This window comes from Pan paniscus, chromosome Y (assembly GCF_029289425.2).
Source record: "Pan paniscus chromosome Y, NHGRI_mPanPan1-v2.0_pri, whole genome shotgun sequence".
NCBI classification, from domain to species: domain Eukaryota; kingdom Metazoa; phylum Chordata; class Mammalia; order Primates; family Hominidae; genus Pan; species Pan paniscus.
The window spans coordinates 40,312,386-40,456,564 of record NC_073273.2 but is presented as its reverse complement, the minus strand read 5'-3'; the positions used below and the strand labels follow the sequence as shown (position 1 = coordinate 40,456,564).

General features: G+C 40.6%; 1 pseudogene; it reads left to right on the top strand.

Moving 5' to 3' along the window:
- The first annotated feature begins 51,026 nt into the window (after positions 1–51,026).
- LOC129395500 (steryl-sulfatase-like) lies at positions 51,027–98,374 on the top strand (annotated as a pseudogene).
- Positions 98,375–144,179: the final 45,805 nt, after the last annotated feature.

The following is a 144,179-nucleotide window of genomic DNA, read 5'->3' as shown; positions in this document are numbered from 1 at the left end:
TGCCTGCCTTACTGGTGAGAAATCTGGTGTCACAAGTGATTAAGCACTTTTTGGAGGTCACACAGCTAGTAGGTGCTGGAATCAGAATGCCATGTCTGTCTGACTCCAACGTCCCTGAACCGCATATTAAGATAAAGTATTCTGGGGAATATTTATGGTAACAGGATATTCATTTGACAGCATGGTCAAATGGTATGCAAACAAAAATGGCATCCTGTAAGAATTTTTCATGTAGATAGCCAGGAACCCTATGGATCTCTGGCCTCAAGCAAGAAGAGAAGTGGGACTTATGAAGAGGATTCTGTGGCACTGTATCCTTACCTCTTCCCTAGTGGGTTTAGGTTTTCTTTTTCCTTGTTCCGTAAATGAAATACAGACAAGTGACATGGCATGGCTGTCTCTTGGCCTCAGTCCAGTATGGAGGATTCAGCGACACCCCTCAGAGAGGTTGCTATTTAATTGTGCATCTGTTGGAGGCATAAGGGGCTGGCACCTGACCCCTGCCTGATGTGCTAAAGGGACTTCTGAGCTCATGGGCTAGGGGGGATGTGTTCATTTAGCTTTCACTTCCAGAGTCCTTCAAACTAATATGCATGCCCAGATAACTTTAACGACTGGATGAGACCAGCAGGAGGAAAACTTCCTGCCATTTGGACTATTGGCCTACAAAATCTGCTGGGATGAGGAAGAGACCCTATCAGAGAGGCACCAGTGGAAAATCAGTTGGAGGGACAGAAGATACCACCAGTCTCTCAGGAGTTGCAGTTGGGGGCGATCCAGCTCGCTGGCTTCCAGGAACTTAAGAAAATGCCTTTTAGGATGGCCTAAAATGTTTTCATGTCAGTACCAATGACGTAAGAACTTTCTGTTCCTTTTTGCCTTCCTTTCCTGCTACTCTTCAGGTGGGGAGATGTGTAACCACAGCAGGGCGAATGAGGGAGGAGGACAGTTGAGAAAGCCAGTCACTTCCCTGTGTTTGCCCTCCATTTCAAGACCACAAAAAGCATGCCTTAGCTGGGGGTAGGGTAGGGAAGAAAAGTAGTCTTACCTTGGAATTAAAACTGCCAAGATTTAGTATTGCACTCGACATTTAATTTTGTCACCTGAGGGAGCTGACAAGCTCCATAAATTACCCCAGCTATCCAAGATTAATAACTTTATACTGAAAGGAAGTAAATACATACATATGTGTGTGTGTGTGTGTGTGTATACACACACTTTAAGTCAGGGTCTTGCTGTGTCAGTTGGTTTAGAGTGCACTGGCACAATCATGGCTCCCTGCAGCATCAAACTCCTGGGCTCAAGTGATTTTCCCACTTCAGCTTCCCAAGTAGTTGGGACCATAGGCATGTGCCACCATTTTTAGCTAAATATTTTGAGAGATGGTTTCTCGCTATGTTGGCTAGGCTGGTCTTAAACCCCTGGCCTCAAGCAATCCTTCCACCTTGGCCTCCCAAACAGCTGAGTTTACAAATGTGAACCACCATGCCCAGAAACAACAGAGACTTTTTATTTTGATTGGTATACTTCAGCCAGTTCAGGGACATCTGATGGATATAGAAAGAGACAAAAGATTTTTTGTATAGTACATTAATTAATGCTGTTAACACAAAGCACATAAAATCAGAATGTTCTTCATCATAGTTTTGCCCTTTCCATTGATTGATTGATTGACTGATTGCTACCCGAGCTTCAGTATTGAGACATGCTATCTCTCTGTTCAGTGATGCTGCCGGTACTGAGATACGCTGTCTCTCTATTCAGTGATGCTGCCATTGGTGTTTGTTGGACAATATTTCATTGAACCTAATTTGGAGGAAAAGATGTTTAGCTGTAGATACAATGAAGGGAATGTCAGCTCTTTCCAGCCTGATGTACTCCTGCTGCCGCGTCATGGGCAGCAGGGGTATTGCCTGCGTCGGCTGAGTTCATCGGTTTTCTCCTTACTGTTGCCTTTGATTTTGTCCTTTGGCATAGATTCCTCTCTCCACTCCAAAAACATATTCCAGAACTGAATTCCTGCAAAATTCTTTTAATTCTAAATGACCTCAAGTAAAACATTCCCCTTTCCTTTCCTAACAAACTTCTCATGAAAGTGATACTAGCTTTCTCTAGTTGTTCTCATGAAATTGATAACTGTCATTCTCTAGTCCTTCTCATTAAAGTGGTAACTAGCTTTCTCTATTTCTTCTCCTCTGGTTACTTTCATATTCATTGGATCTCATGCATGGTACAGGTATTCAGACCCAGGTCTTTGATTTCAAAATAACTGGCAGTGGAACAGCAGGAAATGTCAAATATGTCCCCACTTGTTAAAAAGTCATTTCTTGACAACTATTAGGCATCTGAGATTAGTTATCAATCTACTGTCAATGATGGAGTGCATCTAACAGGTTCAAAATACTGACTTTAAGAACTCATAGAAACAATAGTACAATGGTGGTTACCAGGGGCAGAGAGTGCAGGTGGAAGGATGGGGAGATGTTGGTTAAGGGGTACAAGGTTTAAATTAGACAGCAGAAATACGTTCAGGAGATCCATTTTACAACATGGTGACTGAAGTTAATAGTAATTCATTGTATACTTGAAATGTGGTAAGGGAGCAGAGCTTTAATGTTCTTAATCACAAAAACTGAGAAGTATATAAGGTGCTGGATATGTTAATTGATTTGATGCAATCATTCTACATTGTATGCATATAAAGCACAGTGTTGGGATTATAATTACTAGAGAGTGTTCCTCATACTCTACAGCAGTGGTCCCCAACCTTTGGGACCAGTTTTGTCAAAGACAATTTCTCCCTGGACCTGGGGTGAGGGGTTATGGTTTTGGAATGATTTAAATGCATTACATTTATTGTGCACTTTATTTCTATTATTATATTACAATACATAATAAAATATTATACAACTCACCAAAATGTAGCTGAGGTTCTTTTCCTACAACCACAGATGGTGCCATCTGGGGGTGATGGGAGACCAGGACAGATCATCAGGCATTAGCTTCTCATAAAGAGCACACAGCCTAGATCCCTCACATGTGCAGTTCATAATACGAGTCATGCTCCTGTGAGAATCTCATGCTGCCACTGACCTGACAGGAGGTGGAGCTCAAGTGATAATGAGAGTGATGGGTAGTGGCTGTAAATATAGATGATGCTTCACTCCTTCACCCACTGCTCACCTCCTGCTGTGCAGCTAGGTTCTTAACAGGCCACGGACCAGTACCATTCCACGGCCCTGGGGCCAGGGATCCCTGCTCCACAGAGTCAGCATTCGGGGGGATACAGCCTTCACTCTCACATTCTCCAAAGCTCGCAGGCAAAAATTGGACATTGACTGTCTCAAGGTTACTTCTGCCTGTAAAACTAGGTGTTAATTTAATGAATGTTACTACCATTGTGGGGGGAGTGGTAGTCAAACATTAGGTAATTTATAAAAATCGTCACCTGAGAGAGCTGACAAGCTCCATAAATTCTCCCAGCTACCCAAGATTAATAACGTTATACTGAAAGGAAGTAATTATGAATTTGCCTCCAAATCACTTTTTTAAAATCCACACTCCAAAAATTGACTAACTGTCCTCATAAGTCAGACACCACTTATCAGCTTGGTCGCAGCATGGAAAACTCAGAGCTGCCTCTCCTTGATGGCATGCTTCTAAATGCGATAATTAATCATGCTGTCTTAAGGAAGGCAATTTTTTTTTTTTTTTTTTTTTTTTTTTTTTTGAAACGGAGTCTCGCTCTGTTGCCCAGCCTGGAGTACAGTGGCGCGATCTGGGCTCACTGCAAGCTCCGCCTCCTGGGTTCACGCCATTCTCCTGCCTCAGCCTCCCGAGTAGCTGGGACTACAGGCGCGTGCCACCTCGCCTGGCTAATTTTTTTTTTTTTTTTTTTGTATTTTTAGTAGAGACGGGGTTTCACCATGTTAGTCAGGATGGTCTGAATCTCCTGACCTCGTGATCCGCCCACCTTGGCCTCCCAAAGTGCTGGGATTACAGGTATAAGCCACCGCACCCGGCAGGAAGGCAATGTTTAATGCCCATTAAGCAAACGCTTCTTATTTTGGTAGGCAGGGCCTCTTTGTCTGCTCACCAAAAAAGATGGATGCTATTCAATAGTAAAGTAACAAATTAATGCTTAATCACTTATGATTTTTAAAGTTCTGCACACGTTTATGGATTCAATAAAGTATCATTTTTCAATGGAATTGTTAGAACCCCAAATCTCAGTGTTACACAACATACCCTTGTAAAAAACCTGCACATGTACCCACTTAATCTAAAATTTAAAAAGAAAAAAAAAAGTATTGCTTTGTAGCCTAAAATGTTAAAAATACAAATACCAATCTGCCAACTATCAGATCCTGGAGACATCAAATCAAAACTTGTTTGTTAAAGGTGTCATTATGAACACCTGGGTTAATAAAGGAAGTACAGGACAAGACACATAAAGGGTGAAGAATAACAGATACTGTTTTAGAGCCTCCCATGAAGGTAACTGTAAGGTGTCAGGAGAAACACCCTCAGAGCATCGGAAGTGACTCTGCAAAGGACTCCTGGGGTTTGCTCGTCCAGGTCTCACAGTGAACTGGCCTGTCACAGCGCATGTGCATGCCAACATCACCTACAGGCAGTGGGTTTCAGGTTGTTTACTGACTTAGCTCTGGCCTTCAAAACTTGGCAGCAGTTTCAGGAGTCTCCTGTTTGAGGCTGAGATGAAGCTTATTTGTTCTATGGGTTGATGTTGTAGGTATGCCTTTGAAAAGCAAACAAAGAAAAAAACAGTGATAAAACTGGGTGTGGTGGCTAATGCCTATAATCCCAGCACTTTGAGAGGCTGAGGTGGGTGGATCCCTTGAGCCTAGGAGTTGGAGACCAGCCTGGGCAATATGATGAAAACAAATATTAGCCAAATGTGATGGCAGCTACTTGGGAGGCTGTTAGCCAAGTGTAGTCCCAGCTACTTAGGAGGCTAAGGCAGAAGAATTGATTGAGCCTGGTAGGGAGAGGTGGCAGTGAGCTGAGATTGCATCACTGTACTCTAGCTTGGTCAACAGAGACAGACAAACCCAAAACAACCAGTGATGATTCTTTTTGTCATACCTTGATTCTATTTTCTAAGGGTCCCCAGATATTGGCTTTATCTGTCTATCTCAGAGCAGGCACTTATTAATTCATCCTGCAGTGGTTAGCAAAAAGAGTTAGGGTCTAGCAGAAAAGGAGAGAGGTAAAACTATTACATATATGCATGCTGTAGGGGTGGGCTCAGTACAGATGATGTGTCCTCATGTGCAGAGTGCTGTCTTCCTCTTGAGTGAGTTCTATTCCCCTGGCCTCAGCTGGCAGATACTCCTTATCATGGGGTGGTTGTAACTTGCAGCAAGGCTTCCTGGAGAGCTTTTGGGGCTGGGTACCTAACTACAAGCAGAAACCTTGGATTCTAGCATTCCCACTGACCTTTCACCAGTCTAGTCCTTGTGTCTGTAGTGTCTTTTCATAAACACAACCTATTATTGGAGAGATTGGTAGAATATTGGATAGGAAAGTACTGTGAACAACAGTAAGTGCACATGGATTGCATAAGGTCCCTGGGGTTGATTTATGGATGCTGCTTTGAGAAATGATAGAAATGAGGATATTTATGACAGTTCTCAGATATGACAAGACAGTGAGCTCCAAATCAGCTTGGTCTTCCATTTCACTACTTCCCTAGACTCTCGGGGGCATAATCTAGGGACCTCCATCAGTTCTTACAGAAGGGACCTTACATCAGTTCCTCCATCAGTTCTGCTTGCAATGAGCTGAATAGTCCCCCCAAAATCATGTGATTCCCATGACCTCAGAATGTGACCTTTTTTGGAAATAGAGTTATGGCAGATGTAATTAGCAAAGTTAAGATGAGGTCCTACGGGAGTAGGGAAGGCCCCCATCCAATATGACTAGTGTCTTTATCAAAAAAGAGGACACTTGTGGAAACAGGATGTGAAGATGCACAGCAGAAATGCCCTATTTTCACAAAGGCAAAAATTCGGGTAATAGATCTATGAGCCAAGGAGTGCTAGCAATCAAATACATGCTTTATATATCCTTGATTGTTTTCACATTTGCAGTTTTTATCCAGGTTGATATTCATAAGATATACTTTTGCACAGGTAATCATGTCCAGTTCTGTATTAATCTTAAACCCTAAGACTATTTATAATTCTCCGGGAGAAAGCTTCAGAACTCATTGTACAATTTAAGCAATAAATCTGCAAATGCTTAGTAAGACCTCCCTCTGTCTGCTGCTGGACACAACCTTGTGGACAATAGAAATAAAAAGAAAATGTGGCTTCCCTTGGGAGAATTACACAGTGGATTTAGGGAGACAAGATGTGAATGGCCTCCAAACTAAGATGCAGAAGGGCAAAATTACTTGCCCAAGATCACGCAAGTAATGACTCACAGAACTGGAATTTAAGTCTCACTGTGCCTGATCTACAGCTAAGGTTTTTACTGTTTCCTAAGGCACACAGAGTTGGTTACAGTGGATATTGATCATATCACCAATGTAATCTTGCAAATGAAGACATTTCCATTTGTAGAGCATAGGAATGAGAATAATCAAATGATTCCGAATGCCTTCCATTCTTTTTGAGATATCAGATTACCAGTTAACTCTTTCAATATTGCAATACCTTTAGCATAAATGGAAGACTAACAATTCTACCACCCTGAACAAGCCAAAAAGTGGCCTGAGTAACTAACTGTGCAAAACACAAATCAAATTCATTGGCCAGTTTGAAACTATCCCCAAGCCACAAGGATGCAGCAGAAGAAAATTCTGCAGTTGAAATTCTTCTTCCTTATTAGGTCAACATTATTATGTTTAGCTGATTTAGGGAATTTGCTTCATCATAAATTCAAATCTGGTTCCATTTTAGGCATCAATGACATTTTATAGTTAGGCTCAACCACCAAAAATTCTAGCAATTTCTATTATGGTTTTGAAATAAGCCATAATAAACTGGTCTGCTTACAAAATGACTGAGTTTTCACCATGCCAAATGAAGAAACTATTGACTGGAATTTTTAAAAAATTATTTTACTCTGCCAGTTAAAATTTTACTTCTTCAAGACAGGGGCTTCTGCGAATCAGGAATGTTACTGATTTGGTCTGATAATTCCAGTGGTTCTTTATGTATAGAGGTATGACACCAGATTAAACTTATAGTATTTCCACAGTGTTGGGTAATACATGCTGAATATTGGTACACATTCCAAATATCTCATCTGAAGCCCTGATATCCAGGTGTTTTCTGGACTTCAGTTATGCATATTTTAGGGAGATAATATATGCCTTTACCTTACCTTCCAAGACATTCTCAGCAGGGAAGGACAACACTCAATAATCAAACATATTAATATTTCTGCAGAAAAAATATATGAATATTCCTGTCAGTGGGATGCAGGAAGACCACAAGTGGTATAATAAAGTACTTTTTTGTTGCAATGCACTGATAAATTAAATTGTGTAATGACAGACCATCAATACCCTGGACATTTCCTATTTCTAATATCAGAAAGAGTCAATTCAAAATAAGTTAAATACCTTTACACATACTTGCAACATACATCTGTGACCTTTGGATGCTTGGATTTTTTTAATAACAGGATGCATGAGGGATGTGATTGGTCTCTCATTTTTTTAAGAAGAGGTTGCATCTCAGGGATGTCATTGGTTGACCATGTATTGATGGCTACAGAATAAGTATGATAAAGGAACCACTTCTTTAAGGACAAAATGGCAATGTGAAAAATGACCCTTTAAAAGACTTCTCCCATTGCCATATGCCCTGTGAACCTGGATTTCTCTCAGAGCATTTTCTCTCTAGATGAAAAAATTCTTTTACCTGCTCATTCTTGAGGCCAACAATAAACACATTACACATTCTAACCCTATCATCTAGGTGAGGGGTTGGCAAACATTTTCTATATAGGACCACATAGTTAATATTTTCAGCCTTGTGGAGGATACAGTAAGCTCTGCAATTGTAGTTCAAAATTAGATGTATAAAGGAATGGGCATGGTGTATTTCAATAAATCTTTATTTACAAATACAGGTGGTAGGCTGGGTTTGGCCCATGACCATACTTATGTGACCCCTGTTGCAAGGCTCTTTTTTTTACTGTCGTTCACAATTCCATTATTATTATTACTATTATTATTATGCTTATCAGTATACGGCAAACATGGAGTTAAAGAACATGCACATCTGCTCTTGATGGAATACAAAATTCCTTGGCCATAAGGTTATGTTATATACATTTCATATTGAGGAAAAGAGCAGTACCTAAAACATTTCATTTTTAATGAAGTCTCAAGGAGTGAGGACACTCCAGAAACTATATTGTTTTATGGTTTTCTTTTAGCCCAGATTGTCTGCTACTGGTATACTTGTTATTAGATTACTCAAAAAATGTTTCTCAGGAAATTCTTATTTGCATGGTGATGAATAGATAAATTGAATTAACATTTCCATCATCATGGATGTTGGCTTTTTCCAATCATTGACAACTTTACTTTGTGTTTGCCTGGAGCATTGACACAACCAGACCGCCAATCTGAGCTTGCAAACATCTCTTCCATTGGCTTTTGTTAGGTGTTATGAATGGAACAAGATGGTTCAGTCTGGGTTTTGATGCTCACTACAACAAAATGGGCATTACAAAAATCATTTGATTTTCAGGGTGTTTTGTGTCTCAGAATTATAGACAATGGATAGCAGACCCCAATGCCATTTTTAGATCGCAATCATTTTTAGCCTTGTACAACTGGAACTTCATTTGGAAGGGGCATGCAAATGATAAAAAAAAAAATGGCCAAGCAAATGATGGTTATGAAGATTATAGAGACTCAAGGGGATAAATATGCATACTTATTTTTGAACACATAAATCAGAATGGAGGTTCCTCATAGTAAAGCAGGATTACACTCTTGATCTTCTTCGATCTTCTTTGACTATGGTTTGCATTATATATTTTATAGAAAAGACATACTTGCATATAAGTTGTGAGAGTAACAGAAGAACCACCATAAATAGTTACTAGGTATGATTGTTTGAGTCTGCTGGGTACCATTTCCCTCAACCCCTAAATTTGCCTGTGCTTGTGGCGACTACCACTTTAAGGAGTATTTGATAAGTGGTCTAACACAACATTCCTAAACCTTGGCACTATTGACACTTGGGAGAAGACCATTCTTTGTTGATTGAGGGTGGGCACTGGGCTACATAATTCTTTTTGGTGGGGGCTGCCCTGTGCATTGTAAGATATTTACCAGAATTTCTGCCCTCTGCCTACTGGATACCATTAGCATCCCCCTATTGCAATAACCAAACCTGTTTCTACATATTACTTGCTATTCCTAGTGGGGTAAATTTGCTACTGGGTGAGAACCTATCTAATATTAATTTGCAAAATGGCCTCGGAACATGGGCCTTTAGATTTTCCATTGTGCTGTTTCATTCTGTAAGTATAGGCTCTTAGTGGCAGTACCACTGTGATAGGCATTGTGACTTAATCCCTTCAAATGTGTTCGTTGTCTTCATTTCTCACTGGGGGGTTGGTAAGCACTAAGTATCAAGTATGGGTCAAAGAGCTTTCATGCTGATACCTTAAAATATAACTTCTGGGCTGGGTGCAGTGGCTCATGCCTGTAATCCCAGCACTTTGGAAAGTCAAAGTGCGCAGATCACTTGAGGCCAGTAGTTTCAGACCAGCATGTTCAACATGATGAAACCCTGTCTCTACTAATAGTGCAAAAGTTAGCCAGGTGTCATGGTACGTGCCTGTAATCCCAGCTACTCAGGAGGCTGAGACAGGAGAATTGCTTGAACTTGAGAGGCAGAGGTTGCAGTAAGCTGAGATCATGCCACTGGGCAAAAGAAAGGGAAAATAAACATCTTTCTTATGTCACAAAAAGAGTCACCCAATTGTTCAAACGCACATCCATGCAAACTTGGTCTCACCTGATGATGTCATGGTGAATGGACAGAAGGGGCAACCCTGCCCAGTGGTTTTGTCATTCCTGCAGTTGGAGGTTAAGGATCAATATTGACAGCACACTATTCCATTTCAACAAGAATCTAACATGAAAAGCAATGCTGGAAGATTGATTACAGCTGCAAATACCATCTCTGGGGGGAAAAAACATTTCTGGGACTCTGATTGAATCTCAGAAATTGTTGCTAGAAGCCTAACTTCAATAAAGCAAAATCCACATTTACAGAAATCTATATGGATAGTAATTTTTCTCTAATGTGATGTTCTCTTCTGAATATTTTTTACCAAGTGGTATTATGCTTTATATTTCAAAGCATAAACAATATATTTATACATTAATAAATTGTTCAAGACCATATAGTTGTTTTGTCTAAATGTCAACAAGTTAAAAGAAAAGACTTAAGTAGGTTCAAAGCTATATTCCTGGTTTTCTTCTGAGACCATTTTCTATTCATGTGTAGGACTCTGTATCAGAGGTCAAAAAAAAAAAAAACTATTTCTTAAAAGCTTAGATAGTAAATAAATATTTCCAGCTTTGAGGGGCAAATAGTATCTGTCACAACTATTCAATTCTGATATTGCAGCACAAAAGCATTAAGGGAGTGGAGGCAGCTGTGTTCCGATACACTTTGTATTACAGACACTGAAATATGAGTCTTACCTACTTTTCACATATCCTAAAATAATATCCTTTTTTCAACCATTTAAGCATGTGAACCTTCTATGAAAACAGGTGTCAGGACAGATTTTTCTTGTGGGCCATTGTTTGTACAAACCCAGCCCTATTCAGAAAATATCTACTGAATGTTTGTTATGGTCAACAAATGAGATATGGTCCCTGCCCTCTTGATCCTTAGAGCTGTGGAAAGGACAGCTGTCACATGAATACATCAGGAAATAAATGAATCTATTATGCAAGTAGTAATAATTGCTATCTGGGGAAAAAGAGGTGCTATGATAGTCAACAGTGGGGGAGCCTGCTTCATACAGGGTAATGAAGGAGGGCTTCCTTGTGGCAGTGGTGTAAGCCAAGACGTGAGTATGGGTAGGAGTTAGGCAGAGAGTGGGAAGAAGAAAAGTGGGGAGAGAAATCCTCTAGACCAGCAGTCCTCAACCTTTTTGGCACGAGGGACCATTTTTGTGGAAGAAAGTTTTTGCATGGACAGGGAGGGGGATGGTTTTGGGATGATTCAAGTGTGTCACATGTATTGTGCACTTTATTTATATTATTATTACATTGTAATATATAATGAAGTAATTATACAACTCACCATAATGTAGAATCAGTGGGAGCCCGGAGCTTGTTCTCCTGCGACTAGACAGGCCCATCTGGAGGTGATTGGAGTGACAGGTCATCAGGCGGTAGGTTCTCATAAGGAGTGTGCGACCTAGATCCCCTGCATGCGCAGTTCACAATAGGGTTTGTGCTTCTATTAGAATCTAATGTTACCACTGATCTGACAGGAGGCAGAGCTCATGCAATAATGTGTGTGATGGGGAGCAGCTGTGAATACAGATGAAGCTTGGCTTACCTGCCATTCACCTGTGGCTGCATAGTCTGGTTCCTAAGAGGCCTGGGGGTTGAGAACCCTGCTCTAGTAAAGAAAGAGCTCATGAGGCTGGGCACAGTGGCTCACACCTATAATCCCAACACTTTGTCAGGCTGAGGATCCATTTAATCCAGGAGTTTGAGACCAGCCTGGACATCATAGTGGGAACCTGTCTCTACAAATACTACAAAAATTAGTCAGCTGTGGTGCTGCAGCTGTAGTCCCAGCTACCTGGGAGGCTGACGGGGAGGATTACTTGAGCCTGGGAATTCAAGGCTGCAGTGAACCATGATCACCCCACTGTCTGGGCAGCAGAGTGAGACCCTGCATCCAAAAAAATTTTTTTTAAAAAAAGATCATGTCATTAAGTGTGTCAACATAGGATTACCCGGTGTGTGATTATTGATCTTTTGAATGAATTCACAGGAAGAGCCTGATGCTGTTGGTTTGACTCTGCTAAGAACCCGTCAGTTGCTGAACCTGCACATGGTCATCTCAATAAGTTAAGATCTTCCTGGCCAGGTGCGATGGCTCATGCCTGTAATCCCAGCACTTTGGGAGGCTGAGGCGGGTGGATCATGAGGTCAGGAGTTAGAGATGAGCCTGACCAAAATAGTGAAACCCCATCTCTACTAAAAATACAGAAAAATAGCCAGGCATGGTGGCAGGCACCTGTAATCCCAGATACTCAGGAGGCTAAGGCAGGAGAATCACTCGAACTGGGGATGTGGAGGATGCATTGAGCTGAGATCGTGATCAAGCCATTGCACTCCAGCCCAGGCAACAGTGTGAGAATCCATCTCAAAAAAGAATCTTCCTAAGGACAATGGCGCAAGATCGTCTTCAGCTGTTCATAGCATGAGTATGGGAGATGTGTGTGTTTGTATCTTCACTCTGATACCCACATGTTTGACTCACTCAGACAATGTCGTCTAAGTCAAATAGTGGTATGCAGTGACCTTCATAATGGTGGTCAGGGCACTCTGATATTGCAGGGATGACATGAACATGGTGCTATTGCCACTATCTTTCATTCAGAAAGAACTTTCCATCAAAGGGTCAAAGGGGAGCATCTGTGGGGCAAATATATTTTTATAGAGAAAGACTGTGCTGGGCCACTGGGGGCAGCCTGCATAATCTGATGAGAATAAAGAAGTGGCCTGTTATGTGGCAAGTCTAGAGGAATATAGGGGTGGGGTCTTATGAATGATTTAATGCATCCTTTGGACCCTTGAGGTGGCTTTAGTTGAATCAGCAAAGATACAGAACAATGGCATAGTGGGAAAGCTTACAGTACACTTGCTCTCAACTGGTCTGCTGCTGTAATACCGGAGGGGCAGAATCCGCAGGAGGAGCTCCTCTGCCTTGTGGAGGTGAAGGATGAGGGCATAACCAGGTCTCTCCCTGCAGGAAGAACTCTTCACCCTAGTGGAGTGAGGGCTAATTGCATACCCAGGTTTCTCCGTGCAGGAAAAGCACTTCCCCCTGGTAGAGGTGAAGGCTGAGGGTGTAACCAGGTCTCTCCCTTCAGGAATAGCCCCTCCTCCTGGGGGAGGTGAAGGCTGAGAGCCTACCTAGGTCCCTGCAAGAAGAGCTCCTCTCCCTGGCGGAGGTGAAAGCTGAGGGCATAAACAGGCTTATCCTTGCAGGAGGAGCTCCTCCCCTTGGTGGAGGTGTGGGCACACCCAGGTCCCTCCCTGCAGGAGGAGCTCCTTCCACTGATGGAGGTGAGGGTTGAGGGCATACCCAGGTCCCTGCCAGCAGGAAGAGCTCCTCCCGCTGGTGAAGGTGAGGGCTGAGGAGCAGAGCATGGTCCGTCCTTGCAGGAAGAGCTCTTTTCATTGGTGGGAGGTGAGTGTGCATGGTGAAAGTCTTTGGAGTGGATGAAGGAAACATAGTTTTAAAAACCCCTGCAGGGAAGAATCCCTGTTATTTCATACCCATTCTTGGACATACCTGCACCCTATGGCACTATACTATCAAGACACCAAGGGACACAATATTGACCATTCAGAGCATTTTATAGTCCCCCATAGTAGCTGGCTTAGAGTAATGGGCAGGAAGATGTTTTCAGATGTAGTTGGTTCAAATCAGTATGAAAAGACTCCCAAAGTCAGAAACCTCAAGGCTGGGGATTCCATCCCACATGCTGGCATTATATTCCTAGGGTGCTTTTTCACCACTGTATGCCTTAGTTTCTTCCTTTGTAAAATGTGACTCAAGGGGCCAGTCATGGTGGCTCACGCCTGTAATCCCGGCACTTTGGGAGGCCAAGGCAGCTGGATCACCTGAAGTCAGGAGTTTGGGACCAGCCTGGCTAACACAGTGAAACCTTGTTTCTACTGAAAGTACAAAAGTTAGCCACGTGTGGTGGCATGTGCCTATAATCCCAGCTACTGAGGAGGCTGAGGGAGGAGACTTTCTTGAACAGGGAGGTGGAGATTGGAGTGAGCCAATATCAGACAAATGCACTCCAGCCTGGGCACCAGGGCAAGACTCTGTCTCAAAAAATATAAATAAATAAAAATAAATGGAAAAAACCGGATGAATGGCAGTTTCAGAGAGTGCTTATAAAAAGTAAGAGAAGACCTCTGTTTTAGGAAAAATGTGGTGAAAACCTGGATAATCCTGCGAGCCAGGGAGACTGGAGCTGAAAGCGGGCTTGCAGGGTGATTTAATGATTTTCAGAAGGCAGCTTCAGGGGTTACGGATAGTAGTAGTTATGTGTCAGGGTAGACTTTGCCCTTCAGAGAGAATTTGTTAAAGTTTGGAGACATTTTTGGTCGTCAGAACTTTGGAGAGGGGTGCATGTAGTGGGTGGAGGCCAGGCGTGCCTCTAACCATCCCACGGTGCACCCACAGTTCCTCACAAATCCGAAATGTCGTGCTGAGGGCGACAAACCCTGCTCACTGCAACAAGAGGCTTTAACTTAATCTTCTGTTTCTTCCTAGAATAGTCAGTTGTCTTTTACTTTGAGGGATATGAGTCAGAATAAGAATTAAAGAGAACAAAAGGACAATGACATTTTAGGATTTTTCTTTCTATTAAATTTAAACCCCATAACAGAAGATTCTCTGTCTGGAAGCAATATCCGTGGAGGCTTAAAGCCTCAGCTTCTACTCATGCCTAACACTGAGCAGCTTAACAAATTCTTTTTCCCTTGTCATTCCTGTAATTTGTTCTTTAAAAGGATCATGTGTTCCTTTTTTCTGATTCAGAAACAAACTTTTTCAGCATTTTAAAGAATAATTTATTTTCTAAAGCCATTGTTAATACACAGGCTGGCTTGAATTTCTCACCTCACTTTCAAGGATTTTAGCATCAGCTAAGTAGGGTTTTATTATTATTTATTCCTCTGGAAACTGTACATTTTGCAGAGAAATGCTTTAAGTACCTTTTTTTTTTTTTTTTTTTTTTTGGTCCTTGTAATCTACAGGAAAGATTGGCATTCTCTAGACCCAGATAGAAAGGCTCTGAAAAAATTGACAGACACAGTAACTAATTAAAAATATGCAGCTGAAAGGTTTATGATTAATTAATGATAAACTAATACAGCATTCATTTTCCTTTCTTAAAGTTCTGAGGTAAAGTGGGAGTGTTGCAGTGGCCGTTAAAATATTTGTTCTAAATATCTAACAACAGTGTCCACTCTATCTTTACCAGCATAAAGCCATCTTCGTGGAGGTATTTTAATATGCTTCACAATTCAGAATTCTGGGTTCTTGCATAGAGAGTATTAAACTCCTTCCCTCCCCTAAATGGATGAAGACTTTGGGGATTGTCAGAAAAACACTTATATCGTCTGTAGTTTTCCTGATTTGTGCCCCTCCAAAAAAAAAGAAGGCTTACTGATAGGAAAATATAGTTTTATTATGAATTTAAAAAAGAGAATTTCCTTTGTATGACATGCCATTTTATTTGAAAGAGCCTATCAGAAGTCTTTAGGCTTAATTTTGCTTAGGCATATACCAGAATAGTGCGTATATTTTTTTTATTCCTTTGATGGTGAAAAAGTTTTTAAAGTGTACTGTAATGCTTAATAAGGCTATGTTAGGGTTGTGAATATAGATGATAAGAAGCACATTTTAGTATCAAGTTATTAATCCCAACCACAAAAATTATTACTGCCTGTTGTGTATCAGAAAAAATAAAGGAGAAAAAGTTAAGCGGTAAATGGGTAGGGGAGATGGAGCAATTTGGAACTTATAGCCTTAACCATGTGTTGATTGATTATAGGGTGCCTGGAATCATGTGTGATGATGAAAAAAAATACAAACTCTGCCAAAATATCTAAAGTGGTTTATTCTGAATTGATATGAGTAACTATGGCATAGGGAAACAGTCTCAAGAGGTCTTGAGAGAGTGCACTCAAGTTGGTTGGATTATAGAATTGCAAGTAAAATTGGTTCAGCCCCAAAACGAGGGATATCTCAAAGTAGAGGCTTACAAATTATAGGCAGGTTTGGGGATTCTTTGGTGGGCAATTGATTGAAAGAATTAAGTTTCGTCTAAAGACTTGGAGTCAGTGGAAAGGAATGGTTTAAATAAGGAGCCCTGCGACCTGTCATGTGATGCCATACTAGAGTCAGCTGGGAAAGGAAGCCACCTTATGCCAGATTAATTAAAAACAAAAACAAAACAAAACAAAAAACAACAAAAACACGTTTAATGAAATTTCATGGTTGGCAAGGTATGATTCAGGGACACTACACAGGTGTTGTTGTGTCCTTATAGGATTATATCAAGAGGTAGATGAGGGCTGAACTCTGACCTTTTTTTTCTTGCTCAATGTCCTTACTAAGGGGCGTAGGGATTCATACCTTGCAAAGAATGAGATTTCATTAAATGTATTGTTTTTTAACTTTTTTAATTTCCCCGAATAAGGAGGGGTAGTTTTGGGAAGGGACTGTTGTCATCCCTCCTTTAATGTCAAACTGTAAACTAAAATCCTCCCATAGTTGGCTTGGCCTACCCAGAAATGAGCAAGAGAACTTAGCTTGTGACATCAGAAGCAAGATGGAACCAGTTACGTTAGATTTCTCTCACTGTTGTAATTTTGCAAAGGAATTTTTTCAAATTCCTATTGCTTCATTATGTGATACAGTCATGGATCACTTAATGATGGGGATGCATTCTGGGAAATGTACCAACAGTTGATTTTCGTCATTGTGTGAACATCATACAGTGTACTCACACAAACCTACTATATATGTAGGCTGTATGGCATTACCGTTGCTCCTACACTAAACAACTGGACAGAATGTGCCTGTATTGAATATTGCAAGGAGCTGTAACACAATGATAATTATTTGTGTATCTAAACGTGTCTAAAAACAGGAGGTACTGTAAAAATATGGAATTATAATCTTATAGGACTACCATTGTATATATGATTCATCATTGCCAGAAACATCATCATGTAGTACATGACTGTATTTATAAAATAAGTATGGAGGCTGCAGTGTTGCTTTTCCATGTTGCTTCTTTATGTAGTATTTAGCACATGGGAGATTTTTGTCAAGAAGTGCAATTAGAACTTGTCTTTGGTAATACCTGTACCACCCTCCAAACTTCTCACCTTCTACTTTCTTTTACCCAAAACAGAGTTCACATGACAACATAATCACTGCTGAATACAATCTCTAGAGTTGTCTCAGGATTTATAAACATAGTGATGGATTTCACACTTCCCATTCTTCACGGTTTGTGATGTTAGCTGTCTTTTCAGTAAATTCTCCTCTCATTCTCCTATATTGTATGTGTCTCCTCTTTTTTGCTGGGACCATGTGACCAATGCTAGGTCCTGCTTGGCATTCCCAGGCAAATGACAGCTTTTTCACATATCACAATGCTGTCCACAGCAGAGGAATCAGAAGGCTAATTAGGAGCTCATGTGCATAGCAAACATATTGGGATTGCTCCTCCAAGCTCGTCAGAGACCTTTTCCTTAGTAACAGAGTCATCAGAGGTGTTATCTGCCTTGCAACCTAACAGTGATGCAACTGATGTCTTAAGAGATGGGGCAGACATGCACCTTTAACCCCTTTTTCAACATGATGGTAAATAAGTGACATGTGGCTTCCAATACACAATAGCAGGATGCTACACCCAGGGCTGCGATTCTTTAGTATTTAGGGGATCTCCCAGGAAAGAAAAGTTTATTTTACATAAAAATGAAACTTCAACAGGGCTGCAACTCCATTGGTCCAAAAGTCTCCTTTGCTTGGTGTCAAAAACAAAACAAAACAAAACAAATGCAGACTTAGTAAGGAGGAACTTTTATTCAAAAGGCTTAATGTAAGAGAGAAAACACTCTGACTATAAGGTCTGCAAGCCTCTTAAAGACTAGAGGGAACACATGTTTTTGTTTTACAGACGGTAGTAAACAAGGCTAGAAAATGTCACAGGCACTGATGTGGAATTAAGTGTGGCCTCATTAGATAGTAGGTGAGAGAATATTTGCCCTGAGGGCAGGCTGTTCCCAGGAGGAAGTGCCTGCTCACTCAGACTGAGTGTGGGCCCATGTTCAGGGTTCTAAGGGAAAGAGAGAAACTGATCCAACATTTGACTAGGAAGAACAAGTGGCTCAGCTAACTTGCAACTGTTTATAAGACAAATAATGAGGATTTAGAGGGTCTGTCTCTGTCCTTTTAGACAAGGGACATCCATGAGTCTTTTCTCAGTCATATGGGGAAGGGGGTTCTTTGCAATAAGCCATTTTCCAGAACACAAGGTGTGGGAGGATGTTAAGGAGTATTCAGTAGCACTTGATAAAGCACAGTAAGGAAGACTTTATTCAGGACCATCACGACAGGTGCAGGGACCACAGCAATGGGGACTTGCAGTGGGGGAGAAAGATTGGGCTCAGATCTGAATACAGCATTGGAAAGTGGGGATTCATATCCATGGAGTAGGGTGTCCATCAGTGGACGGAAAACTACTAAGAGGAAACACCAAGGGCCAGCAGGATTCCTGCTAAACTGACCTAACAAGATTCTAGCAGAAGGCCAACCAGGTGACCACATGTCTCCTGGGGGTGGTGGAGGCTGAGGAGCCTGATCAGATACTGAGATTGAACAGATGGGAAGGTAGGGGCGTGGTAGATTGTTCTTGTTAAATTGACTTAATAGGCTTCTTGCTCAAACTGGATTTTACAAACAAGCACACAGATGGGCCTGGGAGAAGGTTGAAGATCCACAGAAGTCAGACGGCTATGATTTAAGAGGTTTTGAGCATTTGCATCACATACCACATTCTCTGGGCACTAAAGAGAAGGTAACAAGGCTTTAGCTTTTAGAGGCCTCCACATGATCAACACCTTTCCTCCCGAGTAGGTCAGCTCCCTATGGCCATGCACCTACCAGCAACCTCTCTATTGACACTTTTTTCCTTTTTATTAGAATTGCTCAGGCTAATGAGAGCCACTTCTAGTCCCAATAGTACGAACATCTCATCCAAACTCTTACTGCTTCGAGGGTTTATTTTGACTCTGGTTTGGTTTTCCTAAGGAATCCCACTGAAAGACAGTAGAGAGAATAATACTTTTCTAATCAAATTTCTACACCAGGTGTTTGTAGAGCAAAGCTGCTGCTTCACCAGGCTAGAGTCCCTTCCCTAGGGCCCTGTAAGACTTTCATGGGCCATGAGGGCTAAACATATTAAATATATTTTAATATAAATATATATTATATAAAAACATAAAACATATTAGCATTTGTATTTTACAACTATATTGGTGCAAATACCAATATGGCCTTAAACCCCAATGTTCATTTTCTTTTCTTTTGGTTATAAAACAAATTAAAACATTTTGTTTTAATTTGACTGATGGGTAATAATCTGGCCTTTCCCCACTCTCGGATCATGGAGGTTGGGGCTATTTTATATTTTATCCCTGTCTGCATTTCTCAGCCTCTCTCTTGAACTAAGAAGGCAGTTGATGAATCTTGGCAGAACTGGAACTTGTATTCCCCACTTGTTTGACATCAATCTGGAAATGTAGTAAACATTCCCTACATTGTTGAATTGAATCACATTAGAAAGCACATATTAGTGCATTGCATTTTTAATTGCCAAGGAAAATTTTATTTTAATGTCACATTAATATGTTCTAAGGAACATTTATACTTGATGCAATCAGATTCCTGAGATAAGCCAAATACATTTCCTGTTTTTGTTTTTTTCCTCCACTCTTCATTGTATGCCTTTCAAGGAAATCTGAAAAGTTGGCTTTCTTTTTTGAATTGTTAGTCACATAGATATGTAGACTGCAATTTTGCTTCTCCTGCAGGATTGCTGACCTTGTAAAATGATGCCTATGTATGCATCACTAATCTATGTGCTTAACTTTTAACATCTATGTAATGCTAGGAATATAGACATCGCCTGCCAACAGGTGGAGGTTGAGGAATCCTGTAGAGGGTGACCTGATGTCATGCGTGATCAGATATTGAAGGTGATGATTCTTGCAAAAACTGGATTTTACAAAGAAGTGCACAGATAATCTTAGATCAAGATTCAGGAGACTGACTTATATTTGGTCAAGCAAAGAATTTTGTCAAGGTATTTCTTAACCTTTGCTGTGTTCCAAGATCAAAGGGTTTGGCTGAAAGGCGACAATGTCAGTGGCATTTCAATTTAGCAACCTCTTTTTCTGTTTTGTCATGGTTGCTGAGATCAAAGGGAGAAAATATTCAAGGAGCCCACCAAGAAAGTGCTCACTTAGGCTGGAATAGTAAGAGATATGTTGTGGGTATAAGATCAACTGTTATGCCTAGACCGTTTGTTCCCCAAAGAAGACTACCAGAGTCCAGAGTCAAAGCCAAGCAGCAAGGATCTTTACTACAAGTTCGAACCTGGTCCTTCCATTCCACCGCATACAAGAGGGCCCCGAACAACGCGAGTGTTTGCTTTTTTATAGCCTGAAAGTTACAGGGGAACAAAGGAATTCTTTTCGTTCCCGCTCTTTCAGTAAAACTTTGAATGGCTGTCCCCTCATCTTTCCCCTTATCGGAGACTTTCCTGGTGGTGTTTGTACTGGGCTTGTTTGTTTTGAGCCCGGGGGAAGTTTAAGAGATATATGGTGATATGTGGTGGGATGGGAGGATGGGATGTGTTTGTACTGGGCTTGTTTGTTTTGAGCCCGGGGCTGAGGAATGTGCACGGCTCTTTTCATTCCCCCACTTTCTTTTCAGGTATTTTTTAGAGCCAATCTTGGGTCTTATAAGTCTGATTCTGTTTCAGCGTTTACAGGTTGGTATTGGGCTCTGAGGACTATGAGTTGTACAGTGTTAAACCTTTCTTTAACGAACCGCAAAATTCTGTTAACAACACAAGGTCCTACGGTAAGCAGAAATAGTAGACTGAGCAGGGGTCCAAGGAAGGGGGCTAACAGAGAAAACATAGATGAGTTCCACCATTGGTCTGCAGCTGAAGCAAACTGCCGTGTTCTTACTTCTGTGCTTAACTTGCTAACTGTTGGACTCGGTCTTCTACGAGTCCTGATTCATTTATGTAGAAACAACAGTCTTCTTTTAGAAACATACACGTTCCCCCTTTTTCAGCAGTGAGTAGGTCTAAGGCCCTCCAGTTCTGCAAGATTACCTGTGCTAGGGATGTGAGCTGCCGCTGGAGGGAGGCAAGGGACTTAGCTGACTCCTCCATAGCAACGGCAAATTGTTGGTACAGCTTGTTACTTTCTATAAGGGTGTGACCTAGGGCTCCCCCAGCCAGTCCGGCTGCCATGAAGGATGCGGTGAGGGAGATTCCTGCAATGAGGGGGAGAAATATGGCTCGTGCAGGTCTCGGTCTAGGGTCTGGGTGAATAACAGCACTAGTCCAGTTACCGGTATACCTTAGGAACTCGCCGGCAGTAAGTAGAGTTAACCGGGGAACTAATGTGACAGGAAGACACAGTAGGTTGGTAACAGAGGGGCTTGATAGGTTTTTAGATCATGTTCTATTACACGAGAAGAATATGCCTGACAGAGCCTTTAAGGTGATGTTAGGGGGCGTTGCAGTGATGTTGCAGAGGCTGGAATTAGTTCCTGAGAAACAGTAGGGAAACTTCTCTTGACTGGGGTTTAGGTATAGTGGCACGTTAGGGATAGGGGCATATGAGAGGTTTTGGTGGTTGTTAGCTTGGGCAGAGGTGGATGATCTTCATGGCAGGGGGACAGCGGTTAGCGGTGGATGCCTTAGAGTGGCACATAGAAAGCAGCCAGACAGGCTGTGAAGTCCTGTAAGGTTGGCAACTTCTAATCTTTCTTGCAATAATTTTAACCAGGAAAAAGGACATAAATCTTGTGTCAGGCGGTTTTCTTGTCGCTGGATATTTCTATGGACCCGGGGCCATACCTGCACTAGACCCCGCCACAGATAGAGGTGACTGCTAGGCCATCTGGAGGCGGAGGAGTAGTATACAGCCCCGTGTTGAGGCGTGTCCAGCGGGAGTTCCAGGGGTCTTTAACTATCCATGTATATGAAAGGTCTCTATCTTGTCTGTGATGGAAGGGCCATCTGAGATCTATCTGTTCTTCTCCACCCTACTATTGGTATTTATGGATGTTACAATAGTTATAAGGGCAGCCGGCACTTTGGTGCCACCAGTAGTGCTTACAATTGTATTCAGTCTGATCATACTCGAAGCATATTATTGGTGCCACTGGTTTGGCTACTGGGAAATCAGTAAAATTTAGTAAAATTGGGCTATTGCACCTTGAGGAGGGGCAATCTGCACTGGCCACTAATTTCCTGGGCTTATGAGGTTGCCCAGGGTGGGTTTGGTTTTCATAAAGCCAGAATCTCCAGACAAAGGGATTAGGAGCTGGCTTTATGTTTTCCTCAGCGGCCACTAGGGCGACTAATGTTAGAGTTAGACTACCTAACTGCATGTTTGCAGTGAGTTATGCTGCTGGCGCAGGGTGAGTTTTAAGGGGTTGTTCTTAGCTCTGTCCACAGTCCACATGTCCGGTGCTTCAGCCGCCGCCGCCGTGATTGGCCCCAGAAGGTCGGAGGTTGGGTCCACTGGCTTGACGTGGGTGTAGTGGATCCACGACGCAATGCCTTCTACCTTCAGGGCGGTGGGTGTGGTCAGCAGTACTTGGAGTGGTCCTTTCCACCTGGGCTGTAGGGTCTGTCGGTGTCGCTTAACCAGAACCTAGTCTCCCGGCTGGTACGGATGGGGTGTCGGTGGGGGACTGGTCGTATATAGCTCTCTCAGCTTGGGCCAGATTTCTTGGTGAATTTTCTGTAAGGCTTGTAAGGAAAATAAGAATTCAGAGACATTTTCTGTTTCAGACTTAAGCAGGTCATCTTTTAAACTAGGAACTAGGGGTGGAGGTCTGCCATACATGATTTCGTAAGGGGTGAGGCCTAGCTTGTAAGGGGTATTACGGGCCTGGAACAGAGCATAGGGGAGAAGGACTACTTAATTAGCGCCAGTCTCTATAGTCAATTTAGTTAAGGTCTCTTTTAAGGTCCGATTCATCCTTTCTACCTGTCCTGAACTCTGGGGCCTGCAAGCGGAATGTAGTTTCTAATTTGCCATAAGGATGGAAGCCAAGTCCTGACTTACTTTAGCGATGAAAGCGGGCCTATTATCTGACCTTACCTGGATGGGGAAATTTTACCTGGGGAGGATATCTTCCAGAATTTTCTTTGCTACGACTTGAGCAGTTTCTCTTTTGGTTGGGAATGCTTCAGTCCACCTTGAAAAAGTATCTACAAAGACAAGTAAGTACTGGTACCTGTACTTTCCTGGCTTTATTTCAGTAAAATCTACTTCCTAGTAGATACCGGGCCTGGTTCCCCTGAGCCTTGTTCCTGCTGCAGCTTGAGATTGGGGGTATGCGTTGTTAAGCTGGCAGACTTTGCAACTTGTCACGATACTGCTGGCCGTCTCAGCTATATGTCTGATTTTTAGCTTGGAGTGTCTGATCAGGTCTATCATCCGCCGGGCCCCCAGGTGGGTGGTTCGGTGGATGTGTTCTAACACCTGTTGTCTTAATTTTTCTGGTAGGATGGTTTGGTCATTAGTATCAGTCCACTACCTATTCTGGATTTGTTTCAGGGGAAGTTTGTCAATCTACTGGAGATCTTGTTCTGAATATTCAGGGAAATATGGCAAGTCCCGGGGGCCTGAGTCAGGGAGCTGGAGTGCAAGGAGTTGGCTGGAGCCTTCGCCACATTTCTTGCAGTTTGGTCTGCCAGAAAGTTGCCTTGAGCAGTTGGAGTAGTCAGTTTCTGATGCCCTGGGTAATGTACAATGGCTAATTTTTCTGGCCTCTATAGGGCTGTTAGCAGGGCTAGGATCTCTTGCTTGTTTTTTATCTCTTTTCTTTCAGCCGTCAGTAACCTTCACTCCATGTAAATGGCCTTATGTATATCCACCGTTGCAAAAGCATATCGGCTGTCTGTATATACTGTCAGCTTTTTCCCCGCCTCTAAGGTAAGAGCTTGGGTGAGCGCTATTAGTTCGGCCTTCTGGGCCGAGGTCCCCGGGGGCAGGGGTTCCGCCCAGATTACCTCAGTCACTGAAGTTACTGCCGCCCCAGCGTACCTCTGGCCTTGATGCATGAAGCTGCTCCTATCAGTGAACCAGACGAGGTCGGCGTCAGGAAGTGGGCGGTCCCACAGTTCTTCTCGAACTCCGTGCACCTGAGCTAGTATCTTGGTGCAGTCATGGAGTGGGGCGTCCAGGTCCGGGTTGGGCAGCAGCGAGGCAGGGTTTAAGGTCATTGGGGGCAGGAAAATTATCCTGAGAGGATTTAGTAGTACTCCTTGGTAGTGGGTGAGCCAGGCGTTACTCATCCATCGATTAGGTGGCTGTTTGAGTACACCTTCGATGGCATGTGGAGTAACGACCTGCAATTCTTGCCCCATGACAAGTTTATCAGCATCTTGCACCATCAGAGCCATGGCTGCAATCATTCGGAGACAAGGGGGCCACCCGGCAGCTACTGGGTCTAACTTCTTTGACAGGTAGGCAACTGGCCTCTGCCAGGGGCCTAAGTTCTGAGTTATTACCGCCTTGGCGACACCTTTATTTTCATCCACGTATAAGTGGAAGGGCTTGGTAACATCAGGTAGTCCTAGTGCAGGCGCGGAGAATAGGGCGGTTTTAATCTGTTGGAAGGCTAACTTGGCTTCATCTGTCCAATTAAATGGTTGTTGCCCCCGTGTTGCCTGATACAAGGGTTTAGCCAGTTCTGCGAACCTAGGTATCCATAGTCGGCAAAATCCTGCCGACCTCAGGAACTCTCTCACTTGTCGGGTGGATTGTGGCCTGGGGATCTGCAGAACAGTTTGTTTCCGGGCGTCTGTTAGCCAGCGCTGCCCTCCTTTAAGCAGGTACCCTAGATATATTACCACTGGCTTACAGATTTGAGCTTTCTTTGCCGAGGCTCGGTAGCCTAGATTCCTTAGAGCTTGTAAGAGACCCTTGGTCCTTTGGATGCAAGCTTCTTGGGTCTCAGCAGCAATCAGGAGGTCATCAACATACTGGAGTAAAATTATTTCAGGGTGTTTACGTCGGTACTTACCTAGGTCTTCATGGAGGGCCTCATCGAACAGGGTAGGAGAGTTTTTGAATCCTTGCGGCAGCCTGGTCCATGTCAGTTGGCCACTTATGCCTCTATCAGGGTCATTCTGCTTGAAGGCGAAGAGCTTTTGGCTCTGAGGGGCTAAAGGCAAACTAAAGAAAGCATCTTTCAAATCTAAAACAGTGTACTATTGATGTTTAGGGTTTAAGGTACTTAGGAGGGTATACGGGTTAGGTACAGTTGGATGTATGTCCACAACCTTCTTGTTGATTTCTCTTAAGTCTTGTACAGGTCTGTATTCTCCACTATTAGGTTTTCGTACCGGCAACAATGGAGTATTCTAGGGTGAGTGACATGGGCGTAGGACCCCTTGGTCAAGGAGCCGGCGGATATGCGGGGCAATCCCTCTCTTGGCCTCTAGGGGCATCGGGTATTGGCGTACCTGCACGGGGTCTGTCCTAGGCTTAAGTTCAATAAATAAGGCAGGATGGTGTTTTGCTAGACTTAAGCCCCCCGTTTCCGCCCACGCTTCTGGATACTGCTGGAGCCAAGTTGCTATGTCCTAGTCAGGGGCCGCTTTCTCCTGGTGGAGCCGGTACTTATCTTCTAGGTTTATAGTCAGGATGGACACGGTTCGATTATGGGGGTTGGTCACGATGGGCCCCTCAGGGAGGAAATGGATCTGTGCTCCTATTTTAGTTAGCAGGTCTCTCCCTAATAGGGGACAGGGGCTCTCAGGGATGACCAGGAAAGAATGGGTTACATTCCTGGCTCCGAGGTTTACTGTTCTTTGTGTTGTCCATGGGTATTTCTTAACTCCTGTGGCCCCTTGTACCCACGAGGATTTGGAGGATAATTTCCTGTTAGTTTTAATTAAGACCGAGTGCTGTGCTCCTGTACCGACCAAGAACTGGACTGGGGACCCCTCCACTTGCAAAGTTACCTTAGGTTCGGGGAGGGGGTCCGAACCCCGTCTTCCTTAGTCTTCGTCTTGAGTGACTAGTACGGGTGTAGACCTAGGGGGTCCGGGTCCTTGTCCTCGTGGTTTCTTTTTGGGGCAGTCTCTTAACTAGTGGCCAGCCCCCTTACAATAGGCACATTGGTCTTTGCTCAGATTATCATGCCGGGGGGGCCGCCTAGGTTGGGTGTACTCTGCCTGTAGATGCTCTTTCTGTACTACTGCTGCCAGGACCTTGGTCATTTTTTCAGTGGCCTTAAATTGCTTTTCCTCCGGAGTATCTCTGTTATTGTAAACCTGCTGGGCTATCTGAAGGAGGTCCTGAATCCGCTTTCCCTCCAAGTCTTCTAATTTCTGGAGTTTTCTCTTAATATCTGGGGCTGCCTGATTTACGAAAGAAATTACAACAGCTGCCTGACTTATTGGAGCCTCTGGATCTATGGGTGTGTACTGTCTAAAAGTTTCCATTAATCTTTCTAAGTAGGTAGCTGGGCTCTCTGTCTTTCCCTGCAGAATAGAATATACTTTAGCCAAATTAGTGGGCTTGCGAGCAGCTGCCTGGAGACCCGCCATTAGAGTCTGGTGATAAAGGTGTAGCCGTCCCCTACCTTCTGCTGTGTTGTAGTCCCACGCCAGCCTGGTCAGAGGAAAGGTTGCGTTTATGAGGTCGGGGTTGGCAGTCGGTTCACCGTCGTCCCCCGGGACCAGCTTTCTAGCTTCTATCTGTATTCTCTCTCACTCTTCCATGGTGAACAAAATTCAGAGGAGCTGCTGACAATCATCCTAAGTGGGCTGGTGGGTGAACATGACACTATCTAGTACAGCCAGTAAATCTTTGGGGTTTTCTGAAAACCGAGCACTCTAAGTTTTCCAGTTATACAGATCACTGGTGGAGAATGGCCAGTACTGGAGCCTGGGGATTCCTGTGTCATCCAGGGGTCCTATTTCCCGAAGGGGTAAAGCCACCGTGGAGTCAGGTGGCTGAGGGGGGCTAGTCTGCTAAGTGTGTCTTCGCGTCTTCCTCTCCGGCCCTTCAAAGTTACTTTCTTTCTCAGCGGGCCTGTGAGTGCTGGCCACCTCCTGTCCGCCTGCTCCTTCCTGCAGCTCAGCCAGGGGGGCTGGGGCCTGGGGCCTGGAGGGGTACGGAGGGGGTTCTGTGAACAGTGGGTCCTCGCTGTCAGGTAAAACAGGATGTGGGGGGCAGTTGGTTGCTTGGATTTTAGTGGTCGAGCAACTAGTGCCTTACAGGGTTCAGAGGCTAATTGGAAAGGGGACAGCCAAGGAGGCGGGTTCTTAACAAGGTCCTGCTATATGAAGATATATGGGATATGATCTAAGTGGCCCGCACGCCTAGGTAGGAAAATCTTGGACTTTACCTTAGTGATGACAGCAAGTCAGAAGGTCTTTTCGGGCGGCCACCCCACATCAAAGGCAGGCCATTCGGAGCGACACAGAGTAATTAGCTTTCCTTTCCTGATTTCTATACTAAGATCATGGCCTCTTGCTGTAACTTCTTTGAAATTACTCGTAAGGAGAGATAGAGGAGTGCTCTGGGTATTACTTATCCTGTAATAATTTGTAGTCTTTTCCTGTAAAGGAATGTGGGTTTGAATCCTTGTAAAGGAAATCTGATCTGACTTACTTATTAATGATATCTAATCGCAGGCGCACTTTGGCAGCCCTGGTCAGAGGCAGCTGCTGCCCGCCAAACTGGGGCAGTTCAGATCGCAAGCGCGCACCGGAAGCCTGGGTCAGAGTTAGCTGCCTGGATCACGGTCGTGCTTGGGCAGCCTAGATTAGAGACAGCTGCTGCCCGCCTAACTGGGCAGCTCAGATACGGCTGCTGCCTGCCAAACTGGGGCAGCTCAGATCAGAGACAGATGCTGCCCGCCAAACTGGGGCAGCTCAGATCAGAGACAGCTGCTGCCTGCCTAACTGGGCAGCTCAGATACGGCTGCTGCCCGCCAAACTGGGGCAGCTCAGATCAGAGACAGATGCTGCCTGCCTAACCGGGCAGCTTAGATACGGCCGCTGCCTGCCAAACTGGGGCAGCTCAGATCAGAGACAGATGCTGCCCGATCAACCGGGCAGGTCAGATCAGAGACAGATGCTGCCCGATCAACCGGGCAGCTCAGATACAGCTGCTGCCTGCCAAACTGGGGCAGCTCAGATACGGCTGCTGCCCGCCAAACTGGGGCAGCTCAGATCAGAGACAGATGCTGCCCACCAAACTGGGGCAGCTCAGATCAGAGACAGCTGCTGCCCGCCTAACTGGGCAGCTCAGATACGGCTGCTGCCTGCCAAACCGGGGCAGCTCAGATCAGAGACAGATGCTGCCCGATCAACTGGGCAGCTCAGATCAGAGACAGATGCTGCCTGCCCAACCGGGCAGCTCAGATACTGCTGCTGCCTGCCAAACTGGGGCAGCTCAGATCAGAGACAGATGCTGCCTGATCAACCGGGCAGCTCAGATCAGAGACAGATGTTGCTTGATCAACCGGGCAGCTCAGATACGGCTGCTGACTGCCAAACTGGGGCAGCTTAGATCGCAATATAGATCAGATGAGAGCCCGGGGACGTCTCCTACCGGTCTCCGCTGGCCGTCCTATAGCGCGTCCGCCAGGACTGTGCCAGCTTCAGTTTCAGACCTCGCGAGTCACAGATTCGGATTCAGAAGAGACACGGACAGACAAACGGAGACGAGCCAGCTCACTTATCAGTAGATCGATCTTAGCAGATCTGTTGACTAGGGGTCTGGTGGGCTTGGGGAATCCCGGACGAGCCCCCAGATGTTATGCCTAGACCGTTTGTTCCCCAAAGAAGACTACCAGAGTCCAGAGTCAAAGCCAAGCGGCAAGGATCTTTTCTACAAGTTCGAACCTGGTCCTTCCATTCCACCGCACACAAGAAGACCCCGAACAATGCGAGTGTTTGCTTTTTTATAGCCTGAAAGTTACAGGGGAACAAAGGAATTCTTTCGGTTCCCACTCTTTCAGTAAAACTTTGAACGGCTGTCCCCTCATCTGTCCCCTTATCGGAGACTTTCCTGGTAGTGTTTGTACTAGGCTTGTTTGTTTTAAGCCCGGGGGAAGTTTAAAAGATATATGGTGATATGTGTTAGGATAGGAGGATAAGTTGTGTTTGTACTAGGCTTGTTTGTTTTGTGCCTAGGGCTGAGGAATGTGCACGGCTCTTTTCACAACGATTGCTGAAAAGCTCACTTGAGTGTCTCTCAGGCTGACACCACTTGCCACTTAGCAGTATAATGCAACCTGGCTCTGCACTTAGCAAACCTGGCTCCAAGGGCTTTCCAAAAGATAAAACCACAATAGCCATTGCTGTCTTCTAATTATCCTATTAGCCTTGTTCAAATCATCTTATTTATATTATTTTTTAATAAAAGCAAGCTTTATTTTGCTGTCTGATGAGATAATATGCTGGCCTGAGAGTTTGGAATAAAAAATGTTATGAATATTTGTTATTAAGGAAAGTTTCTAAGCACATAGTTATTAAGAAAAGCACACATTATTAAGCAAATTTTCCAAGCAAAAGTCTTAGAATAGACATAATAATGTGAAATAACGAATGGTGACTTTAGTATTTGCCATTGTCATTGTTCCATGAAAAATGTTTTATAGAAATTTTATTTGATAGTGACAAGAATACTAAAAATGAGATCTATACTCTTAAAATTTTAAGTGTGCAATATAGTATTATTGACTGCTGGAACAATGTTTGACTGCAGTTCTCTGGAGCTAATCCACCTTGCTTACCTGAAGGTTTATGCCTGCTGATGCATAACTCCTCATTTTCCCTTCCCCTCCACCCCTGGAAACCAACACTTTACATTTTGGTCTTATGAATTTAACTACTTTAGATACCTCCTATAAATAGGATCATACAGAATTTGTCTTTCTGTAACTGGCTCATTTCACTTAACATAAGGTTCTCAAGGTTCTTCATGCTGTTACATATTATAGAATTTCCTTCCTTTTAAGGCTGCATAGTATTCCAATATATGTATATAGCATGTTTTTTTAAAAATCCATTTATCTGTTGATAGGTGCTTAGGTTGCTTCCATATCTTGGCTATGGTGAATAGCTTGCAGTGAGCAGAGCAGTGCAGATTTCAGTGCTTTGAGATCCCGATTTTAGTACTGTTAGATATATTTCCAGGAGTGGGATTGCTAGATCACAAGATAGTTCCATTTTTTAATTTGTTGAGGAACTTCCATACTGTTTTTCATAACAGCAGCAACTTTTTGCATTTTGCCAACAGGGTGCAAAGAAATTCTCTGCATGTCCTCACTAACACTTGTCTTTTGTTTTTTTAAGACCAGCTGTTCTGACAGGTGTGGGATGATATCTCATTGTGTATGACTTTGATTTGCATTTCCCTGATGATTAGTGATATTGGGCATCTTTTCATGTGCTTGTTGGCCATTTGTATGTCTTCTTCAGAGAAATGTCTACTGAAGTCCTTTGTCCATTTTTTAACTGGGTCATGTGTATGTTTGTTATTGAGTGTGGGAGTTAATTATATACTTTGGATATATAGTTATCAGTATATGGTTTGCAAATATTTTCTCCCATTTCATAGGTTGCCTTTCCACTCCATTGATTATTTCTTTTCCTGCATAGAAGCTTTTCAGTTTGATACAATACCGCTTGTCTATTTTTACTTCTATTGCCTGAAGCCTATTCATATTCTTAAAATTATTTTTTGATGAACAGAAATAGTTGCTTCATTTTACCTTTTACTCTTTATATCTTAATTTGAGTAATTTCTCTTGACCTGTCTTCAAGGTCTCTGATGCTTTTCTTTGCTCACAACATGAATTTCTTACTTCTGATGTTAAATCTACTTTGTTCTATATCTAGCATTTCTGTTTGTTGCTTCTTTTGTATTTTCATCTTGTCCCTGAAATTCCCCATGTCTTAACACATGCTGTTTGCCTTTCCTGCTAGATTATTTTATGGATCCTTAAATGCATTTCGTATGGATATCTTAAAGGCTGTACATGAGAATTCTAACATTTGTGTATCTCATGCTATTTTACATGTCATAAATGTAAACATAAATATGCATGCATTATAGACATTGATTGTAAAAAATATTGGAGACAGAGTCAGTCATATATTCCCCTAGAAAACACCACATGCTTCTTCTGTGTGGCCCCTTGATAAACTGCCATGTCAGTATGGGTATCATTTCTTCACTTTTAATTAGGTTCTGCTCACCCTGTTGGCTTCAGGTGCTTTGAGAGGGGATCCACACTTTCCCTTTAGTGGAGCTTAGGATCTGAGCATTGGTGAGACTCTAAGTCATGCTGTTTGCAGCCTGGCTGCTCACCTGTTGGGCTTTTGAAGAGAAGAGTCCTCTTTGTTTTCTATCCTACGCTGGATATGGCCATTCCAAATTTCCACCCTGGCTGGGGGACAGGGACAAATGTGTGACTGCCCATGGTGAAGGCTAGGAGTGCCTTGGAGGGGTGCATCTGAGCTTTCCTGCACCACTTCCCTCCGAACTATTTTGCACTGCCTGGTGTAGGATTCCCCACGGGGCTTTATGAAGACTGTGAGAGTGCTTTGAAGGGTTGGCTGCAGATGGGCTCTCTGGCTGGGCCTCATAAGGATGCTGATCTGTCATGCAAGCCTGCCCACATGTAGTTGTTAAAAATGCCTTTCAACATCAGCTGAATTCCTCCTCATCTCCCCATCCGTCTATAAGGGCTGAAAGCAGTTGAATGTTTCTTCTTTGTAGGAAGGTTCACCACATCCTGGATTCTAGTTCATGTATGTTTTTCTGCATCTTCAGCCTTTTTCTGGGTGGTGTGGAGGGACAGGGTTTTGCTCTGACACCCAGGACGCAGTGCAGTGATCATGGCTTACTGCAGCCTTGAACACCTGGGCTCAAAAGATCTTCCTACCTAGGCCTTCCAAGTAGCTGGGACTGCAGGCATGTTCCACCATGCCTGGCTAATTTGTTTATTTATTTGTTTGCAGAAATGGAATATTTCTATGTTGCCTAGGCTGGTCTTGAACTCATAACCTCAAGCAGTCCTCCAGCTTTGGTCCCCAAAAGTGCTGCAATTAGAGGCATAAGCCACCATGCCAGGTCAATCCTTAGCATTTTTTACGGATCTTAAAAGGCAATAATTTTAATTGGAGGTCTCAAAAATCACTATTCAGAGTATGAAGTTGTTTAGCCCCGCTAGAGAAGTTTGGTAGTTCCTTTATAATTTAAATGTAGAATTTCCATATGACCCAGTCATTCCACTCTTAGATGTGTACCACAAAGAACTGAAACAGGTGTGAATGTTCATAGCAGCATTATTCATAATATCCCTAAAGTGAAAGCAACCCAGATATGCATCAGCTGAGGAGTGGATAGATAAGATATGGCACAGCCACACATTGCAATATTGGTTGGGCATTGTTTTAGTCCAGTCTCACATTGCTATAAGGAAATACCCAAGACTGGGTAATTTGTAAAGGAAAAAGGTTTCATTTACTCACAGTTCCACATGGCTGGGGTCGCCTCAGGAATGTTACAATCATGGTGGAAGGGGAAGCGGAACATCTTACATGGTGATAGGTGAGAGAAGAGCAAGTGAAAGGGGAAGAGCACCTTATAAAACCATGAGATATTATTAGAGCTCACTATCACAAGAACAGCATAGGGGAAACTACTCTTATGATCCAATCACCTCCCACCAAGTCTCTCCCTCAACATCTGGGGATTATAACTGAAGATGAGATTTGAGTGGGGACACAAAGCCTAACCATATCAGGCATAAATGGAACAAAGTACTTTTGGTAACACTGTAGTATGTTTACACAGATATTATCAGGTGGGTGAGCCTAGAAAACATCATGCTTAGTGACAGAAGCCAGAAAAAAAGGCTACATGGTGCATGATTCCATTCATATGGAATGTCCGGAACAGGCAAATCCATAGAGAGAAAAAGCAAATTAGTGGTTCTCAGGAGCTGGCAGAGAGGAATGAGAAGTGACCAGTGACAGGCAAGGAATCTCCGTTTAGAGGTGATGAAAATGTTCTGGAATGAGATACACATGAGAGTTGTACAACATTGTGGATGTACTGAGTGTCACTGAGTTGGACACTTAAAGTGGTTTAAATGGTGAAGCTGATGTTATGTGAATTTTATCACAATTGAAAAAAAGAAACTATGAGTTTGAGGCTTAGTAGCTTCATTACCTTGTCAATGTGTGTTCACTAGTCTTTTCTGCTTTCTACATCTTAATTATTTTGAAGTCCTAATTATGGAGGGAGGTCAGGATAGGGGGATGGAGGGAAAGTAGAAAGAGGAGGCAGGTAAGCTGTAACTCTCCCTTTCTTCATGCTCCGGAACACATAGCCCTTCTTCTCAAATAACTCACAATCTGGCTGCACCTAGCTACACCAGACCCTCGGCTGATACAAAATTGCAAGTTATCTCACTGAAACCTTGGCATTATTGGAACTGCACAAAGCCTTCTTCAGCCTACAGCACAAACACTATCCTATAGAATCCCCAGCAAGTCTTTGTCTCTTTTTCAATCAGCTCCTATTTCATTGACCTGCCCATTGAACCATTGTATTCTTGCAATGTATTTTCCTACTCTCTCTAATGAATCTTCTTTTTTAAAACCTACAATTTTTTTGGTACATTCTTCTTATTCCTGCATCATGGACCACAGATAGTCGCCACTCACCCATGACAATTAGCAGTCAAAGCTGACTGCTCTTTTCACAGCCTATAACTTTAATTTTTTTTTTTTTCTGTAAACATTTTCAAGTGGCCACATGTATCTTGAGTAGACAGAGGCTAATTGTCAGCTTTTGCTTTCTGGGTTGTCCTAACAGGGTATTAGGATCCTATGGCAAAGAGCAACTGTGAGGGTAAGTGGAAATTCTTAAGAAAACCTAAGTATCACATCTAGGGTAACAAATTAAGACCCAGAGCCCATGATCAGAAGTTGGATAGAAGCAACATGAATCAGAAGCTCTGGGAGAAATGGAATGGTCCCCCAAATTAGGCACCAGCTGCAGGTGCATGAGTGAGGAGGGAGGGATGGTGCATTTATACACTGCATTCAGGCTAGTGAAACATTTATATAGTGCATTAGTGTTAGCAAATGCACATATAGGATTTTATCCCTTTTATTTTTTAACCATCTTGGGAAATGGAGAATGGGTTTGGAGGAGGCAGAGTGAAATGCATTTTACTCAGTTTGAGTTTTTGTACTCTTGTGCCTTCGTTTGTCTGTGATGTATTTTAGCCATGGGGAAGAGGCTGGCAACTTTTAGTTAAAATTTATTTTCACCTTTACTTAGACCAATTTGGTAGATAAAGCAGGCAAGCAGTTTCCTACCTTGAATGGGGGCATGAGAAGAATGTATCTGCTTTTGCTGCAGGCAACCCAGATCTGGAAACCCTGGGATTGGGAAGGGTGGTTCCACTGGGTAGAAGCATGGAGAATGTGGGCTAGGCACCATCAGGGAACATGGTGTGAGCTGATGTGGGCACCCAAACATATGGGGGCTGTCATTAAAGTGCCTATTGGCTGCTTGTAGATGTCAAGTCCACTTATATTTCTGTGGGATCTCGTGGATTGGATCCCTGAAGACTCACCAAGGATATGATGATTATGTCACTGTGGGCAAATTTTACATTGCATCCTCCTCAAGCTGGACTTTGAACCTAGAAAAACGATGTTTTAATTATGTTTTGACACATTATGTTTGTACATATTTATGGAGGATGTGAAATTTTGTTACATGCATAGAATATATAATGATTAAGTCAGGGTATTTGGGGCATCACTCACCTTGAATGTTTATCATTTCTATGTCCTGGGAAAATTTCAAGTCTTCTCTTATAGCAATTTTAATATAATATATTGTTTTTAACTATAGTCACCTTACTCTGCTATGGAACATTAGAATTTATTTCTTCTTGATAAATGTATTTTGTACCTATTAACCATCTCTTTATTGCGCTTACCCCCTACACCCTTCCTAGCTTCTGATATCTATCATTCTACTCTCTACTTCTGTGAGATAAACTTTTTTAGTTTCCACATATGACTGAGAACATGTGGTATTTGGCTTTCTGTGCCTGGCTTATTTCACTTAACATAATGACCTCTAGTCCCATCGATGCTGCTGCAAATTACAGGATTTCTTGCTTTTTTATGTCCAAATAATATTCTGTTATGTAGATAGACCATATTTCCTATATCCATTCTTCTGGTGATGGACACTTAGGTTGGTTCCATAGCTTTGCTATTGTGAATAGTGATGCAGTAGACAAGGGAGTGCAGGTGATATGGTTTCACTGTGTCCCCACCACAAATCTCATCTTGAATTGTTATCCAAATTATAATCCCCAAGTGTTGGGAAAGGGACCTCATGCAAGGTGATTGGATCATGCGGGTGGTCCCCGCATGCTGTTCTCATCATAGTGAGTGAGTTCTCACAAGATCTGATGGTATTATAAGGGGCTTCTCCTGGCTTTGTTCCACACTACTGTCTTCTGCATGTAAAGAAGCTTTCTCCTTCCCTGTCACCTTCTGTCATGATTGTGAATTTCCAGAGCCTCCCCAGCCATGTGAAAGTGTGAACCAATTAAACTTCTTTCCTTTATAAATTACCCAGTATCAGTTATTTCTTATACCAGCAAGAAAATGGACTAATGTAGCAGATCTCCCCCTGACACATTGATATATTTGGCTTTAGATAAATATTCATTAGTGGGCTTGCTGGATCATATTGTAGTTCTTGTTTTAGTTTTTTGAGAAGTCTCTATGCTGTTTTTCATACTGGCTGTACTAGTTTACATTTGCACTTATACATGTAAGCTGTTGGTCATCTAATTACCAAAGCAATTTTTACAAAGTTCCTCTACATCTTTTTAATTATACATCCTCTCAGCTGTATGCTCCAATTTATGGCCCCTGAAAAAAGGACAGCAATTATGAGATACCTTGTTCAGGGAAAGCAGCTCTGTACACAGGTTAGGGCCTCCCATTCCTGTCTTCCTGTGACAGACACCCCGGCCAATTACCTTGTCTATGAAATGCCTTTAACACAGAGGGTTAATTTAAAACTTTTTATCTCAGTTTTTTATTCCTAAGCAAACCAAAACTTAATAATAATATTTAAGTTTTTGTTTCTTTAAAAATATAAATCCTCTTATTGTGAATTACACCCACCATTCATGACATGCTTTCTGTTTTTTCCAGACCATCTGGAAAAACTTTCTGTTTTTTCCAGACCATTTCTTTTTCCTTACACAAGCAGTCATTTTATTTTAGGACAGAACTTAGCATACAAGTTTCTTCATCATATAAAATTATTTGCCTCCTGAAGGAAGCACTAAATATGGAAAGAAAAAACCAGTAACAGCCACTGCAAAAACACACTAAATTGTAAAGACCATCGACGCTATGAAAAAACTGCATCAAGAAATGGACAAAATAACCAGCTAGCAAAATAATGACAAGAACAAATTCACACATGACTATATTAACCTTAAATGTAAATGAATTAAATGCCCCAATTAAAAGATGCAAACTGGCAATTTGGATAAAGAGTCAAGACCCCTTAGGACAAGACTCATCTCATGTGCAAAGTCACACATAGGCTCAAAATAAAGGGATGGAATAATATTTACCAAACAAATGGGAAGCCAAAAAAAAAAAAAAAAGTCAGGGTTTGCACTCCTGGTCTCTGATAAAACAGACGTTAAACCAGCAAAAATCAAAAGAGACAAAGAAGTACATTGCATAATGGTAAAGGGATCAATGCAACAGGAAGATCTAACTATCCTAAATATATATGCACCCAATACAGGAACACCCAGATTCATAAAGCAAGTTCTTAGAGACCTGCAAAGAGACTTAGACCCCCAGACAATAACAGTGGGAGACTTTAATACCCCACCAATATTAGACAGATCAACAAGAGAGAAAATTAACAAGGATATTCAGGACTTAAACTCAACTCTGGACCAAGCGGAACTAATAGACATCTACAAAACTCTCTAACCCAAATGAACCGAATATACATTCTTCTCAGCACCACACTGCATTTATCTAAAATCAATCACATAATTTATGGAAGTAAAACACTCCTCAGCAAATGCAAAAGAACAGAAATCATCCTTACCAGTCTCTCAGACCACAGAGCAATCAAATTAGAACTCAGGATTAAGAAACTCACTCAAAACCACACATATACATGGAAACTGAACAACCTGCCCCTGAATGACTACTGAGTAAATAGCAAAAATAAGACAGAAATAAAGAAGTTCTTTGAAACCAATAAGAACTAAGACACAAAGTAAAAGAATCTCTGGGACACAGATAAAGCACAATACTAATTGCCCACAAGAGAAAGTGAGAAAGATCTGAAATTGACACCCTAACATAGCAATTAAGGAACTAGAGAAGCAAGAGCAAACAAATTCAAAAGTTAGCAGAAGACAAGAAATAACTAAGATCAGAGCAGAGCCGAAGGTGATAGAGACATGTAAAATCCTTCAAAAAATCAGTGAATCCAGGAGCTGTTTTTTTAAAAAGATTAATGAAACAGACTGCTAGTCAGACAAATAAAGAAGAAAAGAGAGAAGAATCAAATAGACACAATAAAAAAGGACAAAAGGATATCACCACTGATCCCAAAGATATACAAACTACCTTCAGAGAATACTATAAATACCTCTACACAAATACACTAGAAAATCTAGAAGAGATGGATAAATTCCTGGACACATACCACCCACACCCCCAAGACTAAACCAGGAAGAAGTCAAATCCCTGAATAGACCAATAACAATTTAGGAAATTGAGGCAGTAATTAATACCTTACCAACAAAAAAAGCCCAGGACCAGATGGATTCACAACCGAAGTCTGCCAGAGGTACAAAGTGGAGAAGATACCATTCCTTCTGAGAAAGAAGAGAGACTCATCCCTAACTCATTTTATGAGGCCAGCATCATGCTAATACCAAAGCCTGGCAGAGACACAAGAACAAAAAAGAAAATTGCAGGCCAATATTCCTGACATCAATGCAAAAATCCTTAGTAAAATATGGGCAAACTGAATCCAGAAGCATATCAAAATCTTATCCACCACGATCAAGTCCGCTTCATCCCTGGGATGCAAGGCTGGTTCAACATACAGAAATCGATAAACATAATCCATCACATAAACAGAATCAATGACAAAAACCATATGATTGTCTCAATAGATGCAGAAAACAGAAAACGCCTTTGACAAAATTCAACACATTTTATGCCAAAAACTCTCAATAAACTAGGTAATGATGAAACGTATCTCAAAACAATAAGAGCTGTTTATGACAAACCCACAGCCAATATCACAGTAAATGGGCAAAAGTGGGAAGCATTCCCTTTGAAAACTGCCACAAGACAAGGATGCCCTTTCTTACCACTCCCATTCAACATGGTACTGGAAGTTCAGGCCAGGACAATCAGGCAAGAGAAAGGTATAAAATGTATTCAAATAAGAAGAGAGGAAGTCAATTTGTCTCTCTTTGTAGACGACATGATTGTATATTTAGAAAACCCCTTCATCTTGGACAAAATCTCTTTAAGCAGATAAGCAACTTCAGCACAGTCTCACGATACAAAATCAATGTGCAAAAGTCACAAGCGTTTCTATATACCAATAATAGAAAAAGAGAGGGCCAAGTCATAAGTGAACTCCCATTCACAATTGCTGCAAAAAGAATAGAATACCTAGGAACACATCTTACAAGGGAGGAGAAGGACCTCTTCAAGGAAAACTATTAACCACTGCTCAAGAAAATAAGAGAGGACACAAACAAATGGAAAAACCTTCCATGCTCATGGATAGGAAGAATCAATATGGTGAAAATGGCCATAATGCCCAAAGTAATTTATAGATTCAATGCTATCACCATCAATCTAGTGTTAACTTTCTTCACAGAACTAGAAAAAATTACTCTAAATTTCACATGGAACCGAAAAAGAGTTTGTGTAGCCAAGACATTCCTAAGCAAAAAGAACAAAGCTGGAGGCATCATGCTACCTGACTTCAAACTGTGCTACAATGCTACAGTAACCAAAACAGCATTGTTCTGGTACCAAATCAGATATACAGACACAGACCTCAGACCTCAGAAATAACATCTCACATCTACAACTATCTGATCTTTGATGAACCTGACAAAAACAAGCAAGGGGGAAAGCATTCCCTATTTAATAAATGGTGTTGGGAAAACAGTCTAGCCATAAGCAGAAAACTGAAACTGAACCCCTTTCTTACACGTTACACAAAAATTAACTCAAGACGGATTAAAGATTTAAATATAAGACCTAAAACTATAAAAACCCTTGAGGAAAACCTAGGCAATACCATTCATGACTTAGGCATGGGAAAAGACTTCATGATTAAAACACCAAAAGCAATGCCAAGAAAAGTCAAAATAGACAGATGGGATCTAATTAAACTAAAGAGCTTCTGCACAGAAAAAGAAACTATCATCACAGTAAAGAAGCAACCTACAGAATGGAATAATTTTTGCAATCTATTGATCTGACAAAGGGTTAATACCCAGAATCTAGGAGGAATTTAAACAGATATACTAAGAAAAAAACAAACAACCCCATGAAAAGGTGGGGAAAGGATATGAACAGACACTTCTCAAAAGAAGACATTTATACAGCCAAGAAACATATGAAAAAAAGCTCATGATCACTGTCCTTAGAGAAATGCAAATCACAATCACAGTGAGATAACATCTCATGCCAGTTAGAATGGTGATCATTAAAAAGGTAGGAAACAACAGATACTGGAGAGCATGTGAAGAAGTAGGAATGCTTTTATACTGTTTGTGGAACCATAAATTAGTTCAACCATGGTGGAAGACAGCGTGGTGATTCCTTAGGGAGGCAGAACCAGAAATACTGTTTGACCCAGCAATCCTATTACTGGTTATACATCCAAAGGATTATAAATCATTCTACTATAAAGACATGTGCACACATAGTATTTATTGAAGCCCTATTCACAATAGCAAAGACGAGGAACCAACACAAATACCCATCAATGACAGACTGGATAAAGAAAAGTGGCACATATGCAGCATGGAACTAATCAGCCACCAAAAAGGATGAGTTCGTGTCTTTTGTAGATACATAGATGAAGCTGGAAACCATCATTCTCAGCAAACTAACACAGGAACAGAGAACAAAACACTGCATATTCTCTCTCACACGTGGGAGTTGAACCATGAGAACACATGGACACAGAGAGGGCAATATCAAACACTGGGGCCTCTTGGCAGGTGGGGGGCTACGGGAGGGATAGCATTAGAAGAAATACCTAATGTAGATAGATGACTGGTTGATGGGTGCAGCAAACCACCATGGGATGTGTATACATATGTAACAAACCTGCACGTTCTGCACATGTACCCCAGAACTTAAAGTATTGAAAAAATACAATAATAATAATAATAGTCCCAGGAAAAAATTATTTCTCTTTAAGCTTTCTTACCACAAAAAAAAAAACCTCTTTATTTTTATAACTTTCTTTATATCTTTTTTTATTTTCTGGTTCCTTTCACCTTATTTCATATAAAACCATTAAATAAGCTTTGAATTAGACATAACTTTTTCACCATTATTTGAAAAGAACACAACTTTTTTTTTTTTCCTAGGAAGAATGTTATCCTACAATAAGTACTTTTTGGAAAACATCTAAATTATGAAATATCTACTATTAAATATAACTTTATATTCTAAATTATGACCCGTTTGTCTACAAGTATTTATCCTATGACATTTACCTGATTGTTTTGTTTTCATTAATTATTCATGAAAATTGTAATAGTTGTGATTTATAACTTTTAAAGTTACAAAAGTGCTATTGTAAAATTATAACTGAGACAGTGAAGAAAGCTTTTACCTAACTGACTGCATCTTGCTCTTAACCTCCTAGCTGTCCTTGTTCATTCCTGGGCAAAGGCGAAAGTAACTTTGCGAGGAAATTAGTTTTCAGGTTAGCTTTGAAACAGAGACCATAACAGTGCTTTCCCAAAACAAACCTCCTTACTGCCTGTAGACTAAACTGCTTAAAGCCAAAAGATTAGAAGTTATGGTAATTTTACTAAGTAACTCAAGATGTAACAATTTTCATTACACCAACATGAATGTCTTACTTATTAAAAATTACACAAGCAACGGTCAGCCTGTTTTGGGCTGGGTTTATACTTCTGTAATCCCTATGCCAAAATATGACATCTTATACTGTTTGGCAGGGATACGTCTGACATTACTTGATTAATAAATGCAAAAAAAAAGTATGCTGGCAATTATTAAGACATTTCTAATATTACTTTACCAATTATTTTAAAGCTAGCTTTGTTTATTAAATATTTTACTTAAGTTACATCAACTTGAAAAAGAACTTGACTAGTCCTTTTTTTCCTGATAAAGTATTTGATTTAAGCACTTCTATTTTTCTTCAAGCCAATTACAGCTGTTTTATATATTTTTAGTGGTGAAACATTGTGTACCCAACCCATAAATACATAGACTTATTAGGCATGCCAATGGAAGTACATTTTATACATTCATAAACACCCTTCCTTTCATGTGTGTCCATGTGAAGAGACCACCAAACAGGCTTTGTGTGAGCAATAAATTTTAATCACCTGGGTGCAGGTGGGCTGAGTCTGAAAAGAGAGTCAGCGATGGGCGATAGGGGTAGGGCAGTTTTATTGGATTTGGGTAGGTAAAGAAAAATTACAGTCAAAGGGGTTGTTCTCTGGGGGGCAGGAGTGGGGGTCGCAAGGTGCTTAGTGGGGGAGATTTTTGAGCCAGGATGAGCCAGGAAAAGGACTTTCATAAGGTAATGTCATCACTTAAGACAAGAACCGGCCATGTTCACTTCTTTTGTGGTGGAATGTCATCCGTTAAGCTTGGGGAGGGTATTTTCACTTCTTTTGTGATTCTTCAGTTACTTCAGTCCATCTGGGCATATACATGCAAATCACAGGGGATATGATGGCTTAGCTTGGGCTCAGAGGCCTGACACTTCCTCTTTTCCCCCCTATCTTAGACTTTTAGATTCTTGATAACCTGTTTCACAACCCTAGCTGGTTGTCAGCTAAATAGCCTTAAATTTGGATATGAAAGGAAACAATTCAAGTGAAAATCAAATAGCAAATTTACATCATAAGGTACAGAGAGAAAAAGTCTGGTTTTCCTAGAGGGAGATGCTTTTATTTTTCTTTGAACTAAATAAAACAAAATTACACAAATCCATCATATGATTTTATAAGGAAACCAATTTTATTTAGATAAGGATGACCTATCTTTTAAATGGATCTCTGAGCTCTGGGCAGAGCCTCTCAAAAAGCCACAACTTTTGCACCCCCTACCCCCCCCCCCCAAAAAAAACACAAGGTCTTAGATGAGAAAAACAAACAAAAAACATGAAGGTCTTTTAAATACAAACATGCAAACATACACACACACACACGCGCACACACAGGCACACACATCATGGATCTTAGCCTTTTAATTACACTGACTTCTAACCATTGAGATCCTTTAAAACATGTTTTTAAATCTCATTACCTTATTTCAGCTAGGACAAAATGCTGCTATTTCAGAAGTATAGCCATTGCTCTTTCAGTTTGGTCTGCCTGGCAAAAAGGCAGCCTTGTAATGTAAATGAAAGCCCTTAAGAATCTTTCCTTTTAGTTTTTTTTTTCTTTTGCTAGCTGTTCTCCTACCCCTACCATACCACCCCTTTTTGTGTGTGGCAGGGGATGCATGGGGGACAGTAATTAGCTATTTCAGAGGACTTGTTCCTTATAATTTAGGGTTCTCCTTTGGATTTGACCAAGTCCAGATGTGTGTCAGACCCAAAATGTGTTGCTTGAAGACCGTGCTTTTCAGGGTCATTACCCCCTGAACTGGTTCAGTCCACTTGTTTCACAGCTACCTGGTGCAGTGTGCCAGGGGCTCGAGGTGTGGGAGGGATCAGACACTTATATGCAGCTGCTGGCTGAGATTAGACCCTAAGTATTTTCTTCTGAGGGGGAAACCTATTTATAGCCACTGCACATCTTAGGGAGCATTCATCCCTGACACCCTAATGCAATTCTCAGTCACCTGAGAATTTTGCCAAGGTTGAGGATGTGCACCTGTGACAACCTCAGGAAGTCCTGATGACATGTGCCCAAGGTGATTGGGCACAGCTTGGTTTTATCCATTTTAGGGAGACAAGAGACATCAATTAATATACGTAAGAAGCAAAATGGTTCTGTCCAGAAAGACAGGACAACTCAAAATAAGCCCCTCCTGCCACATGCTTCCAGGTTACAGGTAGATGAGAGACAAATGGTCCCATTCTTTTGGATTTCTGATAAGCCTTTCCAAAAGAGGCAATCAGAATATGCACCTATTTCCCTTATCAGAGGGATGACTTTGAATAGCCTGCCATACTTGTTGTTAGAAGTAAATGCCCATCTACATAAAATGGGTAGCTCAAGTCTAACCATTTTATACACACTGAGGGCTCTGGGTTATGATGATTGTTGTCTTTGCTGTTACAGTTCATATTGTCATCTGTCAGGCCTCTGAGCCCAAGCCTACATGTATACATCCACATGGCCTGAAGCAAGTGAAGAATTACAAAAGAAGTGAAAATGGCCAGTTCCTGCCTTAACTGATGACATTACCTAGTGAAATTCCTTCTCCTGGCTCAGAAGCATCCCCACTGAGAAAGTTGTGACACCCACCCCTGCCCACCAGAGAACAACGCCCTTTGACTGTAGTTTTCCACTCCCTACCCAAATCATATAAAATGGCCCTGTCAGGCCTCTGAGCCCAAGCTAAGCCATCATATCCCCTGTGACCTGCACATAAACATCCAGATGGCTGGTTCCTGCCTTAACTGATGACATTCCACCACAAAAGAAGTGAAAATGGCCTGTTCTTGCCTTAATGGATGGCATTATCTTGTGAAATTCCTTCTCCTGGTTCATCCTGGCTCAAAAGCTCCCCTACTGAGAACCTTGTGACCCCCACTCCTGTACGCCAGAGAACAACCCACCTTTTTGTTCACCTACCCAAATCCTATAAAATGGTCCTACACCTATCTCCCTTTGCTGAATCTCTTTTTGGACTCAGCCCGCCTGCACCCAGGTGAAATAAGCAGCCATGTTGCTCACACAAAGCCTGTTTGGTGGTCTCTTCACATGGACATGCATGAAATTTGGTGCCCTGACTCTGATCGGGGGACCACCCTTGGGAGATCAATCCCCTGTCCTCCTGCTCTTTGCTCCATGAAAAAGGTCCACGTATGACCTCAGGTCCTCAGACCCACCACCCCAAGAAACATCTCACCCATTTCAAATCTGGTAAGCGGCCTCTTTTTACTGTCTTCTCCAAACTCCCTCACTATCCCTCAACCTCTTTCTCCTTTCAATCTTGGCACCACACTTCAATCTCTCCCTTCTCTTAATTTCTATTCCTTTCATTTTCTGGTAGAGAAAAACGAGACACGTTTTATCCGTGGAGCCAAAACTCCGGTGCCGGTCATGAACTAGGGAAGGCAGCCTTCCCTTGGTGTTTAATCATTGCAGAGACACCTCTCTGATTATTCACCCAGGTTTCAGAGGTGTCAGACCATGCAGAGATGCCTGCATTGGTCCTTCACCCTTAGCAGCAAGTCCTGCTTTTCTGGGGAAGGGGCAAGTACCCCAACCCCTTCTCTCCATGTCTCTACCCCTTCTTCGCCTTTCTGGGGGGCAAGAAATCCCCAAACCCTTCGCCTTTACCCTTAGTGGCAAGTCCCACTTTTCTAGAGGAGGGGCAAGTACCCCAACCTTGTATCTCTGTGCCCCAATCCCTTATTTCCGTGTCCCAACCTCTTATATCTCTGCACCCTGATCCCTTATTTCCATGACCTGACCTCATTTCTCTGTGATCCTACCCCTTTCCTGCTTTTATGGAGGATAAGAACCCCCGAACTGCTTCCCTCCATGTCTCTACTCTCCCTTTTCTTTAAACTTGCCTCCTTCATTATGGGCAACTTTCCATCCTCCATTCCTCCTTCTTCTCCCTTAGCCTGTGTTCTTAAGAACTTAAAACCTCTTCAACTCTCACCTGACCTAAAATCTAAGCATCTTATTTTCTTCTGCAATGCCGCTTGGCCCCAATACAAACTTGACAGTAGTTCCAAAAAGCCAGAAAATGGCACTTTCAATTTTTCCATCCTGCAAGATCTAAATAATTCTTGTCATAAAATAGGCAAATGGTCTGAGGTGCCTGACGTCCAGGCAGTCTTTTACACATCAGTCTCTTCCTAGTCTCTGTGCCCAATGCAACTCATCCAAAATCTTCCTCCTTTCTCTCCCACCTGTCCCCTCAGTCCCAACCCCAAGTGTTGCTGAGTCTTTCTAATCTTCCTTTTCTACAGACCCATCTGAATTCTCCCCTCCTCCCCAGGCTGCTCCTTGCCAGGCTGAGCTAGATCCCAGTTCTTCCTCAGCCTCTTCTCCTCCACCCTGTAATCCTTTTATCACCTCCCCTCCTCACACCCAGTCTGGTTTACAGTTTCATTCCCTGAGTAGCTCTCCCTCACCTGCCCAGAAATCTCCTCTTAACAAGGTGGCTGAAGCTAAAGGCATGGTCAAGGTTAATGCTCCTTTTTCTTTATCGGACTTTTCCCAAATCAGTGAGCATTTAGGATTGTTCATCAAATATGAATAACCCAGCCCAGTTCATGGCTCGTTTGGCTACAACCCTGAGACACTTTACAGCCCTAGACCCTAAAAGGTCAAAAGGTTGTCTTATTCTGAAAATATATTTTATTACCCAATCTGCTCCTGACATTAAATAAAACTCCAAAAATTAAGTTCCAGCCCTCAAACCCCACAATAGGATTTAGTTAACCTCACCTACAAGGTGTACAATAATATAAATAAGTTGCAATTCCTTGCCTCCACTGTGAGACAAACCCCAGCCACATCTCCAGCACACAAGAACTTCCAAATGCCTGAACTGCAGCAACCAGGCATTCCTCCAGAATCTCCTCCCCCAGGAGCTTGCTACAAGTGCCAGAAATCTGGCCACCATGCCAAGGAATGACTGCAGCCCAGGATTCCTCTTAAGCATGTCCCATCTCTGCAGGACTCCACTGGAAGTTGGACTGTCCAACTCACCTGGAAGCCACTCCCAGAGCCCCTGGAACTCTGGCTCAAGGCTCTCTGACTCCTTCCCAGTTCTTTTTGGCTTAGCGGCTGAAGACTGATGCTGCCTGATTGCCTCAGAAGCCCCCTAGACCATCACAGATGCCAAGCTTTGGGTAACTTTCACAGTGGAAGATAAGTCCGTCCCCTTCTTAATCAATACGGAGGCTACCCACTCCACATTACCTTATTTTCAAGGGCCTGTTTCCCTTGCCTCCATAACTGTTGTGAGTATTGACAGCCAGGCTTCTAAACCTCTTAAAACTCCCCAATTCTGGTACCAACTTAGACAATACTCTTTTAAGCACTCCTTTTAGTTATCCTCACCTGCCCAGTTCCCTTATTAGGCTGAGACACTTTAACTAAATTATCTGCTTCCCTGACTATTCCTGGATTACAGCTACATCTCATTGCTGCCCTTCTTCCCAATCCAAACCCCTTCCCTACTTTGCATCCTCCTCTTGTATTCCCCCACCATAACCCCCAAGTATAAGATACCTCTACTCCCTCCTTGGTGACTGATCATGCACCCCTTACCATCTCATTAAAACCTAATCACTCTTACCCCCACTCAATGCCAATATCCCATCCCACAGCATGCTTTGAAAGGATTAAAGCCTATTATCACTCACCTGCTATAGCATGGCCTTTTAAAGCCTATAAACTCTCCTTACTATTCCGCCATTTTACCTGTCCTAAAACCAGACAAGCCTTACAAGTTAGTTCAGGATCTATGCTTTATCAACCAAATTGTTTTGCCTATCCACCCCATGGTGCCAAACCCATATACTCTCCTAGCCTCAATACCTCCCTTCACAATCGGTTATTCTTTTCTGGATCTCAAACATGCTTTCTTTACTATTCCTTTGCACCCATCATCCCAGCCTCTCTTCTCTTTCACTTGGACTGACCGTGACACCCATCAGGCTCAGCAAATTACCTGGGCTTTACTGCCACAAAGCTTCACAGACAGCCCCCATTACTTCAGTCAAGCCTAAATTTCTTCCTTATCGGTTACCTATCTCAGCATAATTTTCATAAAAACACACGTGCTCTCCCTGCTGATCATGTCCGATTAATCTCCCAAACCTCAATCCCTTACAAAACAACAACTCCTTTCCTTCCTAGGCATGGTTAGTGCAGTCAGAATTCTTACACAAGAGCCAGGACTACATCGTGTAGCCTTTCTGTCCAAACAACTTGACCCTACTGTTTTAGCCTAGCCATCATGTCTCTGTGCAGTGACTGCTGCTGCCCTAATACTTTTAGAGGTCCTCAAAATCACAAACTATGCTCAACTTACTCTCTACATTTCTCATAACTTCCAAAATCTATTTTCTTCCTCATACCTGATGCATATACTTTCTGCACCCCAGCTTCTTCAGCTGTACTCACTCTTTGTTAAGTCCCACAATTACCATTGTTTCTGGCCCAGACTGCAATCCAGCCTCCCACATTATTCCTGATACCACACCTGATCCCATGACTGTATCTCTCTGATTCACCTGACGTTCACCCCATTTCCCCACATTTCCTTCTTCCCTGTTTCTTACCCTGATCACATTTGGTTTATTGATGGCAGTTCCACCAGGCCTAATTGTCACACACCAGCAAAGGCAGGCTATGCTACAGTACAAACCACTAGCCCATCTCTTAGAACCTCTCATTTCCTTTGCATCATGGAAATCTATCCTCAAGGAGATCACCTCTCAGTGTTCCATCTGCTATTCTACTCCTCTTCAGGGATTATTCAGGCCCCCTCCCTTTCCTACACATCAAGCTCAAAGATTTATTCCTGCCCAGGACTGGCTAATTGACTTTACTCATATGCCCCGAGTCAGATAACTAAAATACCTCTTAGTCTAAGTAGACACTTTCACTGGATAGGTAGAGTCCTTTCCTACAGGGTCTCAGAAGTCCACCATGGTCATTTCTTCCCTTCTGTCAGACATAATTCCTTGGTTTGGCCTTCCCACCTCTATACAGTCTTATAACAGACCAGCCTTTATTAGTCAAATCAGCCAAGCATGTTTTCAGGCTCTTGGTACTCAGTGAAACCTTTATATCCCTTAGAGTTGTCAGTCTTCAGGAAAGGTAGAATGGACTAATGGTCTTTTAAAAACACACCTCACCAAGCTCAGCCACCAACTTAAAAAAGACTGGACAGTACTTTTACCACTTTCCCTTCTCAGAATTCAGGCCTGTCCTTGGAATGCTACAAGGTACAGCCCATTTGAGCTCCTGTATAGACGGTCCTTTTTACTAAGCCCTAGTCTCATTCCAGACACAAGACCAACTTGGAATGTGCCCCCAAAAACTTGTCATCCCTACTATATTCTGTCTAGTCATACGCCTATTCACCATTCTCAACTATGCATACATGCCCTGCTCTTGTTTACACTGCCAGTTTACACTGTTTCTCCAAGCCATCACAGCTGATATCTCCCAGTGCTATCCCCAAACTAGCACTCTTAACTCTTGAAGTAAATAAATAATCTTTGCTGGCAGGACTATGCTGAATCTCCTTAGGCACTCTCTAATTAGATGTCCTGGATCCTCCCAATTCTTAGACCTTTAATATCTGTTTTTCTCCTTCTCTTATTCCATTTAGTTTTTCAATTCATACAAAACCATATCCAGGCCATCACCAATAATTCTAAATGACAAATGTTTCTTTTAACAGTCCCACAATATCACCCCTTACCACAAAATCTTCCTTCAGCTTACTCTCTCCCACTCTAGGTTCCCATGCCACCCCTAATCCTGCTCTAAGCAGCCCTGAGAAACATCACCCATTATCTCTCCATACCATCCCCCCAAAATTTCAGCATCCCAACACTTTACCACTATTTCATTTTATTTTTCTTATTCATATAAGAAGACAGGAATGTCAGGCCTCTGAGGCCAAACTAAGCTATCACATCCCCTGTGACCTGCATGTACACATCCAGATGGCCGGTTCCTGCCTTAACTGATGGCATTCCACCACAAAAGAAGTGAACATGGCCTGTTCCTGCCTTAACAGATGGCATTATCTTGTGAAGTTACTTCTCCTGGCTCTTCCTGGCTCAAAAGCTCCCCTACTGAGCACTTGTGACCCCCATTCCTGCCCCCCAGAGAACAACCCCCCTTCTCCTTTACCTACCCAAATCCTATGAAATGGCCCCACCCCTATCTCCCTTTGCTGACTCTCTTTTTGGATTCAGCTCTCCTGCACCCAGGTGAAATAAACAGCCATGTTGCTCACACAAAGCCTGTTTGGTGGTCTCTACACAGGAATGTGCATGAAAGCCCCCACCCCTACCTCCCTTCACTGACTCTCTTTTCAGACTCAGCCCACCTGCACCCAAGTGATTAAAAAGCTTTATTGCTCACACAAATCCTGTTTGGTGATATCTTCACATGGATTCATATGGCACTAACCCTAAAGCTTTTCATTCTTTCCATTGCTTTTTCTACTGATATTAAATTTGCATTTCTGCTCCTCTTGCACTCTAGAGAGGTAGCCCCCCTCCCACTGCCTTAACTAGTTGGCTCTTAAGAGATCATAAGATAGGTATTAACTTTGCCTGAGTAATTTCCCAACTCCTGGAATGGGATGGGAGGCATATAATCTCATGACAAGTTCAGTCACTTCTGTGCCATAAATCAACCAGAGCCCCACCAGGGCACTCATCCATCCATAAGCCTCCTTTTCTAGGGAGCATTCAGCCTTGACATGGTGGTCAGTGCCACTGGACATGGCCAAAGATCTACCCTGAAAATTGGGGAGGATGTTTATTGAAGACCTTTAATGTGTTAGAGTGTCAAGTGCTTCCCAGGCTTTGGACAGTTTGCTTTGTGTTGATGCCTGCAGAGTCTGCTGCTCTTCTTTCTTTTTTCTTTTTTTTCAATTTTGTTTTGGTAAGAACACTTAACGTGAGATGTTCTCTCTTGTTACATTTTTAAATACACCCGTATTTTTAACTCTATGCAATAATATTATACAATAGATGCCTAGAATATATTTATCCTGAGTAACTGAAAATTTATACCTATTGATAAGTAATTTCCCATTTTCTTCTTGCCCATTCTCAATGCCTGGTGACCACCATTCTACCCTAAAATTTTCTATGTTTGACTGTTTAGCTACTTCATATAAGAGGAATCATTAAGTATTTGTCCTTCTGTGACTGACTTATTTTGCTCAACATCATGTTTTTGTTTTTTGTTTCATTGAGATGAAGTCTTGCCCTGTCACCCAGGATGGACTGTAGTGGCACAATCTCAGCTTATTGCAACCTCCACCTCCTGGGTTCAAGGGATTCTCCTACCTCAGCCTACCAAGTAACTTTGTTTACACGCATGCACCACCATGCCTGGCTAATTTTTTGTATTTTTACTAGTGTTACCTGGGGGTCCTTGCTCCCAGAGCTCCCAAGATGGTAGGGGGCCGCTTCCAAGATGGCCACAAGCCTCTTCTTATCTGACCTGGGATTCTTGACCTCGCAGATTCCAAGGAATGGAATCTTGGGCCATGCAGTGAATGTTACAGCTCTGTTAGAAGCCGTGGGTCATGGAAGAGAACCGCGGAACCCAGCGACAAGTGTTCAGCTGGATTAGGATGAACCAGGGCACTTAGCCATGTAGGAACAACGGCAAGCCTTTAGCCAATCTGGAGTGGCAATGGGTGCCTCACTGGATCAGGAACACAGTGGATACCCTGCTGGATCTGTAGGGGCGGAATTCAGCAGCAGGTCTGCGATGGTGGCAAACAGCAGTGGTGAACAGCAAGCGAAAGCTCAGGTAAAGCAGTAACAAACACGAACCAGAACAGTGTGCAGTTGCAAGATTTAATAGAGTGGAAACAGAGCTCCCATACAAAAGGAGGGGATCCAAAGAGGGTAGCCATTGCCAGCTGGAATGCCTGGGTTTATATCCAGACTATTGTCCCTCCTGCTGTGCTTTCAGGTGATAGATGATTGGCTATTTCTTTACCTCTGTTTTTGCCTAATTAGCATTTTAGTGAGCTCTCTTTACTATCTAATTGGTCGGGTATGAGCTAAGTTGCAAGCCCCATGTTTAAAAGTGGATGTGGTCACCTTCCCAGCTAGGCTTAGGGACTCTTAGCCTAGGAAATCCAGCTAGTCTTGTATCTCAGTAGAGATGGGGTTTCACCATGTTGGCCAGGCTGGTCTCCAACTCTTGGCCGCAAGTGATCCACCTGCCATGGCCTCTCAAATGCTGGGATTGCAGGCATGAACCAGTGTACCCAGCCTCAACATAATGTTTTAAGTTTCATATGTGCTATTGCATATTGCAAGATTTCTTCATTTTGTAAGGTTAATAATATTGTAAGAATAATACTGTAACAATAATGTTACATTGTATGTTGGGATGGCTAATTTCATACATCAACTTGACTGAGCTAAGGAATGCCCAGGTAGCTAGTAAAGCATTATTACTGAGTGTGTCTGTGAGGGTGTTTGTGGAAGAGATTAGCATTTGATTATTTCCTATTTTAATGTATTTGGGAGTACAAGTGTTATTGTATTACAGGAATATATTGTGTAGTGAAGTCTGGACTTTTAGTATACCCATTATCCCCATCATCCAAATAATATACATTGTACCCAATAGGTAGTATTTCCTCCTTCACCCCTTCCCACCCTCCCATCTTAAATAGTCTTCAATGTGTATTATTTCACTCTGTCTGTCCATGTGTACTCATTGTATGTATCTCACTTATAAGTGAGAACATGAGGTTTATATTTTTGTTTCTGAATCATTTCACTAGGGAACATTCTCTTTGCTGCAGTCAAGTTCTTGTTATGTAACTTTGTTGTTTACATGTCTTTTGTAGCAACATGGATGAACTGTCCTCCAGTTTCACCCACGTTGCTGCAAAAGACCTGAGTTTGTTTTTTTTATGGCTGAGTAGTATTTCATAGTGTGTGTGTGTATGCATGTGTGTACACACAATGTGTGATACATATATATATACACACACACACAGACACACACAATGTGCTGTGTGTGTGTGTGTGTATGTATATGTATATGTATGTGTGTATATATATATATATATATATATATATATATATATATATATATATATATATCCCATTGTTTTTATCCAGTCATCATTGATGGACATTCTCCTTAGATCCAGGTAGATTCCGAGAAAATGCATCAGACTATAGATGTATAAACATCACAGGGTTTTAGACATGGTAGGAGCCTTTTTATTTTACAGCTATAGAAACAGAGAGCTGCAAAGACTGGATAACATGTCCAAATATTGACAGCTAGTTAGCAGCAGCACCAGGAAGGCAGCCTGTAGTAGTGGCTGACACCTGTAATCCCAGCTACACTGGAGGCCAAGGTGGGAAGATTCCATGAGTCCAAGAGTTTTCAGTAAACCTGGACTACACAGTGAGAACTCATCTCTACAAATATATATATATATATTTTAAATTAGCTAGGTGTGGTGGTGCATGCCTGTAGTCTCAGCAACTCAAGAGGGTAAGGCAGGAGGATTGCTTGAGCCCAGGATTTTAAGGCTGCAGTGAGCTGTGCTTGCACCATTGTACCCCAATCTGGGTGCTAGAGTAAGACTTTATCTCTAAAAGAAAATAGTTTTATTTAAAAAATTAAAAAATAAGAAGGAATTAACAGAATTTTCACACATGCAACACTTAATGTGTCCCAAACACTTCTAAAGACTTCAAATGTAAACAAACAGGTCAGGCAAGACTTACTTTTTTAAACATAATTTTTAGATTAATATGTTGTTAATACTCAACATATATTATGATAAACTTAATTGTGCTAGGTATAATTGATTCTATTGAGAAATACAAAGACCAATGCACCAGGTAGTGCAGCACAGTAAATAGAAACAGATTCGCTAAATCGGTAAATCTTGAACATTTATTTCAGAAAAATCACACGTGATTGTCCAGGCCTGGTGGCTCAGGCCTGTAATCTCAGCACTTTGATAGGCTGAGGCAGGTGGATCATGAGGTCAGCAGACCAAGACCATCCTGGCTAACACAAACCCTGTCTCTACTAAACATACAAAAAAAAAAAAAAAAATTAGCCAGGAATGGTGGCGGGTGCCTGTAGTCCCAGCTACTCAGGAGGCCGAGGCAGGAGAATGGCATGAACCCAGGAGGTGGAGCTTGCAGTGAACCTAGATCGTGCCATTGCACTCCAGCCTGGGCAACAGAGCGAGACTCCGTCTCAAAAAAAAAAAAAGAAAGAAAAATCACACACGTAATTTAAATATGTATTTAAATCTATAAAAAATATCTGTTTAGATACGATTTCAGAATGGGTTTTTGCTGTCCTCACGTCAGACTATTTTTCTTTATCTAATTAAAACAGGATATTTATTAGACAATAACATTTTCTGAACCAAACTTCACCACTGTGCATACCAGGGAGTGAACAAAGCTGCTTTTCTTCTAAAAAATATTGTTTGTCATGCAAGTTTTTCTCTGTTTTTAAAAACCTTTCTTCCCAATCTAGCAAATATAGCAGGAACATTTTCTTTGATGTGGTTAAGTTTCTGTTATATAAGCACATTGTTAATCTTCTTTTAATGAACAAATTTAATATAATTACATGTGTAGTTATAAAAATGTTATTTTGTCTCTCTCCTTCCTAATGATTTCTTCTATGAACAGCGCTTTCTCTATAAAAAAAAGTTTTTAATGATCTTTTGCCAAATAAATTTGTTCAGAAAAATGATTTTTAAAGGGAGAATTGTGCAGTTTTTCAGAAGTTAATGCACCATGTTCTTAATATTTTGGAGTGGAGCACTTTCATTTAATTTAAATGCTATTTATTTATTTATTTTACATTTTTATTACACTTTAAGTTATAGGGTACATGTGCACAACGTGCAGTTAAGTTACATATGTATACATGTGTCATGTTGGTGTGCTGCACCCATCAACTTGTCATTTAACATTACGTATATCTCCTAATGCTATCACTCCTCCCTCCCCCAATCCTACAACAGGCCCGGTGTGTGATGTTTCCCTTCCTGTGTCAATGTGTTCTCATTGTTAATTCCCATCTAGGAGTGAGAACATGTGGTGTTTGGTTTTTTTGTCCTTGCGATAGTTTGCTGAGAATGATGGTTTCCAGCTTCATCCATGTCCCTACAAAGGACACGAACTCACATTTTTTATGACTGCATAGTATTCCATAGTGTATACGTGCCACATTTTCTTAATCCACTCTATCATTGTTGGACATTTGAGTTGGTTCCAAGTCTTTGCTATTGTGAATAGTGCCACAAAAAATACACATGTGCATGTGTCTTTATAGCAGCATGATTTATAATCATTTGGGTATATACCCAGTAATGGGATTGCTGGGTCAAATGGTGTTTCTAGTTCAAGATCTCTGAGGAATCACCACACTGACTTCCACCATGGTTGAACTAGTTTACAGTCCCAACAGCAGTGTAAAAGTGTTCCTATTTCTTCACATCCTCTCCAGGACCTGTTGTATCTTGAGTTTTTAATGATGACCATTCTAACTGTATGAGATAGTATCTCATTGTGGTTTGGATTTGCATTTTTCTGATGGCCAGTTATGATGAGCATTTTTTCATGTGTCTTTTGGCTGCATAAATGTCTTCTTTTGAGAAGTGTCTGTTCATATCCTTCACCCACTTTTGATGGGGATGTTTGTTTTATTCTTGCAGATTTGTTTGAGTTCATTGTAAATTCTGGATATTAGCCCTTTGTCAGATGAGCAGATTGGAAAAATTTTCTCCCATTCTGTAGGCTGCCTGTTCACTCTGATGGTAGTTTCTTTTGCTGTACAGAAGCTCTTTAGTTTAATTAGATCCCATTTGTCAATTTTGGCTTTTGTTGCCATTGCTTTTGATGTTTTAGACATGAAGTCCTTGCCAATGCCTATGTCCTGAATGGTATTGCCTAGGTTTTCTTCTAGGGTTTTTATGGTTTTAGGTCTAACATTTAAGTCTTTAATCCATCTTGAATTAATTTTTGTGTAAGGTGTAAGGAAAGGATCCAGATTCCGCTTTCTACATATGGCTAGCCAGTTTTCCCAGAACCATTTATTAAATAGGGAATCCTTTCCCCATTTCTTGTTTTTGTCAGGTTTGTCAAAGATCAGATGGTTGTAGATATGTGGCATTATTTCTTAGGGCTCTGTTCTGTTCCATTTGTCTATACCTCTGTTTTGGTACCAGTACCATGCTGTTTTGGTTACTGTAGCCTTGTAGTATAGTTTGAAGTCAGGTAGCGTGATGCCTCCAGATTTGTTCTTTTGGCTTAGGGTTGACTTGTCAATGTGGGCTATTTTTGGTTCCATATGAACTTTAAAGTAGTTTTTCCAATTCTGTGAAGAAAGTCATTGATAGCTTGATGGTGATGGCATTGAATCTATAAATTACCTTGGGCACTATGGCCATTTTCATGATATTGATTCTTCCTACCCATGAGCATGTAATCTTCTTCCATTTGTTTGTGTCCTCTTTTATTTCATTGAGCAGTGGTTTGTAGTTCTCCTTGAAGAGGTCCTTCACATCCCTTTTAAGTTGGATTCCTATCCCTGATGAACATCAATGCAAAAATCCTCAATAAAATACTAGCAAACCAAATCCAGCAGCACATCAAGAAGCTTCTCCACCATGATCAAGAGGGATCCATCCCTGGAGCGCAAGGCTGGTTCAACATACACAAATCAATAAATGTAATCCAGCATATAACCAGAACCAATGGCAAAAACCATAGTTTATCTCAATAGATGCAGAAAAGGCCTTTGAAAAAATTCAACAACCCTTGATGCTAAAAACTCTCAATAAATTAGGTATTGATGGGACATATCTCAAAATAATAAGAGCTATCTATGACAAACCCACAGCCAATATCATAGTGAGTGGGCAAAAACTGGAAGCATTCCCTCTGAAAACTGGCACAAGACAGAGATGCCGTCTCTCACCACTCCTATTCAACATAGTGTTGGAAGTTCTGGCCAGTGCAATTAGGCAGGAGAAGGAAATAAAGGGTATTCAATTAGGAAAAGAGGAAGTCAAATTGTCCTGTTTGCAGACGACATGATTGTATATCTAGAAAACCCCATCGTCTCAGCCCCAAATCTCCTTAAGCTGATAGGCAACTTCAGCAAAGTCTCAGGATACAAAATCAATGTGCAAAAATCACTAGCATTCTTATACATCAATAACAGACAGAGAGCCAAATCAAGAGTGTACTCTAATTTTAAGTACTTTTTTGCCAATGACTCTGTTTCAGTTTTTGAAACCTCTTTATAAACACCTTGTTCTAAGCCAGGCTTGTAGGAAAGATAAAGTAAAGTCCAGTTACTTCTGCTGGTAATAATTTATATACAGTGGGATTATAAGTGGCTCTCTTGTTTTTTTTTTTTTTGTTTTTTTTTTTGTTTTGTTTTTTTTTTTTGAGATGGAATCTCACTAACTCTGAGCACAAGCTGGAGTGTAGTGGCACAATCTTGGCTGACTGCAACTTTTACCTCCCAGGCTCAAACAATTCTTTTGCCTCAGCCTCCTGAGTAGCTGGAATTATAGGCACACAGCACCAAGCCTGGCTGATTTTTGTATTTTTAGTACAGATGGGATTTCACCATGTTTGCCATGCTAATCTCACAAACTCCTGACCTCAAGTGATGCACCTGCCTCTGCCTCCCAAAATGCTGATATTCCAGGCATAAGCTACTGGCCTTAAGTGGCTTTTAACAAACTTAAATTTTCACACATTCTTAATTGGGCTAGATGGTACTTCTCATCCTAGTCCTGATAATATCTACCCCAGGCACATTTTGGAGTTATAATTAATGATATGCTGTCACACTGAGCTAACCGAAATCATTTTGTGATTCAGAGATTAATATTGACATTAAAAATTATTAATAGGGTTTTATCCTATTGGGTCCAATTTCAATAAAAAGGTCTTCATCTGAACTAACCATTTCATCACAAAGCACAAAAAATAGAAATAAACCTCCAAGGAGCGTGCGCATGTTCACACACACACACACACACACACACACACAATGGATCTCTATTTATTTACCTACTTACTTTTAAGATAGAGTCTCACTTTGTCACCCATGCTAGACTGCAGTGGCATGATCTCAGCTCACCGTGAACTTCAGCTCACTGTGACTTCCACCTCCTGTGTTCTAGCAATTTTCCTGAGTCAGCCTCCTGAGTAGCTGTGATTACAGGTGTGCACCAACATGCCTGGCTAATTTTTGTATTTTTAGTAGAGATGGAGTTCCACCATTTTAGCCAGTCTGCTCTTGAACTTCTAACCTTAGGTGATTCTCCCAGCTCAGCCTCCCAAAGTGTTGGAATTACAGACATGAGCCACCATGCCCAGTCTAGTGGATCCCTTCTATGGTGGCATCTTGGTGTGGAGCAAATTAATGATCTTAAGCCTCCAGTATTTTTCATTGTTCCCTACCCAGCTAATGATACCAGTATCTTTATTTTTATTTTATTTTATTTTTTATTATTTTTATTATACTTTAAGTTCTAGGGTACATGTGCACAATGTGCAGGTTTGTTACATATGTATACATGTGCCATGTTGGCTTGCTGTACCCATGAATTCACCATTTACATTAAGTATTTCTCCTAATGCTATCCCTCCTGCATCCCCACATCCCACGACAGCCCCTGGTGTGTGATGTTCCCCACCCTGTGTCCAAGTGGCCTCGTTCAATTCCCACCTATGAGGGAGAACAGGCAGTGTTTGGTTTTCTGCCTTTGTGATAGTTTGCTCAGAATGATGGTTTCTAACTTCATCCATGTCCCTACAAATGACATGAACTCATCATTTTTTATGGCTGCATAGTATTCCATGGTGTAGATATGCAACATTTTCTTAATCCAGTCTATCCTTGATGGACATTTGGGTTGGTTCCAAGTCTTTGCTATTGTGAATAGTACTGCAGTAAACATACAAGTGTATTTGTCTTTATAGTAGCATGATTTATAATCCTTTGGGTATATATCCAGTAATGTGATTGCTGGGTCAAATGTATTTCTAGTTCTAGATCATCGAGGAATAGCCACACTGTCTTCCACAATGGTTGAACTAGTTTACACCCTCACCAACATTGTAAAAGCATTCCTATTTCTCCACATCCTCACAAGCACCTGTTGTTTCCTGTTTTTAATGATCACCCTACTAACTGGTGTGAGATGGTATCTGATTGTGGTTTTGATTTGCATTTCTCTGATGACCAGTGATGATAAGCATTTTTTCATGTGTCTTTTGGCTGCATAAATGTCTTCTTTTGAGAAGTGTCTATTCATATCCTTTGCCCACTTTTTGATGGGGTTGTTTGATGGTTTTCTTGTAAATTTGTTTCTTTGTAGATTCTGGATATTAGCCCTTTGTCAGATGGGTATATTGCAAAATTTTTCTCTCATTCTGTAGGTTTTCTGTTCACTGTCATGGCGGTTTCTTTTACTGTGCAGAAGCTCATTAGTTTAATTAGATCCCATTTGTCTATTTTGGCTTTTGTTGCAATTGCTTTTGGTGTTTTAGTCATGAAATAATTGCACATGGCTATGTCCTGAATGGTACTGCCTAGGTTTTCTTGTAGGGTTTTTATGGCTTCTAGGTCTAATATTTAAGTCATTAATCCATCTTAAATTAATTTTTTGTAAGGTGTAAGGAAGGGATCCAGTTTCAGCTTTCTACGTATGGCTAGCCAGTTTTCCCAGCACCATTTATTAAATGGGAAATCATTTCACCATTTCTTGTTTATGTCAGGTTTGTCAAAGATCAGATGGTTGTAGATGTGTGTTGTCATTTCTGAGGGCTCTGTTCTGTTCCATTGGTCTATATCTCTGTTTTGGTATCAGTACCATGCTCTTTTGATTACTGTCACTTTGTAGTATAGTTTGAAGTCAGGTAGTGTGATACCTCCAGCTTTATTCTTTTTGCTTAGGATTGTCTTGGCAATGCAGGCTCTTTTTTGGTTGCATATAAACTTTAAAGTAGTTTTTTTCCAATTCCATGAGTAAGTTCTTTGGTAGCTTGATGGAGATGGCATTGAATCTATAAATTACCTTGGGCAGTATGGCCATTTTCATGATATTGATTCTTCCTATCCATGAGCAAGGAATGCTCTTCCATTTGTTTGTGCCCTCTTTTATTTTGTTGAGGAGTGGTTTGTATTTTTCCTTGAATAGATCCTTCACATCTCTTGTAAGTTGGATTCTTAGGTTTTTTATTCACCTTGTAGCAATTGTGAGTAGGAGTTCACTCATGATTTGGCTTTCTATTTGTTTGTTATTTGTGTATGGGATGCTTGGGATTTTTGCACATTGATTTTGTATCCTGAGACTTTGTTGAAATTGCTTATCAGCTTAGGGAGATTTTGGGCTGAGACAATGGGGTTTTCTAAGTTTATAATCGTATCACCTGAAAACAGGGACAATTTGACTTCCTCTTTTCCTAATTGAATACCCTGGATTTCTTTCTCTTGCCTGATTGCTCCGGCCAAGAACTTCCAACACTATGTTGAATAGGAGTGGTGAGAGAGCGCATCCCTGTCTTGGGTCAGTTTTCAAAGGGAATACTTCCAGTTTTTGCACATTCAGTTTAATATTGGCTGTGGGTTTGTCAAAAATAGCTCTTATTATTTTGAGATACGTTCCATCAATACCTAGTTTATTGAGAGTTTTTAGCATGAAGAGTTGTTGAATTTTTCAAAAGCATTTTCTACATCCATTGAGATGATCATTGTTTTTTGTCTTTGACTCTGTTTATTTGATGGATTATGTTTATTGATTTGTGTATGCTGAACTAGTCTTGCATACCAGGGATGAAGCCCACTTAATCATGGTGGATAAGCTTTTTGATGTGCTGCTAGATTCGGTTTGCCAGTATTTTGCTGAGGATTTTTGCATTGATGTTCATCAGGAATATTCTTCTAAAACCCTTTTTTTGTTGTGTCTCTGCCAGGCTTTGGTATCAGGATGACGCTGGCCTCATGAAATGAGATAGAGAGGAGTCCCTCTTTTTCTATGGTTTGGAATAGTTTCAGAAGGAATGGTACCAGCTCCTCTTTATACCTCTGGTAGAATTTGGCCGTGAATCCATATAGTCTTGGACTTTTTTTTGGTTGGTTGGCTATTAATTGCTGCCTCTATTTCAGAGCCTGTTATTGGTCTATTCAGGGATTCAACATATTCTTGGTTTAGTCCTTGGAGGTTGTGTCCAGGAATTTATCCATTTCTTTTAGATTTTCTAGTTTGTTTGTATAGAGGTATTTATAGTATTCTCTGATAGTAGTTTTTATTTCTTTGGGTGGGGTCAGTGGTGATATCCCTTTTATCTTATTTTATGGTGTCTATTTGATTCTTCTCTCTTTTCTTCTTTATTGGTCTTGCTAGCAGCCTATCTATTTTGTTGATCTTTTCAAAAAACCTCCTCCTTGATTAATTGATTTTTTAAGGGTTTTTTTGTGTCTCTATCTCCTTCAGCTCTGCTCTAATTTTAGTTATTTCTTGCCTTCCGCTAGCTTTTGTTTTGTTTGCTCTTGCTTCTCAGTTGTTTTAATTGTGATGTTAGGGTGTCAATTTTAAATCTTTCCTGCTTTCTCTTATGAGAAATTAGTGCTATAAATTTCCCTCTACACACTGCTTTAAATGTGTCCCAGAGTTTCTGGTATTAGTGTCTTTGTTCTTATACATTTCAAAGAACATCTTTATTTCTCCCTTCATTTCTTTATTTACCTAGTAGTCATTCAGAAGCAGGTTGCTCAGTTTCCATGTAGTTGTGTGATTTTGAGTGAGTTTCTTAATCCTGCATTCTAACTTGATTGCACTGTGGACTGAGAGACAGTTTGTTGTGATTTCTCTTCTTTTACATTTGCTGAGGAGTGCTTTACTTCCTTCCATCTATGTAGTCAATTTTGGAATAACTGCAATGTGGTACTGAGAAGAATTTATATTCTATTGATTTGGGGTGGAGAGTTCTGTAGAGGTCTATTAGGTCTGCTGGTGCAGAGCTGAGTTTAAGTCCTGGATGTCCTTGTTAAACTTTTGTCTTGTTGATCTGTCTAATATTGACAGTGGGGTGTTAAAGTCTCCCATTATTATTGTGTTGGAGTCTAAGTCTCCTTGTAGGTCTGTAAGGATTTGCTTTATGAATCTGTATGCTTCTGTATTGGGTACATATATATTTAGGACAGTTAGCTCTTCTTGTTGAATTGATCCCTTTACCATTATGTAATGGTCTTCTTTGTCTCTTTTGATATTTGTGGGCTTAAATTTTGTTTTATGAGAGACTAGGATTGCAGCCCCTGCTTTTTTTTTTTTTTTTTTTTTTTTTTTTTGGCTTTCCATTTGTTTGGTAGATCTTCCTTCATCCCTTTATTTAGAGCCTATTTGTGTCTCTGCATGAGAAATGTGTCTCCTGAATACAGCATATTGATGGGTCTTGAATCTTTCTCCAATTGGCCAGTTTGTGTCTTTTAACTGATGCATTTAGCCTATTTATGTTTAAGGTTAATATTGTTATGTGTGAATTTGATCCCATCATTACGATGTTATCTGGTTATTTTGCTTGTTTCTTGATGTAGTTTCCTCATACCATCGATGGTGTATACAATTTGGCATGTTTTTGCAGTGGCTGGTACCAGTTGTTCCTTTTCAGGTTTAGTGCTTCCTTCAGGAGCTCTTGTAGGGCCTGCCTGGTGGTGAAAAATTCTCTCAGCATTTGCTTGTCTGTAAAGTATTTTATTTCTCCTTCACTTATGACACTTAGTTGACTGGATATGAAATTCTAGATTGAAAATTCTTTTCTCTAAGAATGTTGAATATTGGGCCCCACTCTTTTCTGGCTTATAGAGTTTCTGCCAAGAGATCCTGTTATTCTGATAGGCTTCTCTTTAAGGGTAATCTGACCTTTCTCTCTGGCTGCTCTTAACATTTTGTCCTTCATTTCAACCTTGGTGAATCTGACAATTATGTGTCTTCTGTTTGTTCTTCTTGAGGAGTATCTTTGTGGTGTTCTCTGTATTTCCTGAATTTGAATGTTGGCCTGCCTTGCTAGGTTGGAGAAGTTCTCCTGGATTTGTATCCTGAAGACTGTTTTCCAGCTTGGTTCCATTCTCCCCATCACTTTGAGGTACACCAATCAAACATAGATTTGGTCTGTTCATATAGTCCCATATTACTTGGAGGCTTTGTTTGTTTCTTTTTTCTCCAAACTTCTCATCTTGCTTCATTTCATTTAATCTTCAATCACTGATACCCTTCCTTCCACTTGATTGAATCAGCTACTGAAGCTTGTGCATGTGTCATGTAGTTCTCATGCCATGGTTTTCAGCTCCATCAGATCATTTAAGGACTTCTCTACACTGTTTATTCTAGTTAGCCATTCATCTAATCTTTTTCCAAGGTTTTTAGCTTCCTTGTGTTGGGTTAGAAACATGCTCCTTTAGCTTGGAGAAGTTTGTTAGTATCAACCTTCTGAAGTCTACTTCTTGGTCTAGCTTTGTTCTGTTGCTGACAAGGAGCTTTGATCCTTTGGAGGAGAAGAGGCACTCTGGTTTTTAGAATTTTCAGCTTTTCTGCTCTGGTTTCTCCCCATCTTTGTGGTTTTTTTCTACCTTTGGTCTTTGATGATGATGACCTAGAGATGGGATTTTAGTGTTGATGTCCTTTTTGTTGATGTCGATGCTATTCCTTTCTGTTTGTTAGTTTTCCTTCTAACAGTCAAGTTCCTCAGCTGCAGGTCTTTCGGAGTTTGCTGGAGGTCCACTGCAGACCCTGTTTGCCTGGGTATCACAAGCAGAGGCTACTGAACAGCAAATATTCCAGAACAGCAAATATTGTTGCCTGATCCTTCCTCTGATGCTTTGTCTTGGAGGGTTGCCTGGCTGTATGAAGTGTCAGTCGGCCCCTACTTGGAAGTGTCTCCCAGTTAGGCTACATGGGGATCAGGAACCCACATGAGGAGGCAGTCTGTCCTTTCTCAGAGCTCAAACACTGTGCTTGGAGAACCGCTGCTCTCTTCAGAGCTGTCAGACAGGGATGTTTAAGTCTTCAAAAGTTTCTGCTGCCTTTTGTTCTGCTATGCCCTGCCCCCAGAGGTGGAGTCTACTGAAGCAGGCAGGTCTCCTTGAGCTGCAGTGGGCTTCCCAGTTTGAGCTTCCCAGATGCTTTGTTTACTTACTCAAGCCTCAGCAATGGCAGATGCCCCACCCCCAGCCAGACTGCCGCCTCACAGTTCAATCTCGGACTGCTGGCTAGCAGTGAGCAAGGCTCTGTGGTGGTGCGACCCATTAAGCCAGGTGCGGGATATAGTCTCCTGGTGTGCCATTTGCTAACACCATTGGAAAAGCAAGTATTAAGGCAGGAATGTCCTGAGTTTCCCTGTACAGTCTGTCATGGCTTCCCTTGGCTAGGAAAGGGAAGTCCCCCAACCCCTTGCACTTCCTGGGTGAGGCGAGGTCCTGCCCTGCCTCAGCTCACCCTCCGTGGGCTTCCCTGACTGTCCAGCCAGTTCCAGTGAGATGAACCAGGTATCTCAGTTAGAAATGCAGAAATCACCCATCTTCTGCGTCAGTCACGCTGGGAGTTGCAGACCTGAGCTCTTCCTATTCAGCCATCTTGGAAGCTGATATCAGTATCTTCTTGTTTTTTGTTTTGTTTTGTTTTGGTTTGGTTTGTTTTGTTTTGGTTTTTTGTTTTTTGTTTTTTGTTTTTTTTCCGAGATGGAGTCTTGCTGTGTCATCCAGGTTGGGATGCACTGGCATGATCTGGGCTCACTGTAAGTTCCGTCTCGTGGGTTCATGCCATTCTCCTGCCTCAACCTCACAGGTAGCTGGGAATATAGGCAACCGCCACCATGTCTGGCTAATTTTTTGTATTTTTTTGATAGAGGCAGGGTTTCACCATGTTAGCCAGGATGGTCTTGATCTCCTGACCTCGTGATCTGCCGTCCTCAGCCTCCTCAGCCTCCCAAAGTGCTGGGATTACAAGCATGAGCCACCATTCCTGCCCTTGGTTCCAGTATCTTTCTACAGAGCAAGGCGGATATCAGCATTGACTGTTTTCTCTTTCTGATATTTTGCATCCAGACAATTACCAGGTTCTGTTGATTGTGTCTCAAATTGGCTCAGTTCTCTCCTGCCTGCCCCTGTGCTAGTCTGGACCAGCTTCCCTGGGGTGGTTATGGCAATTGTCGTGGGATCCACTCTAGTTTCTGTCTAACCCTTCTGCAAGGGAGCAGCCAGAATGTCTGCAGGAGTGAAATGAAACCATGCCTGTCACCCTAGTGTCCTCAATCTCTGCTTCATCACTTCTGAATAAAGATAAATGCCCCAAACCTAAATTAAAAGAAAAAAATGATAAATACCCTCCATGTCTGATCATGATGATTTATCCTGACCTCTTGTCCACCTCACAGTCAGAGTTTTGCATGGAAAAAATAACGAACCAGCCAATGCACACAGTTTGTAGTAATACTGCAACATCGGCAACTTATACAATAATGATAGAAAACAAAGAATATGGAGATAAACATACACATATTACTTGAGTGTCTCTCTGAGTGGCTGGTTGATAGTTTCTCTTTCGTGCATTTATAATAAAAGTAAAAAAACAACAAAAATATACTTTAAAAAAATTCCATTTTTGTGTACAAAAATTACAAAGCATAGTAGCCCAAAGTAGGTCTCTGTATAGCTATTTATTTTTGTGTCTGTGTGAGATTTTAGTTAATAGTCACATAGAGCCTTCATTTTGCTATATTTAATCTCTTTTTCAACCATTTCCCTTGGGGCTACCCTAAATGCCTTTTTTTCTAATTTCAGTGCTTTCAATTTTCAATTGTAAAACACAAATTTATTTATTTATTTATTTATTTATTTATTTATTTATTTATTTATGAGACAGAGTCTCACTCTGTTGCCCAGGCTGGAGTGCAGTGGTGCAATCTTGAAGTACTGGAAGCTCCGCCTCCCGGGTTCACGCCATTGTCCTGCCTCAGCCTCCCTAGTAGCTGAGACTACAGGTGCCTACCACCATGCCTGGCTAACTTTTAAAATTTTTAGTAAAGACAGGGTTTCACCATGTTTGCCAGGACGGTCTCGATCTACTGACCTCATGACCCACCTGCCTCAGCCTCTGACAGTGCTGGGATTACAGGCGTGAGCCACCGCGCCAGGCCCCAAAATTTATTTTTATATGGTTGCTGAGTTGAGACATGTGTCCTTAAATCGCTTATATAAATTCTGATGAATGATTACTAATGAAACATGTTCTTAAAATAAGTTCAACATGACATTCAGAGCCACTACTCTGGAGTGCTTTTCCTCATATTCATTGACACAATTGAACTTCTCATCTTAAGCTGTTGGAGTTATCTACTACTGTGTAGCAAATTGCACCAAAACGTAACAGCTTAAATCAACTCACATTTGTTATCTCATTGTTTCTGTAAGAGAGAAATCTGGGCACAGCTTCTAGGTCTCTATTAGTCTGCAATCAAGTGCCAGAGCTGCGGTCTCATTTGTGGTTCAAATGTGGCAGCATCTCTTTCCAAGCTCATTTAGTTGGTTGCAGGCAGGGCTTAGTTCCTCACAGGCTGTCTGCCCGAAAACCTCAAATTTTGCTGGCTGTTGGCTAGACATTTCCCTCTTTTCCTTATAACATGGGCCTCTACATAATGGCCACTTTCTTCATCCACAACCAGAAAGATCTAGAGTGCCAGCGAGATAGAGGTCATAGTCGTTGGCAACCCAATCACAGAAGTGACATCTGATCACTTTTCCCTTATGCTATCATTGGAACTAAATCAGTAGGTGCAGCCCATACTTAGTGGGAGGGGATTGTATCAGATGTGAATACCAGAAGGGAAGTCACTGGGGCCACTTTTAGTTGGCTGACCACATTTTTTTAAAAACACTATTACTATACTTTATACTCTACATAGCATATTGTTATTAATAATAACTTATAAATTATTAATAATTCAATATTATTAAATAACTACAGTGAAAAACTGTGGCCTCTTACTATGATTTCCTTACTAAATCAATAAGTACTAAGAACCCAGAAGGAGACCCTGTCTCTCTCTAAAAAAAATTTAACATTAGCTGGGCATGGTGGTGATCCCTTGTAATCCCAGCCACACTATTAACAAAATTTAAGGTCTCTAAGGCTGAGGTGGGAGGATTGCTCGAGCTGGGAGGTCAAGGCTTCAGTGAGCTTTGATTGTGCAACTGCAATCCAGCCTGGGTGAAAGAGTGAGACTCTGTCTCAAAATAAATAAATAAATTAAAAATAAATATTTAACAATCCTCAGTGTGTAGTTTTATCCTCAAAATAATACTTATAAGGTATTATTATTCCTCTTTTACAGAAGAGAAAACAGGCTAAATATACAGCTTGTGGTTTCACTGCTAGCAAGCACAGGAGAGAGAACGTAAATCTCAACAACAAAAAACACGTTTCTGACTCTACTGCCCAATTTAGTGGACATAGTACTTGCGGATTTCCTCATTTGACCAGTCAAAGTCTTGTAGGGTGACTGTGTGTCTCATCCAATGTGGAACCACCACAGGACTGTTATGATGTCATCTTTCTAGGTTTTACACCGTGTTTGTGGAATTGAAATGGATTCAGTTGAATTGTCAGTGAATTGCTTTCTACTGTAAAAGTGCAGCTAGATTAAAATGTCCCTAACAAGTTACACTTGCCTACCACTTTATCATTTTGAAAAACTTTTTTTGGGGTGGAGGGGGAGGGCAGGGTCTTGCTCTCTCGCCCAGAGTAGAGTGCAGTGGCATGATTATAGCTCACTGTAGCCTCAAACTCCTGGGCTCAGGCCATCCTCCTGCCTCAGCCTCCTGATTAGCTGGGACTACAGGCACATGCCACCAAACCCAGCTAATTTTAACTTTTTTTTCTAACCTCAGGTGTCCCACTGGCCTTGGCCTCCCACAGTGCTAGGATTACAGGCATGAGCCAATGCCCCTAGCCTAATTTTTAAATTCTTTGTAGAGTTGGGATCTTGCTATGTTTCTCAGGCTGGGCTTGAACTCCTGAGCTCAAGCAGTCCTCCTCCTCAAAGTGCTGGAATTGCACATTTAAACTGCTGCATCTGGCCACATTTCAGAAACATTTTATTTATAGTATCCTGGGTGACTCCATGATGGTTAAGGTGACATCTCAGAGTGATGTGCAGAAGAATGATTCACAAGGAGAACATGCCTCCTAAAGCATCATAGCTGGTGGTCTGAGATGAGGTCAGAGTATGACTCATTTCTCCTTTCATTCTGCTCGTTCTTGAAAAACAGAGAATAAAAGCTACCAAGGAGATAATTAAGGAGAGTTAGGAATCAGAGAGTAGCTGCAACCAAAAAAAAAAAAAAAAAAAATGGAGACTATCACATTTCCTGGCTTGGTTATCTTTACAGGAAGAATTCTGGCGCTCTGGGTTTGCTTTTTATGAAAACAGGAGATCCTGAAAAGGGAGGGAGGTGAGAAGGTGATTGGAAGTAGGTCAGGGGAGACAGACAGAGAAGGCTATGGTGTCCAGGCTGGATGCAGTGGCCCATTCCTGTCATCCCAGCACTTTAGGAGGCTGAGGTGGGCAGATCACTTGAGGTCAGGAGTATGAGACCAGCCTGGTCAACATGACAAAACCTCATTTCTACTAACAACAAAAAAACTTAGCCAGGCGTGGTGGTGAATGCCTGTAATCCCAGTTTCTCAGAAGGCTGAGGGAGGAAAATCACTTGAACCCACTAGGTGGAGGTTGCAGTGAGTCCAGATTGTATCACAGCACTCCAACCTGGGCCACAGAGTGAGTACTCTGTCTAACAAAATAAAATAAAATAAAATAAAGAAGGATATGATTCCCAATGATCAATGTGTGGGACTAAGGACTTTTTTTTTTTTTTTTTTTTTTTTAGTTGGAGTCACTCTGCTGCCCAGGCTGGAGTGCAGTGGCACAATCTCGGTTCACTACAACCTCCAGCTCCTGGGTTCAGGCGATTCTCCTGCCTCAGCCTCCTGAGTAGCTAGGACTACAGGCTTGTGCCACCACACCCAGCTAATTTTTGTATTTTTAGTAGAGATGGGGTTTCATCATGTTGGCCAGGATAGTCTTGATGTCTTGACCTCATGATCTACCTGCCTCGGCCTTCTAAAGTGCTGGGATTACAGGCATGAGCCACCACTCCTGGCTGGATTTTTTAATTTGGGTTCAGACTGGCAAGGAGCACGATGCTGTTGTGCATAGGATAACTCTTGATAAAAATGCAAGGTAGCGAAAGATTTGCCACATGGACAAATGGTGGAATAAGCAACTGGAAAGGTATGAGAAGAAGAAATATTTTCAGCCTAATGTTTGCCTCGAAAAGCCTTTTTGGAGATGGTTGCCTATGTGCATTGGAATTTAAGGGCTTCTATAACTTGTAGAAGTATATTATACCTAACGAAGATTGTCTGTTAGAATTGAAATGTACTTGTGGGTGCAAACAAGAAATTTTCACCTACTCAAATGGTTTGTCATTTCCAAATCCTTTGGTAGATGCCCGTCTGCCTATGTACAGGAGCAGAAGAAATAAATTGCAATTCTGTTATGTACAGGAGGTGAAAATGCTACAGAAGATATTGTAATGCCAAAGGTTCTTGCCTTAGACACACCAAAGAATTTGTGTGGTGGCTGCTTGTGGCGAGTGATGGAGACATGGACCAAGATTAAAAAAAAAAAAAAAAAGCTGTAGGCTTTATTGAGCAGAGTAACAGTACAAAGCTTCCACAGCATGGAAGGGGTCCTGAGTGGGTAGCCAGAGTTCGATTATGCAGTTGCCTTTTAAACTCTTTAAGGTGGGAATTACGTTCAGAGGGAAGATGTTAACCAAGCAAGAAAAAAAAAACAGTAAATTATTTTGTGACATGCCTTAGATTTTGAGGAAAACCAAAATTGCAACTTAGGTTTTATCTACCTTTTGACCTTGTAGCAGCATGGTAAAGGAGACAGGATTTTACAGGACTTTACAAAGTATGTTCACAAGGAATTGGAATTGGGAGCATAGATAAGGACCACTGGTCACAGAAAAACAGGTCTTTAACATTCCTTTTAGTTTTAGGGGACGGGGAAGGGAGAGAGGGAGAGAGGACACGGGGAAGGGAGAGAGGGAGAGAGGACACAGGGAAGCTTACAGCAAAATTTTTGCTGTCTATGGCTTTCTTGGGGAAGAAAACACATGCATAAATCTTGCTGTTAAGAATATAACTTTAATATTATTCATCCAGGACAAAAGTAAGTCCTGAAGCAGGAAATAAGTGAGTTTCACAGCTTTCTGAGCCTTTACTTGACTCAGGAATCCCAGCTGGCCCCTCCTTTCAACAGGGAGGGTAACATGCTAGCAGTAATGCAGTGGTTTCAACCAGGGGCACTTGTGTGCCCCAGAGGATATTTGGCAGTATCTGGAAGACACATTTATTTCACAACTAGGGGAGAACAGAGAGGGTTGGGGGAAGCATCCTGTTGGGGTTTTGTGAGTAGAAGCCAGGGATGTTGCTAAATATCCTACAATGCACAAAACAGCTCCCCTCCCCACCAATAAAGACTCATTTAGTCCCCATGTCAATAGTGTTGAGGCTGAGAAACACTATCAACAAAATCTGAGGTCCTTAAGTCAAATATCACTCATGATAAAAATGTGTTCCCCTGTTATTTTTTCACACAGGCGAAATTGGTTAAGAAGTAGGTAAAGCAGTTGCAGTGCTTGGTACATACTAAGCCCTCAATTATTATTTTAATATAAGAAAAATTGTGTATTTATTTTCTGTATCTAGTGAAACATGAACCTAGTAATGAAGTAGATACACAGAACACAGCCTGCTGCCTCTAGCCTTCTCTGATATGAATACTATATATTGCACTCTTACAGAGACAGGTTATTAAGCTCATTCTTTTGCAAATTTCTAATATTAGTTATGGATTTGTAAGGCATTAAATCTACTTAGGGACTCCTGATTCTCCAACCCTGAGCTTTTCATGGGCATTATTAATGGTGTTGTTGGTTATCTTTAAATCATCCAGTGTGTCTCACACTTCATATTTAAAGACGGATGCTAAATTTGAATCTTCTCTGTACCCTGTAAAACCTTCAAATCATTTAAAAACTGGTGCGTGGCCCTGCTTAATTTCTTCTCTGGTTGAAATGGCATGAGGGCCTTTTAATTAAACAGAATAAACATACATGTTTGATTTAATGTGTCTTTCTTTGATACTTGCTCAACCAGCCCCTGCTCACATGGTATCTACAGTCCAATTAGGAAGGGGAACAATCCTCTGATCTCTGATTTACAAAACTTCTCTGTGATTATTTACTCATTGGCTCAGTTTACAAATATTGACTATCTAGTGTGTGCCAAGCGTGAGAGTGGATGGTAGGGACATAGCCAGGAGGCATTTAGACTTCTTCCTGCCCGCAGAATGTTTCCAGTGTAGCAGGGAAGATTAAACACAAAATAACCTAAACTGCAGTTGCTTGTATCATCAGTGCTGAGAAAGAAATGCACAGTGATAATAAAAGGAGAACTTCTTCCTCCCATACAAGGAACTTCCTCCCATGCAAGGAATCCCTAGATAAGTCACATGGAAGCTGGGGATGGGGGCTGAAGATTGGCCTCTCCAAATTATCTCTGCCCTCCTGTCATTCTTCAGCCTTTCCTCACCTCACTCCAATATGAGGTCCATTGTTATGATTGCAGTTTTTAAAGATGGGAAAGTTCACCTTTTATTACATTCATCTAGCTGTTTAAAGAGAAGCATGCAGTACTTTTACAGATACTTTTGCTCATACTTCCGATTTCTGTATCACGGATGTGGAATTGGAGCCTAGATTTGTCAGCCAAAAAGTTAATGATGTTGAATGCAATGAAGAATTGTCTCAAAATAGCTTTTCCAAGAAAGGGATAGTGTTTCTAAAACAAACAAACAAACAAAAAACACACGACAAAATGTGTTGGAGCACACATCATCTTGAGTCTAGCCTTAAAAAGCCTGTTTACAAGATAAGCCAGTTTGCTCTTTGTTACCAAGTTTGTGTTTAAGGACTTAAGATTTGGGAGAGACTCTCAACTTAGCTGCGGGTCCTGCCCAGCACAGTGTTCACAGTCTGCAAGGAAGGTAGCAGGGTACTGCATGGGATTTTATGTTAATGATGTTCAGGGGATGATAATTCTCACCTGGGAAGGAGATGATCCATTAGTAACACTCTCAGAGTCTGTCTTAGGCCAGTGTGAAGCCATCACAGATCCTTAACTGCAAAATAATAATTTTATGATGAGATAAGGGGTAGTTTTATTTCTGGCCTCTTTTAAAAGAGAGAAGAGGCAAAGTCTATGCTAAGGACTATATCATTTTTTTCTAGACTTTCTATAGAATTCATGTCAAGTGAATGTCATAAATTATAAATGAAATGTGTGTCACATAAAATAATTCTGTGGTAATAATGATAGAACTAACCTGAATAATCTGAATATACCAAATACATGTCTGTGTGTGTGTGCATGTGTGTGTTTTCATGTAAACATTTCCCCCTATCATAGAAAGTGAATGACCATCAAACACATCCTTGAATTCTAGGATTAGTCCCATGGACTTTAGTCTCCCAAGGAGATAAAAGTGAAGAGACTTAAAGCAAACAAACAAAAAAACTATTTTGCCCTATTTATTTGAATAAATAAGAGTAAGAGAATCAATCACTCAATCACCTTCCAAAGCTTAGGAATCTAACTGAATAACAAAAGTACCAACTCAATGTAGATAAGGAGAATTGAGTGGATCAGGAGAGAGAGAGAGGTGATTGACTATGATTAGTAATGTCATGTGTGAAGGAAGTACCCCCGGACTGCCAGTCACATAGCTTCCCACATTTAATGGGTCTTCTTTAAAAAATAGCATGCTTCTGAAAATACTTCACATTCTACTAGTGTGCAGCTGCAAGAACATAGAGTTAATGATTGCATGGAACAACTATGTAGGATGTTGTAAGAAAAAATACTTCTCTTGGAGCTAAGAGGAAAACGTAGTTGACAATGACTTCTTTCTCATTACTGAATCTCTACTCTCTCACCCCAGCTTCCTTTTTTCCTGTAATAGAGTAGTATTCAAGCAGCAGAAATTTTTGTCTCCCTTTCTCTCAGCAGTGGCTGGTACAGTCTGGAGACATCTTTGGATCTCATAACTGAGGGGAGTTATACATGTTACTGGCATATAGTGGGTAGAGGCTAGAGATAAGCTGAATATCTTGCAATGCACAGGACAGGCCCCTACACTAAGAATCATCTGTCCCCAAATGTCAATAGTGCAGAGATTGAGAAATCCTGATTTAATGCCATTCATGACATATAATGGAACCCATTATCCTGACTGTCTAATTTGCATTTGTGTGTACTCCTTTACCAAGGCTGAATTAAGTAATTTAGTGAATATTTATTCACTCAGAGAGCCATGGGGGAGAATTGCAAAGGAAAATTAAGGGATTATAAATACTTTATGGGAAGTCAAGGTGAATACACATGAAAACAGACCAAAAAAAATCCACTTCAAAATGTTGTTGATTTTCTCTGGACCCTAATTATGTATATTATATCAATATTTGCAGTTCATAACTTTTGTCTGTTTTTGCAAACTGACAACTCAGATAATATAGTGTCTCAGTAAATTGTTACCACAATAATGTCATGTACACTCCGAAGCTCAACAGTTTAACACAACAGTGTATGTTCTCACTGGTTTTTCTGTTGGCTGAAACAAACAAGCTCCAAGCTTCCTGTTGGGCTGTGTCTGCTACAAATGCATTTATTCTGGGGCTCAGGCAGAAAGGGAGGTACCACATACTAGAGAAAGTGCTTCTTGTGGTAATGACAAAAGTACAACGGGCCAGGCTAAACATGCAAGCATAATGTTTCTGCTTCTCTTACATCTGATAGCATCCCATTAGCTAAGCCAAATCACATGGTCAAGCCCCAAATCAAGGCTGAACAAGTATACTGTGGTTTCTATAAAGCCAGTGCAAATTACATGGCCTCATTCAATACCAGTGGGTCAGAGAAAGGATTGCATTTTGTTGTTGTTGTTGTTGTTGTTGTTGTTGTTGTTGTTTTGAAACAGAGTCTTGCTCTGTCAGCTAGTCTGGAGCACAGTGACATGATCTTGGCTCATTGCAACCTCTTCCTCCTGGGTTCAAGGGATTCTTCTGTCTCAGCCTCTGGAGTAGGTGGTATTACAGGCACATACCACGACGCCCAGCTGTTTTTTGTATTTTTAGTAGAGATGAGGTTTCACCATGTGAGCTAGGCTGGTCTCGAACTCCTGACATCTGGACTGCCTCGGCCTCCCAGAGTGCTGGGATTATAGACATGAGCCACCACTCCCAGCCATATTTTTTTTAACTAAAAAGTTCATTTTAATATTTCCATTTCAAATCTAACATTATAAGATTTTTTCTTAACTTATTTGTTTTTTAAGATTGGTTATTTATAATTGTGGCAAAATACACATAACATAACATTTATCATCTTAGCCTTTTTTTAAGTGGTATTAAGTATGTTCACACTGTTGTGCAGCCATCACCACTCTTTATCTCTAGAATTATTTTCATCTTGCAAAACTGAAATTCAGTATCTATTAAACAATTATTTCCAATTCCCCTGGGATTGAGTACTTATTTTTTAAAAATAATAATCTACCACCCATTTTTAATCAGAACAAGGCTTATTTTTAAAGACATAATTGGCATATAGCATGCATTTATACTTTCCAGCCCAACCTATGCCTAAGGTGTATTCTATCCAGGGTACAGACATATCTTCAGGACCCAAGGTAGAAGCACCACAGAAGTCTGTTTTACTCAGATAAAAAAGCCTATTGAGAAGGAATTCCTTCCAAGTTCAGGCTGAGAAGCAGTATGGGCCACAGCCAGGTAGCCTGATTAGAGAAATCTGTTGACATTCAGACCCATGTCCATTGATCACTCAACAGGGAAGTCTACCTAATTCTCAGGTTCCAAGGGGGAAAAAAGTGAAGTGCGCTTTTACTGAAATCCACAAGAAATGTTAGGACTTAGGGCATCAACAGCATATAGCTGGCAGCTTCAGGAACAACCAGTGCAAGAGCCAGCCATCTGGCAGCAGTAGGGGCTTTAGCAGTATTAAACCCCAAAGTCCATGAGACAGAGCTCCGTATCCTCATCATCAGCCACCAGTGGTGGGACTCAGTCTGGGTGGGCAGTGGTTGTGAGGTTTTTAGACAGGACCTGTTTCTATCAGCAGGAACAGGAGGCATCAGTACAGAGCCCTGGGAAATGACAGGCAGTATTCAGTAGCTAAGGGAACTGCTTGAGTAATTAGAAAAGCACTGAAGTCTCCACCATGTGGAATGCTGAAAAGCCCATTAGAAATACTGGGTTCCAGGGACAATCTGAGAGAGAAGAGCCATAAGGAGTCCTGGGTGCTAGTCTAGAAACCACAGCTCGCTGTGAGTATGACTACAGCAGTTCACTGAATCTCTCTGGGTCTTTGTTTTCCCTTCTGAAAGTAAGAGAATTGAGATGCATGATTTGCCTGGTCTTTTCTAACTGATATTGTCTTACCTGAATATTATATGAATGTTGTTATATTATATCAAGCCAGCCTTTACATTCATGCCAGGTTTTTTTGGTACAAAGTCTGTATTCTGTATTTAATAAATAAATTAATTAATTAGAGAGTCTCACTCTGTCACCAGGCTGGAGAACAGTGGCATCATTACAGCCCTCTGCAGTCTGGAACTCCTGGGCTCAAGCAGTTCTCCTGTGTTAGCCTCCCAAGTAACTGGGACCACAGGCGTGCATTACCATGCCCAAATAATTTTTATTTTTTTTTTTTAGAGACAAGATCTTACATATTTCCCAGTCTGGACTCAACCTCCTGAGCTTCAGCAGTCCTCCCTCCTCAGCCTCCCAAAGCACTGGGATTATATGTGCGAGCCCCCATGACCAGCCAATCTCTCTGAGTCTTAGTTTACCCGTCTGAAAATAAAAGAATTGGGATGCGGGATTTGCAAGGCATTTTTTAACTGAAATTATACTATCTGCATATTGCGGTACGCTCTGAAGCCAGTGTTTAAGTTCATTCCAGCTTCTCATTGTGCAAGTCCACAGTCTTAAACCATGCTTTTAAAAAAAGAGGTTATTTCTCATTTTTTTCAAAGCGTAAATATTAGCCTAACCATTAAGATGGACAAAGTCTTTGACATGAAGGCATTGTGTAGCTGGATTATTTCATTCAGTCTTACATGAGGAATTCATTAAGAAGTTACTTTGCACCAGCTTTGTCTGTATTTAGCATTTAAGCACATTAAACTAAATTGGGGGCCTTTAGACTCAATGGCAAAAATAGTTTCACATAATAATAGCAGAGTGCTTTTTACATTCATAATCTCTGTTTGAAGATGTTAAATTCAAGATACCAGGTAGATGTCCGTATGGAGAACCTAATTCATTGTTTGGACATTCAGTCTCTCTGGATGAAAAACTGTGGTGTTTCTTAGCATTCATTTGGTATTTAATCTCACCAAGACAGCATGTGTATTTCATAAAGGTAAAGAGGAGATCACAAAAGCAGAAAGTGTCTTGAGGCTTACAATATTTAGGAAAAGCAGAAAGTGTCTTGAGACTTACGAACTGGACAATGGACAATGGACACTAAGAAGTGGCACCAGGTCAGGAAATACGTATAGTCATTGTTTGATTTTTTCTTTGAGTATTTGCACCAAGTTAGCCTACACATTTGTTTAAATTATTAAACTAATGGTCATATAACTGGAGGAAAATCTGTGTGTCTGTCTTCTCTTTAAAAATTGGAAGCCACTACAAGATAACATTTTTCAGGATGGGTGCAAGCTCTGGGTTGGCAAAGTCCCCTCCCCATATCAATTGCTAAACCCAGGCCATTTCCCATCTCCCATCCAGCCTTTGTAATTATGTGGGGTTGTGATCCTGATTCTGAGGTCCATGAATGAGGAAGAACCAGCAAATAGACACTCTGCAGAAGGAGGGACACAATAGGAACCTCAGGGAGTGTGTTCAAAGAGGAGTGCATACCTGAGCGAGGGAACAGCTCACTCTGACAGGTGTTGCTGGAAAGCCAGGGAAGAGATTCTGCCATACTGTGTGCACTGGCGTTGATGCCAAGTGTCCTCAGTGACTCTGGGGGTGCTGCCCACATGCACTAAGTCTGGTGTGAGTGCAAGAGCAGATGCAGAGTAAGGTCAAGCTCACATGCCACTTTACATGCTGAAGGGCGATCAGTGCTCCACATATGCAGCAATAAGAGTCCAGTGTCAGGAGAGAACAAATAGGTACACTAAAAGCCCGGACTCCACCAGTACACATGCATGTAAGATATCTGTACTATACCCCCTAAATCTGCACACATTTAAAAAATTAAAAGTAAGTAAAATTAAGCTGAGCACAGTGGCTCATACCTATAATTCTTGTCCTTTGAGAGGCCAAGGCAGGAGGATCACTTGAGCCCAGGAGTTTGAGACCAGCTTGGGTGACATAGCAAGACCCTGTCTCCTCAATAATAATTGAAAATAAATTAGCCAAGCCCAGTGTTGCTCACCATCATACCAGATACTCAGGAGGATGATGTGGGAGGAGCACTTGAGCCCAAAAGTTCGAGACCAGCTTGGGCAACATAGTAAGATCCTTGACTCTGAAACATAATAAAAAAAAAATTACCCAGGCATGGCAGTGTGCAACTGTAATTCTAGCTTGCTCAGGAGGCTAAAGTGGGAGAATCACTTGAGCCCAGGAGTTGGAGGCTGCAGTGAGTTATAATCACATGATTGCACTCCATCCTGGGCAACAGAGCCAGAACCCTGTCTCAATTATTTTTTAAAAGAAAATAAATAAAAATAAAATTACTTAATAAAATGAAAAAAATGTTCAATTTCTTTCACTTTACAGTTAAGGAAACTAAGATTCAGAGAGCTGATATGGTTAACCGCTACCCACCCCACCACCACCTAAACCCACCCCACCACCACCTAAACTGAATGTCATGAAATTTTTTCCTGGGCTAGTGAGAAAAATAAAGAATATATGTATATTTTTTCCCCCTGGGAAGGTGAGAAACAGAAAGAGAAAGTAATGAGTTCTGTCTCCTGATATCAGGGTCAGTACAGCAGAGACTTGGCTCTGGAAGTTTGTTTTTGTTTTTTGATTTTTGATTTTTTTTTTTTTTTGAGAGGGAGTCTCTCTCTGTCACCCCAGTTGGAGTGCAGTGGCACGATCTCAACTTACTGCAGCATTTGCCTCCTGGGTTCAAGCGATTCTCCTGCCTCGGCCTCTCAAGTAGCTGGGGTTAGAGGCACATGCCACCATGGCTGGCTAATTTTTGTATTTTTTGTAAAAACGGGACTTCTCCATGATGGGCAGTCTCATTCCAAACACCTGACTTCAAATGATCTGCCTGCCTCAGCCTCCCAAAGTCCTAGGATTATAGGTGTGAGCCACCACAATCAGCCAAGAAGTTTTTGAGAGCAAGAACCTGGCTCAGGACTCTGAACCAGGAGGTGGGAGAGATACTGCCTACCACAGCTTATGGGGAGAAGACTAGAAAGACATTGATATTGAGTAAGATCTAGGGCTACCACACCACACACCTACCTACCACCTTCAAAGAAACCAAGCCAGGCCTTTCTCTGGCTGGGAAACATGTTGAGTAACCTACTCATATTTGCTCAACATAAACTCTGGTTCTGAATAGAGAACCTGTTGCAGGTGGGTCAGCAAAACCGCAGGAATCAGAAGAGAGGCAAACTACAAAATGAAGTAGAAAGCCAGCAACCCCCTCAACAAGAGGGACTCTGACTCAAGGGGAGACAGGCTATGGAACACACACACGGACCTCCACACAAAAGAGGCATTGTGTGTGTGTTCAAGCTGCCATTCTCCCTGAAGCTTCCTCCACCTGTTATTCTTGGAAGGAATGAAATGCAGTGAGGTGAGAGAGTGTTGAGATGGCAGACATGGACAATGGATGAATTCTCTTCCCTCTGTATATTTTCCAGCACAAAGAGCTGCCCCAGGCTGGTGACCTTGTGCACTTTGAGTTTTGAAAGGTTTCCATGTTTCCCTTAAAAAGCTACTAAGCCAGGACAGGCATCACAACTTAGTCCTTTGAAAGGCTGAGACATAAGGATCTTTTGAGCCCAGGAGTTCAACACCAGTTTGGGTAATATAGCAAGACCTCATCTCCACGAAAAATACAAAAAGTAGCTGGGCATGGTGGCACATGCCTATAGTCCCAGGGACTTGGGAGGCTGATGCAGGAGGATTGCTTGAGCAAAGACAAGTGTCTTTCTTGCACATATTGTGTGACAAAGGCAAGTTTTAAGAATGGCTGCTCCAGTCACTTTGTGCAAGGAAGGAAAGGGGTCCAAGAGGTGGAGGGTCACAGCCAACCACAAGCCAGCATTGTTCATTTCCTTTTTGTGTCCGTGTCCTTTACAGGAAGAAGAAGATTCCTTTCCACCTACTGTTCTTTCTGTGAGAAGCTGAGAGCCATGCAGCATCAAGGCCGAACATCATCCTGGTCATGGCTGAACAACCTTGGCATTGGAGATCCTGGGTGCTATGGGAACAGGACTCTCAGGTTGGAAAGGCAGCTCCTCAGTAAACACATATATCATAATGTTGAAGAAAATCTTCCCCACAAGACATAGCCAAATGTGTCTCACTTTCAACCTGAACTTTTGCGAAACATTGCTTTTTACTTTTTTTAAATTAGATTGACCTATGATGTTGCTTAAATTTTAAAAAGCATATGCAAAGATAAGATCTCAGTTTTAAGAGAGCACTTTTAATTAATTATCTATGTATGTTTTCTGCCTCACCTTTTGCCTGCATTTTTAAAACTTTTACAGATTACTTTTTACATCTGTGATATAGATCTTTTTAATTTAGTTTTTCATACCAGTGTCACAATTTTATTCAGTTTTTTATTTTATCTTTTTTTAACTTTATGTATTCCTAAGGTGTATTGAGATAATAGATAACTGTTCCTACCAAGATGTCTTAATTAAAAAGTTAGAGCCAAGTCTTTAAAGTTAACTCTTTACCAATTATCAAAAGAAAAAATGTCTAAAAGTCCCATGGAAGAATTGATAGCAATATCAACCCTAGATCTGTCTTGGGCTCTATGTTAGAGTCCCGTTTTTTCTAAGTTACATTTCTCATATTATAGTTTGTAATATCACACCCCAAAATAGTCATATTTTTTTCATGGGCGGGTATAGACACTAGGAGGTTTAATTCAAATGCAAAAACCCTCTCCATCTTCTAAGCAGCTCACTCTTTAAGAAAACAGCAAAGTAGAAATACTGATAATTAAACACATTCACTAAATTAATAAATGGCCACTAATTTGACATTACAGATCCAAAGGAAGTATTTCCCCCTTCAAGCTATGCATCACTGCAGCACTACTCTGGGAGAGTATTGCTCTAGGGAAGCCATAGGACCAATGAACAAGATGTATACTCCCACCCCACAGGCAGCCATCTTGGAGGGGAGCCTAGTTAGCCATATCATTGCCTCACAGTGAGGAAGCTGGTGGGTTGGTGGAGTATGGACTACTCTCCTAAATACAGGTCAGTTCCTTGCATAAACAAGGAAGAGCACTGGAGGCCCATGAGAATTTCATCTGTACCTGGAACTGAAGGATGGCAGATGACTAGCCAGGTAGGGAGAAAGGGATTCCAGGATTCCCAGTGGAGGATCTGGGATATATCTTGTGTGGTATAGCTTAGTATGGTCCAAAAACTAAAATATATTAATTCCTAAATGACTTCCAAACGATGATCAGCCTATCCATTCATGGAGAAAAGGCACCAGGGTGGCTTATCTTGCATAAGGTATCACTTTACAAGTGAGCTCATAACAAGTATTTATAAAGTGTATTAAAAAATAAGCCAACAAAGGGTATGCGGGGATCACAACATCTAATTTCTTCACTATAATGTTTGTGCCTTTTCCCTGGAGCATATTAACCCACTTATTGATGCTCACTGTTGAGGCAGATGGAGTCTGAATATTTCCTGTCCCTGGGGGCATGAGGAAATTAGGCAGGGGCTTATTAAAGCTGGTTGTTGTTATTCCCTTTGGCTGTGTTGGGAAGAGGGGAGTCGGATTGACCCTGCAGATTTCTCTTTTTGGGAAACAGAGAAACTTGGAAGATGTGAGTTGGAGTACCTTCCCTCCTTGTAGTATACCATTTCTAAGACTTGGTTTCTCTCTTCAAACTCGGGGCTAGTGGGACCAGGAGCTCACAGCCCTCTATAGCATGAATGGACCTTCTGGGGATGTCCTACCTTCATCATTCACATATCTCCATGGTTTTGTTGTAGTTTCAGTCTTGGTTCTGTATCACTTCTTTCCTGCTTCCTCTGCATCTCATTTTTTCTCTCTACCCCTCATAACCCCAGACTCACCCTTGCTCGTTGAAAAGTTTCTTACTATAAAGAGCCACAGCACAGTTTCATTTTGAAAATTATCACAAGGCGGCTGGGCACGGTGGCTCACATCTTTAATCCAAGCACTCTGGGAGGCTGAGGCAGGCAGATCACTTAAAGTCTGGAGTTTGAGACAAGCCTGGTCAACATAGCGAAACCCTGTCTCTACCAAAAAATATAAAAATTACCCAGGCATGGTGGTGCTTGCCTGTTGTCACAGCTACTCACGAGGCTGAGTTGGGAGAACTGCTTGAACTCTCAGAAGTTGGGGGTTGCAGTGAGTGGAGATCGCACTACTGCACTCCATCCTGGGTATAGAGTGAGACCATGCCTCAAAAATAAATAAATGAACAATAAATGAAAATGATCACAAATACTATCATTCTTTTTTCTAGGACTCCCAATATTGACTGGTTGGCCAGTGAGGGAGTGAAACTCACTCAGCACTTGGCAGCATCACCGCTGTGCACACCAAGCAGGGCAGCCTTCATGACTGGCCGGTAGCCTGTTTGATCAGGTAACCTCCTAACTGCATTGCAGGGGCTGTGGTCTCCTTTGGGACAGCTTCTCACCTCCAGGTATCTCCTGGTTCCTAAGGTTGATTTTTTCCTGGTTCAGGAATGGCGTCTTGGTCCTGCACTGGAGGTTTCCTCCTCAAAGCCTCTTCGGGAGGACTTCTCACCAATGAGATTACCTTTGCCAAGTTTCTGAAGGTTGAAGGCTATTCAACAGTGCTAATAGGTATGGGCATCTGAGGAACAGCAGGGAGGACTTGGACAAAGTTCGTAGAAGAGTGGGAGAGAGCATCATGACAGTTATCTTAGGGATAACATCAATGGTATACTTTGAACAATTTTAATTGGGAACAAAATGATTTCAATTCTAGGTTAAAACCACAATGAGCTTACCTGGACTACTTGAATGTATAGATGTGTGTGTGTGTGTGTGTGTGTGTGTGTTTTGTCTGGTGTGTGTGTGTAGAGATAAATAGATACTTAGATAATTCCTTATGATAGATGGATAAATGGATGAATGGATAGTTGGAAGAAAGCGTTGATGAATGGATAGATAGATAGATAGATAGATAGATAGATAGATAGATAGATAGACAAAGATGATATAGATGTGATGAATGGATGGATGGATGGATGGATGGATGGATGGATGGAATAGATGATAGCTAACTAGGTAGCTAATTACCTAGCTACCTAGATAGATAATAAAGAGACACATACAGAAACAGATAGAAATATAAATAGAGAGATACATATATACATCGATATATAGATAGATGCAGAAAGAGACAAAGATGAGATAGATGGATGGATAGATGGATAAAATAGATGATAGATAGCTAGATAGATAGATATTATCAATAAATAAATGCAACGAGAGAGGCAAAGATGACAGATGGGATGGATGGATGGATGGATGGATGAAATATAGATAGATAGATAGATAGATAGATAGATGAAATAGATGATAGATGTAACAGATGAAAGATAGACATATAGATAGAACACACAAAACTATATATACACATCATGCTATTGATAAAAATTTTCATTTTACTTTCCAGTACTAAAATTATGTCAGAATTTGTCATGGTTGACACACTCACTGATTTTATACTGTAGATAGGATTGACACCTTCCTGACTGCATGAAGAACGGGAGTCTAAGCAAGTCATAAGATGAATCCTAGCGAACCTCAGAAGAGCAAAATGACTCGTCTCTTTCTTCCAACATCTTGTTAAAAAAATCATTTTTTTGAGGCACCCATTAATTTAGTGATCTAATTAACATTTTATAGGACATTTTCAGAGGTGCTTTAAATAATTGCTGAGTTACCGAGAGTGATTTCTGCATGTCTCAGGGGTATGTTCTGAAGTAAGTATTCATTTCCACTTTTAACATTCATGGAACAAAATTAAGTTTCTTCTAAAACTTTAATTTTAAGGGCCTGTCTCAGAAAAGCATCTGGGCAAGAAAAAGACAAAAAAAAAAAAAAAAAAAAAAAAAAAAACCTTGTAATTTTCTGTGGAGTGTTTCCTGCCCATTAAAAATGTTAGGTATTTTCTTTTGGCATTTTGATCTGGTTGGGCTTTTTTGTTTTTTTGTTTTGTTTTGTTTTGTTTTGTTGGAATCACTAAATTACTTCCTATTTTCTGGTAGACTGAGTAGGTAATACTTTAGCATTTGTGGAAAAAGAAGTGAAAAACTCTAAGGTCCTATGAGCAGGAAGGTTAGCTTCATAAAGTAGTCAGAAAGAGCCTCCTTTTCAGTATGTGGGAAAAGAAGCTTGGATTGGAATCAGGGTATTTATTGGGACTGAAGTGATCCCCCATTTGTCTTCTCAGAGAAATGGCACATTGGGATAAGCTGTCACAGCAAGACTGACTTCTTGCTTTTCATCATAGCTTTGATTATTTCTATGGGATGACCTCCTTAACCCATCTGAGAGACAGCAAGGCAAGGGAGGGCAGTGTCTTCACCATGGGCTTCAAGAGACCGGTCTTCATCCCCCTGCAGATCATCAGAGTGGCCCTCCTTACCCTCACTGCACTCAATTGTCTGGGGCTGCTCCACCTGCCGCTGGCCACTTTTTTTGGCCTTCTCTTCCTAGCAGCTCTGATCCTGACCTTTTCCTGGGCTTCTGTGATTACTTCCAGTCCCTGAACTTCTTCATTATGAGGAACTACCAGATCATTCAGCAGCCCATGTCCTATGGCAATCTCACTCAGAGGCTAATGGTAGAGGCAGCCCAGTTCATATAGTGGTGGGTATTGCCTTGTCTTCTGATACTGCCTGTAAAAAAAAATCATTCTGGGTTATTTTTTTGTGGAGCTGGAAGAACCAGCAGCGTTATTGTGCTAGCCACATTTTCCCTTCCATACCTAACATATTTCTTCATCCAGAGATCTCCATAGCACATGTTTAATAGCTTCAGAAAGGTATTGCAATGCAGTGTGCTCTCCTTAGAGTCTCTTTGCCAACATTCCCCACATCCTGGGCCAGAAAGTCCATGCCAAAATAATGTCTGCTGATGACAAAGGAGGTGTCAGATAACCCGCTGGCCTTTACTTTTCAAATGTGGCCATCAAGAGAGGCAAGGTAGTGGTTTATGTTTAGCTGAGAGATTGTCCTTGTGACATAAATAGTGTGGAAAGATCCAAAATATTTTGGGCCAATCTCTGAGCAAACAAAACAAAACAAAGACCTCTGTAAGTAAACTGGGTGAAGTGAATGACATCTTTTGGGTCTCTTGAGTCCCACTGAGTTTATAGTTTTGGGGATTGCAATCTGTAAATGGAATAACTGTCAACAGAGGAGCAGAGAATATTCCTGAGTTATACATGTATATGTATAATATATACCTATATTATAATACATAATATAGAGAGCATGAAAATACATAGTTAGATATATAAAGGCTAATCAAGAATATTTGCTATTCAAAACACACAAATTAATGTATTTTTTCAACTTGTAACTGTAGAGGACAGGACATTGAAGAGAAATGGAAATTTCAACTGAAAATCAGAACTTTGGTCTTTATGGTGACTTAAATCCTAGGGAAGATTTAAAAGATAGTTTTGGGGGTGATTAAAAAATTATAAAGGAGGCAAAGGAAATGTAAGTAATATTGGTTTATCATCCAAATAATTGCATGACACAAAATTCTAAAATCAATATCTGGATTGAACAATTATTGACAATAAAAGGGAAGTTACTGTGATGAAAGGAAAGTATATTAGAGATTTAATTTAAAATAAGCAAATGTGCTTAGCCTAAGAAGAAATATGTAGTTAAGATATGTGGAAGCTACATAAGGTAGGACTGGTGAGAAAGGTAAAAGGTAACATACTCTGTGAAAATTATTTTGTCGTTTCCTCACATGGAAGATGTTGTGTTCCTCTGTCCAGATCTTGTGTCCATGGAGTTGATGCTTTACTGGAGGTTGGGAATGGCAGTGGTTCTCCTCACTCTCTTCTTCCAGTTATGAAACAGCATAGGAGCAACCCATTCACCTGGAGGTACAACAGTGTCCTGCTACCCACAACATCATGGATTATGCAATAGATAAATCATAGGGTATATTTTTGTATATCTGGTATCACAAAAGTGTTTCATCGACTCTGACAGAAACCCACATATGGTTTGGGTGTCTGAACAGACTATGAAGTGACCTACACAAAAGTTGCCATTGATAGTGTTATTTCCTCCCTCTAAAAATCAGACAGAAGTAGAATGATTAGTTCTTATAGTTCACACCACCTCTCAGTTTTAACAAATTTTATTAAAATCTAAATTGTTGTTTAACTGTGAAATATAAAAACTGGTCATTGGTCATTGTAACTATTCTCAGTTTCAGCCTCTGGGACTTGACTCCAGAGAATATTCTATGTACTAGCTGCCCAACTGCTAAGAGAACACCTCAGTTTTTTTCATTTTGGTTAGCATCCCACTTCCTCTGCCATTTCTGTTTTTGTCAGTGAAGACTGACAAAATCTTGGAGGATTAACACTTGAAAGTTTGTTTCTTGCCCATTCAAAATCTATTGCTGCTTGGGTGATGCTGTAGGGAAGCTTTGCTCCATGAGGAGACTCAGGGATCCAGGTTGCTAATATCTTGTGCTTCTGTCATCTTAATAGGTGGCCTTCCCAATAGCATCCACAGGAGAAAAGAGTTGAAGGATCACTTGGCAGCTTTTCCTTACTTCACTGACCTAGGGGTCAGCATGTAGAACAGGCCCCATATCTCCACACTGACTTGACATGGGGCTAAGGGGCAGTCTCCCTATATGTTCAGGAAGAAGAAAGTGAAACAGCCTTACTGAACACATAGCAGTGGTTTTCCTACTGCAGGCAGTGATTTTCAAATTTGTTTTAAAGCTGAGGAATATTTCAGATGAAATTTTATGAGAAGCTAAGTATGTCAGAGGCATAAAAGTTGCAGTGCTTGGGTGAACCTGGAACAGAGGACTGCATTTGGAAACTACTGACATTTAGTAAAGCCCCATGGAAACCTCATGAACAGCTGGAGAGAAAGGGCAGACTCTGAAACAAAAGAATAAAAGAACATCTGAGCAAACATCTAGTTAGTGCAGACTCTAGGCAAATTAATATTTAACAGACATTCATAAGTACAAAATGTAGGCACATGAAGAGAAAAATCAATATGAGCCTTGGAATTTTAAAAAATGGTTATTTGATATTACAGCTATATGAGTGGAGGTTGAAGGAATTTGTCCGAGTTTATAGATAAATGTAAACTAAAGGGGCTAATTTATTATAAAATTTGGATTGTAGACATGACCACATAATGACATTTTGGTCAACAGTGGACCCCATATATGACAGAGGTCCTATGAGATTATAATGGAGCTGCCTTATAAAGCTGGACGTTTGTATCTTTTATACTGTAATTTTTCCTGTTCCTTTTCTTTGTGTACATATGACTAGATACACAAATACTTGCCATTGCTTTGCAGTTGCCTGAAGTACTAAGTACAGTCACATGCTGTGCAGGTTTGTAGCCTAGGAGTAATAGGCTTTACCATATAGCCTCGGTAGATAGTAGGCTGCACCATCTAGGTTTGTGTAAGTGCACTCTATGATGATTGCACAATGATGAATTTGCTTAATGATGCATTTGTCAGAACTATATGAGAACTATGTCTCTGCCACTGTATGATGCATGTCTGTACTTGAAGTGTTGATGTAAAGTATACTCTTCATTGGTATTGTAATATTTTCATCAGAAAAAGAGTAAAGAAAAAATATTTTTTGGTGTTGTGTGTGTGTATGTTTGTGTATACATGTATGTGTAAAGTAAATATATATGTGTATATATGTAAACTAAATACGTGTGTATATATATGTGTATGTATGTGTACTTTACACACATATGTATTTAATTTACAAAGAGATAAATTATTGATCCTGATTTCCAAGGGAAGCTGTAGGAGATATGCATGTATAGCAGCAGCAAGTATTAATGTAAAGAATAAAAAATTTCCTACCCAGGGATGGATAATAGCTACTGAAAGTCCTTTAAGCAATTATTTATTGATCTGTCAGAATTCAGGTAAGATGTGGGCTATTTGTCATGATTTTCACAGATTTGGGCTGACGGGCACATGCTGGAGGGGTTGTGAGTCATTCTTGGGCAATATGCCTATAGTCTGGGTGCCTGTCCTGGGTAAACACTGGGGTCTGTGGGTAACCATAGCTCCATCATGTCATGCCCATGCTGACAGCCTGTCTTACCCAGGCACCAGAGACTGCAGAAACCTATCGGATTCTGCTCACAGTAAAATGGCATGGTGAAGGATGTTGTGCAATTCCTGAGAGAGGAAGGAAGACTTCAAGCTGTCAGTCACACTCCTGAACATTTATTTCAAGTATTATTTTCACAGAGATACTGCAGAGTTATCAGTGCCAGTGTTCAGCCCACACAGCTAGATGCAGGCATTGCAGGGGTGGCCACCTGCCTCCTGGACATGGTGCTTGATTCAGAACTATGCATTGTAGGTGGCCCTTTGCTAGCCTAGTGTGTGGTGGGTTATAATATAGGATCATTATGACTTCCTAAAGGTAGACAAAGAGGGGAAAAGGGAGATAGTCTAGGACTACATGAGTAGACAAGTGATACCTCAGACTTTGCATAAGGAAAATCCCAGAGGTGCTTATTACAGCTGAAGATGGCCAGGATGAATTCTAGGGACTGTCACAGAGTAGTCCTGAAATGAGACTTTGCATCAGCATTTTAATAAGCTTCCCAAAACATTCTAAACTTGGTGTTTCATAGGACACTCTAAGAAACACTGGGTTTCATATACATGTATGAGCTTTGGCCACTATGCTGAAATACTGCAATTATTTGTCACCTAGATTTTTCTAGAACTTGATGCCAACATGTAAAAGCTTTGGAACTTAATAAGATACATCATTCAGTTATATCATCATCTAATAAGATACACACAGATATGTGATTGAAACAAAAGCTTACGGAAATGATCTTTCTCTTACTAGGGTAATTACCCTAATATTTTCTACCCCGGTTTATTCTGTTTTTTTTGTTGTTGTTGTTGTTTTGTTTTTTTTTTTTTTAATGATCTGGTTGTAGAACTAAATTAAATTCATGATGTATCAATGGGTCACAGTCTACATGATTGACCATGTTCTTACCTAGTGTGCGAGCTTTACTGTGTTTGATAAACAGGAGCATAGCCATTCCAAGATGGAGCAACACTCTGGGAAGAATGTCAGGCCAGTCTATTTAAGGCATAAAACAACAGTGTGATGTTTGTCAAATTTGCTGGGAAAGCTGGACATCCTTATATTAGTCTTCATCTACCATGAATCTCTCAAAAACATACAGAGTGGAGATTAATAAAATGTCCTTCATATAATGATGGTCAAAAATGACCCTGGGCTTCCAGGCTGAATCACCTTGTATGACATGTATTTTGACTGAAATTATTTAATCTGTTAGGTATATGAATATTCATATGATTAAAAGGCATTTTAATGGCTTCCTTAGTATATAATTTTGAGAGGGGACCAAAACAAATTTGATGATCATGAGGACATTGAAGCCTGACAAGCTAATATTTATTACCTCTAATTATTCAGGAGCCAAGATTTTCTTTTAGAACTAGAGATTTAAGATGTTCTAGCAACATCAAAGTTGGAGGGATGGTTATTGAATTACAACAAAAGAGTTTTTTCTTTAAAATAGGTGATTCTAGTGTAGATGGCTATTATCCACATTGGAGCACCCACTGCATGGTTAATATTAGTGAAAATGCTAGCATTTTGTACACTGTGATGCCATTCACAAACAGCTTCTTACGTACATTATCTGAAGATACAAAGATTTAAAGCACATTGTTACAATCATCCTTGGGTAGAGCTGTCTATCTATGTTAGATTAGTTATCTAATTATCTCAATATGATATCCAAGAGTCCTGAGAGAATGGCCTTGATATGCTACCAAAGACCTAACATTTGTGACACCACTATGTTCATAAAACATTCCTTCAATATCTGAAGACACATTTATGTGTGTTATTTCATTATCCAGAATATCCTGAGCAATTTAGCCAGGTCTTACCACCTTTGTAAGAAATGGAGGTAGAGTTATTCAGCAGCTGAAAAAGGAATGCCTGATCAAAGCAATGGTATTATTAGTGGAATTTATTCAAACGCTTTTGAATTTAAAAATTTCCAGTTGCAACTGGTGCCTTGTTTAGATATTTTAACATATATATATATATATATATATATATATATATATATATATATACACATATGTATTTGTACACAGCTTTTTCTCAGTTCATCTGTCAAAGGTGGGAAGAAAATGATTTAAAATTCTTACTTCTAAAATTTACAGTCTTTCTCTATGCTGTGTTGCTGATATGATTTATACTCAGGGGTTTGCTCCTGAGATGCTGGCTTGTGATATTCGTGTATGAATGACAAGGGGGCATAAGGCAAAGATGCTTCATTGGTTTGTGATTCTTGAAAATGAGGTCCACATAGTCAAACCCAGTTTGTGGCCTGGGATTCCATGCACATATTTTCAAGTTGAGGAGAGTGATGATTTAGAATATATAACCATGCACTCCACAATCTTTCACCCTGATTGTCTCATTGAAGGATAATAAATTTATCCTTCTATTATTAGAGAGTTGGATAATTAGCTCACCATGTGTTATATGCTGCATAGTCACACAGGAGATGGGTCATCCTGCATACACTTTAGCCAGAAATCCTTGTTATTCTTGCAGAGAGGAATGAACTATAAATTTCGTGAAGATACCCAATGCTCTGTATGTGCTCTGCAGATTCATCCCATTATGACGGTTTTGGGTTTTGCCATTCCTCTCTTCATTTCAATGCAAAACAGATACAGCTTAGGTGCACAGCAGAAATGGTAACACAGAATGGGACATGTTCAAGTATAATGTACACCATGAAGTGGTTGCCAATTATATATCAGGTGCTGTGGATACACATATTGCTTTGTGTACCTTCCATACCCATTGCTTCCTTCATACCACATAACAACCTCATAAGGTCGGTAAATAAATGTCTCATCACGAAGAAACTTTCAGGCTGAAGTCCTTTGATTTCAGCCCCACAGGTAATAAAGAGTAGAGGCTGAATTTAAACAGAGTAAACTCAACCATCTGAATGTTGGAATGGTCCACAAACAGTTGGGGGATTCTTTTCTCCTCCATCCACTCTGGTGCGGTAGACTTATTGAGTGAGGATTAGCTGGAAGAAGATTAGGGCACTATATGGGTGTCTGAACACCTTTCTCTAGATAGAAGAGTCTAGGTCTAACGCTTAAGGAAGGAGAATGCATCTCTTTAATCCTCGTAGATAAGTTTCAATGTCAGTATTGTTGTCATTACCATGGTAATGGAGAAGTACTTGAATGCTCTGATAAGAAAATAAGGGGTACATGATGATGGGTGAAGTTAGCAATGAATAGGTTATGTTATCCAATTATGGGATTTATAGATTTATCTGAAATTTGCCATAAAGTTTCAATTAAAAACTAATAATCTGTAGTCACTCTCAATGTAGGCTAAGTCTTGTTCTTTATCAATGATTTTTTTAGCAAAGGGTTTATGGGTACCAAATTGAAAATTTGAAAATGATGTAGAGTTCTGTTTTTAATCTCTGACTTCCTGCAGTAGTAACATCTCCTATTCTGACTATAATAAACCCTGCTCCCTGACAACTCTCCACAGAAAAACAAAACAAAACAAAACAAAACACCATGACATCAGCATGATAGAAAGTATCAGTAACCAAGGAGTTGGGAGTTGGAGGGAAATAATCTTCATGAAAAGATTATACCCCTAGTGGAGAACTGTGGAAAGACTCTCTCCTCTACCATTTCCTATCATCTGTAGTTTAATGGTAAATAAATACTCATTTCTATAAGCATTGCTTGTGTAATCATAATCCCCTAAAATCTATGATAGATAGCAAATGTATTATTGGAAAATATACGACTTTTTGTCCTGGTCTATGTACTGCCATCACCATTTGGCAAGGTCACAATCCTGAAATGCATTTATCAGATACCTCCAGCCTATCCTCTCCCATTTCCAGCTGGACTCCAGTGTAAGTGGCTGTGATGAATAGCTGTGATTTGGCTAAAAGTGTCTTTTGAATAAAGTGATCTTTAGGATATTTCATTACTTTAGATAAGAGTGTAAGCCAGAAAGGAATGGGGTGATATTGATTTTAATTCATGGTAAGAAAAGTAAATCAGATTAAACTTTAAGGGCAATACATGGGACACAAACAGATGCTCATTCAAAAATGGAAAAGTTAAATAATTAAAGAGTTGTCATCAAGAGTCACATTATTATATAACTGTAGATGACGCATGATTTGTTTTTAACTTTTGTGGGCCTATGAGATAATGTATTTGAAAATGAAGGTAACAGGCACAATTACTCATGCCTGTAATCCTAGCATTTTGGGAGGCCTAGGTGGGAGGATAATTTGAGCCCAGGAGTTTAAGACCACCTTGGGTTATATAGCAAGACGCTGCGCCTACAAAAACTAAAGAGACATTAGCTGGGCATGGTGGTGTGTGCCTGTAGTCCCAACTACTCAGCCGGCTGAGGTGGGCTAAGGTGGGAAGATTGCTTGGTTCCAGGAGTTTGAGACCAGCCTGGGCAATATAGTGAGACCTTGTCTCTAAAAAAATAAATCTTAACTCGACATGGTGATGCACATCTATAGTCTTAGCTACTCAAGAAGCAAAGGTGGGAGACTCTCTTGAGCCTCAGATTTGGAGGCTGCAGTGAGCTAAGATTGCAGAACTACACTCCAGCCTGCCCAACAGAGCAAGACCCTGTCTCCGAAAAAAAAAAAAAAAAAGCTGGGTGAGGTGCTTCTTTTTTTTGTTTGTTTGAACCCCTGGTTTCTGCCTGAGCATATCATAACAATATAGGTTCTGAGGGATATTTATCTTTTGCCATACTAGATCCAGTGGGTCCATGCCATTCCCAACTCACTGGGGCATAAAGAATACTTAAACCTGACCCTGGAAATGCCCCTCCAACCATAAATTTCTATATCTCTGAATATCATACCTGTGAATAGCTCGAAAGCCTGCATCTTTATGGAAAACATTCACAAATGCTGTCATGCTATGTGAACCTTTGGAAGCTATCTTGTTCTAGGAGCAAATTCTGACCCCTGCCAGGTTGAGATAAGTTCTCCTTCTCTGAATTCATTCTCTGCAGTGCTGAGTAGGGGCACTTAAGACAGCTTAGATTAGCTGTCAATGCTCTTGTCTGAACTGTGGATTGCTGATGGCAGGGTCCGATCCAGCCTCCTTTTGTATTTCTAGTGCCTGGTATCATGTGTCAGCAGAACATTTGCTTAGTAACTGCAAAACTCAGATGGAAGACATGAACAGCTGGATGTATAAATCCACCTGCTGCACATAGAGGTGGTCACATGAACTTTGGGGAGGGTGGGGAGGTGGCGACTGTTGATACCGCTATCTGATTTATGCCATACTCTAATTACCAGCAGCAAAAGGTAACCAGAAGGAATTCACAGACATCCGTACTTGCATTCCCATTATTCCCTATGTCCACTGCAGTTGGAACAATACTACAATAATAAAGGTCAGACACTCAGATGAAGATTATTATTCTGAATATCTTCAGAATTATATTTAATGGCAGACAGAAAACAATGCCTTAGGCATCTTCTTGCCTGCATTTTTATTCCTGCCTCTATAGGACATAAATCTTTTTTATTCTGAGATTGGAATGATTACATGTTCCTGGAAAGGCTCAGGGCTGCCTTCAGTGTTTTTAACAAATGGAGCACAGGCATGTAGCAGCTGAAAGTTCTATCTTTTTGCACAGTGTGAAAAACAGTGGCAATAAATTTTCAAAACAGTTCTTTACTGAAGTACTCCAGCTAATAAAAAAGGAGTTAAGCTGCTATTGAGAAATCTTTCTCCTACCAACTTGCTGATATGTCATTCAGTTTTCAGGGTCATAGAGAAGAGAGCCCAGATCTCCTCCCTGAGCCTGGGTGTGAAGCAAATGACCTTTCCTGATCTCTCAAAGGATATTACAAAGCAAGAATTCCTTCACCCAGGCACAGGCTGTCAATTACACCCTAGGTGTGTGCAGGAAAGCTGGTGATTTATGTCTGTCTAGCCAACATTCCCATGCACCATTGATTTCATTTCTGTTTCCAGATGGTAAATCTTGGAACAGTATTTTTGCAAGCCAAGTATGCTTTTCTGTGTTTTCTGGGTTTGTTTTTGTATTGTCAAACCTAATCAACTCTACTCGATGCACAGAGTATACACAAAGATGCTCGTATCTCTGATGTCACCTATAGGATGAAAAACCACTGCTTTATAGAGAGGTGTTAGAAAATGAGTTATATAAATATGTGAATTGTGAGAACAAACACATTAATTTCCTTCTTCCTTTCTAAGGGGGATTCCCCTGCATTCCAAGACAAAGATCATGTTCATAGCCTTGATTGAACCCAGAGTTGGATCTCTGACTCATCTGCTATTGGAGTCCTCATGAACTGGCTTGTATTTCATGCTCTCTTATTTATTGGTTGTACCATCTTTATCATTTATTTCTTTATTTCCACCTCACATTTTAATATACTTCAATTTTACAATCCTGTCAATCATGTTGGCTGGTGTCTGTTTCTTGTTTATAATTCTTTGTTGTTTTTTTTTTTTTTTGAACTTTTGAACAAGAGGACAACCATCCAAAATTGGAGAATCCAAGTTGAAACATGCAGTAGCTCTTGCTGCTCAGCAAATTCTGCCAGTCACATGCTATATGACCATGCTTGGGAGATTGAAATTTTAAGCTTTCTCATCTATTTTCTTTAACTTTAAATCTAAAAATAAATGGGAGAACAGATGAGAGAGAAATTGCAGTGAGACTATTCTCATATATAATGTAACTATCTAAGTAGGAACACAAAGATTGTAATTTCATGTTTGTTTTGAGGAATCTAAGCGAGTTTAGGAGAACACAATCTGCTTCTGGGGAAGGAGGTGCAATTTGCCCAGGTGTGAATAAACTTTCCCCATAATAAGTAGGATGGAGGCTTCACAGTCTGCCCTGGGTGGCCAAATTCTCTAACATACTGTGGCTCCATTTCAGCTCCTCCAGGTTCCTCAAGGGCATCTTCTCTTAGAAGGAGCCAAACACATGGCTTGGTAGAGAGGCTTATATGTAAGTCATCAGCTAGGATGACAATTACAGTGCTTCCATCTAAGCAGTAGTATGTCCTGTTTTCTTTCTGAGACATAATGGTGAATGTTACAGACCAGGTCCAGTGGGCTCTCATTGCATGCCTTCTTATTCCAGTTACTGTGAGAGGAGAGACAAACCCCTCAGGAATTTGTTCTTTTCTTTACTTTCTGGGCTGTGAGATATTAACATTTCCTTGCTTTATATTCTTGTAAAAGATGGGGAGTGGGACATAAATTGCCACAATGTACTGGAATAATAAAACATGGTACTAGTGATTACCAACAACTTGTTAGATTTGATCTGCCTATTTTCAGAGAACTGGAGATACCTGGCTTAGCTCTCACCCAAAGTGTGCTGTTCTGTGTTAATTTTCTGTTTAACAGGAGTAGGGGTTAATAAATGTAAGGATTGACCTGAAATGGGAAGTGTTACAGCCATAGGTGTGAGCAGTTCACCTAGAAGGAAACACATGGTCTGGAGGATCCCAAGGTATATTGACATTAGCAAAATACAAATACATTTAGAAAAGCATACATCTGGGCCAGGCATGGTGGCTCACACCTGTAATCCTAGCACTTTGGGAGGCCAAGGCAGGCAGATCACTTGAGGTCAGATGTTCAAAACCAGCCTGGCCAACGTGGTGTAAAAATATCTGTATTAAAAATACTAAAAAATTAACTCGACATGCTTGTGGGCAACTGTAATACCAGCTACTTGGGAGTCTGAGGCAAGAGAATCATTTGAACCTGGGAGACAGAGGCTACAGTGAGCTGAGATCGTGCCATTGCACTCCAGCCTGGGTGACAGAGTGAGATTCCATCTCAGAAAAGAAAAAAAAAAAAAAAAAAAAAAAGACTCTCCAGGCCCTAGCACCATGCCTGGCCTGTGGAAGATGCTTAACAATATTGTTTTAGGGTCCCCTTTTCTAAGCCCCGATGGTGAAACTGGAGAATACTGAAGACAAAGAGGAGAAAACCATCAGAGAATTGTCTCCCAGTCTCATCTTCCCCTGAGGCTAGCCGTACAAACTAGAATCCCTTTTCCCCAAGGCAGGTTATAGAGACCAGAACACCTTCTCCCCAAAGCTAGTCATAAGACTGAAAAATAGGACCAATTTTTCCTCATCCTTTCTATGTAAAAACTGGCCATAAAGAAATCCCCCATCCTACCTTGTTTGACTGTGGGTCTTAGTAGTACCATTCCAGAGGTCTTACACCACACCTAGGAGGAAGGCTCAGAGAGGCCAAGAAGAATCTAGATAGAAAGGCCTTGTCGGCTTTCCCCATTCAGTCCATTACCTTTTGCCCAATCCCATTTCTTGTTGTTTTTTTTTTTTCTTTTTGAGATGGAGTCTCTCTCTGTTGCCAGCCTGTAGTGCAATTATACAATCTCAGCTCACTGCAACCTCCACCTCCAGGGTTCAAGCGATTCTCCTGCCTCAGCTCCTCATGTGCCATCATGCCCAGCTAATTTTTGTGTTTTTAGTAGAGACGGGGTTTTACCATGTTGGCCAGGATGGTCTCGATCTCTTGACCTCGTGATCTGCCCGCCTTGGCCTCTCAAAGTGCTGGGATTACAAGCATGGGCCACTGTGCCTGGCCTGTCCAATCCTATTTGCATGTGCTTTGTTGAACCTAAGCAGAAAAATCGACAATTTACCTTTTATCTTTGGATCTTCAATCTGAAGGCTCCTGTGTGTACACATTAAATGAATTTGTATGCCCTTTCTCCTATTAAAAAAAAAAAGAAATCAAATTCCTGCCCTCATCCATTCATTGATTCTTTCATTTGTTTGGCAATATTATTAAGCATCATCTACAGGCCATGCATGGTGCTAGGGCTTGGAGATTCAGTGGAAGGCAAATGCCCCATGGTGCTTTGCTCTGATGGGACTGCCTGGAAAAGGGGAACAGGCTCTCAGAGAAGGTGGCGTTGGAGATGGCTTCTGAGTAATGACTGCTTACCAGGGAGAGGAGGAAGTAAGTTTTAGGTTGAGAGATGATGATGTGCAGAGTATTGAGCTGTGAATATGCAAGCAGTGTTTGGGACTGGTTATCACATTGGGGTAGAAGCTGGGCTGTGTGAGAGTGTTGGCATCAACATAAGGCTTCATCAGGACTCTTCATGTTTTGTTAATAAATCTGAAGTGTAGTTAGTTATTTAAGGAACCCACCCAAGTTCACAGAAATAGTTAAATCTTGAATCAGGGTAAGAAGAAGACATTGGGCAGTGGGCAGTGAGGCAGGGGCTGTCATTAAGGTGTTTCCCCTCTAAGCATTGCAGCTTCTTGCATGAATCTCTCAGAGCTTCCTCCACGCCTAGGGAAGTGGACACTTGTCCTGTGCCCTGATAGCCTTCAAAAAGGCCTCTCACCCAGTATTGTCTTTTAGCAGAAAGAAATTGCTAATTATTTCCCAGATGAGGGGTAAAGATTGAGCCTACAATGTGAAAGTGAGACACAGCACTAAATGCGTTTCTCAGAGGGCAACCTGAGGTGATGAAGCAGCCTTGGGACTTACTGATCTCTATCAGCAGACTCAGTTGTGAAAACTCAGACCTTCCTATAGCAACATTGCTCACAGCCCATTGTAGCAAGGGCCATGCATTGACAGTGACTTATAACTCTTGAACATCTGTGCATTGTAATCAATTCAAATGAAGGAGGTTTAGGTGCCCTCTGAATTTAGAAATACATTGGCAGTATCATTCCTCTCTCGATAGGTTTGGGCCAATTGAATGAGTGTTCTATTTAAATTTTGAATACTCTATTCAAAATTTCAGTATTGACCATTGAGTGTTCATTTTAGACTTGTTGTATTATAGAAGCAGGTAGAACACAAAGTTGAGTTGGACTTAAAATGGCATTGATGAAAGTAGTTGACAAATGAAGGTACACAATGGAATACTATTTACCTTTAAAAAGAAGGTAATGCTGTCATTTGTGACAACATGGATGAACCTGGAGGACATTCTGCTAAGGGAAATAAGCCAAACACAGAAAGACAAATACTGCAAGATCTCACTGCTTTTTGGAATCTAAGAAGAAAGTTGAACTCCTAGAAGCAGACAGTAGAATGGCAGTTACCAGGGAATCGGGCTAAGAGAGTGGATGAGGAATGGGGAGATGTTGGTCAAAGGATAAAAAGTTATAGTTAGACAGGAGGAATAGTTAGGGTATGTATTGCCTTGCCTGGTGAGTATAGTGAATTACAATGTATTATATGTTTGAAAATTGTGGTGAGAGTAGATTTTAAATATTTTCACCTCAAAGAAATGACAACTATACAATAAATGAATATTTTAATTACCTTTATTTAATCATCCCACAGGTGGACATATATTACTGCATTGTCCACAACAAGTATATATGAGAATTATTGTGTATATCAATTTATTTATTTCAAGTTGGTATTTGAATTTTTGTATATATATATTTGTATATATATGTATAATTATTTGCATATATCAATCACAATTTTTAAAAGATGGTCTTTTTTAATAGTTTGCATATATTTGTGTATAATTTTTTTCCAAAAGAAAATACTATTTTCAGGGTGCTTGAATTCATTTTAATCACCGCATACAGAAGGAAAGAGAATTTAAAACAAAACAAAAAAACAAATACAGACAATTTTCTATTAAATCTCTTTCTGAGTTGGGTCTTTGGGAGATGTGTCAGTAACATAATTCTTCACTTACTGATCCATAGAAGGTAACAATAAGTCACTTCATAGAGACAAAATAGAGACTTACCTTTCTCTGACAGAAGATACCATCAGGAAATTAACTTGTAGTATTTTGTGAATTTTCAAATAGCCTGCTATGATAATAGGTGGATCCTAATCAGAAGGGTGGCAGACATACTCACATTGTCTGTGGTCTTTTTTTCCTCCTTTTTTTTTTTTTTTTTTTTTTTTGCAGGAACACTGAGACTCCTTTCCTGCTTGTCTTGTCCTACCTCCACATGCACATGGCCTTGTTCTCCAGCATGGACTTTGCCGGCAAAAGTAAACATGGAGTCTGTGGGGATGCTGTTGAGGAAATGGACTGGAGTGTGGGTATGTCTCTCCTCAGTGAATACTTAGAAAGCTGCTAAGTCTTTGCTTCCTTGTGTTTTCTTTCTTGTCTATTTCCACCTATGTTCCTGATGCCTTTAGAGACAGCAAGTGTATGGTGTTTTTTGAAGGTAACCAAAAATGCATTGATCCTGAAAGGTAAACAGAATACAAAAAGCACCTTCACCAGCCAGGGCAACATAGGGAGACCCCATCTCTACAAAAAATTTAAAAAAATTACCCGGGTGTGGTTGTGCATGCTTCTGGTTCCAGCTACTTGGGAGGCTGAGGTGGGAAGATGGCTTGAGCCAAGGAGGTTGAGGTTGAGCTATGATTCTACCACTGCACTCCAGTCTAGGTGTCAGAGTGAGACCTGTCTCTTTAAAAAAAATATCTTTGCCCTCATGTGCATGTCTGCAGTTGCCAGTGGATACATTGCAGGGGAAGTCTAGTCTGTGGTCTGAAGATGGAAGAGATTCATGAAGGAGAGAAGACAAAACATTAGTCCTTATTATCCCTTATTCTATCAGCAATGAAATATGAACAATGTCTTGTCATTATCAGTTAGATGTCTGGATCTTAGGCAGATAAAAGATGAAGGGGGTGAAGGGGAGGTTAGAGACTTGAGGCTTCTTCAGTTTAGCATGTCAAAATGCCATCTTTGGGGATATCAGTTGCTGAGTCCCAACATGTAACCTCATTTTGTGCTGCCAGTGGTCTTTGTGCAGCAGGTGATGTTCTCATCATTCCCATTCCACAGGAAAAAGGCAAGTGAGGCTTGCAAGTTAAGTACACCCACCTCAGGTTACAGAATTCATAATGGATGAGCATGTGTTCAAATGCAGGTGTTCCACCTAGAACCTGAAATCTACATGACTTCATTCTTTTTCTTCCCATATAACAAGAAAGTGTGTATTATGTCAGTGCAGTCAACAACGTATCTCCAGGAAAGAGCCAGTTCATTTATTAGTCATGTTGACTGGATGTCTTCACACATCCCTGTTTGTCTCTGATCTTTGCTTCCATAATCTTGTCTCCTTCACTTACTCTGACACACCCGCCTCCCTCTTATAAGGACACTTGGGATTATGTTCGGCCTGACTGGATAATCCCACATCATCTTCTCATCTCAAGATCATGAACTTAATCTGCAAATTCTCTTTTGCCCTGGGGTGTAACATGTTTGCCATGGGATGTAACATCCCAGGGATTAGGATGAGCATATTTTAGGGAGGTCATTATTCAGCCTACATGAACCCACAATACACTATTTCAAGCTGATGCTTCTTTTAACTTTTTTTTTTTTTTTTTGCAGCATTAGCTGAGCCACTTTCATGGTGGATCAGGCATCATGCTAGTTATTGGAGATATTCAATAAGATCCAGACTCTGGCTTGTACAGCGTATGTTTTGGTACATAAAACACACATATCTAACATCTAATATTTATACTTAGACATATCCAAATGTACGTAGACACACCTATCCTTTAATATCTATATACATTAGGCCTAACTAAAGTCTAATATATACATACCTAATGTCTATGGTATATGACAGACATTACATGATACACAATATTGCTCATTTCACAAAGTGATATGATACCCAAAATGATGTATCAGTTCTAAGGGTTGGAACTCTGCAGCCAAACCTGCAGTGGATGTGGGTTGAAGGTACAAGAAGAGATGATGCCTTAGCCAAGAAGGTAGGGTGTATCAGAGCTTACATGCAAAGATATGAAAGAATAATATAGGGAATGCTTTTATCTAACAATTTGTTTAGAAATTTTGATTATCTTCTGTGTTTCTGGCATTGGGCCAGACACAACACTAAACATCAAACATGGTGTCTGCCTTGAAGGAAGTCATGTTGCAGTAGGTGGGTGGGTAGGTGATGGCGTGAAGCCTAGAAGACTGGTGAAATTTGATAAAGGTGCTGACACTTGTATGCACAAGATACTAATGACACAAAGGGAAAGAGAGCCTCACTTGGCGGTGGTTCCCAGGAATGTTTGCAAAGGAGATGTGGCTAGAAATGAGGTCACCAGTGGGTCTGTGCATCTGCTCTTATTCTCCTTCTATCTGTTTCTGCCTTTCCAACCCCTTGTCTCTTTCAACATGCTGGAAGTGAGAAGAAGCAAATAGCTTGTCATGCAAACTGCAATTTGCTCAGGAAGGCCAGACTACACGACACCTGAAGCAAAGAGAAACAGTCCTCTGTAGCATATCCTTTGGGCCGCAGGTACCTTATGAAATGTTATACTTCTATTTACATATGCATGTGCACATCTGGAGTCCTGTGACAGGCCGAACAAACGGGGGAAGGAACTAACTCCTACATCTTTTTTGACCTGGCACCTAGCACAAAAAGATGCCTGTTTGTTGCATCTGGATGACCTTTATAGGCTTCTCAGACATCCTCCCAGCCTCTTCCTTTAGGTCTCATTGTTACATTGCTCAATGCATTATGCATTATCAATATGTAATGAGGGTTCTATTAATGAACAAATTTGTTTAATCTGAACAGGAATAACCCCAGTAAGCTATCACTCTTTCAGCCCTTCTCTGTGTACTACGTTATTTTAGAGTAACAAAAAGTGGAAACATGTACTTCTCATATATGAAGACTTGGTGTCACTGGGCTGAACTAGGATCCACTCAGCCAGTACAGTAGGGCCAAACATCCACACCAAACTTTTGCAGTGGGGGAAAGGAAGGTATCTATTTGCAGAGTTGCAATCAAGTAGAATGAGGCAGCTCTCACTTAAGATTCTACTTCCCTGATGGTTTGCAAACAAAGGCTTTTAAAGGCTAGGAGGCAGAGGCTACAGGCAGTCATAAGTCAGTACATGGAGGTTATATGTTTGTTTGACCTCAAAAGGCAGGACATCCCAAAGAAGGGCGCACCTGCAGGTCACAGGTGGCTTCAAAGCTTCCCTGATTTGCAATTGGTTGAGGAAGTGAAGCTTTGTCTGAACGCTTGTTTTGGTCAGGAAAAAACAAACATGATATCTGGCCTGTGGTCATGGCTTCTTCCAGGACCCTTGAGAAGAAATTTGGAACAAAGAATGTCAATGAGAGTTCAGTCCTTAGTTCCTCCTCACCTCTGGTTTAAGTCCAAGCAGACTGCATTTTCCATTTGGTAGCATTCCAGGTTTCTGAAAAACAACCCCTGGACATATGTTAACATGTTATCTTTAATTATTATAGGGAGCCAAACATTCTGTGGCTCTAACTTCCTTGTCTGTGGCTTTATGCTACAATTACCTTCTTGCTCATTTACCTTTTAAAGATAGCTAGGTGCCTGGAATTTTTCTTGAAGGAACTCAAGATTTTTCTCTACTTCCATTCTGGGGGGAGCCCAGAAGACCCCTAAGAGGGGTCCTTGCTCCATCTCATCATTGTTTCAGTGTTATTTCCATGAGGCTATGGCCTATGAGGAGACAGTTGTTTTTATTTCATGTTATGGATGCCAGTGTCTCTAAAGACTGGAGTTCCAGGCTGCATTCCACACTCTCACTCATCTATTTATTCATTCTCTCTCTTACTGTCTGTTCAGTTCCAAAACAGCTTAGCAGCTGCCAAGGAGGAGATGTGTATATAAATCACAATGCTAGAAGTGGTTAGAGAGTAATAGTTTCTTAAGAAGGGTACATATATTGCAAAAAATTTCTCCCATTCTGTAGGTTGCCTGTTAACTCTGATGGTAGTTTCTTTTGCTATGCAGAAGCTCTTTAGTTAAATTGGATGCCATTTGTCAATCTTGGCTTTTGTTGCCATTGCTTTTGGTGTTTTAACATGAAGTCCTTGCCCATGCCTATGTCCTGAATGGTATTGCCTAGGCTTTCTTCTAGGGTTTTTATGGTTTTAGGTCTAACATTTAAGTCTTTAATCCATCTTGAATTAATTTTTGTATAAGGTGTAAGGAAGGGATCCAGTTTCAGCTTTCTACATATGGCTAGCCAGTTTTCCCAGCACCTTTTATTAAATACGGAATCCTTTTCCCATTGCTTGTTTTTCTCAGGTTTGTCAAAGATCAGATAGTTGTAGATATGCGGCATTGTTTCTGAGGGCTCCGTTCTGTTCCATTGATCTATATCTCTGTTTTGGTATCAGTGCCGTGCTGTTTTGGTTACTGTAGCCTTGTAGTACAGTTGGAAGTCAGGTAGCATGATGCCTCAAGCTTTGTTCTTTTGGCTTAGGATTGACTTGGCAATGCAGGCTCTTTTTTGGTTCCATATGAACTTTAAAGTAGTGTTTTTCCAATTTTATGAAGTTTTGTGAAGAAAGTCATTGGTAGCTTGATGGGGATGGAATTGAATCTATAAATTACCTTGGGCAGCCTGACCATTTTCATGATATTGATTCTTCCTACTCATGAGCATGGAATATTCTTCCATTTGTTCATATCCTCTGTTATTTTGTTGAGCAGGGGTTTGTAGTTCTCCTTGAAGAGGTCCTTCCCATCCCTTGTAAGTTGGATTCCTAGGTATTTTATTCTCTTTGAAGCAATTGTGAATGGGAATTCACTCATGATTTTTCTCTCTGTTTGTCTGTTATTGGTGTATAAGAATGCTTGTGATTTTTGCACATTGATTTTGTATCCTGAGACTTTGCTGAAGTTGCCTATCAGCTTAAGGAGATTTTGGGCTGAGATGATGAGGTTTTCTAGATATACAATCATGTCATCTGCAAACAGGGACAATTTGAATTCCTCGTTTCCTAATTGAATACCTTTTATTTTCTTCTCCTGCCTGATTGCCTTGGCCAGAACTTCCAACACTATGTTGAATATGAGTGGTGAGAGAGGGCATCCCTCTTTTGTGCCAGTTTTCAAAGGGAATGCTTCCAGTTTTTGTCCATTCACTATGATACTGGCTGTGGGTTTATCATATATAGCTCTTATTATTTTGAGATACTTCCCATCAATACCTAATTTACTGAGAGTTTTTTGCATGAAGAGTCGTTGAATTTTGTCAAAGGCCTTTTCTGCATTTTGCAATCGACTCATCTGACAAAGGGCTAATATCCAGAATCTACAATGAACTCAAAGAAATTTACAAGAAAAAAACAAACAACCCCATCAAAAAGTGGCCGAAGGATATGAACAGATGCTTCTCAAAACAAAAGACATTTATGCAGCCAAAAGACACATTAAAAAATGCTCATCACCACTGGCCATCAGAAATGCAAATCAAAACCACAATGAGATACCATCTCACACCAGTTTGAATGGCAATCATTAAAAAAGTCAGGAAACAACAGGTGCTGGAGAGGATGTGGAGAAATAGGAACACTTTTACACTATTGGTGGGGCTGTAAACTAGTTCAACCATTGTGGAAGTCAGTGTGGCAATTCTTCAGGGATCTAGAACTAGAAATACCATTTGACCCAGCCATCCCATTACTGGGTATATACCCAAAGGATTATAAATCATTCTGCTATAAAGACACATGCACACGTATGTTTATTGTGGCACTATTCACAATAGCAAAGACTTGGAACCAACCCAAATGTTCAACAATGATAGACTGGATTAGGAAAATGTGTCACATACCCACCATGGAATACTATGCAGCTATAAAAAATGATGAGTTCATGTCCTTTTTAGGGATATGGATGAAACTGGAAACCATCATTCTCAGCAAACTATCCCAAGGACAAAAAACCAAACACCGCATGTTCTCACTCATAGGTGGGAACTGAACAATGAGAACACATGGACACAGGAAGGGGAACATCACTCACCGGGGCCTGTTTTGGGGTGGGGGAGGAGGGAGGGATAGCATTAGGAGTTATAGCTAATGTTAAATGACTAGTGCAGCACACGAACATGCCACATGTATACGTATGTAACAAACCTGCACATTGTGCACATGTACCCTAAATCTTAAAGTATAATAACAACAAAAAAGAAGAAGTGTACATATAAAAGGCTGTGGAGACTCAGGGCAGGGAGAAGTGACCCCTGACTGACAATCCCAGAGAGGCTTCATGGGGCAGAGAAGGAAAGACATCACATTTTGCAAAGATAGTTTGGTAGGGCTCAGAGACACAAGAGGTATGGGTCAGAAAGTGAGCCTTGAGGGTCTTTAATGATGGCTGGGAACCCACGTTTTATCATACAACCCCGCAAGTATGTCAGGAGCTACTCCATGAAATTATTTTTTTTAAAGAAATGTATTGGATATATTAGAAGAAATGTTTTGCTTGAATGTTGGAGATACCATCAATATGTGACACTATTAATGTCTCAGTCACTGGTCCACCACTGCTCTATTGCAAAATATTATCCTTTGGTCAAACATAGCTCAAATTAAATTTACAGTTAAACATTGTTAAAATACAATGTCGTGAAAAGAAGGTGGGGTTTCCTTCTAGTTATGGGAAGTAGGCTTCTGAGTGTCAAGACATCTTGTTCTCTAAAGCTGCAAACTCAAACACACACCTGTGGTTTATGCAGACACAGAGAAATCACGGGATTTAACACCTGTTCAAAATAGCATCCTTTTCTGAGTAATCACAACTTCTACTCTCCATCAAAACCCCTCAAAGATTCTTTTCTATTGGAACTTTTTTTTTTTTTTTCCTTTTGAGAAACTCTTGCTCTGTTTCCCAGGCTGGAGTGCAGTGCAGTGACCTCTACATTTGAACCTACTGATTCCACTGCATTCCTAACTCAAATCTGTTTCCCTACTGAAATCTACAGGATTCATCAAATGACAGATTGGATAAAGAAAATGTGGTGGCTGCATGCAGTGGCTCACGCCTGTAATCCCAAGACTTTGGGAGGCCAAGGCAGGTGGATAGCGAGGTCAGGAGATGGAGACCATCCTGGCCAACACTGTGAAACCCCATCTCTACTAAAAAAAAATAGAAAAAAAATTAGCCTGGCATGGTGGTTGGTGCCTGTAGTCCCAGCTAGTCGGGAGGCTGAGGCAGGAGAATGGCATGAACCCGGGAGGCAGAGCTTGTAATAGCCGAGGTCGGGCCACTGCACTCCAACCTGGGCAACAGAGGGAGATCCTGTCTCAAAAAAAAAAAAAAAGAAAGAAAGAAAGAAAAAGAAAAAAAGAAAATGTGGTATATATACAACATGGAATACTATGCAGCCATAAAAAGAATGAGATAATGTCTTTTGTAACTTGGATGGAGCTGGAGGATATTATCCTTAGCAAACTAATGCAGGAAAAAGAAACCAAATACCACATGTTCTCACTTATAATGGGAGCTAAATGATGAGAACTTATGAACATGTAAAAGGAAACAACAGAGACTGGGATCTGTTTGAGCAGGGAGGGTGGGAGGAGGTTAAGGAGCATAAAAGATCACTGTTGAGGACTAGGCTTAATACCTGGGTGATTAAATAATTTGTACACCAAACCCCCATGACATGAGTTTACCTATGTAACAAACTAACCTTTGCATGAATCCCCAAATCTAAAATAAAAGTTAAACATAAATAAAATTAAATATACCAGACTTTCTGTTAAAAAAAAAAATCTATGGGCTAATTTGATAAAATAGCTAGGATTAAATCATCCTTCTATTAAATTCAACATGTTATTCCTTTTAATAAGAGGGGCAGTACATGTCTGCTGCAGTCTATGGTTAAAAACAATTATTTAATATTACAGGGGTGATTGAGTAATAACAGGACAGTTTCATTTTTTTTAAGGAAATGAGTTTGCAATATGATTATTCTGTTTAGATTTGGGTATTGGTAAATTTTGTCTTTGCCAAAATGTTCTAGCATAAAGTGAAATTGGGAAATAGGAGTAGGGTCAAATGTGTATTTTGGATATAATTCTGGTCAAAGTTTAGAAATCTTGGCAGTAAGTCCTTTATAGAGTACTTCCTAAAATATTTCCCTCTGAGACCCTTCTAAAATAAATTTTCTTCTATTGTCCACATGCTTTGAATGATTGTGTCAACCTAATAAAACCAATTTTCTAAGGAATAATATATCTTCCCATTTAATAATTAAGAAATCATTGTCTCCATTAGGGCTTCCAGTTAATTTGACTGTGTTCCATACCATGTGATTATGATTTTCATAGACAGCAAGATAAATAAGTAAACCACTGAACATCCCATAACCTGTGACCCTTTGTAGCTGTTAAATGTAAAATTTTCCATCAGAGCTGTAGACATTTGAAAATGTTCATGTTGCTTCTTTGGGATCTCAGGAGTAGAAACCATCACTTTAAACTCACAGAGGATTTAAGATTTTGACACAATCCTGAACTCTTTCTGGAAAACTTGCATTATGGCTCAAGCATGTTCCCGCACCCTGGATAGGTATTGGATATACTTGGATCAGCCTGGTGGGTGAATCTTGAGAGGATACTTCATTTTGCACTTGTATCTGTGTCAAGGCAGTGGAACAGAAAGGAGTTCAAGTCAAAAGTCCTGTGAACTGCAGTGTCTTATTGAAGGAACAAGTTGTACCATACCCAGCTTCACTTGTTTAAATCAGAGTTATAAACCTTTGAGACTCTCTTTGCATAGAGAAGTGGAAACAAATTCATGGAATTTCCTTCTCAACCTTCACAGCAGCTCCTTCTCACCTGATCCACCTCTTGATATCAATGTTGGACATCTCTGGGACTCTGTCCTGGGGCCCCTGTCTTCCTTTATCTTCACACTTGCCCTATCTGATGTCATCTAAATCCAGGACCTCATATGACATCCAACTGCAGGGCATCCCACATACTGAGCTGGGAACCTACTGTGAAGGTCCACGTTGCCATGTCAAGCTGCCCCCTTGCCACACAGCATGGAAGCTCAGTAAACATGTCATCTCAAACAGATACAAGCTAGACCTCAGATGCAAGCTAGCCCAAGCCCACACAACCCCAGATCTGCATGATCTTACTGAATGTTTTACGCAGTGACTGAACCTCAGTGCTGTGATGTTTGCTGGTTGATTTTCTTGTTTTATTTTGCCTTTCTTTAAATCCTATGTATCCTATCTTTTGGAATCACATTTATTTTCTAAGTTTATCTGACATTGGTCCTCTTTTTACAGCTGTATCAATTTTCCATCTTGTCCAGACCACTGTGCTCTGCCCTATGGACTTCTCCAATGTCCTTCCTGGTGGTCTCCCTAATTCTTTGTTCTCACACTCCATTCTCTACCCAGACACTGGAGTGAGCTTTCATAAACATAATGTACTCTGTTGAATTTCTGAGGACTGACATAACTGTTAGTACCACAAACTGGGTGGCTTAAAAGCAGTAGAAAGTTTTTCTCTCTCAGTTCTGCGGGCCAGGAGTCTGAAAGTAAGGTGCTGGAAGTGCTGGGCTCCCTATGAAATCTCTAGGGGAGAATCCTTTGTTGTTTCGCCATTAATTCTTAACTTTCCTCGACTTGCAGATATATCACTCCAACTTCTGCCTGTATTTTCACATGGCTATCTTCCTTTCTTCAAACACTCAAATATCTACCAGGCATGGTGGCTCAGACCTGTAATCCCAGCACTTTGAGTGGCTGAGGTGGGTGGGTCACTTGAGCTCAGGAGTTGGAGATCAACCTGGGCAACATCGTAAGTCCTTGTCTCTACAAAAAATATGTAAAAATTAGCTGGCTGTTGTGTTGCACACCTATAGTCCCAGCTACTGGAGAGGCTGAGGTAGGAAGATCACCTAATCCCAGGAGTTGCAATCTGCAGTGAGCTATGATTACTCCACTGCACTCCAGGCTCATCAAAAGAGTGAGAACCCTCTTTCTACAGAAAAAAAAATAATAGTAATACATTAACCAGATGTGGTGATATACATCTGTAGTTCTAGCTAGTTGAGAGGCTTAGGTAGGAGAATTGCAATTCTGCGGTGAGCTATGATTGCATCACTGCACTGAACAATAGAGCAAGATCCTGTCCCCAACAAACAACAAACAGAGACAAAACAAACAACAACAAAAAAAACCTCACTCCAATTTCTTCCCATACACTCAAAATACAATGTGAAGTCTGCTACCCCAACTGTACAGTTTTCTCCTCCTCTCTTCATGTTTTTTGTCTGGGCCCCCCAACCCATTAATCTTGTTCTCACTTTAGGGTCTTTGTGTTGACAGTTTCTTCTGTTAGAAACTCATACTCTCAACTCATCTCTGGATGGATTTTCTCTTTCACTCATATGTTGCCTTTGTAAGGTCTCCCTGGACCACCAAATCAAAAGTCCTTGGCCTCTCCCACCACTCTATTCTAATTGCTTGCCTATCTGATATCTTACCTGTTTATTATTTTATTTGCTCATAGTTCTCCTGTGTAAGTTGAGATCTGGGCTGCCTCATTCATCACTGTGTCCTAGTGCCTTGAATACCCATGGAGTAAGCATTCAATTGGAATCTACTGAATGAATAGGGTTATAGTTTGGCTGCGTCCCCACCAAAATCTCACCTTGAATTATGGATCCCATAATCCCCACATGTTCTGGGAGGGATCCAGTGGAACGTAATTGAATCATGGGGGCGGGTCTTTCCAGCATTGTTCTCGTGATAGAAAATAAGTCTCATGAGATCTATTGGTTTTATAAGGGGCAGTTCCCCTGCATGTGCTCTCTTTCTTGCTGCCGTATAACACTTGTCTTTGTTCCCCCAACAACTTCCACCATGATCATTAGCCCCTCTGCCATGTGGAACTGTGAATCCATTAGAACTCTTTTTCTTTATAAATTACCCACTCTTGGGTATTTATTCATAACAGTATGAAAATGGACTGATATAAACAGTGAACCCTTCTCAGATTTCTCTTTCTCTGTCTCCTTCTCTCCTTGAGTATTTCCTCTCTTTTTCCTAAAATACTATCCTTTAGATGGGATCAGAATAACTTCCTTAAGATTTCCTTTTTGCTGAGTTTAGAGTTGTTTGCCTTTGCCTTATTGTAAAATATTTCCTGTATTCTCAGAACAGAACAGTTAAAATTCTATGTCTGGCTTCATTTCCATCCCTCTCCCAAATCAAGGTCACTCTGAAGAAGGCTCTTCCTCCCTCTCTTTTTCTCTGCCTACAGACAAGTAATAAATGTCAGTGGAATGGATAGATGAACTCTATAGATGTCTTCTGCAGAAGTGTGGGGTGGGGGATCACATTTTCCAGAATGTTCAATAATGCAGACTTTTTTTCCATGTGCAGAGAAATGCTTTTAAAATTCCCTGATGGCTGTGTGGAAGGAACTGCTCTTTGTGCATGTTTTTACCTTAAAGGAAAATTCCAAACACATGGCTTGGGTCCATATTGCTTATGGGTTGCTTCTTACAGTCACTGCTTTTGGCATCTCTTTCCCTCATGCAATAACACATCTTTCAGAGAGCAATTGATACTTTCATTATGAAAAAAAAATAGTAGTGACTGGCTCTAGTAGATTATTACAAGGTAGTTATGTTCAAATGATGTTGGCAAACATTGTCATTGGCTTCCCAAGAGTAGGCAAAGCTGCCACTTCATGATAGTACCAGTATTTAGTCCTCCAGCAGGTATTCACAGCCTTTTCACCTTTGAAAGAAGATCACATCAGTCTCATTTATCTGTGCATGCATTCAGTTGAATTTGACAGACATGCAATTATATATTGATTCTATAGAACATGCCAGGCATATGCCTAGTTGCTGGGCTATATAGGATAATTTTGAAGGATTCTTTGAACTGATATCAACAGGTCATTTTTCCTTATTTTTGCCCTCATAATAATTGAGTAATATGTGGTAGAACCTAAAAAATCTCATTACATTACTCATCTGCAGTTCATACGTTTTAGTCTCTGGCATGAATAGATCAAGGAGAGTGAAAATGTAGCATCTTGGGTGAGAAAACATTTCGCATGAATTATCACATGCTTCAGTGTGGTTTGCCTCAATTCAGAGAATCAGTGTTATTTCAGGTAAGGAGATTCAAGGAGAAAAAAATGAAAAACAGAATATTACATGAACCTCTGCCTAGATCAAGCATAAGAATGACTAGCATATGCTCTTGCCATTAAGAGTTATTTGACCTGCTGTGTGGTAACATTCAGAAGGACAAAAATAGAAGCCTTGTTTGCAAGCAGCTGTTTCTATCAAGTCTTGGAGTACATTGTAAGAGAATCCTCTCTACTCTTGCCTGGAGAGATTGAGTAACTCAGCCATCATCCTTCTATTATGGGAACACAACCACAACATGCCATCAAGATATTTAAAGTGTGAATTGGAAATTACTGTAACAAATTTTAAACTTAAACCAGACCAAGACTTTTTCTCTGCTCATAAATTTTCAGGAAAAATAATTCATACTCCTTCACCTGTTTTTCTTTTTCTTTCCCCCATATTCCATTCTCCAACTTTCCTAAGTTTATTTCTACTTTGAAACCCGAATCAAAATCTATTGGCACAGGGCAGATTTTCCCAGGTAAAAGACATTTTCTGTTGGCACTCAATCAATTACCTGTGGATGTATCTTTTTGGGTTTTCTTTTTTGTGTGTGTGTGACAAGGTCTCACTTTTTCACTATATATAGATATAGATATACAGATATAGGGGGAACTTCTCCCCTTATATATTGCCCCCAAGTGGGCAATTTGTGTATATCAAACCATTAATGAAACTACTCCTTTTTTGTTATATAGGAATCACTTGTTTTGTTGTTAAATTTAAAGTGAAAATGGTGTGAGTTTGATCAAGTAGAAGGATAAGCAGGTGAAAATTCTACGAGTTTGATGGGTCAGAGGAAAAGAAGACTATAATTCACACATTATGATTTCTCGCAAAGCTCTGCTTTCACCTGCCTGAATGAACGATGGCAATGTAATTAAACTTCTCATTTGTTGGTTGTGATCTCTGTGAAGCAGGAATCACAATGTCTCTCAGAGAATTACCTTCAGGTGATATTGAAAAGATAAAATAGGGGAAGAGTTTTAGCTTTCATAGGAGGCCGTTACAGTATCTAGAACACATGATGTGAACTTCCATGATAATCTTCCCTAAGTGTCTGTACGTATGGAACATATGAATGTCTGCAAAAGGCAGAGCCTGCCAGCAAGAGAAATTCCATCTACAGTCTTCAGTTGTAAGAAATAATCTTTTAACTATTCACAATAGCAAGGACATGGAGTTAACCAAAATACCCATTGACAGTGGACTGGATTAAAAGAAATGTGATACATACACACCAAGCAGTCATATAAAAGAATGAGATCCTGTCCTTTGCAGCAAGATGGATGGAGCTGGAGGCCATTATATTAAAATAATTAATGCAAGATCCTAAAACCAAATACTGCATGCTGTGACTTATAAGGGGAAGCTAAATTTTAAGTACACGTGGACACAAGGAAGGAAACAACAGACCTTGGGGCCTACTTGAGAGTGGAGTGTGGGAGGAGGGATAGGATTGAAAAACTACATATCAGGTACTATGCTGATTACCTGTGTGATGAGATAATCTGCACACCAAACTCCCAAGACAAGCAGATTACCTATATAAAAACCCTGCACTTGTACCCCTGAACCTAAAATAAATGAAAACAAATACATAAACAAATACATACATAGATAAATAATGTAACATCTGAAAAACACACTGGAGCAGAATACAATAACAGGAGGCATTCCTGTAAAGATTAAAGAGAGAGAGAGAGAGATGAGCTTTTAACAATGGAGATTTGCTTCAGGATCCCTGAAACCTCTGTCTCTAGTAATTTACCTCCTAAATTGACTTATTTCCACTGTGGCACTTATTTCCACTGTGACTCACACATGATACCCCTGTGAGGAATGAGTGTTTTTCCATTGGCTCCATTCTCAGTTATCTCACACCAATTGTTTAAAACAGTCTCTTTCTTAGAGTAGCTGAACTTCAACTCCATTCCCTTTGTCCCCAGGCTAACTTCCTGATGGCTACTTCTATGCCACTTAGCTCTATGCTATGTTTGTTATAAAAGGTGAGGAAGCAGTGTTTATTCCCCCAGCGATGGGTCACCTGCCCAGCTGGAGTGACTTCAGCCCTGGCCTGTCTGAGCCCTATACTGGAGCACTTGGTCTCTATCCCTCAGCGGGAGGTGTTGGTCATATAAGGGCCACGGGAAAACTGCCTATCTTGCAGGTGGTAGGCTCAGTGCTTGTGATAATCATTCCACATAATACTCACATGGAAACACTGTGGGAATGTGAGACACAGAATGCTGAAGCTATTTTCTCAAGGGAACAGGGCTGACGTGCCTGTTTCCTATGTCTGTTGTAATAGTTGACCATGAATTTAGTGGCTCAAAAAATGATTTTTAAAAAAATTTAGATTCAGAGAGTACGTGTGTGGGTGTGTTACATGAGTATATTAAGTGATGCTGAGGTCTAGAGTTCTAATGATCCTGTCATCCAAGTAGTGAACATAGCACCTGATAGTTTTTCACTCCTTGACCTCCTCCCACTTTCCCCCGAGTAGTTCCCAGTGTCTATTGTTGCCATCTTTATGTTTATGAGTACCAAATGTTTAGCTCCCACTTATGAGAAAGAACATGCAGCGTTTGATTTTCTGCTCCTCTTTGGGGGCTATTTTGAAATATGTCAGCGAAATGTATTTTGGGGTAAAGTACTTCAATTTCTGTCAGGACTTGCTATCTGTCAACATTGGTATCTTACTGCTACAAAGAGTCTGTTTGGTCCCAGTGATCCCTAAGAATCTCTGGATCACACTTTGAGACTAACCACCCACTTTTCCACCAAGAGCCATGTGGACAGTAGGACAGACAACACATCCTGTTTTTTAATATTGGCTGCTATTTCAAACATGCCATAAAACTTGAATTAATTTGCAAGAAAAAGCCCTTTAGACTGTTTACAGAGAAAACAGCAATGCTTGGGGTCACTATGAAAGTGGATTGGCCCATCTCCCCCAGAACCCAACATTCTAAAAGCATTTTTGTACTAGCAGCATTAATGGAAATGTGCTGTCCTCTGGGTTGTTACCATGGTTAACTGCAAATCCCACAAATGGTTTAAAAGAATCCCAAATATTTCTTTTTTTTTAATTTTATTATTGTTATACTTTAAGTTTTAGGGTACATGTGCACAATGTGCAGGTTAATTACACATGTATACATGTGCCATTCTGGTGTGCTGCACCCATTAACTCGTCATTTAGCATTAGGTACATCTCCTAATGCTATCCCTCACCCCTCCCCCCACCCCACAACAGTCCCCAGAGTGTGATGTTCCCCTTCCTGTGTCCATGTGTTCTCATTGTTCAATTCCCACCTATGAGTGAGAACATGCGGTGTTTGGTTTTTGTTCTTGTGATAGTTTACTGAGAATGATGATTTCCAATTTCATCCATGTCCCTACAAAGGACATGAACTCATCATTTTTTATGGCTGCATAGTATTCCATGGTGTATATGTGCCACATTTTCTTAATCCAGTCTATCACTGCTGGACATTTGGGGTGGTTACAAGTCTTTGTTATTGTGAATAGTGCCACAATAAACATATGTGTGCATGTGTCTTTATAGCAGCATGATTTATACTTCTTTGGGTATATACCCAGTAACAGCATGGCTGGGTCAAATGGTATTTCTGGTTCTAGATCCCTGAGGAATCTCCACACTGACTTCCACAATGGTTGAACTATTTTACAGTCACATCAACAGTGTAAAAGTGTTCCTATTTCTCCACATCCTCTCCAGCACCTGTTGTTTACTAACTTTTTAATGATTGCCATTCTAACTGGTGTGAGATGTTATCTCATTGTGGTTTTGATTTGCATTTCTCCAATGGCCAGTGATGGTGAGCATTTTTTCACGTGTTTTTGGCTGCATAAATGTCTTCTTTTGAGAAGTGTCTGTTCATGTCCTTCACCCACTTTTTGATGGGGTTGTTTGTTTTTTTCTTGTAAATTTGTTTGAGTTCATTGTAGATTCTGGATATTAGCCGTTTGTCAGATGAGTAGGATGTGAAAATTTCAGAAAAATTATTTTCCCTAGGTCTCCAAATAAGCTGATATTGGAAATAAAGGGCAGCCTTTGGGTTATAAAAGGCAGGCAACACGGGCTTATGAGAAAGAAGAATCAAATACCTAAATGCATTAATTCATTAACATGAAAATTCTTTCTGTGGGTCTCATCTTTGCAAGCAGATACAATATTGTCATAGTATGAGTATGACCATGCCCCTTCCTAACATGGTATTAACATCATTAATAAAGAATGGTAACAAGCCATAGTTGGTTACATCTTTTGTAAAATATCAATATTTTAACAATGGACCCTTCAGATGGGACACATTGACTTCTTTTTTTTAAGTTACAAAAATAATGTTTTTAATGCTCAACATACTTTTGTCTAATAGAGACAAGGAATGGGCTTAGCTGACTTCTCCCAGTAACTTTTGCTGGTTTATAGCTGAGCCACTAGAGAAGACCTTTTCAATAGAGTAATACAGACAAAAAAGTCAGTGAGCTATATCTAGTTCACATCAGTTTTGCAGAATCAAAGGTGACTCTCTTCATGGGAACAACCTCAAGTTTGTGTGTGCAACCACTTATAACTGATCTTGCTTTCTGTTCAACAAACGGCAGAAGGTTTAATGTTTACAAATGGAAACATATTTTTCTAAATTGTGAAAATAACTTTCTTATACTTAAGAGTCCCTATAGTTTATTACATATATATGTACTTTCTCCTAAAAACCTTTCCTTAACTATGACTGTCTACATTGAAATCACTGTCATTTTTATATCGAACAAGTTGCTCACAAACATTGTGCCCCAAATAAGCTTTTCTATTAGTCTCCAAGACCTACCTTTCTGTATTATCCCCAAAACATTTTCCTTTTCTTATGATCCTTCAGTCCTTCTAGAGTTGGCCAGGCAAAGGGCGTGTGGGAAGGACATTTCATGTGGAGGGATGAGGATGCTGAAAGCCTCAGAACTGAGAGAGAGCACAGCACATTCTTGGAGGATTGATGTGAATAGGGTTCAGGAAACGTTTCCAGAACATGTCCTTTTTAATTATGTAAAAATTATCTCTATGGTATTTAACTTGACCTGAAATTTTGACACAAGGGTCCCTTGCAAATAACCTGTTAATTTAATAGTACTACCATTATTGTCAGTCAGGAACCAAAGGAAGATAATTTTACCTTCCAAATTAACAACATTCCCAAACACCCACTTTTCCACCAAGAGCCATGTGGACAGTAGGACAGACAACACATCCTGTTTTTTAATATTGGCTGCTATTTCAAACATGCCATAAAAACTTGAATTAATTTGCAAGAAAAAGCCCTTTAGACTGTTTACAGAGAAAACAGCAATGCTTGGGGTCACTATGAAAGTGGATTGGCCCATCTCCCCCAGAACCCAACATTCTAAAAGCATTTTTGTACTAGCAGCATTAATGGAAATGTGCTGTCCTCTGGGTTGTTACCATGGTTAACTGCAAATCCCACAAATGGTTTAAAAGAATCCCAAATATTTCTTTTTTTTTAATTTTATTATTGTTATACTTTAAGTTTTAGGGTACATGTGCACAATGTGCAGGTTAATTACACATGTATACATGTGCCATTCTGGTGTGCTGCACCCATTAACTCGTCATTTAGCATTAGGTACATCTCCTAATGCTATCCCTCACCCCTCCCCCCACCCCACAACAGTCCCCAGAGTGTGATGTTCCCCTTCCTGTGTCCATGTGTTCTCATTGTTCAATTCCCACCTATGAGTGAGAACATGCGGTGTTTGGTTTTTGTTCTTGTGATAGTTTACTGAGAATGATGATTTCCAATTTCATCCATGTCCCTACAAAGGACATGAACTCATCATTTTTTATGGCTGCATAGTATTCCATGGTGTATATGTGCCACATTTTCTTAATCCAGTCTATCACTGCTGGACATTTGGGGTGGTTACAAGTCTTTGTTATTGTGAATAGTGCCACAATAAACATACGTGTGCATGTGTCTTTATAGCAGCATGATTTATACTTCTTTGGGTATATACCCAGTAACAGCATGGCTGGGTCAAATGGTATTTCTGGTTCTAGATCCCTGAGGAATTGCCACACTGACTTCCACAATGGTTGAACTATTTTACAGTCACATCAACAGTGTAAAAGTGTTCCTATTTCTCCACATCCTCTCCAGCACCTGTTGTTTACTAACTTTTTAATGATTGCCATTCTAACTGGTGTGAGATGTTATCTCATTGTGGTTTTGATTTGCATTTCTCCAATGGCCAGTGATGGTGAGCATTTTTTCACGTGTTTTTGGCTGCATAAATGTCTTCTTTTGAGAAGTGTCTGTTCATGTCCTTCACCCACTTTTTGATGGGGTTGTTTGTTTTTTTCTTGTAAATTTGTTTGAGTTCATTGTAGATTCTGGATATTAGCCGTTTGTCAGATGAGTAGGATGTGAAAATTTTCTCCCATTTTTCAGGTTGCCTGTTCACTCTAATGGTAGTTTCTTTTGCTGTGCAGCAGCTCTTTGGTTGAATTAGATCTCATTTGTCAATTTTGGCTTTTGTTGTCATTGCTTTTGCTGTTTTAGACATGAAGTCCTTGCCCATGCCTATCTCCTGAATGGTAATGCATAGGTTTTCTTCTAGGGTTTTTATGGTTTTAAGTCTAACATGTAAGTCTTTAATCCCTCTTGAATTAATTTTTGTATAAGGTGTAAGGAAGGGATCCAGTTTCAGCTTTCTCCAGTTTTCCCAGCACCACTTATTAAATAGGGAATCCTTTCCCCATTTCTTGTTTTTGTCAGGTTTGTCAAAGATCAGATAGTTGTAGATAAGTGGTGTTATTTCTGAGGGCTCTGTTCTGTTCCATTGATGTATATCTCTGTTTTGGTACCAGTACCATGCTGTTTTGGTTACTGTAGCCTTGCAGTATGGTTTGAAGTCAGGTAGCGTGATCCCTCCAGCTTTGTTCTTTTGGCTTAGGATTGACTTGGTGATGTGGGCTCTTTTTTGGTTCCATATGAACTGTAAAGTAGTTTTTTCCAATTCTGTGAAGAAAGTCATTATTAGCTTGATGGGGATGGCATTGAATCTATAAATTGCCTTGGGCAGTATGGCCATTTTCATGATATTGATTCTTCCTACCCGTGAGCATGGAATGTTCTTCCATTTCTTTGTATCCTCTTTTATTTCATTGAGTAGTGGTTTGTAGTTCTCCTTGAAGAGGTCCTCCAAGTCCCTTGTAAGTTGGATTCCTAGATATTCTATTCTCTTTGAAGCAATTGTGAATGGGAATTCACTCATGATTTGGTTCTCTGTTTGTCTGTTACTGGTGTATAAGAATGCTTGTGATTTTTGTACATTGATTTTGTATCCCGAGACTTTGATGAAGTTGCTTATCAGCTTAAGGAGATTTTGGGTTGAGACAGTGGGGTTTTCTAGATATACAATCATGTCATCTGCAAACACGGACAATTTGACTTCCTCTTTTCCTAATTGAATACCGTTTATTTCCTTCTCCTGCCTAATTGCCCTGGCCAGAACTTCCAACACTATTTTGAATAGGAGTGGTGAGAGAGGGCATCCCTGTCTTGTGCCAGTTTTCAAAGGGAATGCTTCCAGTTTTTGCCCATTCAGTATGATATTGGCTGTGGTTTTGTCATAGATAGCTCTTATTATTTTGAGATACATACCAGCAATACCTAATTTATTGAGAGTTTTTCACATGAAGAGTTGTTGAATATTGTCAAAGACCTTTTCTGCATCTATTGAGATAATCATGTGGTTTTTGTCTTTGGTTCTGTTTATATGCTGGACTACATTTATTGATTTGCATATGTTGAACCAGCCTTGCCTCCCAGGGATGAAGCCCACTTCATCATGTTGGATAAGCTTTTTGATGTGCTGCTGGATTTGGTTTGCCAGTATTTTATTGTGGATTTTTGCATCAATGTTCATCAAGGATATTGGTCTAAAATTCTCTTTTTTGTTTGTGTCTCTGCCTAGCTTTGGTATCAGGATGATGCTGGCCTAATAAAATGAGTTAGGGAGGATTCCTTCTTTTTCTATTGATTGGAATAGTTTCAGAAGGATTGGTACCAGTTCCTCCTTGTACCTCTGGTAGAATTTGGCTGTGAATCCGTCTGGTCCCGGACTCTTTTTGGTTGGTAAGCTATTGATTATTTCCACAATTTCAGAGCCTGTTTTTGGTCTATTCAGAGATTCAACTCCTTCCTGGTTTAGTCTTCGGAGGGTGTATGGGTCAAGGAATTTATCCATTTCTTCTAGATTTTCTAGTTTATTTGCATAGAGGTGTTTGTAGTATTCTCTGATGGTAGTTTGTATTTCTGTGGGATCAGTGGTGATATCCCCTTTATCATTTTTTATTGTGTCTATTTGATTCTCCTCTCTTTTCTTCTTTATTAGTCTTGCTAGTGGTCTATCAATTTTGTTGATACTTTCAAAAAACCAGCTCCCGGATTTATTAATTTTTGAAGGGTTTTTTGTGTCTCTATTTCTTTCAGTTTGGCTCTGATTTTAGTTATTTCTTGCCTTCTGCTAGCTTTTAATATGTTTGGTCTTGCTTTTCTAGTTCTTTTCATTGTGATGTTAGGTTGTCAATTTTACATCTTTCCTGCTTCCTCTTGTGGGCATTTAGTGCTATAAATTTCCCTCTACACACTGCTTTGAATGTGTCCCAGAGATTCTGGTATGTTGTGTCTTTGCTCTTGTTGGTTTCAAAGAACATCTTTATTTCTGCCTTCATTTCGTTATGTACCCTGTAGTCATTCAGGAGCAGGTTGTCCAGTTTCCATGTAGTTGAGCAGTTTTGAGTGAGTTTCTTAATCCTGAGTTCTATCTAGTTTTATTGCACTGTGGTCTCAGAGACAGTTTGTTATAATTTCTGTTCTTTTACATTTGCTGAGGAGAGCTTTACTTCCAACTATGTGGTCAATTTTGGAATAGGTGTGGTGCTGAAGAAAATGTATATTCTGTTGATTTGGGGTGAAGAGTTCTGTAGATGTCTATTAGGTCCGCTTGGTGCAGAGCTGAGTTCAATTCCTGGGTATCCTTGTTAATTTTCTGTCACTTTGATCTGTCTACTGTTGACAGTTGGGTGTAAAATCTCCCATTATTATTGTGTGGGAGTCTAAGTCTCTTTGTAGGTCACTCAGGGCTTGCTTTATGAATCTGGGTGCTCCTGTATTGGGTGCACATATATTTAGGATAGTTAGCTTTTCTTGTTGAATTGATCCCTTTACCATTATGTAATGGCCTTCTTTGTCTCTTTTGATTTTTGTTGGTTTAAAGTCTGTTTTATCAGAGACTAGGATTGCAACCCCTGCTGTTTTTTGTTTTCCATTTGCTTGGTAGATCTTTCTCCATCCTTTTATTTTGAGCCTATATGTGTCTCTGCACATGAGATGGGTTTCCTGAATACAGCATACTGATGGGTCTTGACTCTTTATCCAATTTGCCAGTCTGTGACTTTTAACTGGAGCATTTAGTCCATTTACATTTGAAGTTAATATTGTTATGTGTGAATCTGATCCTGTCATGATGTTAGCTGGTTATTTTGCTGGTTAGTTGATGCAGTTTCTTCCTAGCGTTGATGGTCTTTACAATTTGGCATGATTTTGCAGTGGCTGGTACTGGTTGTTCCTTTCCATGTTTAGGGCTTCCTTCAGGAGCTCTTTTAGGGCAGGCATGGTGGTGACAAAATCTCTCACCATTTGCTTGTCTGTAAAGTATTTTTTTTTCTCCTGCACTTATGAAGCTTAGTTTGGCTGGATATGAAATTCTGGGTTGAAAATTCTTTTCTTTAAGAATGTTGAATATTGGCCGCTACTTTCTTCTGGCTTGTAGAGTTTCTGCCGAGAGATCCGCTGTTAGTCTGATGGGCTTTCCTTTGTGGGTAACCAGACCTTTCTCTCTGGCTGCCCTTAACATTTTTTCCTGGTGAATCTGACAACTATGTGTCTTGGAGTTGCTCTTCTCGAGGAGCATCTTTGTGGCATTCTCTGTATTTCCTGAATCTGAATGTTGGCCTGCCTTGCTAGATTGGGGAAGTTCTCCTGGATAATATCCTGCAGAGTGTTTTCCAACTTGGTTCCATTCTCCCCGTCACTTTCCGGTACACCAATCAGACGTAGATTTGGTCTTTTCACATAGTCCCATATTTCTTGCAGGCTCTGTTCATTTCTTTTATTCTATTTTCTCTAAATTTCCCTTCTTGCTTCATTTCATTCATTTCATCTTCCATGACTAATACCCTTTCTTCCAGTTGATCTCATCGGCTTCTGAGGCTTCTGCATTCTTCCTGTAGTTCTCGAGCCTTGGCTTTCAGCTCCATCAGCTCCTTTAAGCACTTCTCTGTATTGGTTATTCTAGTTATATATTCGTCTAAATTTTTTTCAGTGTTTTTAACTTCTTTGCCTTTGGTTTTAATTTCCTCCTGTAGCTCGGAGTAGTTTGATCATCTGAAGACTTCTTCTCTCAACTCGTCCAAGTTATTCTCTGTCCAGCTTTCTTCCATTGCTGGTGAGGAACTGCGTTCCTTTGGAGGAGAAGAGGTGCTCTGCTTTTCAGAGTTTCCAGTTTTTCTGCTCTGGTTTTTCCCCACCTTTGTGGTTTTATCTGCTTTTGGTCTTTGATGATGGTGATGTACAGATGGGTTTTTGGTGTGGATGTCCTTTCTGTTTGTTAGTTTTCCTTCTAACAGACAGGTCCCTCAGCTTCAGGTCTGTTAGAGTAACCTGCCGTGTGAGGTGTCAGTGTGCCCCTGCTGGGGGGTGCCTCCCAGTTAGGCTGCTCAGGGTCAGGGGTTAGGGACCCACTTGAGGAGGCAGTCTGCCCTTTCTGAGATCTCCAGCTGCATGCTGGGAGAACCACTGCTCTCTTCAAAGCTGTCAGACAGGGACATTTAAGTCTGCAGAGGTTACTGCTGTCTTTTTTTTTGTCTGTGCCCTGTCCCCAGAGGTGGAGCCTACAGAGGCAAGCAGGCCTCCTTGAGCTGTGGTGGGCTCCACCCAGTTTGAGCTTCCTGGCTGCTTTGTTTACCTAAGCAAGCCTGCGCAATGGCGGGCGCCCCTCCCCCAGCCTCGCTGCCACCTTGCAGTTTGATCTCAGACTGCTGTGCTAGCAATCGGTGAGATTCCGTGGGTGTAGGACCCTCCAAGCCAGGTGCGGGATACAATTTCCTGGTGCGCCGTTTTTTAAGCCTGTCAGAAAATCACAGTATTAGGGTGGGAGTGACCCAATTTTCCAGGTGCTGTCTTTCACCTCTTTCTTTGACTAGGAAAAAGAACTGCCTGACACCTCACCCTGCTTTGGCTCACGCACGGTGCACTGCACCCACTGTCCTGCGCCCACTGTCTGGCACTCCCTAGTGAGATGAACCCAGTACCTCAGATGGAAACGCAGAAATCACACGTCTTCTGCGTCACTCACGCTGGGAGTTGTAGACCAGAGGTCTTCCTATTCAGCCATCTTGGCTGTCTCCTCTCCCAAATATTTCAATAGCTTAGACACCACCTAAAAGTTTAGCACAATAGAGTCACTTTGTATTTTTTACGGCAGAAATGAGGCTTCCTTTGACACACCATATTTCTGCAGCATTGTTAAAGGGTGGCTTTCTATAGCAGCATAATTTATGGCCTGCCTCTAGAAAGGACCACGTTTGGTGTAGAATATTAAAAACAAGAGTATCTTATTTTTAAGTAAGAAAAAACAATTATGATACTTGGAGTCTTATTTTGTTTTAATTAAATCCCCCTTTCCTGTAACCATGATCAATTTCAGTTATCCAGTACTGATCTTGGCCAAGACTGGAAGAGAGCTTGAGGCCAGAAGTTCAAGACTAGTCTGGGCAATATAGCAAGACCTCACCTCTAAAAAAAGAAAGAAAGAAAGAAAGAAAGAAAGAAAGAAAGAAAGAAAGAAAGAAAGAAAGAAAGAAAGAAAGAAAGAAAGACAGAAAGAAAGAAAGATGGATGGGCATGGTTGCATGTACCTCTAGTCCCATGTACTTGGGAGGATGAGGCAGGAGGATCACTTGAGCCCAGGAGGTCGAGGCTTCAGTGACCTATGGTTGCACCACTGCACTCTAGCTTTGATGTCAGAGCAGGACCTTGTCTCTAAAAAAATTTTTTTAAAAATACTGATCTTAAGACAGCAATTTCATCTCCCATGTTCTTATATCACATAGCGAATTTTGTTGACAAATGAAAATAAAAAAAGCCAGATTCAAAAAGTGAAAGTCTAGTTTGTGTCCCAGAAAATGGGTATTCCATCTTGATTCTGGGGAGTCATTGAAAGACCTTCTCCCCACTTGGGGAAGGAAGGAAATCCTCTGTCCCTTGTCTCTCCCCTTCAGATCACTTTTCACCATTTGGGGCTTTTCCTGGTCTAAGTCTCTTGCCTGCCCACTTCCCCTCTTACTTCTTCCTTCCTTTCAACTTTATTTGGGATCTCATAAAGGACTGAGTCTTTCTTGAGAGGAATTTGAAAAGAACCAAGCACTATGACTGCCATTTCAGGATTGAAAAAGTATTTCAGGGCACACCCTGCATCTCCATAGAACTCTGCCTACCATGTTTCTTTCTCTTCCCCTCGTGGTTCATGTGAACAATGGTTTGGGAAGGGAGCCAAGCCAGTTTTTTATTCTTATTTTTAACTTATAATAACAGAATATTTTCAGTCCACAGACTTCTGCAGATTGTGTGATTAATAATAAGGGTTGAAGCCAAAGAAGTGCTAACAACAAGGCTATAATTACATTATGAGTTTTTAGTGACAACAAAATAAACCATGGGAGAAAGCTCAAGGGACATAGGGCATCTTAAGCACACTTACCCAAATTATACAGCCACGTCAAACTTCCAGTTTTTAAATGCCTTGTAACAAGAGATGATAGGGATGTAGTGTTTTTAATCAAAGAAAGAAAATCCTCAAGTTAAACCCTCACCCTTAAAAAATAATTGTATGCCCCTCATTTTGATGGCAACAACCTAATGGTATCCATGGCTTCAATTTCTCATGTAGCTGTTAACTGATGTTTAATGCAAAACACAATTTTACACTTTATTCATTTCTTTAAAATTCAAGCAATCTTATTTTGCTCATCACCAATTCCATGTGTTTTATTGTTTGCAATCTTGAAAGCTCCCCTTCTTAGCCTAGTTAGATACCTAGAACTAAAGCAAATATATTTTCATTTGGGAATTATCTATTTCCTGGTTATTTAATGGTATTATTATTATTATATATGAATTAATTCATTCTGATGAAAAATTTTCTGTCATTGAAGTCTGTGAGATCCCAGTTGCCTCATGCAATACAGTATTTTTTTTTTAATCCAAATTGCTAAATGCCCTTCTTTTCAGCAGACCTGTATTTCATGAATAAATCATTCTCTTTGGTAAGGCAAAGGAAAATAAATTGTGTTTTGGGGAAGCAATAGGAAGAATAAGAGTGTGAATGCCAGATCAGCCAGATTTCAATCCCATCAGTTCTTTCTTGTCCCATGACCTTGAGCAAATTACTTAACCTTTATGTGCCTATATTTTCTCATCTGGGCAATGGGGACAACAGTAGTTCCAGCTCATGGTGCTCTTTGCACATGTAATAAGATAATGCATGGACACAGGCATTATTGCACAAGGCACCCAGTTGGAGTTAGTCTTCTTTGTATTAATTACAGCTGGAGCCCTCTCATGCTGTTGTTGTTCAGAAGGACATTTGATTTGAGAACACAGGACTGATTCACCACTTGATGCCTGGCTGTTTATTCCTCAGGATCATTGATGGACGTGATCTGATGCCCTTGCTTGAAGGAAAATACCAGTACTCTGATCATGAGTTTCTCTTCCGTTACTGAAATGCCCACTTAAACGCTGGTTCCCTTGGAACAGTGAGTAAACTGACCTTTCCATGCTTCTCATGCTTCATGCAACGTATGCCATGGGAATACATAAAAGTAAAATGCAGCTCTGCTTGATAGAGGCCAACAGGTGCCTCAGTGTGTGACCATACTTTGCTTTGTCCTGTTCTCCCTCTTCCTCCTCTCTTCTCCTTCTTGTTCAGGTATGATGATGTCAGGGGTGCTGTGTCATTCACCCACCTGAACGACACCCACAGCTCCTCTTTACCAGCAGAGGAAGTCCCAAGTTCTCAACAGGGTACTGTGGCTGGTCATTTATTGCATGCACAACTGCCCAGCCTCACTACCTGGCACTCCTCTCACGCTGAGTCCAGCAGCCCCTGTGCTCTGTGCATTGCTGTGCTTATACTTGCAGGTTCTTCTCCTAGAAGGTCTTCTCACCTTGTCCTTCTTGGAGGGCCCTACTCAATGCCCCCCAGTCCCTGCTGAAATGCCTCCTCTGCCTGCCCTCAAAGCATTTCCCTCACTCTTTTAGCACAGCACTAAAAGCTTGAGAATGAATGAGTATATGGCATTTAAATGTTTACCTGACTGACTTTCGCAGCCTAAAGATGATGGATCATGACTCACTGCATCTGTATTTTGTGCATCATGCATATTTGCTATATTTAGATATTTAAAGCAAAGTTAAAATGTTCTTCAGTGCTGTCACATTTCTTGAACTGGGAGTTTCTTTAATTGTGCAATCAAACAGGATCTCATGTTGCTTTTCTAATACTCGTTTTATAGTGGCTTTTCCAATTAGCAAACAGGAACAAATGGTTTATAATCTTAAGTGTGGTTATTCATTTCAGACCTTTCTTTCATATTTTTAAAACTTAGAATTACAGTAATATTCCTATCACTAAGATACCTGACAGTCGATGGAAAGTGGTGAGCAATTTACACAACTATCATATGTTCCAGACGTACCTGTTGAGGTTGGATTTTCAGTTCCTTCTTTGGAGGTAAAATAAAATTCCCCTTTTCTCTAAGGGGCTTTGGAGCTCTGTTTCTCCAACCTAGGACTGACCCCCGATGGGGAGGGAATGTAATAACATCCTAGCTGCTAACTTCTTCTTAAACTCAGGATGATTCCATTCCATTTTCCAACAAATCTTTGTCTCTTCCTCAATCAGTTAGCCAATTTACCCAAGACTAATTTAAGGAACAACCTCTTTTTTATTTATACAAACTTTTTATGAAGTTACACCCCTAATAAGGCGGAGAAATCACACCAGTTTTATGCTTCATAGTTTCTCCTTTAAGTCTGGGCAGTTTCCTCATGATATGTTCTAGAAGACAAAAAACAACAGAAACATGGGCTTGCGATTTTACTTCTGGAAGCATTTTATTCACATATCTCATCCATGTGGCCAGAATTCCTAGCTTCCATAAGCACACTGCTTCTTTTTTTAGATCAGTTTATAGCACCGACTTCTGAGCTTTGTAATAAATGAGAGCTCAAGGACTCTTAATTTCTTTTTATATGGAGCCAGCAAGGAATGTGAAGAACAAAGTCTCTGTGAGTACTGCATGTTCGAATAAGTCTGTATCATGTCCTGAACCTTGCAAAATTGTATTTTAATAGAGCCAAATCCCCAGTTAGAGAAGCGGGAAGGAACATGTTGGATCAGAGGCTGGAGGAACACATTATATGGAGGAGTAAAGAGAAAGGGGACAGGAAGAGACAGAAAATAGGAGTGAGAAAAACAAGACCCAGTTTCTGATACGCAACTGGTCCCAGGATAAAATTTGCTTCTTACGCACAAGTAACATTTCCTGTGAATGCTATTTGTTCAACTCTACTGCCTTGAACAGGTAACAAAAGGAAAAAAAGGAGAAATAAAAGTATCTCGCTGGGCGCGGTGGCTCACGCCTGTAATCCCAGCACTTTGGGAGGCCGAGGCGGGCGGATCACGAGGTCAGGAGATCGAGACCATCCTGGCTAACACGGTGAAACCCCGTCTCCGCTAAAAATACAAAAAATTAGCCGGGCGTGGTGGCGGGAGCCTGTACTCCCAGCTACTCGGGAGGCTGAGGCAGGAGAATGGCGTGAACCCGGGAGGCGGAGCTTGCAGTGAGCCGAGATCTTGCCACTGCACTCCAGCCTGGGTGACAGAGCGACACTCCGTCTCAAAAAAAAAAAAGAAAAGTATCTCAAGGCTAGACTCAATCATCAAGATATAGAACGTCAAGAAAACCTGATGTTTATGAATCATTTATTATGTATTTTTCAGATGCTATTTGAAACTTGTAAACATGTTTGCTGTCTTGGGTTTCATGTATGGCTTCATGTTTACTCATTTCGTATTTTATCTATTCATTTTTCTCTAGAAATATGTATTGAGCCCGTACTGTGTGGAATGTACTGTGTTTGTGCTGACATCTGTCAGGAAGCAAAACAGACAAAGTTCTCTACTGACAAGTACCTTACATTTTAGGGAATGAGGCACTGCTAGTTGTGCAATGTGCTGGAAATACAGGGATGCGTAAGGAAAATGTGACTATCATTTATTGGAGCTTTCTGTCACCTGGGGAAGACAGATGTTAAACTAGTACTAGTTGAGCGAGTCTCCATAGCTCATCTCAGGTGGACTTTGGTAAGAGCTTGTCAATAATCACTAGCTTATGGAACACATTTCATAAACCTTAGGGATAAGAGGGGTTGTCACCTGACCTCAGAATACTTTATTAGAGAAGAAAAAGAAATGTAGGATTAGGGTTCAGTAGCAGGCAGTGGTATGTAGGAGTCAGCTTTTGATTTTTCAGGAATCTTGCCAGCTGCTTGTGAAACTATTGCTCATTTTCATTTGGCTCTGTTGGGGGTGTTTACAATATGACAACTGGAAAACACAACAAATCCAGACTGGCTTCCTCTCTCAGAGCCCTAGATTAACAACAGTTTTTTTGTATCAGTAGAACTGATTGCAAATATTTTTAAGATGCTCTTACTATTTATCTTGATTGCTTGGAAGACCAAATGTTATTCCAAACTCATGAAATACTGAATTTTAAAAAATTCTAGAGCTAGGATGTAATTTCCACCCTTTAAAAACATGAATCACTTTTAAGTTTTGTATATAATATTTTCTCTATAATTTAGTTTTCTCAGCAAATTAAATGACAATTTAATTATGATCTGATATCATTATTCCTATTACATGTTAAAAGAACTCATGGAAAGCATGATTATAACATGGATAACTTTTCTCACACCAAGTGGGAATTTTGAGTTAAAATTTACAATTCAATGGGTATGAAAAATCTTGACTTTAATGTTTGAAATTATGAATTAATGTTATTAAAATTAAACACAATGTCAACTTGATTTTATAGATGGAATTTATCTTAGAGGGTAGATGGATATTTGGCTCCAGGATTTTCAAGCTGATGACTGTAGTCTGTGAGATAAATACTCACATTAATGGAGAGTCCCCAAACCAGGTGGTCATACTAAAATCCATGGGATAGCTGTAGGTATATTCTATAATGCAATGCAACATAGTACACAATTAATAGCTTAAAGCATTTTATACAGACATATATGGAACCTTAGTATCATGTGGAAAAAAAAGGTGACATTTATTTGAAATGTCACCCTTTAGTCAGGAAATGGGATCTCTATGAAGCTATCAAAATTAATGCAAAGGAACAAGGCACTGATACCATCCTTTCTCTGGGAGAAGGATGTAGACATCCTCACACTGAACTAGCAGAGTCTCATAAATCTCGCTCCATTTTCAATTCAAGTTTGTTGGAACCTTTTGTTTTCCTTTGATTAAAAAAAACCTTTATTTTAAAAATGACAACATGAGGAACATTTGAATGATTCTTTTTTAGCTATTGTGAAATATATAGTCAATTAATGTTAACTGGTGATAGATATCCCAGTTTCCCTGATTTGATTATATGAGTGTTTCAAATGGTCACAGGTACCTTGAAAATATATACATCAAATATGAATCAATAAAAAATAAGTAAATAAAATTATTACAGCAATATGATAATGAAATTTATTCTTAAGGAATGTGTTCTTATCCAACTTTCTGAAGGACACCTTTCTTTCAAAATAGGAGCTCAGTAATGGTTTAAAATGAAAACCAATGTTTCTATGGTAATGCAAAAAAAAATGCTTTCATTACTCACTGTCCAACATTTTCATTTAACTAAAAATTAATTTTGCCTCTAAAATATACCTAATAAAAGAGAAGAGATTTTCATAAGAGCCACATATGAGTTAACAGCATCAGAATGCCAGCACTTGGCTTTTGCTTTCTTTAGTAATTTTGGTGAGTATTTGCCAGATGCCCTTCCTCGTTTGATCCTTAGAATTAGGATCTAAAGTGTCAGAAATAACATATTGAGAGCTGAAACTGACCTAATGTGAAACGGAGCATTGCCAAATTTAAGCTCACCAAATACAGTCCAGTGTTTCAGCTTACCTTATAAAAGGACATATTCTCATCCTAATCTGTAACTGTAGCAATTAAGAAAAAGCACATATATGTAAATCATTTCAAGGTTATCTTTTATGTCTCAAGTTTTTTTTTCTTTTCCTGTGAACACCTCAAATGCTGCATTGCCACAAGGTTTTAATAGTTCAGACATGTAGCCATTATTTCACTCACGTGCCTGTGAAGCTTAGTAACAAGGTGCAACATTTGTACTCATAATTGTAGCAGCACAGGATTATGGTGTCCTGGGATGAACAGAATTTGCTTCAGAGACCTAGAAGAAGTAGTAACTTAAGAAGTTAGAAGAGTTTCCTTAGACTTCTAATATTTTTATTGAATTTATTGCATATATTGATCCAGACACATCAGTAACAGGCTTAACTTCCCCAAACATTCATTTCTTTTAGTGGTAAAAGAACACACATGAATAGATTTTGTGTTTTTCAACACAGTCTATTAAACTTATATTCTCTTATGGAACTTCATATTACCTTATAGACAGTATGAGACAGTATATGACATGCACTCACTTTTCCTCCAAAGTTGTAATCTGTTTAATCGAACAATACACTAATACTGTGGAAGAAACAGTCCTGGTCATTGCTTTTGATAATTTGCTACACTACAAACTTACCTCCTTATAGAGACAAAGTAAATCAAAATTGAATTTCTTTCTTGAATTCCAATAAATATATAAATAAATCCCACCAAAAAACTTGGTGTGTCTGAAAGTTCAAATGCTTTTTTCCATCTAAGCTCGGCACCCAGCTAATTCTGATTTTTTTTGCAAGAGGTCACATTGATCTCTTCTCCTTGCATTCTCTGTTCTACCGTTTCATTGATTTTCTGCAGTATTTTGCATATCTCTTTCCTCTGACTTCAACATGGGGCATCTCTCAGTTATCCCGGAATGTCTGTTTATGTTTCTAACCCACTGCCAGATTTGCTTTTATATGCTGTCAGACCTGGTGTTTTCTACATAGACATTTTAGTTCTAACCAGGACATGGAATATTTAGCAGCTTTTTGCATCTTCCTTGCTTTTGTATGTTCTATACAAAAAATGTTTTGTAGGTAGTTATAGACATTTGCCTTGTTAATCTCATAATCTTGAAATTTCTCATCTCTTTTATTGATTATTCTGCATATTTTGGAGACATGCTTGACAACAGTAAACATTGATGTTTGTTGCATATTTACTGTCTGCTAGGCACTTTGTTGATGACTTTGCATTTGATATCTCATTTAATCCCCTGAATTAAAAGAGATAATGATAATGTTAGTTTCATGTTTGGTTTTAATAGAAAACAAACAAAAAATAATAGTTTACATTAGAGAGAAGTTCATATCTCCATCTCACAGGTGAAGTCTAGGGCTGAATGGTCCACGAAGTCTCTTAGAATCTCCTAAGTGGCTTCTCCACCTACTGTAGAATGCAGCAGTTTCATCTTCTTGGTGAATGATTGTCTCTACCCTAAGTGCATACAGTGGTGGTGTGGATGGGAAAGATGGGAAGAAAAAAGGCCACGGGTACTACTTCCCAAGGAAGATAGTCAGACTCTTCTCAGAGGCCGGAAGTTGGTCACCTGTTCACATCTAGCTTCACAGGATGCTGTGAAGGAGAGTTTTGTCATGGGTGTCTATGTACCCAGAGGAACATTCAATGACTGTGGGAGGCTGGGGGAACAGCTAGCTGTCTGTCCTCCCAGTGTAAAACCCCATCTCTAGTAAAAATACCAAAACCAGCCAGGTGCCTATATTAAAGCTATTAATATAGGCAGGTGCCTGTAATGCCAGCTTCTCAGGAGGCTGTAACAGGACAATTGCTTGAACCTGGGTGGCAGAAGTTGTAGTAAGCCAAGATCGCGCCACTGTACTCCAGTCTGAGTGACAGAGCAAGATTCCATCTCAGAAAAAAAATCATTATTATATTTCTAGCATTACATACATGTTAAAAGTTAAGCAAATTGATTACTGAGGTATACACAGGCATCACTTTACGAGGTCAGCAACCCTGCAGGAAAAGCAAAGTTGCAATCTACATATCATTATTACTAAGGAGGTCTTTTTTTTTTTTTTCCAATAAAGAAGCTCAGTTCTTAGATTTTTCTGAAGGCACACAATGAAGAATGGAGGGGAAAAAGCACACACAAAACAAATATTTCACTTATTGCAGGAATCTGATTCCATCCAGGGAAATGTTTACTTAGAATATGTTAATGCAAAGTTAAAATAAAATGTTCCTTGGCAATTAAAAATGCTGTGCACTAATACATGCTTTCTAATGTGATTCAATTCAACAATGTAGTGAATGTTTACTACATTTTCAGCTTGATGTCAAGCAATGGGGAATACAAGTTCCAGTTCTGCAAAGATTCATCAACTTTCTTAGCTCAAGAGAGAGGCTGAGAAATGCAGGGAGGAATAAGACATAAAATACCTCCAACCTCCATGATCCGAAAGTGGGGAAAGGCCTGATTATAACCCATCAGGCACACTTCCTAATGCCTTTTTAGGGCCTACAAAAATGTTTTAATTTCTTTTATAATCAGAAGAAGAGAAAATGACATTGGGGATTGGAGATCATATTGGCATTTGCAGCAACATTGTCATAAAATGTTATGTTAATATGTTTTTATATAATATATTTTGATATTAAAATATATTAATATATTTTGCCTTTGTGACCCAGGAAAGTCTTACTGGGCCCTGGGGACAGGACCCTATCCTGGTGAAGCAGCTGCTTTGCTCTACAAACACCTGGGGCAGAAATTCGGTTTGAGAAATATTGTTCTGTCTTCACTTTTCTTTCAATCAGATTCCTTAGGAAGACCAAGCCAGTGTCAGAACAAACCCCTGAGGCAGTAAGAAGCTGGAGCGACAAGAGCATACTATGAGTACTAGGATCAGCTCTGGATTGACTGAGAAAATTTAATAAAATGTCAAAACATGTCCATAAAGGTGCTGCTGGTGAGTGCGTGCCCATAGGGAGCTAATATGCTCAGGAAGAAAGGTGTTGATTCCATGGAGACTTTTAAAAGCTAAAGCCTTGTTGCTTTCTCTTTAGTGCCCAGAGAATGTGGTATGTGATGCGAATGCTCAAAACCTCTTAAATCATAGCTGTCTAACCTCTATGGAACTCACCTCTATCCCAGGCTTCATGGACAAAGATTCACCACTTGGCCAAGTGTTAGCCAAGCTCCTCAACCTTTTCCCAGGCCCATCTGTGTACTTCCTTGTAAAATCCAATTTTAGCAAGAAGCTTGTTAGAAAAACATGATCATCTCCATGTATAAATAATTTAATTTGAAACCTTGGATTCTCAAATACTCAGTGAAGCAAATTTTATATCCCAAACCTCGATATAAAAATGACTGTGTTTGCTTACATAGTAAGCTCCTCAGCCTCCTCTGCCCTCCAGGGGATGTGTGGTCACCTGGTCGGCCTTCTAGAATCCTGTTAGGTCAGTTCAGCTGTAATCCTGCTGGACTTTGGTGTTTCCTCTTGGTAGTTTTCCATCCACTGATGGGCACCCTGCTCCCTGGCTATGAATCCTCACTTTCCCATGAGGTATTAAGAGCTGAGCCCAATCTCTTCCCCCACTGTAAGCCCCCACTGCTGCAGCTGTCATGATGGTCCTGAATGAAATCTTCCTTACTGTGTTTTAATAACTAGCACTGAATATTTTTTTCTTTAACATCATCCATGAGAACTTAAAACCTGCTGGGACAGCATAACTCTGTGGTGTCTTTAGAGCTCAGCTTTTTTGGCCCTGAGCATTCTTGGTTTTCTGACACCGTGAACCTGTTTAATGTTGTGAGAGATCACTTGAGCCAATGTTACTTAATACCATCTCTTTGTGACTTTGAATAAGGTAATTGTAATGTACCAATATTTTACTTTGTCAAGTATTATTTTAATGGAAGCCTTCCCAATGAAGGAAACAACAGCTTTCCAGTTAGAATGTAAGCGGTTTAAAAACTACCCAAGTCTTTCTGAAAAGGAAACATTCCCATGTAACTATCAGTTTTCTAAGAACTTCAAGGGCCTTTCATATAGAAGACATTCAAGTTCGGGGGTTCATTAGACAATGGTTCTACTTATTAAGTTCAAATCCTCTAAATGATTTTTCAGTAAGTTTATCTTTTTTTTTTTTTTTTTTTTGACAGAATCTCACTCTGTCACCCAGGCTGCAGTGCAATGGTGTGATCTCGGTTCACTGCAACTTCCACCTCTCTGATTCAAGAGATTCTCCCATCTCCGCCTCCTGAGTAGCTGGGACTACAGGTGTGCACCATGACGCCATGCACACTTTTGTATTTTCAGTAGAGATAGGGTTTCATCATGTTGGTCAGGCTGGTCTCAAACTCCTGACCTCAGGTGATCTGCTCGACTCAGCCACCCAAAGTGCTGGGATTACAGACATGAGCCACAGAACCTGACCATGATAAGTTTATCTTACCTGGCAAATACATCACATCTTCAAAGTAACAAATTGTACAATTTCTTATATATATTTTACATAGTAAGCAAACACAATCACTTTTATATAGCGGTTTGGGATATAAAATTTGCTTCACTGAGCATATGAGAATCCAAGGTTTCAAATTAAATTATTTATACATAGAGATGATCATGTTTTTCTAAAGAAAATATTGTAAATGAACATGTTTTTATAAATATGTGCTTTGAATTGCTAAAATTTATACAAATTTAACAATGTATACAAAAATAAATACATCAAAGTACTGTATTTACAAAGATACACATATTTTCCAGTGGCAACGCCCCAGTGGTGATTACATTTGGAATAGAAGCTATCTCATGAATCAAATATACAGATTTATCCCAGTGAGTTCTGAGCAAGATGATATTTTCCTATTTCTCTTATAGTAATGTTGGCACCATATGAACCACTTGGGCCTGACCATAACTTTCCGTGATAATCCACTATGATGGGGCTCCCCTGTCCCTACACCATAGACTCCTGCCAGTCTGTGGCCTGTTAGGAACTGGACCACTAAGTGGGAAATGAGCAGAGGGCAAGTGAGCAAAGCTTCACCTGTATTTACAGCTGTTCCCAATCACTCATATTACCACCTGCACTCAGCCTCCTGTCAGATGAACAACTGCATTAGATTCTCATAGGAACATGAAGCCTATTGTTACCTGCAAATATGAGGGAGCTAGGTTGTGCACTACTTATGAGAATCCAATGCCTAATGATCTGTCACTGTCTCCTATCACCCCCAGATGGGACTGACTAGATGCAGGAAAACTAGCTCAGGGCTGCCACTGATTCTACATTATGGTAAATTGTATATTTATTTTATTATATATTACAATGTAATTACAAATGTAATGTGCTTGAATTAACCTGAAACCATCCCTCACCCCTACCACCCCTCGTTCATGGAAAAATTGTCTTCCATGAAACCAGTCCCTGTTGCCAAAAAATGTGGGGACTGCTACTCTTTGGGTACTCTCTGCTTGTTGCCACTGAAAATCCAGATAAGAGATCAGAGGAAGAGGCCCTAATGAATGAATTGTGATATATTACTCCATTCTCATTCTGCTAATAAAGACATACTTGAGAAATTTATAAAGGAAAGAGGTTTAATTGATCAGTTTAGCATGGCTGCAGAGGCCTCAGGAAACTTACGATTATGGCAGAAGGAGAAGCAAACACATTCATCTTCACATGGCAGCAGGAAGGAGAAGTGCAGTGCAAAGGTGGGGAAAAGCCCACTGTAAAACCATCAGATCTCATGAAAACTCACTCACTATCATGAGAACAGCAGGGGCATATCTGCCCCCATGATTCAATTACCTCCCACCAGGCCCCTCCCACAACATGGGGATTATGGGAACTACAATTCAAGATGAGATTTGGGTGGGAACACATCATTCTGCCCCTGGCACCTGACAAGTGTCATGTCCTTTCATTTCAAAACACAATCATGCCTTCCCAAAAGTCCTCCAAAGTCTTAACTAATTCCGGCATTAATTCAGAACTCCAAGTCGAAAGCCTCATATCAGACAAGACAAAGTCCTTCTGTCTATGAGCCTGTAATATTACTTTCTACATAAAATGGGGATACAGGGATTGGATAAATACATCCATTTCAAATGGGAGAAATTAGCCAAAATAAAGAGGCTACAGGCCCCATGCAAGTCCAAAATTCAGTAGGGCAGTAATTAAAACTTAAAATTCCAAAATAATCTCCTTTGACTCCATGTCTCACATCTGGGTCACACCAATGCAAGATATAGGCTTCCATGATATTGAGCAGCTCCACCCTTGTGACTTTGCAGGGTACAGCCCCTGTCTTGGCTGCTTTCATACACTGGTGTGGAATGTCTATGGCTTTTCCAGGTGCATGGTGCAAGCTGCTAGTGGATGTACCATTCTGAGGTCTGGAGGATGGTTGCCTCTTTTCACAGCTCTACTAGGCAGTGTTCCAATGGGGACTCTGTTTGGGGGCTCCCACCCCACATTTCCCTTATGCACTACCCTAGCAGAGGTTCTCCATGAGGGCTCTGCTACTGCATCACACCTCTGCCTGGATATCCAGGGCTTTTCATACATCTTCTGAAATCTAGGTGGAGGTTCTGAAACCTCAATTCTTGTATTCTATTCACCTGCAGGACTGACATCACATGGAAGCTGCCAAGGCTTGAGACTTACACCCTCTGAAGCCGTGGCCCAAGCTGTACTTTTGCTCCTTTTTACCACAGTTGAAACAGCACAAGTTGGAACAAAGCACCAAGTCCAGAGGCAGCACAAAGCAGTGGGAAAAGCATTTTTTCCTCCTATACCTCCAGACCTGTGATGGGAAGACTACCATCAAGGTTGCTGAGATGCCCTGGAGACATTTTCACCATTGGCTCCTCATTAATTTTGCAAATTTCATCAATGAGTTTGAATTTCTTCCCAGAAAATGGTTTTCTTTCTTTTCTACTGCATCATCAGGCTTCAAATTTTCTAAACTTTAATGCTCTGTTACTTCTCGAATACTTTGCTGCTTAGAAATTTCTTCTGCCAGATACCCTTAAATTTTCTCTCTTAATTTCAAAGTTCCAAAGATCTCTAGGGCAGGGGCAGAAAGCTGCCAGTCTCCTTGCTAAAGTACAGCAAGGGTCACCTTTACTAAAGTTCCCAACAAATTCTTCATCTCCATCTAAGACCACCTCAGCCTGAACATTATTGTCCATATTACTATCAGCATTTTGGTCAAAGCCATTCAGCAAGTTGCTAGGATGCTCTAAACTTTCTCACATCTTCCTGTCTTCTGAACCCTCCAATTCTCTAGGCAGTTCCAAAGTTTCCCACATCTTCTTGTTTCCTTAGCCCTCCAAGTCTCTAGGAAGTTCCAAGGCTATCCCACATTTTTCTGTCTTCTTCTGAGCCCTGAAAACTGTTCCAACCTCTGCTTCTTACCCACTTCCAAAGTCACTTCCATATTTTTGGGTACCTTTACAGCAGCACCCCACTACCAGCTACCAATTTATTGTATTAGTCAGTTCTCATGCTGATAATAAAGACATACCCAAGACAGGGTAATTTATAAAGGAAAGAAGTTTAATAGACTCACAGTTCCTTAAGGATGGGGAGGCTTCAGGAATCTTATGATCATGGCAGAATGGGAAGCAAACATGTCCTTCACATGGCAGCAACAAGGAGAAGTGCAGAGCAAAGGTGGGACAAAGCACCTTATAAAAACATCGATCTTGTGAGAACTCACTATGATGTGAGCAACGTGGAGATAAACACTCTCATAATTCAATTATTCCCACTAGGTCTCTTTCATGACATGTGGGAATTATGGGGACTACAATTCAATATGAGATTTGGATGGGGACACAGAAAAAACATATCACCATAAGAGGGCATAAGACAGCCTGGATCCCTGTGTCACCACCAGGAGCAGCTCCAGAGAGTTGCCTGTTCAACAGGTGGCTGTAACCTGAATGAGAACTAAACTGTTTTTAAATATGAGGAACTGAGATTTGGAGGTTGTTAAGTATAACATCAGCAGGAGATAATTACCTTGACTAATACAAGAGGTCAGCCATACTAGATAAACCTAACATTTTATGATAATTCTTTGGATTTCAAAAAGACGCTTTGATTTACTGGTACTCTTTAAATGGAAGTTATGTGCATTATTCTTTAAAGGCTATCAGCTATGTGAAAGTGATAATTGAATAAAATTAAAGATAAAAATATAGTGGAGTCTACTACCAATTGACCATGGCCCTAAATTGATTGTAAGTGATTCTGCTATTCCAGTATAAATGAGTGGAGAGGCAGAGTTGATTAATTTCCACAACAAATGTAATTATTACTTAAATGTTGAGGTTCTTTTTGAAACATTTCATTTTGCTTCACTGGATTCTATGAGAATAATAGATTTCAAAATATATTACACTTATTGAGGAATGATGTTATTTTTAGTGGCAGCTGCAACTTTAAAATTTTTCAATGATTATAAATACATACATTTTTTAAGATGGAGTTTCACTCTTGTCACCCAGGCTGGAATCCCATGGCACAATCTTGGCTCACTGCAACCTCCTCCTCTTGAGTTCAAGTGATTCACTTGCCTCAGCCTCCCGAATAGCTGGGTTTACAGGCACCCACCACCATGCCCAGCTATACAGGCACCCGCCACCATGCCCAGCTTTTTTTTTTTTTTATTTTTTTTTTATTTTTACAGTCAGGATTTCACCATGTGGGCCAGGCTGGTCTTGAACTTCTGACCTTAGGTGATCTGCCCACCTCGGCCTCCCAAAGTGCTGTGATTACAGACATGAGCCACTGCACCCAGCCCCAGTGGATATATTTTTTGTAATGTATTATTGAATTCCCTATAAACTTTGTCACGTTGAAATACTTTTTAAAATACTTCCCGTGCCTACATAGTACTTCAGTAAATGCAATATTTTAGTTTTGTTAATGACATCTTGGTCTTAGGAAAAGATGAAACAGTGACATAATATTTTAAGCCAAGCTATTTCTGCAATCTTTGAAATAATACCATTGAACTTGTGTTTAATATTTCCAATTAGTTCATGTGATTCTTGCATTTTGTGCTTTTTCTTCATGTGAATTAATAATTCCAATAATTAATTGGAATTATTTCCAATTAATTTATGTGATTCTTGCATTTTCTTTCAAAGTCAGATGGTTAACTATGTCATTAATGCAAAGTGTAGGCTCTGTGTTGAAATCTGAAGACACTCTGCAGCAAGGTTTGCACATACTCTTGTCTACTGCCTCAGGCTGATGTGTGTGAAAGTCAGAAGTTCTATAGGAAGAAGCTGGAAAAAGTCAAAGCTTGAAATAATTCAGGAAATGGCACTGGTGGCATTTTATCATACAAGGGCAGTGCGTCTGGTCTGTAACTGCTAAGAGAAAGCCGGATCAAACAGTCCATCCATTAGAGCTTGTATCAGCGTGAGCTGTTCACAGTGTTACATCAGGGGCAGAGACAAAGAGAGCTCTGTAGCATATCCCATTGCACTGAAGGGGAGTAGAGGGCAGCATCTTGGGGCCACATGCAGGTGCTACAGGTGGGGATGTGGGATGGTGTTTGATAAGTTACATGGATCCCAGACATGATTCTAAGTGCTTTAATATATACATCTATTTAATCTTCACTGCACATCTGCCAGATAGCTGTTATTATTTTCTTGTTACACATGAGGACCCAGGCAAAAAAGTACATAAATTGCTTTATGGTTTGATTTATGGAATGATCTTTTGGTTAATATCAAAAGAAATGGATAGATTCATGACCTTCATATATGACTGTGAATGCTATGTACTGCACAACTCCAGAGGCAGCATTAACATAATCCACAGTGGGAAGAACATTTTCTAAATTTGTGCAGTGCACAACCTGTGTCACCATATGTATCAATATCCATTAGATAATCTTGTTGCAAAAATAGATGCATATGTAAGTTGGACACAACTGACTACCATAGTTTGTATAGCAAAGGACACAGGAGTATGCTGTGTAAAACCAATGGATAAGTCTGTGAGTTAGTATATCAACGTAAGACATTCTGAGTGGAAAAAGCAATCCAAGTGTACTGCTCATTAAAATAGAGCTCATATTAACAAAGAGTTGATATATTACATTGAGAAAAAATGCACAAGATTTTGTTGGTTTACTTTTCTCTGGGCATTACCATGCTGTCTGCTAAAGATTTCCAGCTCACTCTGCTGCTCAGGCACATGATAGGGCTGAACTCTGGCCTTTAGTGAACAGTAGGGAGAGATGTCACAGTCTATTTCAGAGCTACGACATCTGTTGCCAGCACTTTTAACATCCCACACAGAGGCTGGTCCCTCAGGGTGGTCTCCGAATTAAGATGACACCAAACAGAGTTTCAGATAACTCAAGAGGAATACACAGTGTGAGCAAGAAAGAAAGCTTTGCTTCTGAAGCCACTGAAACTTGGATATTGTTCATGTAGTCTAGATACATTCATCCTGAGCAACTTAGGTTACCATCCTGTTTCTGCAAAGGAATGAGTTTCGTTTTGCAAAATATTTCATTTCCTATTTTTATCCCTTAGGGAGTTTATAGCTAAGGAATTCTGGGATATTTTGGACCGTGAAATATCTGAGGCTTAAACTGACTTAGAAAGATAATTTAGACAGAAGAAAGGAAAAATGAGGGTGGCTTCTAGCCAGGGAAAAACAAAACCAAATGAAACTAATGTTGAGATTCACTGTATCTTCAAAAGTATACACATCTACTAACTTTTACAGAGTGAATATTAGGGAAGTTGATGGCACTTCATTGGGTAACATATTAAGTCACATGAAAATTTAATGATTGTACAACTTCAAATCCCTTTGTTTTAACAAGTATAGCAAGACCTGCCTTTTAATGTCACTTATGTGTTTAAAATGTTTAATCCTACTTAATTGTATGTTAATTATTTGACAATTCTTTTAAAGTAAAAAGACTACCTAGTAGTAACAATAATATTCATGTGCATGTTACTTATTAGTGCTTTGAATACAACTAAATGGTCTTTTGACCCGTTCTTGTTTAAATTGTTTGCCTTTTTAAATCTCAGTCATGCTAAGTGAATTCTGCTGTTTAAAAAATTATATAGTGCTATTATCTTTCTTTTTTTATTATATTTTAAGTTTTAGTGTACATGTGCACAACGTGCAGGTTAGTTATGTATGTATACATGTGCCATGTTGTTGTGCTGCACCCATTAGCTCATCATTTAACATTAGGTATATCTCCTAATGCTATCCCTCCCCCCTCCCCCCACCCCACAACAGGCCTCAGTGTGTGATGCTCCCCTTCCTGTGTCCATGTGTTCTCATTGTTCAATTCCCACCTATGAGTGAGAACATGCAGTGTTTGTTTTTTTATAGTGCTATTATTTTTCAAGACAATGTTTTAAGGGTAATTTATGTAAGCAAAAATATTTAAAATTGTACTGTATTATTCCATCACAGCAAGACAATGTTAAAGCATTTCCAGGGCTATAATGGTTTCTTTCATGTAGAGTTCATTAAATTCAACAGTGATGACCCTTAGAAGAGAGCTACCAACCCCAAATGAGACAAGGACTTCGGTGTAAATATGGGAGAAGGGAATGGCAAGGCAAGAGAAAGGTGAGTAGGAGACATAGAGCCAAACCTTAGTTATCCCATGTCTGTTTATGGTGCAGGTTTCTTAAAGGTGTGAAATAGAGGGTGAGAGAACCAACATGCTATCAGTCTCAGAGCGACAGTTACCCTGTAATAGTCTATCTTCAATTATCTTAGATAGTGCTTGAATGATTCCATTCTAATGACTATTTAATCTCCAGGGCAGAGAAAAGAACCAGAATTTCATATCCTCACCCCTCACTGTCTTGTATGTCTAAAATATGCAGCGGTCTAATGTCACCTAATCACTTACCATGGCATGAAAAAATACATATTTCTCTGCAGAAGATCATTTCAGTGCTTCCCTGCTCCACAGAAGCTTTCTAAGAATAAGATAAATCCCATTTGGAGATGCAGAGATTTATTCTAGGAAATGACAGTGCTCTTGAATTATCTTTCAATGGGATCTGGCAAGAGAAAGGTGAGTAGGAGACATAGAGGCAAGACATAGCTGTCCCTAAAAGCTAGATGGCTTGATGTCCTTTCTAGAATTTAATGGCAATGACAAATCTATTTTTTGCTTCAGCCCAGGCAGCTATGTTAATGGGTACTCTGTGAGTGACAAAGACACTTAGCACTGCCCATCCATTTTCAAACCTTTAGTAAGCAGCCTGGAGTTAGATCTGTCCACTTTCCTTCTGTTGTACATCAAGACTAACCTCAATGGCTAAGCTTCCAATCTCACCCTTTTGCATTATAACTGTAGAAAATGCATACAATGGAAGAAAAAGGATTACACTCTGTGAATTCACATTGCCCTACATCTCCAACTTTGACGATTAAGATTCAACACAAAATAATTCAGTTCTGGGGGATCTGGCAAGATGGACAAATAGGAACAGCTCCAGTCTGCAGCTCCCAGTGAGATCAATGAAGAAGGTGGGTTATTTCCACAATTCCAACTGAGGTACTTGGTTCATCTCACTGGGACTGGTTACACAGTGGATGCAGCCCATGGAGGGTGAGCAGAAGCAGGATGGGGTGTCACCTCTCCCAGGAAGTGCAAGGAGTGGGGGGAAACTCCCTTTCCCAGGAATGGGAAGCCATGAGGGACTGTGCTATCCAGCCCAGATTCTAAGCTTTTCCCATGGTTTTTACAACCAGAAGATCACAAGAGTCCCTCGTGTGCCTACATCACCAGGGCCCTTGGTTTCAAGAACGAAACTGGGTGCTGTTTGGACGCACACCAAGCTAGACAGGAGTTTTTTTCCATACACCAGTGGCATCTGCAACCCCAGCAAGACAGAACAATTCACTCCACTGGAAAGAGGGCTGAAACCACAGAACCAAATGGTCTTGTTCAGCAGATCCCACTCCCACAGAGCCCAGCAAGCTAAGAACCACTGGCTTGAAATTCTTGCTACTGGGGGTGGAGCCAAGATGGCCAAATAGGAACAGCTCCAGTCTACAGCTCCTAGCATGAGTGACGCAGAAGACAAGCAATTTCTGCATTTCCAACTGAGGTAATGGGCTCATCTCACTGGGGAGTGTCGGACACAGTGGGTGCATCACACTGTGTGTGAGCCAAAGCAAGGCAAGGCATTGCCTCCCTGGGAAGTGCAAGGGATCAGAGAATTCCCTTTCCTGGCCAAAGAAAGGGGTGAGAGAAGGCACATGGGAAATCAATTCACTCCCACCCTAATGTGGCCCTTTTCCAATGGTCTCAGCACATGGCACACCAGGAGATTATATCCCACACATGGCTTGGAGCATCCTACACCCATGGAGCCTCACTCATTGCTACCACAGCAGTCTGAGATCAAACTGCAAGGCTGCAGCGAGGCTGGGGGAGGGGCACCCACCATTACTGAGGCTTGAGTAGGTAAAGCAGCTGGGAAGCTCAAACTGGGTGGAGCACTGCAGCTCAAGGAGGCCTGCCTGCCTCTGTAAACTCCACCTCTGGGGGCAGGGCATAGCCAAACAAAAGGCAGCAGAAACCTCTGCAGACATAATTGTCCCTATCTGACAGCTTTGAAGAGAGTAGTGGTTCTTCCAGCATGCAGCTGGAGATCTGAGAACAGACAGACTGCCTCCTCAAGTGGGACTCTGACCCCAAGTAGTCTAACTTGGAGGTACCCCCCAGTAGGGGCAGACTGACACCTCACACGGCCATGTACTCCTCTGAGACAAAACTTCCAGAGGAATGATTAGGCAGCAACATTTGCTGTTCACCAATACCCACTGTTCTGCAGCCTCCACTGCTAATACCCAGGCAAACAGTGTCTGGAGTGGACCTCCAGCAAATTCCAACAGACCTGCAGCTGAGGGTCCTGACTGTTAGAAGGAAAACTAACAAACAGAAAGGACGTCCACACCAAACTCCCATCTGTACATCACCATCATCAAAGAACAAAGGTACATAAAACCACAAAGATCGGGAAAAAACAGAGCAGGAATACAAAAACTCTAAAAATCAGAGCACCTCTCCCCCTCCAAAGGAATGCAGTTCCTCACCAGCAATGCAACAAAGCTGGATGGAGAATGACTTTGATGAGTTGAGAGAAGAAGTCTTCAGATGATCAAACTACTCCGAGCTAAAGGACGAAGTTCAAACCCAAGGCAAAGAAGTTAAAAACATTGAAAAAAAATTACATGAATGGCTAACTAGAATAATCAATGCAGTGAAGTCCTTAAAGGACCTGATGGAGCTGAAAATCAGGGCACAAGAACTACGTGACGAATGCACAAGCCTCAGTAGCCAATTCAATCAAATGGAAGAAAGGGTATCAGTGATGGAAGATCAAACGAATGAAATAAAGCAGGAAGAGAAGTTTACAGAAAAAAGAATAAAAAGAGATGAACAAAGCCTCCAAGAAATATGGGACATGTGAAAAGACCAAATCTACATCTCATTGGTGTACCTGAAAGTGATGAGGAGAATGGAATCAAGTTGGAAAACACTCTGCAGGATATTATCCAGGAGAACTTCCCCAACCTAGCAAGGCAGGCCAACATTGAAATTCAGGAAATACAGAGAACACCACAAAGATACTTCTCAAGAAGAGCAACTCCAACACACATAATCGTCAGATTCACCAAAGTGGAAATGAAGGAAAAAATGTTAAGAGCTGCCAGAGAGAAAGGTCGGGTTACCCACAAAGGGAAGCCCATGAGACTAACAGCTGATCTCCTGGCAGAAACTCTGCAAGCCAGAAGAGAGTGGGGGCCAATATTCAACATTCTTAAAGAAAATAATTTTCAACCCAGAATTTCATATCCATCCAAATTAAGCTTCATAAGCGAAGGAGAAATAAAATACTTTACAGACAGGCAAATGCTGAGAGACTTTGTCACCACCAGGCCTGCCCTAAAAGAGCTCCTGAAGGAAGCACTAAACATAGAAAGGAACAACTGGTAACACCCACTGCAAAAACATGCCAAATTGTAAATACCATCGAGGCTAGGAAGAAACTGCATCAACTAATGAGCAAAATAACCAGCTAACATCATAATGACAGGATCAAATTCACACATAACAATATTAACCTTAAATATAAATGGGCTAAGTGCTCTAAATAAAAGACTCAGACTAGCAAATTGGATAAAGAGTCAAAACCCATCAGTGTGCTGTATTTAGGAAACCCATCTCACGTGCAGAGACACACATAGGCTCAAAATAAAGGGATGGAGGAAGATCTACCAAGCAAATGGAAAACAAAAAAAGGCAAGGGTTGCAATCCTAGTCTCTGATAAAACAGGCTTTAAACCAACAAACATCAAAAGAGACAAAGGAGGCCCTTACATAATGGTAAAGGCATCAAATCAATACAAGAAGAAGAGCTAACTACCCTAAATATATATGCACCCAATACAGGAGCACCCAGATTCATAAAGCAAGTCCTTAGAGACCTACAAATAGACTTAGTCTCCACCATAATAAAGGGAGACTTTAACACCCCACTGTCAACATTAGACAG